Source organism: Thalia democratica, chromosome 3, assembly GCF_965202585.1.
Source record: "Thalia democratica chromosome 3, ktThaDemo2.hap1.1, whole genome shotgun sequence".
In the NCBI taxonomy this organism is placed as follows: domain Eukaryota; kingdom Metazoa; phylum Chordata; class Thaliacea; order Salpida; family Salpidae; genus Thalia; species Thalia democratica.
Window position 1 is genome coordinate 94,590,275 of NC_139167.1, and position 144,179 is coordinate 94,734,453.

The window sequence follows — 144,179 nt, forward strand, 5'->3', positions numbered from 1 at the left end:
TATCCTTAGATTAGTACATATTTATTATAGATTTAAAAAAAACCTTAATTTGTTTATTTGCAGCTTTAAAATTTTTAACATATAACTTTTACGACTTGATATACTACTTAAAATAATTAGTACAACAAGTCTTACTACTCATGTAAAAAATATCTTTTATTAAAATCAAAATTGAAAATTTAAGTTCTAATAATGTGAGGCAAATTTAGTTTGTGTTTTTGTTAAGATCTTCTACACATTTGAACTTTTGTTTTTTCTTTTAAAAATTAAACCTAAAAGTTTGATGAAATTTATACTGACGTAACACTTAATATCCCACACATGTTTGTATCTTTATTAATAACAAATATATATAAGATTATTATTATGAAGTAATAATTTGATTTTAGAATTTAAATGTTGTCACAGTACGGTTAAATAAGATATAGATTTTATGTAGTTTAGATCTAAATAACTAATCAAAAAGTAAATAATCTTAAAGTTGAACTTGTGAGATTTTTAAGTAGCATTTAAAATAGTTTAAATTGTTTTATGTCAATTGATTTTTCTTGTTTTTTTTTTCATCTGGTTAAAATATTATCAATACGAAATTTTGAAGGAACTTTAGTGGCAAATTAGTATCAAAATAAAATTAATCTCTTAAGAGGACTAAAATCAATAAATAGTGCTTAAATCGTAATTAGTTGTAATATTCTACTGACGTGATATGTATACCTCCCGAACAAATAGTTACTTTTTTTTTATAAAACTAAATTATTTTCTTAGAAACGTAAATAAACTATTTTTTTTTTATGTCGTATTCACTGCGACTGATTTATTTACAACACCTCAAAGTTTTGTTTTATCTCTATTTAAATTAACTCTTTTTTAAGATCTTAATGATAAATAAGAAAATTTATTTTAACTATAGAACTAACAAAAGTTTCTAATCGGTTTTGATACACGAAACTTTTTAATTTGTGCAAAAGTAATTTCTTTATACTTAATGAAAATCTATAAGTTTATTTAAAATACAAAACAGTTTATACTTTATCCAAATACTGTACCTATTAACGACTGAAGCTTTTTATAATTTATAAAAAATGTATTTAAGCTCAATGCTAGCAACAGTTTTGTTTTTGCTCCTAAATAAACACTAAAATTTTTAGTAGATTTATCATCAAAGAAGGTCATTATCATGACTAAATAGTTAGTTTAAGTGTGTTAACATAGAAGTGAAGGTAAAGAAGTAAGTAGGAATCTATTTCATTGTTTTTGCAAAACATCAAAAGTCTAATTTAATTAACGACAGTACCATTGATCTGAAAATTTATTTTAAAAATATTTTAAATTTTTGTTTTCATAAATTAAACAAATCAATAAAGAATAACTAATTAAAAATAGATTAATTTAATTTTTTTTTATAAACATGTAATAATTGTACATATAAAACATAGGTTTTTGAATCTACAATTTATAACATACTTTTATAAGCACATATCAATATAGTTTAATTGACCTTTCGCATAAAACATAGTTTAAAAAAAATAGCTTAAATATAAATAAAGTTAAAAAGTATTTAAAAGCTTTTGAATTCATATTTCTAACGCTTTTTTTATAATTTTATATTAATTTAACATCGTAAATTTTCTGCTAGAGATTTAAAATTTTGATTTAAAAATTTTAAATGCATTTTCATCAATTTTACCAATGTGTTTCTGCTGATACTAATGAAGCATTTTAACATATTCATTAATGGACGTACTTAATAAATTGATTTTTCAAAAGGAATATTACAGCTTTTCGTTAATCCGTTGTGTATTTTCTATTTAAGATGGATTAAAATAGTTAGTATGTATGAAACTTTTATTAAATCTGAACAAAATATATCATTAAAAGGCTGCGTGCGTTTCATATAAGAAGAAAACGTTATAACAAGTCGCTGAAAAACTTAATCTAATTTAATGTGATAACTATAAGAATTAAACCTAGACAATTTTATTCAGTATCGAAACATCTTGTATGTAAACAAACGATATTATATTTATCTACTTGAACTTACTTTTAAAAAAAATTACATGAGTTTTTACTATCAGATGTAAAATATTGTGTCTAAAAAAAAAGATTTTAATCTTATTTTAGCTAAAGAGTATAAAATGGACATTTAAGTAAACTTTAAAAGCATTTTATAAACTAGATTACAATTGTTATAGTAAAGAGAATAGAATAAACCTAAACCTTAATCTTAAAATCTTTGAATTATTATAATACTTTTTTATTGCAATTTATTTTTCGAATTTGTTTTGACGTCAGTTATAACATATCAAAAAAATCTAGTGTGGTTTAAATTTCTAGACAAATATAAACAAAACTATAAACAAAAGCTCAAACTGATTATTACATATCTAAAATTAATTAGGGATTTAAAGTTTAAATTAAATCTAATGAAAAGTTTTAACTTAAAAATACTTTGTCTACTTGTTTTTTGTTTTAAGTCCCACTTACTGCGACAAGCTAACAATTTCTTATTAATTCTGTTCATAAAGTTTTTATGGGTTTGAAATAAGCTTTTTTAAAATTATAAGTAATAAAGTTTGCACAATAAAAACGATAATCATAACTTTTAATATAGTAGTTTATTTATATAATATAGTATAGTTTAACAAAAACTTATTAAACAGTTAACTTTTTTAGCAGTAAAAACCTAGAGGATGCTATTGTAAAATATGTTGTCATAAAGTGTTGAACTATCTTTGACATTACCAAAAACTCTTTAATCAGTGAAATTTTAAGTAGATTTTAATAAGTACAGTATTTAAGCGAAATTGTTTTTTTTATTTTACTGGTTTGAAACATCGTTTTAATATTGTTTTTTTAACCTTGAGTGTCAATGAAAAGTCTTATATAGACACCACTCATAATATTTTTTACTGATTTGGAATGTTTATAGTTTAGAATGTTTTGTAAAATAATATTATAGTTGAAATTTTAACGTTAGAATCTGTATGACAATATATAGATTTTAGAAGGTTGCTTTTAAAAGTTCTGGGAAATGTTGAAAAAATGTTGCTAAATTACATTATATTTAGTTGAACAATGTTATTCGTAAGCGAGTTGTTTACTTGAAAACTATTATCTAGTTTTCAATTACTCTTTAATATTTATTTTTAAACATCTGCTTACGTCATAAGTATTACAGCACAATGGAAAGCAGTTTGATTATAATAAAAATTTATGATTTCTAAAAAGCATAATCAAATACAGGGTATGGTATTTTATAAGTTGTAACTACAACTATATCAAGAGTAAATAACAGAAATAAATAAAATAATTTGAATAAAACGAATCAAAGCTTACAGTTGTAATAATTTTGCTCCATACGAATGTTTTAATATTAATTATAATATTAAAGATCTTATATTTTGCATAACATGTATTTAACTAATTAAATTGACTGATTTGTTTTTAATAGTTTTAACAAATTTTAATGCATTTCATGTTATGAGTATTGATCTACCGAATCCAAGATTCGGACGAATGCTATTTTCAAAATAGGACTCAGATTCGGTATCGGCTGAATCCTAAATTTCAAAATAAGACTCGGACTCGGATTCGGCCGAATATTAATATCTAAATAAGATTCGGATTCGGCCCGATCCGAAATTTTGGATTAAGTAGAACACTTAAAAGTTATAGAATTATACTGAAATTTTTGTCAAAAGTTAAATTAACATGTAAAAATAATTAATAATTTCATGCTTAAGTTGATTAACAATGATCTTTTACACTTATATAAGCCTTCTTATTTTTCATTTAGAGTTGGCACACAGTATAAAAACTATTAAGTACTTAGTATTAAGGCGTTTAAGCTTAGCTTTTTAGATAACCGCTCTTACTTATTCATCATACTTTTATTTTTATTTTTGCTCGTTAAACTATTTAGATTCAAAAAAAATTTGGCTTTTCGAATTTGGAGAATAAATTTAGAGAATAAAAAAAAAACCCTTGTGCATTATTTATTATTTTTTTATTTTAGTGAGGTTTTACTCAGGTCACCTCATTTTACTAAAATCTCCATACCTCAGGCCTTAATAAGATTTTTATTTTTAAACTTGTTTGTTAAGGTTTTCTTGAAACCTTATGACATATATTTTATAGATAAATTTATGCAGTTTTCAGTAGGAAGGTCTAGTTACAAAGACCATGTAATTATTTAAAGTAACTTTTGTTTGGTTATCATGGTTTTCAGTCTCTATCTAGTTGTTATTGATAATTCATTTAAATGAGTCATTGGATTGGTAGAAATGACAAGGATTGTTAGACTTGTACATTTTGTTTTACTTTTTTACTATCGTTTAAAATAAATTTTTTGTTGTTTTGTCTTTTTCGGAGAGCCTGTCAGTAAAAAAAAATGCTTGTTATAATGAGGTTTTTCTTTTTTGAGGTTTTTCATATGATAGTTAGCTATCTATATAAAGAAAAACATCTGACATCAACATGTAACAATAAAGCAGATGTTTGCACACTTGCAGCAATGCATTTTTCTATTTTTAAACAGTTGCCAAGTATGATTTACATTTCTTTTTTTTTAATGGTAATGGTGTAATCAGAAGTGAAATTTGAAAACTTTTTATTACAATAGTAGTTCCTATTCTTTCTTAGGTATCTAATATAGTTAGTAATATCTTTCTTTTTTTTTACTGGTCATGTTTTTTTCAATTGCACTTTTATAATAAATATGAGCACTTGAAAAAATTATTGTTCTAACTCGTGTATGGTCACAACAAAAACTAACTCTTAATTAAACGTAAAATGTTTTAACTTTGTTTGTGATTTATTTTATGCTTGAAGCATTCAGTAAAATCGATGATTTATGTTTTATAACAAAAATGCAAGTTAATCGTTAATGTTGCTACATGATTAATTAAGTTCTTGTTTACGTAGTATGATTTTTTTTTTAGCAAAACGTTTGTTTTTTTGTTTGCTTTTAAAATAAGTTATTCTTAAATGAAAATGTATTTATTTATTATAACGTTAAAAAAATTGTTCAAACTTAATTTACTAAAACAGTAAGACTATAATTACTATAGTATAATTTATATATTTAATATTAAATATAATAATAATACTATAATAGTATTTAATGTTTATAGAATTGTATTGTATTTGCATTACAAGCAGTTTAAATATTTATGATATTTCAATTATTAAAATAAACGGATTCGGACTCTGACGAGTTTGAATTTCAAAACTGAGATTCGGCCGAATTCAAAATTTTTGGTAGGTCACTAATTATGAGTTAAAGTAATTTTTGATTGTTCTTGTTATTATTTCTTTTAAGCAGAATATTATTAACGGACTATTAACTTGTTTAGACTTACAACTTGCAAATTAGCAATTTTTTTAGTGAGTTTTAAACTAAAACAAGCATTACGCCTACAGTATAATCTAAAATGTAAAACTATTAGTTTGAATTATTTTTAATGTACATATTAAAATAACAAAACGAATATTTAGTTTCTACTAAAACGTTTTACTAACGCCACGATAAGTTCTAAGCAAGTAGTTTGGAAATGTAAAAAATTAATTTTGATTTAATTTCGCGTTCGGTACATCTAATTTTAACTAAAATTAGTGTATATTTACCTGTTCTAAAAAAAATCATCTATTTTATTAAAGTTAAAAACCGTAAAAGTATTTAATTAAAACTTGTTTTCTGTGAATAAGTATTATCTAATAAAGCGTAATAACTAATGTCCAAAAAACTAAGAAAGTTGGTGAAAATTAGTTGTACAAAATAAATTTCTTGGAAACGATAAAAAAAGCTGATAGTAGTTAATTGATTTTCAATAGAAGTAAAAACAAATTCTTTTATTTTTTAGTTTAAAGTTTAACTTACATGTAACGAAAGTATAAAAAAATTGTCACTAACAAAACACGTATTACATTTAACTCACAATTTATAATAGATTGAATTGAATTTAGTTTAAATTAAGAAAAAAAGAAAATAAACAAATTAAAATAGTTTACAACATTTAACTTCCGAATTATAAAGAAAAATATAGATTTAAGTAAATCTAATAGTATCTGCAAGCAGACTGCGAATATAATTTACATAACTAATATTGTTTTAACGTCATATGTCAAACCGAACAATTATTAAACTAACTTATAAATATTTATATAAAGAATGTATTCGGTGACACGGGTAATATATGATGAAAGTTTTAAGTCGTTTTAATACGATTAACATAATTTCAGGTTTTATTTAAAGAATATTGCTTTTATTATTTTTTATAAAGGAAGTGAAGTACCACAACAGTATTAAAATATCAAATGAAAAACTGCGTTTTTTTAGTGGGATTGTATCGTAATTAAATTTATTATAGTTTTAATTTGATACTTTTTGAAAAATAATTTCAAAATAAATTTTAATAGCAATATTTATATCGAAGTCAATCGTTGAAGATAAACTCTTAATAGTCGACACTTATGTTAAGAATAATATGTGCATTAATTTTTTTTTTATTTATATTAAAAAAAAAATCATATAACTACTATCTTAATTAGTGAAATCAGTAGCAGATAATTAGCACACAAAGGTCTGAAATTTAGTTCATTTTTACATACAATGCATATCTGACTCTACGCAAAACTTTTAGTATAAAATTAATATATTTTTTCTAAAAAAAAGCATTAAGTTTAAGCTGATTAATTATGCATGCTGTTACCATTGATTAAAGGCACAAAATTTAAGCAAAAACTAATATAATCAAAAATTAGCTTAATCTTTATTAAAAAAACTATTTACTCTGTTGTTTTTTCGACGTCACATACATTTAGTTTCAAATAAGCATTGTTTAGTTCGGAATAAGATGAGTTAGAATATTTTATCAAAACTTATTCCAATCAGAGAAATTTTAAAGTCGCAACAACTACGGTTGATTAAAAAATTAAAATTTGAGTAGAACTCTTTATACATACAAATTTTTCAATAAGATATATTTACAAAGCTACAAAGTAGTTGTTATAATATATAAAGCAAACTGAAATCAAAGACTTAACATATTTTAAATAAATTCAGATATAAAACCATAATATACTTAAAATTGAATTAGCTTTTAATTTCAAGTTGTTTGAACTGTTTTAAAATAAACTTTATCAATTTTTTAGGTAGTTTTTAGTCATACTGTGCATAACTTATAAATTGTTTTGTAAAAAAGTTCTTGTGTCTATAATCAATAGTATATTATAATCTATATTATTGTATTTATTCTTACTAAAGTTTCATGCGCTTGTTGCGAACTTAAATACTGTCAACAGAAATTTCACTATTTATTTGGTTAAAGAGTGTGACAGGTTTATGAAAAGTTTTGAATTAAAAATAAAAAATACATATAATTTTTGTTATTAAGCTTAAATTGTCGTAATAACAACAAGCATAACTTTCAACTATTGACTTTAAAAATAAGTGAAATATTATAACAAATTCATTATTTAAAGTTTAATTCGCTAAAAAGTTACATAACTTTTAAAGCTTTTAGTTTAATGTTTTATAGTGTAAGTTAGTTATAAAAAAACAATATAAGACAGTACTAACTATTCATTAGACAGAGAAATGTAAGAACAAAAACTGTGAAAGAAAGTACTTAAAATTTTTAAAAGATATTAAAATATTTTGTCCAAAAAATACTAATAAGTTATAAAGAAATGAAGAGAATAAAATTAAAAACTTATTTTTTTGAGGTTTTTATTATATAAAAATAATAAATATTAGTGTCTTAGGCTAACATGTGTTAAAAATTGTTATATAAACTATTATTTGTAACTAAATTTATATAAAATATCTTTAATATTTAGACTTTTAAATAACTTTGTTTGCAATAAAACTTTTTTTATAAACATCTAAAGTAGATAGTTACTTTGTGATGTTTAATTATTTTTAACAGATTATTGTATACACACTTTTACATAAAAATGAAAATTAGTAATAAGTTTTTTTGTGTATTTTTTTTGAAACTAAGTAGGTTACCCTAAAAAAACTTTTTCTAATGTAATTTTTAATATGAAACAAACATTTGGATGTTAAGCAACAACATATATAGTATAATTTATACAAGTTTACCAAGAGCTGGATTGTAATTTAAAAGTTGTAGTTGTTACAATTAACATAAAACTTAAGGCCTTTAAATTTTGTGTAGTACTTTTTTTTGTTTTAAGCTAACGTACATCTTACACAATAAAATTTGTGATTGGTAAATGTTGCAAAAATGCATTAAGTCCTTTATAAAAATTTCACTTTATGAGGTCTTTTATTAGTTAAGGTTAAGATATAGAAAGGTTTAGATAATAATTTGTTATTTTTATTTTCCTGAATTTCACTGACATCACTTTGATTTTACAACAAATTTTTTTTTGGGAAACATATCTTAAAAATAAATTATAAAAATATTTTGTTTAATCACTAAAATAATTTAAAAGCTGTACATATTGAGACAACAAAACTAAGTTTTAAGTTTAAGTACAGATTTCAGTAATTTCAACCATTATTCAAATGATTGCTAATAGCTTAAACTAAAATTTTAGACAAGCATTCAACATTTTCAACTGTTTGTTTTTTTATTAAACTGCAGACTAATTAAATAAAAAAATTAGAAAATTGTGTTTTTGCTTTTTTTTTTACTATAATACAAATATATATTTTTTTTTAATTAAGTTTAATTTGTCCTTTTACAAACTATACAGAATTTTAATTTAATAAAACATTTTCTTGTGAAATTTAAATAATTTTGTAAGTGACTTCTAATTTTTTATTTATCAATATCTTTTATAGAATATAGAAAAATAACATCATTTTATTTAATATTTTTTTTTAAACCAACTATTAATAATTGCTTTACTTTTAGTAAAATTATTTCATTTAAGCGTTAATTAGGGGCGTTTTAAGATTTTCAAGTTAGGTGGCAATTATTTTTGGCAAACAAGTAAAGCGTCTTATGTAAATAATTTTTTTTTTTTTTTGCTAAAAAATTCTTATTATCGTCTTATATTTGAAGATTTTAATTTTAGTTAGAAAGCAGAAGCCCAATTACTAAACAAGCAAAACTTAAAAACAGTTGGTGCACAAGCAGTTTGAAACAACTTTAAACACGGTTGTGAATTAAACGTGTTTACATGCTGTTAAACCATGATAAACCATTTGTAGATTGAAGACTGCAAATTTTTTTGAAATTGACTGAATAATGAGGCCTTATAACGACGAAAATGGTCTAAGGCCACCGAATCTTGTGGTCTTAACAACATTATAACTGCTTTAAAAAATAATAAAAACCTGATCGTTTTCGTTCACATACGTTCTTTTAAATTATGAGTTATTCTAAAGTAATGTTTCATATTTTTATGTTTTTTGTATTTTATAAGTAAAGTAAAACAAATTAAAATATGACTTTTCAGTAAAAGTACATAGCGTGTTCTTAAAAATTTCTAAACAGCTTTAGTTTTAAATATTGTTTGTTTTGGTTAATTGGAAAGGTACTTAGATTTAACTTACAGATGTATTTTAGTCATACTTTGTACAACTTATAAATTTTCTCTCTACCCATTTTGCAGTTAAATGATAAACTAATCTAAATATAATCTTAATTAATTATACATACATTTGTGGAATATTTAAAATGAGGTCCGGAAAAATTTATCAACCAGTTTGGCCTAATGTTGCAATGCAAGTAAAGAGTTCTCGGATTAATTTTAAAATCCTTATTTTTAGTTTATTTATTATTTAAGTATATGTTTTAAAAAAAGTATTTATTAAAACGACCACTAATTTCACTTGAATAGATCAATCAACTGAGTTTTGAAAGTACGAATACTTTTTATGTTTCATTTTGTTAGTCGTATTTGTAACGACTTAAAATTTAAATTTCGAAAGTATCATAAAACTTTAGTAAACTTTTGTAAATAAACATATCGCAGATAATTGAGTGACGTTATTAAAAACCTCGTAAATATGTGTTTAATATATTCATTTGTTGTTTAAAAACAAATAGTAATACTATAACAGATCTGTTTTTTGTATAAACTTCGTTAATAAACTTAAGCTTTGGTTTGAGTGTATTTAAAACTTAGTTTAACTATAAAAATCCAAAAAAAAAAACATGAGAATCTTCAAAGTTGTTGTCAGACTAACTAATATATACCAACTTAGTTGTTGTTTTTGTTATTTTACTGTTTACTATTTTACAATACCTCACATAGAGTGCAAATTTAACAATCAAAATGTTGCTTTTTAAAATTATCTTTATTTACAAACCAGATTTAAAAAATTTAAGTCGCATTAACTGCGCTGATCTACAATTATTATGTAGTAACTTAAACATAAAGTTTTACACATATATAATTTTTGATTCACTATTATTTTTTATCTTTTGTAGAATTAGGATATATATATTATTTATATTACTAATCTTTTATACTAATAATATTCAAAAATAAAACCTTGTTTTTATATAGTAAATTATACAAGTTGTAGTAATAATTTTTTGATAAGATTATTTTTAACTATTTGTTCCATTCCTTAAAATCTTTACAAGTATCATAATGTACAAATGTTTATTTCGTTATTAAAAAAATCATGGTTGAATTTAAAACTAGTTTGTTTACTTTTATATTATTTATTTACATTGAGTTATATATTATTTTATTGTTTATTTTGTTTTGAAACTTAATATAACGTTATAAAACATGTTAGTTTAAATTGAAGAGATGGTGTGGAAAAAAAAGTAGTTTAAAATATTAACTTGCCAATTCTAATGGAGAATATTTATGTTAATTATATTTAATTACGTATATCAACAGATAGGGTTAATAAAACCGACTAAATGTTTTCAAAGTGAAATTTCAATTTTAATAACACTGAAAGAATTTAACTCTTTAACTTAACAAAAGTGTTTAGTTTTAATGGTAACTGTAATGAATTGAATAATCAACTGTAAAATATTAAGTCTAGTTTTAACATTGGTAACAAAACATTTAAAAACTAAATATCGAGTATTATAATTTAAATAATTTGCGTCAAAATAAGATATAAATCGTTTAGAATTAAATCAATCCTTTGTATTATTAAAAGCTGAAAAAATCTTTATAAGTTGATAATAAATCGACAAACAAACTGTAGCGCTAAACAAAATAAAATAAGCAACTAGTTAAATCTCATGCAAACTTTGCACTCTTAACAAAATTTATGCTTTGTACAACTTTTACTGAAGTCAAATGAAGAACACCGAAAAATGTTTAATTTTAAGCATGTTCTATAATTTAAATAGTGATATTTTATTAAAGTGGTTAAAAAAGCTCATACTGAAGTATTCTAACTTTAAAAAATTGTGTTTATAATGACTAACATTACATTTTTTAAAAATCTTAAAGTTATCTTAAAATTCTAAAGTTTTTATCTATCAAAAATATTTACATTTTTGTTATAAGACCTTTTATAACTTTTTGTAGTATATGATCAATTAGAAAAAAAGGGGTATACGAATTTATAAAACAAACAGCAAGATAAACTAAAATTGTTTACGTTTTTGAATAAATTAATAGATCTGTAATCTATTAAAAGTAAAAACAAAATTTTAAAAACAAAGTATGCTTGAAATGAAAGCATTAAATTTTGTTTTATATCATATTTATTCGCCTCTTATCTTTTTTGAATTTAACTTGATATTTTTTTCAAAACTTGGGGAAAGTTTAGTTGTAGTGTTTACGACTATTAAATTAAAAGGAGAAAATAAAATAAAAAGCTTTGAATTTCTTTAAATTCAATTTAATAAATATTCATGCACATGAGAAATAAATTAAATGACGTTTGTGAAATGTCTAAGTATTTTTCGTTAATTGTGAAACTAAATAAAGATTTAAGGAATATTGCTTGATTTTAAAATAGTATCAATTAAAAAACGTAATTACGTATGATAGCCATAACGTTTTATTAATTATATACCTGTGTAAATAATAAGAAAAAATACCCTCAAAACATGAGAAGAAAAGTTATTATAAAAATTTCTATCTTAATAGCTGCTTAAGAGATAAAAACATCTTCAAATTATTTCATACATATACTTGTACAACATATTATCTATTTAAAATAAATTAAATAAATAATGAAATTCAGATTAAATAACAAAATTTTGTTTAGTTTGTGTTTAAGTGACACTGAAACAAATAAACATAAAACTTATAGATAAAGTATATGATGTGCTCCTAAAAACGGTTGAACAAGTCAGTTTTTCGAACTAGTTCTTTTAGATATTTATTTTAGATGTTTAAATTTGAATTTGTATTTTACATAAATTTTAGTCATACTGCTTGCAAACAAAAATAAAATTATATGATAATAGATAAAATATATATAATATAATAAATTTTTTATAATATTTTCTCACTTAATAGTCATTTATTTGTTGCGTATTTGAATTACGAGAATAAAACTTGATAACTTGAATGGTTTAAGGTTTTGGTAGAAGCATCATAACGTAGTTTTTGATAGAAAATTTTATAACATCTGTACGAAATAAAGATATATCACAATATATACTTTGTTTGTTATTTTTTTAAAGACAATTTGTCAAAAAAGATTCAAACTAGTTTTAAATTTGTATTCTGACTGACGCAATTTTTAATACTTATTATTAGCAATTTAGTTCTAACTTCTTTCAAGTAATATGATTGTGTATAAATATTTAAAATTTCTATACAGATAAGTTTTGATCTAATATTTTATAAGCAAAGGTTTAACAATTGTTAGTTTTGAAAGAAGATTGTTGTCGCTAGAATAAGTTTATATTTTATCAGTAATCATATTTTTCTCTGTTCATTTTTAATCTAAAGAATGCATGATCTTAAAGCAACATTAACGAATTAAACTTCTAAATCTAGATTTAAAAAAATTTGGATATACTTGATATATTATCATACGTGGTAGCACAAGTGATAGTTGCTGTTTTAAAGCAGAATTAAAACTATTTACCAGTTTTGCCTAAAAAAACAGTACAAAACATTTTTCAAATCTAATTTAGAAATTCATTGTTCTTTTATTGGACCTGATTTATTTTAAATTTTAGCAGTGAAGTGAAAGCTAAAAGGTAAAATACTTTTTAAAGGAGATCAAATTTAGTCGTAGTTATTACGACTTATAAACAATCAAACAAGTTGTAGATTAATATGCCAATTAACTTTCGGTTTATATTTAGAAAAAGTAGGAGAGAATTTGCAGGATAGTTAAAATGACGCAAGTAGCTTTAGTTAACTAAACATTTTTTATAATTTTTTTTTTGTTGTAAGTAAATAAACTTAAACTCATATTTTAAGTGTTTAAGTAATGGTGTAGGCGATTTAAAATAGTTTAGCTGTATTATTTAGTTCTATTTCAGTTATAATCTAGAACTTAATGTTTTTAGAGAAACTTAGTTTAAAAAACCACTTTTTCGATTTTTCCTTTCTAGTATAAAGCATCAGTCACTGTCAAAATAGCTATCTAGTTGATAGGTAAGTGTTTTAATTCTTTTTTTAAAGTTCTTTTTAACAAACTAAAACTTTAAAATATTCTTAAGTAAATTAGATTGCATTAATTAAATTTGGTCAAAATTCATACAATTATTAAAGTTTTTTATTATCACATTAAATAACTAAACAAATATAGGCGAAAGTTTGCATAGCAAAAGCCTAAACTTTTGTTCGTCATAATAAGCCTGAAACCGGTCTCAGTCTAACGAAAGCTTGTGGTCTGTTAATCGAATTGACATGATTAACATTTTTTAAATTAAAAAATAAAGTTAATTGTTTAAGGGCCGGTGTTTGCAGTTTGCGGGAAAATTTAAACAATATTGTCATTTAAAGTATTATAAAAAAATATATGTGTAATAATAAACATTTGTCTTTAAATAGTTTATAATGGTAAAACTTTGTTTTAAATTTATAAGTGTATTTAATTTAAACGCGCAACATCAAACATTAAAAAGTTTTTAGTCGTAAATTTTTGTTCATAATTATAATAAGTAATAGTACATTGCAGGTTAATAGAATTACTTAAGTAGCTTAGATAATGGTATGCGAAGTGCTACCTGCGAGCATTGTTTTAAAATGAACAGGATGAAACCCGCAAACTATCTATTTTAAACTTACTGTTCTAAATTTTGAAATAAAAATTTAGAAAATAAAATTGAACTCAATTTATGGTAGATTGTTCATAATAGACCCGACAAACTTACATTATGTTTTTATTCCACTATTATTATCTATTTTTTATTAATATAACTACTATTATCTAACTAAAGGTTTTTGATTTAAACAGGACTAACAAACGTTTGTTAAGACAAACATAAAGTTAAATAGCTAAATGAAGAACACTAAGTCTGAATAAATCTTTCGAAAATCACTTAAATTAAGCATCTTGAAACTTAAAAATTAATTGACGTCTATTTTAAAACCAAAAAAACTCTAAAAAAATATAAAGGATTATAAGCACTAAAATCATTATTGTTGTCTCGATAAGATAATTTATAAAGGGGGTGATAAGATTATTAAAGTAGATTAGTACAACAATCAAAACAACACTTATATTTTATTTACATAAACTAAACAACACAAAGATACAATTACATCACTCTATACGAGAACTAAAGTTAAACACACAAGAAAACATTAGTTCTTAAATCTAACGTGCTTAAAATGCATCTTAACTTAAAGCACACTTGCCGAATGCTCTGCCGAAACTGCTACTGCTACTGCGAGTAAATGAAAGTCAAACTCCGTTTTATAAGCACTAAAACAAATTTAACTCCTAACAATAAAAAATCTTTGTTTTTTCAAAACTTGAAGCACGTCACGAAATCTGCATAAAACAGTTTACAACATCCGCTTTTAAATAAATTTGGAAAAGCTTGTTTTGAGAATAATGAAAAATATTTTGGAAAAGCTTTTATTGTTACAAAAAATTACATATTTATTCACGAGCTTTAAAATATTAAAATGAAATGTTAGTTTCATTACATTGTTTATTTTTTAATTTTCAATTTTAACGTTTAAAGCCTGGTTTTAAATAATTTAAATCCTTAAAATCCTACTTAACTTTAAACTTTTTTAACAGTATCAAAAGTCCGGTTTAAAAAAAAGTAAGGAAAAAAAAATGTATTTCTTATTATCTCAAAAATTACATAATTTACAAAAACTTTAATAAAACACAACATAAAGACAAAGTAAGTAACAATGATAGTCATTTAGTTGTCTTCCGGCTTGTTGTCCTCAGGGCTTGTTGATCCTCGGGTTCTTCTCTGGTGGTTAATAGAGGCTATGGAACATCAATTAAATCATTGACAACGTCTTGTTCTTTTAGGAAACATTTGACTTTCTGTCTTCTAGCTGGTTTGTTGAATCAGCAAAACACCACATCGATTGGCTCTGGAAACAATGACAGCAGGAACTTTGATTGTGACGTTATAGAACAAACACAAAATATTGATTCAATCTTTTGTCTATTGTCGTACTTAAAAACAAACAAACTTTTAAAGTTTCATGCAGCAGCAAGGTGTCAGGTGTGCTTAAAGCTGTGCTTATCAAACGACAATTTGCTTCAAACAACGTTAAAAAGATACAAACGCATTTATTTAACAAGCGACGACTGCTAAATTTAAGGGGAGTTTATTTTTGATTTCTTTCAAAGGAAAAATTTTAACACAACTTTATACTTGAACTTGAAACGAGTAATAAAATGTGGCAAACGACTGCCTTTTTACGACTAAGAAAGATGAAAACTCATTCAAACATATTTTTAAACTTCAGAAACATTATGATTTAAAACAAATACAATCTATACTTTAGAACAATCAATCAGCAGATCAAAACAATAAACTAGTAGTAGTAAACACATAGGAAAATTAGTTTTATTAGCTAAAACTCAGACGTTATTAAGAAGAACAATTCTGCTGTTGTAATTCTAAATTTTAATGCGATTCTTACTTTACATTTCTATGCTTAGAAAAATATAATAACTGCGCTCTCTTGGCAACTTATAAAATGCAATTTTGCACTAAAGTACTGCGTCCCCTGACGACTTATGTAAATTGTAACATCTTCAAAGAACATTGTGCACTAGAGTAAAAAGACTGTGCTTTTTATAATCGAAATAATGCGCCCCCATGCGACTTATGTTAGTTGCAACTTATATGATACCCTTAGCTAAAAAAAAAAGCTTTTTAGGATCGAAATACTGCGCACCCATGCGACTTATGTTAGTTGCAACATATATTGTGCACTAAGAAGAAGAAATATTATGCTCGTTCGCAAATAAAATAAGCACCTAAGCACTAAAAAAGCATATATATACTATACATAGAAATAACCGCAAAAATTATATAGTACTTCCAGAAAAAAATCCTTGACATCAAGCTTCACTTTTAACGAAACTAAATAAACCACTACCACACACTTGTATTATAATTGTAGACTTGCTGTTTCAAAGTAGAAAGTTATTCACGTAATTTTTCTTACTATTATCATAGTGAAATGTCGCAAAGTAAAGTATTATCGCAAATTATACTGTCAAAATTTTAAACTCGTTAAAAAGTTTTTTAGTAATAAACTAAAGTTTTTTTTTTTGCTGCGTTTTTTAATTGATAAGGCACCTAATTCCTAAGTATCAGAAGATTCCTAAAATACAGGCCACACATGGTTTCCAATGTCTCGTTACAGATGTTAATAAGGGGGTAATAGGGATTAGTAAAGTATATAAATACAACAATCAAAACAACACTTATATTTTATTTACATAAACTAAACAACACAAAGATACAATTACATCACTCTATACGAGAACTAAAGTTAAACACACAAGAAAACATTAGTTCTTAAATCTAACGTGCTTAAAATGCATCTTAACTTAAAGCACACTTGCCGAATGCTCTGCCGAAACTGCTACTGCTACTGCGAGTAAATGAAAGTCAAACTCCGTTTTATAAGCACTAAAACAAATGTAACTCCTAACAATAAAAAATCTTTGTTTTTTCAAAACTTGAAGCACGTCACGAAATCTGCGTAAAACAGTTTACAACATCCGCTTTTAAATAAATTTGGAAAAGCTTGTTTTGAGATAAATGAAAAATATTTTGGAAAAGCTTTTATTGTTACAAAAAATTACATATTTATTCACGAGCTTTAAAATATTAAAATGAAATGTTAGTTTCATTACATTGTTAATCATTTTATACACAGTATTAGTTTGTAAGTTGATTACATATCGACTGACCGAAATTTTAGTAATTCAAACTTTCAGAAAAATAGCTAATTATTTTCAATATGTTCTAGATAAACGGTTCTTGAAATTAAATATTACTACAATTTAAGTAGAAAAGTTTCAATTAATATTTTCTAATAATTTTTAGAGTATAAACATAAATTTTACTGACTTCAACTAATGTATACAACAAACTTTTGAAGAATTTTATAAAGGTATTAAAACATGTTTTTCTAAGAGTTAGGGTGAGCGTTTTTTGTAATTTTAAAGTTTTATACATTGCGACTAGCAAAACTTTAAAGTTAAATTATTCTTTTAATGTTTTATTACGTGTAGCTACTTAAAAAACCACTAATTCAAAGAGTATAACATCTTTCTATATTTAATGAAAAATATCAGTTTGTATAAAAAACAATTATAATATTTTTGCAAAAGTTCTATATACGTTACTAATTTTATCATAAAAACTTTTAAAAGATCAATACAAATATTTAAAGCCGAGTTTTTTTAGTACTATTCATTTCCCCAAAGTTTAATTTGTAATAACTTTGAAACAATTTCATTGCAGAATATAATAAAAACAAATTATACAGTACTTCTTTTATTAACTTAATTGTGATGAGAAACAAGTCTTAAAAACTCAAGTAAAAATATAATAACTAAAACTGTTAGCTTAAACGAATCTAAACCAACATCGTTAGTTTTTAAGTTATGTACATTAAAACTAAGAAGAACATTTACAAACTTAACATTATTTTGTTTGTTTTTTAAGTGGTACAAATAGAGTGCTATAGTTTATTTTGTTTAACAACAGCTGTTTCGAAAGACAGATAGTCAATCTCTTCAGGCTTCAACAAAATAAGAATAAGCACGTTTTAGGCAAATATTAATAAATACAAAATAACTATTCATGCGTAAAAAGAAAGTAAATGAAAGTAAAAAGAGAGAGAAAAAAGAGAGAGAGAAAGTAGAAATGCTTTTTGTTAATTATTTTGATTAGATTAAGTTAGCAATTAGAAAAATATATTGTATTGTAATTATAATAATAATAATAATATCAGAATGTTTGATTATAGTTAAAGGTTTTGGTAAAAGGATTGGCTTTAGTTCTTAATATACTTCGAAATAAAACAAAACATTAAAAAGCAACATATTAACTAGTAATGGTTAAACACAATGCATGAATTTAAGTTGAAACGGAATATTTAACATTTAACAAAATAATAAAAAAACAACAAATAAAACTCAAAATTCAAAACCCTAATTTGAACATTTATTATACTAGCTAATTGCTTGCTTCCAATTCATCAACAGAAATTTGTTCCTATGTCTGCAACTGCCCATGAGTTCGGATTTTTTGTTGATACAGTTGTTACTTGCTTGTAATATCTTGAGGGCTTCTTTCAAGCAAAGCTTGCATGTTGTTTTTCCTGGTTGGTGTTTGTTTACCTTTTCTAGGATCTTCCAATTTAATTTGTAATCCTCTCCTTCGTTTTTTAATTTGTGAATTAGTTTTGATAGTTCTGTTGAATTAACGTATTTATTGTAGTTTCTGTTATCAGGTTAGCGATTGATTGTTGTATTGTGCGTTGAAATTCTTTTCTTTAATTGGTTCGCTGTTATTCCAATATATGTTTTGATTTCGTTTTTTGCGCTTACTGAAGCTTCATATATGACGTTTTCAGTTCTACAATTGCCACCTTTCAGGGGGCATTTATTTTTGTCCCTGCAATTGCACGTCTCATCTGTGATTTTTTCTTTATTTAACAGTTTTTTGTTGTGGCTTTTGATTGTCATTTCGATATTTGGCATACAGCTGTAACTTAGCTTTATGCAGTTGCTGTTGACATATTTATTTAGTGGTATTAATAATCCAGAGTACAGTTATTAATTTTTTAGATTTTAATATTATGACTTTAGTTTGAAGAAGTAAAAAAGGTTTAGATATTATAATTCTACAGAAGATAGTTCAACTACTTTGTGTACAACGCTTATGATAATCTCTGTAAAGCTCATTATTCAATGTTTAAAGAAAATTTAAATAGTTTGTTAAATCTAAAACTTAAAAAACAAGCTAGATATAAACTGCTTTAGTATAAAAATCTTTTGCATTGTTTCGGAAGTTATCTTAACCAAATATTACTAATATTTGAAAACTTATTTGGTTTGACTTTATTTCAAATTTTGGTTCTATGGTTTTAATCTATATGTATTAAAACTGTTTTTTTTTATTTATTTTTTGTTGAGCAGTTTGAATAAACTGCTGTGTTTGTTATTATACATCTTCTTTACTTCAAATTTTATTTAGCTCGTTTTAAATCCAAGAAACTAATTATTCCAATTATCAGTTATTAAAAAACTTATAACTAAAATTTTAGTAAATTTTTACTTAAATTAAGTTAATGCTACTTCTTCATGCTTTATGTGCAATTAAATTGATTTCTTTGAACTAAAAAGCTTTTACACAAATTACAAATTATAAACTTAATTGATTTTGTAGACTTAAAGTTTTAATTTTGTTGTAGTTTTATATTTATAAATTGTAAAAAAAACATTGAATAAAATATATAACTAAATTAAGTTTATAAACACATTTTTATTTAACAAATTTTCTTAAAAACTTAAATATTTAACTAATCGAATAACTTGTTAACTTATAATTTTGTATTAAGGTAAACAAAAACAAAGTAAATAGTTCACAAAAACTTTATTTAATTCAAAAAACATTTTTGAAAGTTATTCAGTTGAAGATACTCTATTATCGCCTCATGCAAATATTTTCAATGACTACAATCGTTGTTTTTTATATTTACATAAAGTCAGAACTATTTATCCAACACTAAAAATTGATAAAGTTTTTAAGTCGTAATTACTAAAACAGACAACAACCCTGTATTATGTCCTTAACAATATGCGCTATGTATATTTTCTAACTTTTTTAGTAGTTTTTGAACTTTTAATTTTGTGCTCTAAATTAAAGCTATATTTAGTTCATTAAAGATTAAATCATGCTGTACTGTTTTATTTTCATTTTTTACAGTTAGTGTCTAAGTCAATAAGTATTACTACTTTGTCTTCATAAAGATGTGTTGTTTTAATTTAGTTAGGTGTACACGTGATAATATCTACTAGTTACTTATTTTTATGTTAAAGTCTGATTATAAAAAGCATTTTTTTAAACTTACTTCAAACAAACTTGCAATCTTTAAATCGAGTAATCGTTAGATTAAGAAGTTTTTGTTTTAATAAAAAAATCTTAATTACAAAGTTGTTTTGTGGGCTACCGATGTTGGTGGCCCAACATCTAAAGCCTCAGTTGGGGCAGGGTGACTTACTGTGGGCAGATAGTCAACCTGACCTTTTTGTTCATACTTCTCATTTATATTATTGTAGTTGGACATAATAACTATACACTACTTAATGCTACTTTATATAAATCAGACAAGACAGTTTTGAGTGATGAATCTTTTATATAAAACACAACAAGAAATACAAGCATATACAAAATTATAAATTTGTATTATAACACTTTAAAAACTGTAAGCTATTTAAATCTATCAAAAGACTTCTCAATAAACTAAAAATTAAATAAAACTTTTAGTAAACAAGAAACTGTAAAATATAAACTTGGCTTAAATATTTAAACAATTAAATACCAGTTGAAATATTCACTTTTGAAACAAAACAAAACTTAAAATAAACAATTACAAAATAGTTCAATATGTGTTGTTGCTTCCAGCTGCACACCAAAACTAACTGACTGCTTACACATAAACTGCCTGTCACGCCTTGACGCCCCGTTGCATCAGTATTTAGTTTCAACATTACATCAGATGACTCTCATTGGCTCGTGCATTGAAGCGTATCTGACTCTCTAATACAATGACAATGCAAGGAATTTTGCACTGTCATTACAGTTTAAATTTTTTTTTTAAAATGAATCCAATATTCGACTATTAAACGTAAATTAATAACTTTTGAAAATGTCTTTAAAAAATAAGCTTAACAGCTTTTTTTAAAACATATCAAAAACTTTAGTTTTAGTAAAATACAGCATATATGTTATGCATTTTAGGTCATTGTAATCACATTTTAGAAAAACTTTTAATTGTTCAGTTTAATTAAGCTTCAATATTAAATTATATTCTTAATATTTTTAATGCATTTTCGGGTTTTTTGAATGATTTAACTGTACTTCAAAACAAAAGTTTATTAAAATTTTATGAATCTGTGCAGTAGTTGTACCTCATGATTTCAATGTTTTTTGGGTTTTTGTTGAAATTATCAGCAAAAATATATAGTTTAGAATTTTGAATGTTAGTTTTACAAATGTAGATATGTTATTTTATGATTTATATTATATTGTTTTATAAAAGATTAAATACAGACTTAACTTTACATTGCCTTATTATTATATATCAATATTGTAAAACAAATAATGAACTTCATTCTAAACTTTTATTGAAAATTCATGCTTAATTATAAAACAAATTATTCTCGTTGTTCTTTAAATTTATTTATTGCAATATTTTCTATAAAGTACAAACAGATAAAAAAATTCTAAACATAAGTATACTTTATTGACCAACTATTATTAAACATTAATATAATTATCAAGTTTTTATTTATTAAATTAAAAAGTGTTATGTTAAAAGACTTCAACAAAATGTTATTTTTACTACTAATAAAATAGTTTTAAGTATAAAAAAATATTTCTGGTTTTAATTTATACACTAGAATAAATTAATAATGATTAGATTGTAGCAAAATTGTTAAGTTCATAAAGTATGTTTAAAAGCTTTACACCATTGTTTTGTTTTTTATTAAAAATTATTTTGTTGAACTTTTATTGACGTCATTTGTGTTTGCAAACAAATGCTTAAATAATTAGTAAGAATAAAAATTAATAAAATTTAATGATACTACTAAAAATTTGCTAACTAGTTTGTAAGTTGTATTCACTACAACTAAAAGACTTGGTTCAAACCTAGGAGTCGTAAAACGTTTTTACCAATGTTTAAAGTTACTTTAAAATTTGAGAAAGATAGAAATTTTGCGTACGTTTTATGGATGTTCTAGAAAATAGTTCAAAATTCATACTACTTTACGACAGTTACTGAAAGTGTTTTAGTTAAGTTAATTTTAAAACTTAAATTAAAACAAGAATATTTGTGCTAGTTTTATATGAATTTAAAACTTAATTATAACTTTAACCTGATTATAACTATATATTTTTTAATTTTTTTTTAAGAAAACTGCTATTTTATTTACAAATTTTATTTAATTAAAAGGTATTTTAAAACCTGACAACTTTATCTGAAACTAATAAGGAGTATCATGCTATGAGGTGTCAAGTTAATAACAAGTAGAGTAAAATACATAACAAACTATTTCTTAGAATTTTTTCTTAAAATTTTCTGTTTTATCAAAAGGTATTGGTCGAAATGTAAACAATATGTTTATAATTGTACATTTTTATTAAATTAAATTTATTGTAAAACTTTTTATGGGTTAAAAATTTAAATAGTTTCCTTTAAAAAGGAACTAACAGGTATTTAAAAGCAAATAACAAAATAGTATCTGAGTTTTGTTAAATTCCTATACTGTGTTATCATAAAGTAACAATTTAGAATTTAATAATGCTAAATATTTAAACATCTACCTTAAATATTTGTTTAAGTTATTTTTTACAAAAACATATATATTAAGGATTAAAAAGTATTTCATGGCTTTAAGGATTAAATGGCTTAGTTGAAAAACTTATCTTGTCTCTTCTCGGCTAAAACCGTAGCAGCTAGTTTATTAAGATAGATCAAGTAATACAAAGTAGGAACGGGTCTAAATTGCACGAATACAAAATTGCACGAGTTACTAAATTGCGCGAGGGGACAAAATTGCACGAAGCAAAATTTTCACGAGGGCATAAAATTGTACGAGGGAACAAAATTGCACGAAGACGATTTTGCGCCAAGGGTCAATTTCGCATGGGTTACATTTTTGAACAAAAGTAAAAAACTACAGATAAAAAATATACCATAACAAATTAAAAAATATTTTAGTAATTAAAAAAATAAAAAAAAAGCTACTAACCGAGGGTAAAGGTTAAGGTTTTCAGTGATAGTAAAAATTAAAACTAAAAAAACAAGTAAAGTAAATGAAATTATATAAAAATAGCAAAATAAAAAAAGCTACCGACCGAAAGTAAGGGTTAGGATAAAAGTGAAAATAAAAAAAATATATTTTGATTAAAAAATCAAATTAAATAATAAAAAACCAAAAAAAAAAAAACAATTTACAGACCGAGGGTAAGGGTTAGGGGTTACAGTAATAGGAAATAAATAATAATATAAGAATTATATTCAAATTGTTTCAGTGTAAAATTATCTGCTTGTGCGAAAGTTTCAACGTGCAAAATGACCCTTCGCGCAAAAGTATCTTAGTGCAATTGTATCCCCTTGCGCATAAGTATCTTCGTGCTTCTTTGTCCCCTCGTGCAGTTTTGTATGCATGTGCAATTTAGACAGAGACCTATATAAAATATCGTCTAAACTCTAAAGCAATCGTAACAACTTTTTTAACTTTTATTGACGTTGTTTGAAATGGCAAACAAATGATTTAGTATTTAGTAAGATTATACATGACTAAACTTATAATGTTAGCATAACAACCTTTTTTAGTAGTTTATAAATTGTATTTGCGCGTAAAAATATGTAATTGCAACTAAAAGTAATTGGTTGAAATCTAGTTGGAGCTGTTAAAACTTTCTACCGATGTTTCTGACTTCCTTAAAACTTAAACTACATAGACGAATTAAAGCTATTCTATTAAACAGCTTTTTAGCAATGTTACTCTACGACAGTTGCAGGAGGTATTTTAGTTAAGATGATATTAAACTTTAAAAAAGAATGAATTTTTATGTTATATTATGCTAAAATTTAATCTAAATTTGTATCTAGAATTTGATTATATTATATATTTTTATACTTGTGGTTGGTAAAAATAGTATTTATTATACAAATTTTCTTTCAATGACTTTATTTATATTTAATGTGTATATCAACTTGCTATTATCAAATTGGATGAGAAATAAATACCGTTAAATTTGTAATATAAAATTAATGACTTTACTCCAGTTTGTTGTAATTTTTACTTAAAATATTTATTAAACACATCATAAAAACAAACGTAAGCCAGCCTTTATTTAAGATTTATAAAACAATTATTTTATAAAGTGTTACTGTTTCTGCGTTAAGGTGTTTAAATTAGTAATACGTAGATAAAATCCATTAATGTATTTGCGATTGTAAATCACAACCTGATCTGTAAAGTTAAATTTGACTTAAGAAATCTTAAAAGTAAATAGATAAATAGTGCCTGATGCACACTTTTTTATTTAATAAAAATTAGAAAGTTCTTAATGTCTTAATCATTGCAATAACAGCTGACATTAAGTTTAAAGCACAAAGCACAAAGTTTAAATCATTTCAAAGTTTTAAAACTATCTAGCTTTATTTTAAACAATTGTTTTTAAAGATCTTATTTATTTAAACCAACATAGTTTTAAATTAGTTGTATAGCCTTACATTAAAATTTTGTGTAAAAAGTTATCACTTAATTTAAACGAAAAATATTTTTGTAAACAACTATAGTTAATCCTTAACACTATGTTAACAACTATAATCTGAGTTTATTATATCGCTTAACTTTTACTGTGTATAAAAATATTGTTTTTGTAACCGTTTTATCAACTTTTTTAATTTGCGATAGCTTAAAAATTTTCATTATTTCTTGTATTTTTTATTTTGAATTTAATTAGTTAATATATTGAAAAGTTTTAAAATGTAGTTGTTTAACTTTTTTTTTGAATTTTATAAATCTTAAGCCTTAAGCAAGCTGTTTTTTAGATAATTTTAGATAATGTAGTTAAACTTATCATGGTTTTTCTTTTAAATAAATTTTTTTAGTAAAAAAAAATTAAATTTGTAATACATAAAAAAAAAACACTTTTTTAATAGTTTATTTTTTAAACTCATAATTCATATTAGAAAGATTAATATAATAAATAGTAATACAGTAACAACTTTATACTACTAATAAGCAGAAATTAGTGCTTTTTTTACAAAGATTATTTAACTTTTTTTTACAAAACTATGAATATAAGAACAAAAAAGTTTAAACTCTGCTCATTTTAAAATTTTGTTAGTCCTTTCTCCGTTTAAACCATAATAACTAATTAATTTTAATAAGACACGCAATTTAAATTGGCTCCCAAATAAATTTAAACAAGTGACAGGTTAGCTCAATTGGTAGAGCGCCTCGCTGGTCAAAGCGAAAGTTGCGTGGTTCGAATCCCGCCATTGTCACAAATGTCAGTTCAGTTTGTATCATGCCTTAGATTTCGGTTTTATCGGGGGTTTAGTAAATTGTAATTCCTGATAAAATCTATTTCTGGAGCAAGGAACAAATTATCTTCAAACTGACACTTTTGTTTTTTGTCTGTTGACTTATAAATGTACAAAAAATCTATCATTTAAATAAAATTCCATTCCTAAAAATCATTTTCAATACATTTTTTATTTTACTGTACTTTTTCAACTTTTATGGCATTATTAATAACAAACAGTTTACTTTATAATTTATCTTACAAAAGTTTAAGTATATGAAGTTAAGTTAAATGTAAAACGATAAAAATTAATTATCAAAATTTTTGGTCGCAGGACCTGGAGCACAAAAAACTTTTTGGTTATCGTGTCGCATGGGTATCTTTTAATGTATTGTCCATTACCGTTTAACGTCTCATATGTATTGTATTTCTACTTAAAGAAAATAAAAAATGCGTCTTTGGTCATATTTCGTTTAAATAGATTCTTTATATACAGTACAAGGATTAAAAATAATATTTACGTAAATTATTTAAAACAATTTATTTTTTAATTCGGTTAAACTTTATAACAGAAATATAAGTAGTGTAAGTTATTAATTTCTCTCCGTTAATGTAGTTATAATCGATAATACATTTTAAACTTACTTTTTATTGTATATGTAAATACATTTATAAAAACATTTTCAGAAAAAAAAAGCTTTACGTTTTTAAAGCTACAAAGTTTCCTTAACAGCCAAAACCAAGCCAAAAAACTTAAAGCAGGAAACCTTGTAACTTATGTTTTTTTTTTACAGTAACTGTCTTTAGTTTCACTGTAACTGTTATTTTTTATTAAATAAATTAAAGAACATTTCCGTCCAAATAAAAATTAGCTCAAACAAAAACCTAAACTTTTACTTTATTATCTTACTTTAGTTTTTATTTTTATTTATTATGAAATTTTTGCCGTATGAGTTTTTTTTTAATAACACATGTTGTTACTAACGAAATTTTTCATTTTACTTAATTTATGTTATATTTATAACTGAATTAGTTTTATATTGTGAACATATCATTTAAATAAACATTAATTTATAAAAAATTCTTAATGTTAACTGTAACAAATACGATTATTGAATGCTGAACAATTACATTATGAATAACACTTGTATATATAAAAAATAAAACTTTTAGCGTTCGCTGCAGTTTAGATTTGTCGTCATTTGAAATAATAGTTGAAAACAAAGAAAGCGCAATGCTGAATGTTTAAAAAAAAAAATGATGTTTTGTTCTTAGTTACTTATGAACTAGAAAGTAAATAATTATAATTATTGTACTTTTTTGGTTCAGTTTTGGGTCAATTGAAACAATAGTTGAAAACAAAACAAACGCAATGCTAAAAGTTTTTAAAAAAAATTGATGTTTTGTATTTAATTACTTATGAACTTGAAAGTAAATTTTATTTATTGTACTTTTTTGGTTCTTTTAGTAAAGCAAAAACAAAATTGTAACTATACTTAAATTGTAAATACTCTATAACTTTACTTAAAATAATGACATAAAGATATGAGTTAGTATTTTTGAGTAAAATTAAAACAGTATATTTTTTGTACGTTTTTTGAAATAACTTTATAAAAGTATTAAAAATGAGAGGACAAATGCAAAATTTATACTATATAAAAAAGATATTGTATACTATGTAGCTAGTTATTCATTAGTTTTATCAATTCGTATCGCATCATAAAATTTTGTACAATTGTTTATTATTAGAAGAATTTAATTTTTACTGTTATTTGAATCGAAATATCTTTCAAAATATTTAAAGTTGTCAGTGCATCAAAATAGATATGTTAATATTCATGAGAAACACATTGTCTACTTTTATTTTACAGTAATGTATTTATTATTTTCTCAATATTTGTAACATCAAGTAATACATTATAGTCATAATGTTATTTAAAAATATTAAAGTTAGGCATTTTTTTTAATAAATAAGGAGAAAGAACGTTTTTCATTAGCTTTTAATTAACGAAACTTAAATATTTATAAATTACTTATCAAAGTTATAATTTTATAAAAATTAAAGTTTTTGTTTATCGTTTGTATTTTGCAGTCAAAGTTGTTTTTTACTCAACAGGTAAACAGCAAATGTTGGGCGTAACTTAAAAATTACTATATTTTCTAAGATGTTAGCATAAAATTGAACACTCAGTCTTAAGGCTATACTATTTTTTTGGCAGGTCATAAAAAATATACTGACATCATTTTGAATATCCCTCAAACGCGTTAAAGCTTTTTATTTATATATTTAGATGAGTTTTTATGTTAACTAGTGATTTTATTTTTTATTTTTTACATTGTAACTAGAATAAATTTAATTTTTTTCTTTAAGTTGGAATTCAATTTAACCCGCTTTAATTTTAACTTTGCAAAATATAAACTTTAGTTTTAAAAGCTGTTTTTTTTTTGTTTGTTTTAAAACATACAAAAGGATATACTATGTAGTTGTTGTGTAGCTCGAAGTCCGTAATATGTTTCTATACAACAATTGTTTTAAACCAAAAAATTTTGGGTTATTTCACCTAGTTCATTAAACTATTTGTATATGATGTTTAATAAAATTAAATTTTGATTAAATTTAATATAAAAAATCTACAAAATATTTGTAAGTATTTAGTTAGTTTTTTATTTACTGATAATAGATAGATTACAATTTTGACAGTTGATATTAAAAGCAATTATAATTTTTTTAAGTTACTATCAATTTTGATAATTTAAAAATAAGTTCTCTGTTTTGAGATTGGTTTATAGTCAAGCTTATGTTTAACCACATATTTATTTAAATTATATACTATTGTGATAGTTTTTTCTACATATGAATTGTTATTTGTTATATAAGTTTATTTGAAAATACAGCAGTAGGTTTTAAAATATCTACTTTAAACTAAGTAGGTTGAAAAACTTTTACTTGTGTCATTTTAATGTTCCTACACATAAGTTTTAGGAACATAATTAAATAAGTTTGAATTCGATAAACCCGGTACTGATACGATTTCGTTTATAAGTTGGTCAGAGTAAGACTAAAATTTTATTCTAATACAGTTTAATTTAGTTTAAAAACTTAATACCTTTTAGAATATTTTAAAAAGTTTGTATTACAACTAAAGCTACAAAAAATCTATTAAGGGTAGACAATATGCTTTTGATGTATAGTTCTAAAAATTTTTAAATACGTTTTATATAAAAAAAAAGTTTGTATATAGATTCTTGTTTTAGAGATACTCATTATTTCATATAATGTATCTAAATTAAAAATAAACAATTAAAATAAATTTTTATTAGTATCTAATTAAAGCAATATCTGTTCAATAAAAATTAAATGTTTGGTGTATAATAAACTTCTATTTTAAGCATTATTGTTAAAAATATGTTATGGTAACATCTTCTAATATATCAATTTAAAAAAATAGAACATATAGATAAATAAAAACCCATTCGGATACTATATTAATTATTAACTTTGAAGCTTGACAACTCTGGTTAATTGCAATTTTGTGCAAAAACATATATCAGTAAAAAGGAGTTATTTGTTTTTTAATTAGTTGAAAAATAGTTTTTAAACAATTTTGAGTGTATTTTTGTGTTAATTAATGCTCAACTTTATTTTTTTGTTTAGATATTTTAGATAAAATTTTATATTTGTGATCCATAAATAAAAGCATCATTTATTTCTTTACAAACATAAACAGTTTTAATATGAGTAAATCGTTAAATATTATTTAACTTAATTTTTTTATGTAAAAAGTTTTATTTATTAATACTGTATACAAAATTTTTAATTGAATTTTTTTTTATCTCTTTTTGTAAATACTAATTTTGATAAAAGTTACATTAAATTTATGTAAATAAAAATAGATTTTTATAGTCTGAAAGTAAAGCTATCTAGTTATAACGTTAAGAAAGATAGTTTGGTTAGACTAAATAATTGATAATGATCAAAAGCTCTAAATATAAAATCTATTAGAATTTATTTATTTGTTTGTGTAAAGTTAACTTTTTTAAAGTTCTTGTGACGTTATTGTAATATCAGAAGTTTTGTTAAATACTTTTAAAGTAGATCAAAAAATTTTACAAATGTAGGGGCGCAATTAAAACCTATGTTTCAAAGTTGTAAAATTTACAAGCAGAATTAATTAGCATTTGCATAAAGCAGCAGTTTTATAAGGCTTTCTATTATTTTTTGACATAAACTAATTAACTTTGAACTTAATAAAACTATCTTGGAAGTATATCAGGTAAAATTATTGAAAAACATGGAAATAACTTTATTATACCACAGTTTTAACCGCATGCCACATGCAAATAAATAAGTTCATATTTTAGCAATGTTTATCTAAGCAGAGGATGTTTACATTTACCATAAAATAAGATGACGAGTCAACTTTGAACAATTCAAATCACAACATGTTAAACAACAGTTAGATTTTTTTTTTCACTATGCAATTTTTCTTTTCAAATCTCAATTTTCGTCCTTTCATGTTAAACTTAAATGGTTAAATATAAATCGGATAAACTATGATGAATATTAATTTGCTTTGTTTATTTTTGATATCCGAAAAGATTTTTTTACACGTGGTCCTAGGACTTAAAATTTTTTGCGTCTTTTGACGTTCATAAAACAATAATAATATCTTAATTTTAGTTTTAAAGTTGCACTTAGTACAATACTATTAGTTTTTAAATAAATCTTGGAATGATCATTAAATTATGTATAGCCAATGCTTGAAATCAATGACAATAACTATTTTGGAAGATACTTAAATACTTTTGTTACTATCTACAGTTGAACAAAGAGAAAATTAGTTTAACCTTTTGTTAATATTATGAAACTTAAGTTATTAAAACTATAAATAAAAATTTTAAGTTGTTCACGTATTAAAGCTTCTGTATAAATAGTTAAAAAATCATTATAATAAACTAGCTTACCTAAATAAGTGTTGAAATCTTTGAATTATTTTATAAATAAAATTAGTCAAAAATTTTAAATAAGCCCTAATTGACATCACTAACAACAACAAACAAATGTTTCAGTTTCATTTCAATTTGTAACTTGTATTCTATACAAGTAAGGAGAAACTCAAAGTTAAAAACTTTAACAAAAATTTTTGTATTGGAGTTAAAATATCACTTTCACTTACAACATTAAAAATGTATGATTACTGATATTTTACCAGTATTTAGTATCATTGCTTTATTTTTTAATAGTAAAGCAGAAATTTTTTCGCCATCATACTAACTGCAACGTAATACCACTAAGAACAATTCTTGCAATGTTCAGTCTTGTTCTAGTCTCATGTTTTTATTACTTTTTGTATAAAATATTTTTCAACCATAGAAAACAAAGACCTTTTTTTTTAAATTATCTTAAAATAATATTGTTAGTTTTACAAAATATTTTAATGCGTTAGATCAAAAGTTTTATTAGTAGTAAAATTGTTAAACTAAAGTCGTCATACTAAAAAAAGGCCTAAACAAATATTTATAATAAGCGAACCAATCTAATTTAACTCGTCTTAATTAATTTTGATGGCATTTAAACTGTGTTTATCATTTTTTTTTTCTAAAAAAATTCTAATTCTACCAGTAATTTTTTTCTTTACTGGAAACGAAAAATCGAATCGAGCCTAATGACTAAAAATTCTGATTTTTTAATATTTTTATAAAGCAACAGAGAAAAGTTTAATAAATTACGAATATAGTTTTTACTAGCCAGAACGATGTCAGAAACTAAATTATTTTAAAACAAGTATTTAAATTTTTAAGAATAATAACTTAACAGTATTATGGTATATAAAACATATTGATGTATAGTTAAAAGTTTGTAAAAAAGCTGAATGACAATGCAAAATTCCTTGCACTGTCATTGTTTTAGAGAGTATTTAGAGTTAATACGGTTGAATGCACGAGCCAATGAGAATCATCTGACGAATTGTTTCAAACTAAATACTTATGCAACAAAACATCAAAACATGACAAGCAGTTGTCATGTAAGCAGTGAGTGAGTTAGTTTCGTGTGCAGCTGGAAGCAACAACTATCTTGAACTTATTTTGTGAATGCTCATTGTAAGTATTGTTTTGTTTTAAAGTTAATATTTCAACTGATGTTTAAGTGTTTAAATATTCAAGCTAGGTTTATAAATTTTATGTTTACTCAGCAATACTAATATAGTGATAGAGGACCTGAGGACTCATTATATAAACTAAGTATTACTATAAAAAGCCAACCTTGCTAATACATTCTAAAAAGTATCTCTTTGTGATATTTACCTAAGTACTGTTCAGTAAGTTTTACAATTTATTACACATTACAATATATACAAAGTAAACACACACTAAATAGAACACATAAACATAATAGTTGATTAAATAATACTCAGCTTAAAAAGAGTTAACATGTGGCTTTGGCTCACCATTCTACCAAAAGCAGCGTTTATTCAAAGTTTTCGTATTTAAGCATTTAGAAATTAATTTTTTTTGCAATCTCTTCTCTTATACAATTAAGAAAGCAGTGAAGCATGCATTACTGCTATGCTACACTCCCTTAACCTGCTTTTTTAAAAAGTTAAAATTTGTTTCTTAGATTTTAAAATGAAAACATAAATATGAAATTTAGTTCATATTAGGTTCTTTTCCCCTCTTTAAAAAACTAAAAAAATCATTTCTCTGGTTAAGTTATTTTTATTTTTCTATTTAAAAACAATAAAAACTTTATAGAAAGTATCAAAAGATTTGAAAAAAAAACTTATATACATAACATAAGTGCACATGCAAAGTTATAAGTGAAATACATATTAACACTTTTTACAACAACTAAAACACTTAATATGTTTGTATTAGTTCAAATGTTTATAAAGTCAGTCAACTGAAGTTCACTTCTTTTCCTATCTTCTTGTCGAAAAACTAACGTCTAATGTCCATACAACTTTAGTGTTGGATACAAATAGGAAGGTAGTTGTCGCCGACTGAATAACTCAGAACATCTGCTCGGTCAGACGATGACCTTTAGTAAAAGTTGGTGATGATCGGTTCATCAAAGAAAGAACTTGATGATCTTCATCGAGCTTACGGCTGTGACGTCATAACTGTGTGGCATGAACCAGATTGCTCCTTGTAGTTGTCCATTGATATTTTAGAATATATTTAGTTTTATATATTTTAAATAAATTTTAATATTAGTCACTCAAGAACAACAGACATTTTTAAATAATTTGACTTTTAAAGATGTTAATTAATTAAAACAAATGTTTTGCTAATAATATTCACAAAGTAACTTTTAACATACATGTATAAAGTTTTGAAAACATTTAAATTGTAATAATATTATCACGAATCTATTAAGTTTTTAAATAAACTTCAAATGAAAGAAATATTTTCAATTCGAAAAAAAATAGAGGAAGTAGTTTGTTTTGAAATATGTTTTAAAATAATCAATTACTCCTTTTCGCTACACAATATCAAAACGAATGGCTTGAAATAGCTTTAAAGATAAAAGTATTAGATTTTGTAAATAAAAAACAAATTTATTTTTAAAACAATTGTTAAAAATAACTATAAGAGTTACTCCTATAAACGTTTTAATAGTATTTATCAAAAGTCTGCATCGATAAATATTATTTTAATTTTTAAAATAATGTTTTAAAATCTTCTTAAAATAGCTCAAAAGAAATTAAGTGTTTTAAGTGAATGAAAATAATGTCATTACATAACTGCAAAACTTAACTCCCTTTATACAAGTACATCAAGTTTCAATTGAAAAATCAACTGTAAATGTTTATTTACCAAAACATACATTTGTATAAAGACTAATTAAAAAGCTTTTTTTAACAAAATAAACTATTTTATAACTTCACAATAACACACTAACGTTTAGAAGCTACTTTTAAAAACTTTAACAATTACGAGTTGTTTTAATGTGAAAACAAATTGAACAGTTTTTCAAAAAATGTTTTTTCTACTTTTCTGATTAAATTGCTTCTTTTTTCGAAGCAATAAAAGTGCTTAAATGATTTGCTAGTACATTAGCTGCTTCCTTAGACTATTTATTTATTCTTAACCTCCAGTATTTGCTAAAAATTAAAGAAATATCACTTTCTTTTCGACTAAACATAGTTTTTTGAATCGAAAGTTTGCGGTATCATTACACATAAGCAACTTATTCGCAACATAAATTTAAAGAATTACTTGTTCATAACTTATAAGACAGTTTATTGCCGTCTGCAGTTATTTAAAATAATCTTTTTCATAAGATATATATTTTCATTTTGTTACACAAAAGTAAATATAACAATGGCTACAGATTCAGTACATCCACAATATAAACATTTGTAGCTTACTTTCAAAAAAAAATGCAAAACATTAGTTAGAAGCCTTTAGTAGTAATTGAGAACAAAAGTCAACAAGAATCCTATTCATCGGGCTCATTTTTTGCTGCTAAATGTTTTCGTGGTTTAAAAAAAGTTCCTTCCTTTACTTTTATAAAAAGAACAATCGCAATGTGCATTTATTGCGCTCGGTTGACGACTTTTGTGTGTGTTGGCGTCTTAGATAAACTGCATCTTTTGCTTAAAATTATGCACCTTAGCGCTTGAAAAGTATAAAGAAGGTAAATAAAAAATAACCACTAAACACGAAAAATTAAGTATTTCTTAATCTTGGCTAGCTTAAAAATATCCCGAGAAATAAATATTATTGTGTTAATAGTATTCAATAGGCTACTACTACATACTTGAAACTTTGATTGTGGACTCACTGTATCAAAAACTGTTGTTTAAACAACATTTATTATTTAATCGTAGATAGAAATGTAACAAAAGAAAACTCATACTAAGTTCTTATAAACTTGTTAAAATTCCTAGTAAATGAACTCTTAAACTGTATAATTAAGGTTTTACAAATGTGTCATTCCTGATTTTTAAAGAAAATATTCAAGAAATTTTATTGCTGTTTTGTTTTAGTCTTCACTAGAAGTTTTCTTAACTCAGACTGATCTAATCGAAAGGTTGGTAACCACCAAAGGACGTCAATATAGTGATAGAGGACCTGAAGGCTCATTATATAAACTAAGTATTACTATAAAAAGCCAACCTTGCTAATACATTCTAAAAAATATCTCTTTGTGATATTTACCTGAGTACTCTTCAATAAGTTTTACAATTTATTACACATTACAATATATACAAAGTAAACACACACTAAATAGAACACATAAACATAATAGTTGATTAAATAATAATCAGCTTAAAAAGAGTTAACATGTGGCTTTGGCTCACCATTCTACCAAAAGCAACGTTTATTCAAAGTTATCGTATTTAAGCATTGAGAAATTAATCTTTTTTTTTTGCAATCTCTTCTCTTACACAATTAAGAAAGCAGTGAAGCATGCATTACTGCTACACTAAAGTTGCTTTGAATACAACTGTAAAAGTTTTCTTTTTTGTTCAAACACATTGTATAAAACAGCGCCTACTTAAGAAAATTTAAATCAAAACACTAATTTAAAAGTTTACATAGTTATTATATATGATCAAGTATGAACATAGTTCAGCTATTAATATGTCTATTTAAACTTTGTTTTGTCAAATATAACTTTAATAAAAAAAAACAATTCAAAACACGTTTACTCTGAAGTTCTCTAGTTGTTTATATTTCTTTACAAAAATAAAATAAAAAATATAATGTAATAGTTTTTATCTCCTAAATGTAATTTCAGTGCTCTCTAAACATAAAAATGTTTAACCGTAGTAATACAGCTTTAAATTAGAGTATTTTTTTAATTATACATGGTATACCGATTAAGATCACTTTTTATATATTTATAAAAAGTGATCGAACATTTGCGGTGCGAAATATGATGTTATCAAAATACTTTATGATGTATGCGTTAAAGATTGTGCGCTCAAAAATTTGAACTTGAAATTTTTTCATTTGATTTCGCGTTAAAACTAAATGCGTATTTATTACAGATGTATGCGTTAAAATTTTGTGTTTTCAATTTTTTCTTACTGACTTTCCCCTAATTTATATATTACATGCTTTAATGATTTTAAAATAAAAAAAATAGAAACCTTAACGTTTTTTCGTTAATTAAATTAAACATTTTGTGGTTTCGACTGAAGTCTCTCTAATTATTTTTTTAATTCAAAGAAAAGTCTACAAAATTCAGTCTATATAAGTAACATAAATCGTTCGACAGCTTACTGTGTTTAATTTTACGAATATTATTTTGGGGCAAAAGTGAATATTTTTATATTTTACTTTAAGTGTAAATAAGTTTTTGAAGATTTTGTTTATTTCAAAGTTTATAATTCTGTTTAACTTATTTTAAAGTTATTTTTCACTTTAAAATTTGTTTTCACATGAAATTTTCTGCTGAAGTAGTTTTTATTTTATTAATTGTTGAGTATATAAAATATATTTTATTAAATACTATTGATGTAATAACTTTAAAAGGCTAGCTAGCCTAAGCAAAGCCTGTTATTTTTTTATTGAAAAAATTGAAAACTTTTAAATTTTAGATTATATCAAAACTATACCGTTAATAAAGTTGTCACAATAGTTATTTTTTTAATTTGTTAAAAATTAAAAAGATTTTTATTGTAGCGATTTAATATACGAGCTACAGCATTTACTCTGTATTATTAAAAAATGTTTATACGAACATATATTAATTTCTTATTAGTAAATACAAATTATAAACATATGTCTGCTAATTTTAATTTTTATACATAAAACAAGTCTTTTTCAACAACACATATATATTTCAACAATTTTCTTCAGTGTGATTACAATTGTAACAAGGTAAAACAAATTTTAAACTTATATAGCCTTTTTAATTATATGAGAAATTATCAATCAATTAGCAAAAAAAACCCTAAACTATAACAAAAAAATTAAAAACAACGAGGAAAACGTATTTAACTGTAACAATTTAAAACAAAACAAAATTAGTCTAATTTAAACAAGGATAATGAGTAATCAAATTCTCTTTGTTTGCATAATTCTGGCTTGTTTAAGTGAATATAAATAGCTTCTACTTTAATTAAATCAAAAATGTTCGTGCAACTTCTTAAAACTTTGAACTTTGTCTCACTGTAATTATTACCACATTTAGGATTTTTTTATTATGCAAATCCAATTTAATTATGCAAACAAAGAGAATTTGATTACTCATTATCTTTGTTTAAATTAGACTAATTTTGTTTTGTTTTAAATTGTTACAGTTAAATACGTTTTCCTTGTTGTTTTTAATTTTTTTAATATAGTTTAGGGTTTTTTTGCTAATTGATTGATAATTTCTCATATAATTAAAAAGGCTATATAAGTTTAAAATTTGTTTTACCTTGTTACAATTGTAATCACACTGAAGAAAATTGTTGAAATATATATGTGTTGTTAAAAAAGACTTGTTTTATGTATAAAAATACAAATTATTTATAGTATTGTAATAAAAAAAATATATTTGACGTTTGACCACTTAGGTTGGTTTGACTAAACGAATTTTTTAATAAAAAATTACTCTTTATGTTCTTAGTTTTTTATATTTGTGAAGCATAAAACTAATCAAGTGAAGTATATTTAAAGCGATCTTAACTTTATTTATTTTCGAAACCAAAAAAGATAATTAAGTTTATTCAATTAAAAACTTAAAACGTAAACAATCAAAATGTTAATGCAAATTTTTGTGTTTGACCAAAGTTTGGAGACTGACTGTTATATTGTTTTATTTTAATAGTCACTTTGAAATGTTAAGTTGAACATTCTTATTTATTTAAACTACAATAATAAAAAAATGATTCTTTTTTTTTTATTTAGATAACTTATTTACTTCTTTCTGTTATACTTTATTATGGTAATACATTTACCGTTTTCAAACTTATATACAAAAGTTTCGATAGTTTTAAGAGATTGAATTCTGAACTTAATGAAAAACTTACAGCAAAAAAATAATTGTACTCTTTTTGTTGGTTTGTGTGCAATTTTAAAACATTTTGTATACATAAGGAAACATATAATACATAAAAAAAATGTTTTAAGTAATTTGTAGAATACTAAAAAATACAACACTAAAAATGTTGTTCAGAAGAATTACCAACATTCTGTATGTCTTTTGGTTAACAAGTAAACAATGGTGTCAATTTTAATACATTATGCTACCTTGCTTTTCATTACGACATTAATGTGGTATTAAAAATTAACACCTGATTATATCACAATGATTAGCATAATACAAAGTGGGTTGACCATTGTGACGGTAGTAAAAACCGATACCGTGACATTCATTTAACCAGCGTGGTACTCTACACAACTAGGCTAACCTTTTATTGAACTTTAAAAATCTTATAATCATAATTTAATTATTTAAATTGGATCAAGTTCTAATATACAAAGTTTTTAAAAAGAGAATTTTTTTTGATGAAAATATTAAAAGAACTTGTATATAGTCATTTAACAGTTAGTTTGGAACTACGCTTAAAACTATATTCATAAGTTTTTTATCGTAGTACGTTGAATCTAAAAAGATTTTATTACTTTATATCGTAAAACTGTAAAGTATTTGACAAATATATTTTTACCAGACATTTTAGTATTTGTTGGACAACAGATGTTTTAAAAAAAGAGTTTCCGACAAAAGCTTAGTGTATTCGTTCGTTAGAGATGCAAAAAAGTTTATTAAGATAAAGTTTAGATACGTTCTATTACAGTTATAAAAATATAATTTTAATAATAGTTTATAGTTAATGTATAGCACGACTAAAAAATATCTAATTTTAATGTTAAAGTTTATTGAAAACTAGAAAACTAACTATTATTGTAAACAATTTTAAACCCACAAACAAAATATAATACAATGATATATAGTTATAGTTAGATTGGTAGAAATATAAAATTTCAAAAGAGTTTAAAGATTTTTTACTATAATTTACATTCATTTTTAATCAACAAAGAAAGTATAATTTATCAAAAAAGTTTTAAGACTTATTACTATTATAATTTAAACACAAAGTATAAAAGTCATAACACACTAACAAAAAGCGATTAACTTACTAGTAATTTAAAGGTAGGAAATAATTGTTTTGACTTGCTTGTAAAGGTTAAACATAAAATAAATAAATCTAAAGCGTAATAGTAAAATATCTAAAACAATGTTGTTATAATATATATTTTATTAGTTATGCGACTGTAGAAACTATACTGACGTAACATTTTAAATACCGTAGTCATTGTACTAATTTCATTATTGATATTCATTGATTTTTCAAAACTAAATGCTAATTTTGATTAAATAAAATTTTAAAGTCGTGTAAATGGCGACTAATAATTAAATAATAAATTTTTTTTTTCTTATAAAATTTTAATTTTTACAAACGACATTTTTCTTTTAAAACGATGTTAAATATTTATAAAATTATAGTTTCTGTTCACTATTATAATAAACTGTAATTTACTGACGATCACATGAAATTTTACTATTCAATGTGTGAAACAGCTCTTTAAATTATAGTTTTTTTTATATAATTAAATAAATATATATGTATATATATATATTTATATATACATTCTTAATGGAAATTAAAGCATTTTCGGGGTAATAAATTCAACGTCAGTATAAGTTTCATTACATAAATTGATTTGTTTTGTTTGAAAAAGTGAGAGACATATTTGAAGTAAAGGTTTTATTGTTTAGAAGCACTAACTCGTTCTAAATAGTTGTATTAAATACAATGATTATAATTCAAAATTCTGATAAATTTTATTTCCTTTTAAAATTGGTTTCTGTAAAAAAAACTAAAAAAGAAGATAGTTATAAAAACTTTGAAAGTATAAAGGAGTATCTTTGCACTTAGACTATGTAATTTTCTTATAAATTTATCAGCTTTAATTTTGTAGAAATTAAAAATTCCAACTAGTTATTATTTATTAATTAGCAAAATAAAAACTTGGTAGTTTAAACTTGACATTAGGTTTTAGTCGTAATGTATACAACTTATAAAAGAGAACTGTATGCTATAACGATTAAATCATAATTTTATTAAATATATATCTAATAAATATTTAAGCATTCGTCGTGTTTTAAATGTGACTTAAAAAGACAAAATATACTTAATAATCTCAATCCAACAATATACCCTAGTCTTGAAAAATGTAAATTTAATAAAATAGGTTGAAATAGTTCATTTTCCAAACAATATCACACAATTTGGTAGACACGAAGTAAAGTGCTTTTAATCAATAATATTATAATTTTGACAAAGTTCAACAGTTTACAAATAAAACATATTTATTTGTTTTAAATGATTTATAGAGATTTATAAGTTTTAACTTTAAAACATTGCAACAGTAATTAATAATTTATTAACGTTTTAAACAAAATAATGTCTGTAACTTATAAATTGAAACTAAAGAAAATAACAAACTCAATTTTATCAATTGTTATGTTTCATCCTAGAATTTGAATCTCCAGTTGAAGTTGTACAAAGCAAACCGTATAGTGTTATGTTTTACAAATCTAACTTTTACTTCATTATTTACGGCTGTTTATGTTTTTTTTTTAATTGTATATTTTTCAGTTTACTAAACTAATGTTTAGAAATAAGCTACAATTTTGCTGACAATACTGGATATATAATTGTAAAAACTATGTATAATTAAAAATTACGAAAAAAAAGCATTTTATAGAGAAAAAACTAATTCAATTTTATTTTCAATTTTAAAAAATGACTAATATATTTCTTTTAAAATTGTTATACTAGATTATTAGTTTTCATGTGGTTGTGAAAATTCAAGATATATATAAACTTTAACTGACTCACAGTAATCATTCTGACCAATTAAACTTCTCTATAAGTAATTCTAATACAGTAAAATAAAACTTATTTATTATGTTAAAGTATGTTCAAATTAGCATTTAAAGTTTACTGTTTTACAAATTTATAGTTTGTAAGTAGTACATGTTTAAATAAAACCTTAATGGTTGTAACCTAACTGTAATGTTTAACAATTTTTTCTTACTATGTATTGTAGACATTTTTTAGAACTAAATTATGATGATGAACTTTTTCTTTTATAGACCAATTAAATAACTTTATTGTTTTTTTTAAGAAATCGTGGCTTTATCAGCTTTAATAAAATCAAATAAATATTTTAAATATTGATTCGTTTTGTCAACTATTACAAATCATATAAGTATTTTGTAAGTTATTATAGCATGTATAGTTATTAAATTTTGTATATACATGACTAGCCAGTGAGTATAATCACATTTCTATTAGAACCTAAAAACAAATTTGTACTGTTTGCACAAAATTATTTCACAACAGATTTCATTTTCGTAACTGAATTGTTTTTTTATTTAGAAAATTATTGTGATGTTACTGTAGTCCTCAAGGGCCTGTGGTAGGAACTACCTTTAATTGGGGGATGTCCCCTTTTTTGTGCTAAACGCTTAGCAGTTTAGCTCTTAAAGTTTTTACTGATTTTACCTTACTCATTAGGTTTAACTTAGTAATTAATAAGTATGTAATAAAGTTAATATAAATAATTTCTTTAACGAAATAAGTTTATTGAATATGTGATTTTTATGTAAATGAAAGTAGAAGTAATAAAGCAGTCAATTTATCAGTATAATAAAGCTGCGAATATAAACACAACAAGTAAACACCAAATTCTACAAATAAAAATGGTCTTAATAATGTTCTTAAAATGTCTGAATGTCACAATCTTGAATACAAAAATAGGTCTTACTAGTAAATAAGAGTCTTGAATTGTTATGTATTTCTTGCACGATCTTATGGCTGAACTAAGCAAATATAATACAATAATGCAAATAGATCAAGGTCTTATAAAATGAAAATAATAAAAAAGTTTTTTAAATCAGTTAGTGTGCCTCTCGCACGGTCTTATGGCTTAGTTGAGCACAATAACAAAAGACTCTTAAAGTTTTATTGTACGTTGATTTTATAAACAATTGTCTAACGACCCCTGGCGGTCATTTAAAAACAACAAAATATATATTTTGTTACATCACTATTGATAACTACTAATGCTCAAAATCTAATAAGAATATTTATAGATGAGTCATTATTAAAATATTATGACCCGTTTTTTTTTTTAGTTACAAGTCGTACAAAATACGACTGAAAAGTTATCTAAACTTTGAAGAACAGCATGTATCTTTCTAAAAGTATAAAATAACCAGTCTGTATAGTAAGAAATGATTAAACTTATTCATTGATCATACTATAAGAATAAAACTTTTTATAAGAGTTCTTTGTTGTATAAAAAAATTGCAATGTAAAACAAAAACAACAAAGTGTAAATTGAACTTTTTTAAAACACATAAGAATTACCAAATTTCAACAACACATACAAAGAGCCTATCTATTGTTTGAATTGAGTAAGTTTCGTTAATATCTAGGTTTGTTCCGTTCTAAAAATACTTACTTTAAATCACAAGTTTATTTCAGTAAGTCAAATTTGCTTTGTATTGAAAACAATTTGCAATGCAAAATATAAGTTAGTTAATTGTTAACTGTTAAGAATTTGTACAAATTTTTTAACAGCTTTTGTTGGGAAACACGCTTATTTTATTTGCTAAACATTTATAATTAAAATGAATATTGTTTAAGGTATTATTATTTTAATTTTTGCTTCAGTCGTATTGTGTACAATTTTAAATTGCTTTGTAAAAATACTCATTTGTAAAAACACCTACAATTTATTATTAATAATAATATATATAGATAAGAAGTTTATGTAATGATTACACTCTCCTTGTTCTTTTAGTTTAAATATCGTAAAAACTACGACTGAAATTAAATCCTATTGTTATTAACCAATACATATTTACTGAATATATAAAAAAGCCAGTCTTCATAGTAAGATCTAACTAAACTTTTGATCATAAGGACCAACCGTAAGATGTCTTTGTCTTTAGTTACGAGAAAAGTGCAATGTTGAAAATATAACAAAAAGTATACGCACCAATTCAGAATAATCATCTATATTACTAAATAACATTGTATATAAGAAGATGTTAAGCTAATTGTGAAAATTCACATAATAGTCAGGTAAGTTTTAGAAATCACAGGTTTATTTAAATTAAATAAGTTTTGCTTCGGGTTTAGGCAAATTTAAAATATGTCAACTATGTATTGCTTTTGATATGTACAGATAACTAGACAGCCTTTTCGCAACAAGCTAATTTTACTTGCTACACAATTGCAACTAAATTAAACTCGTTTAATATTATTTTCAATCGTTTTTTGTTGACTGAAATTTAAAAAGCTTTTTTAATGTAGTAGATTAACTATCTATTTTTTTGAAAGTCTATAATTCAAAAAGTATTACGTTGTTACTATTTTCGTTATGTTATAATTAATAATTAAACCTTGGCATTGCTAGTTATGTTTATATATTTAAGCCTTGAAATATAAGTCTATCCTATGTACCACAACATATCCTTGATATTACTTAGCAAGTTAATAGAAGGTCATTAGTGCGCTTGAATAAAATATTTTGCATAGTCCATTAAAATAAGTATATAAGTGTATGTTTGAAATATTTAATTATAACATATTAGTCCTTATAGATAAAATTGTAAGATATAAACTTGGATAAAGTTTAATCAAACAAACAAGTTTGTTAGAAGATGATTCATTCATCAAAAAATTTCTAAATAAGTTTATATTAAAAAAATATTGATTAATTGGTTACTACAAATGATCTTAGTAACAATTTTATAAACTATTAGGTAAAGAATGTGAGGTTAGTAGGCGATTTAGGTAATAGATACAATATTTTAAATTACTTTTAATATCACAATTGGCTTGCAAATTCACCTAATTGTGACTAGAAAGATACTACTATTTATATTAGCATTCAGGCGGTATACTAAATTTTTTTTTTGAATTTCATATATTAAATGTTTTTTTGGTTTAGGATCAATTGTATTTTAAACATATATAAAACAAAAATCAGTATTAATTTTGAAAAATAGTAACATTACAAATTCATGACATATACAGAGTAAAACATCGAAACTTTAAAATTATTGGTATATTAAAAATTATTCTCATGATATGAACAAATTTATAGTAGTCGTCTTACTGACGGCTTAAAAAAAATTGGAATGCTTTTAACTTCTTTAACTGTCACTGTTATTTTATGTACAAATTCTTAGTGAGTATGCGAGTGTTTGCAGATTAAAATGTGACGTCAGCAGAAGTTTATAAAATTAATTTTAATATGCGACACTTTCTAAAGATAGGATTTTTTTTACAAAACTTCCTTTCACTCATGATTGTTGTAATCAAAACTTTTATATTTAAATTTAATTTTATTAAACTCTACGTATTTGTAAATATACTACTATTACTAAAATTTTTGTTAATTCTTGTTTTACTTATTTTTAATGTTACTGACGTATTATTCAACACTACAAAAATCTTTAAATATTAATTGTTTTTTTTACTATAAAACTTGTATTAAAGTTTAAATTATTTTAACTTTTTACTTAATTTTTAATTTTAATCTGACTGTTTTGTTTCTTTATTTTAATCAATTTCAGTTTAACTATTCTATATGTTAATAAACAGCAAATTTTTAATATCTTTAAGAACAATATTTAATTATAAAACAAATGCTTTATAAACATTGTCTAACTTCTTTATCAAGTATAACTTAAAAACCTGCATATCATATTCAAACGATTGTTTCATTACTATCATGAATTTCAAAATTTAGTTTGTCGCAGTAAATGCATCCAAAAATAGTCATAAATTTAAACTGCATGTAATGTGCACAAACTTAATATAAGAAGAAAATAAGTAATTGAATTATTGCAAAATTTTAATTTGACGTCAATAAATGCTTAATAGCTGCTATTTTTATGAAACTCTTTAGATGTATTGATTTTTTTTCATCACTTTATAGCTTGTTTTATGTTTTATCTCTAACTTTTATTTAAAACTTTAATCACTAATTTACTCAACAAATGCGACAATAAATTTATAATGTTGTTAACCTTTGAAATTAAAACATTTCCTTCTAATTTTTATTTTTTTGATAAACAAATCACAGGATATAATGAAATTTTTAGCTTTTAAAAGTTTTATATTAACAACCAATTACAATATTTTTGTTATTTCGATAGAAAAATAAAGTTTTATAATGTTGTTTTGAAAAATTGAGTTAATTAAAACTACAAACAAAACACAATAAATCTTTAATTAGCTATAATTTGAGTTAGTCGCAGTAAATGACCTTGTTAGATATATTAATAATTTTTTAATAGTTTGTTATGTGTATATAAACAAACATTCTTTACTAAATGTACATTAATAATAAATTAGTTGCAGTAAATACAACTTAAAAATTTGTTTCTATTTTGTTATGCACATGTTAATAAGTTAACTTTACTATGTAGAAAATAAGTAACAACTTATTGGGTTGATTAACATATGACATTACTAGAATGTTTACGATTTAGTTATTGTTTTTAATTTTTAGTACTTTTTTAAAGCTTTACCCTTTTATTTTATTTACTCTACTACTAGAGTTTTCTGAATTCTGTATTGACATTATATGCAAAAAACGTAAACAAAATTTCAAAACAAAAATAAAAATATATAACATTTAAAACATATTTGATAAATTGTTTAACATATTAAATAATTTTTAGTTTAAAAAACAATATTTTACCTCTTGTAAAGTATCATTTAAATTTTAAACTTGAAAATTTTGAAATTCAAAACTTATTATTTTATCTAGTTGTTCTGTGTTGCACATATATATATATATATAAATAAATATATACTCACATTCTTAGTAAAAATTGAAGCATTTTCAGGGCAATAAATTTGACGTCAGTATAAGTTTCATTACATAAATTGATTTGTTTTGTTTGAAAAGTAAAGAAAAAATGGAGTAAAGGTTTTGGTTTTTAGAAGCACTAATCGTTCTAATAGTTCTTATATTATTATTATTAATCTAAATAGTTCTTTTAAATACGATGTTTATAATTCAAAATTTTGATAAATTTCATTTCATATTTAAAGTTGGTTTCTGTGAAAAAATATAAAAGAAGGTAATTTAAAAAATTAAAAAATTTGAAAAAATAAAGGAACCTCTCTTTATTTATATTATGTTTTTTATTAAAATTTATTGGCTTCAGTTTTGTAGAAATTATAAGTTCAAACTAGCTTTTATATATCAAGCAAAATAAAAACTTGCTAGTTTAAACTTGAAGTTAGAATGTAGTCGTAATGTATACAATTCATAAATGAGAACTATATGTATTAACGATTAAATCACAACTTTGTTAAATATATATATTAAATAAATATTTCAAGCATTCGTCGTGTTATAAATGTGACGTAAAAAGACAAAACATACTGAATTATCTTATTCCAACAATATATATGATAAGTCTTGAAAATAACAATTAAATAAAACATGTTGAAAATAATTATTTTCGAAATAATATCACACGATTTGGTATACATGAAGTTAGCTACTTCTAATCAATAATATTATAATTTCGACAAAAGTCAATAGTTTACAAATAAAACATATATAACTATTTAAAATAATTTATAGAGCTTTATAAGTCTTAACTTCAAAACATTGCAACAGTAATTAATAAACTATAATTGTCGCATTTGAAACAAAATAATGTGCGCAACTTGTAAATTGAAATTAAAGAAAACAATGTAAATTAACAAATTTATTCATATTTATGTTTCATCCTGAAATTGGTGGAATGTTAAGTACAGTTGAAGTTGTAGAAAGCAAACCGTATAGTGTTATGTTGTATAAGTCTAACGTTTACTTCATTATTAACGGCTGTTTATGTATTTTTTAGTTCTATATTTTCTGTTTACTAAATTAATGTTTAGAAATAAGCTACAATTACTGGATATATAACTATCAAAACTTTGTATAATTCAATCGTTTAAAAAAATATAGCAACTTAAAGAGAAAAATATAATTCAATTTTATTTCTTAAAACTAAATATTGATGATTAATTATTATATATTAGGCCGAGTAAATAATTAAATTGTTTTTTTTTACGAAATCGATATATTATTAGCTATAATAAAAACAAATAAAAATTTTGAATAAAGATTCCTTTTGTCAACTATTACAAAACATATTAATATTTTGTAAGTTATTATAGCATCTATAGTTTTTAAATTTTGTGTATACATGACAAGCTAGTGAGTATAAGCACATTTATATTAGAATTTTTAAACTAACTTATACTGTTTGCACAAAATTATTTCACCAAACACTTCATTTTTCTAACTAATTTTTTTTATTTAGTAATTTATTGTGACGTCACTAATAATAATTACTAATATTAACTTAGTTTAAAAAGCTGTAAAACAACTAAATTTGTTAAAGTTTACACATAGTGTACTAAGTTTACAGTAGTAATACAAATAAAACTCAAAAATAGATTTAATAAATTCTAATCTTCTTGATAAAACTTTAGGAAATGATATTATCATCACTGTTTCTAAAGTTTTTCAATCTCGTATATTTTTCAACCACACGGATTTAATCTTAAAACATTCAACTCAGAGAGTCAATTTGATCTAAAACAAAAAATAATTCTCCATGTTAGTCTACTCTGAGGTTCATGTACTTTAAAATTAATCTTATTACATATTTTCTTTCTGTATTTGCTTAATACAGATTAGTTTTCAATTTGTTTAATATATACGACACTAAAAGTGATAGAAAGTACAGTTAATGTAAAAATTATCTCAGGAGTGCAAAACTAAGTATAAACGAATACTTAAACCTAAATAAACAAGGTCTTAAAAGCTGAATAATCGAAAGAAAAGCGAGTTTTTTCGCACAATGTTTACGTTTCTATAGATTTGCAGACAAGTACCAAGCTACGTGCCTGAAATATAACGTAACTATGAGTTGAATTGAAAACATTGTTTTTGCAAAAAAAAATCTCAAGTTGACATCTGTATAGCGAAAGACTCTTTTTATGCTTTCCAAAAACTATCTTCTGAAACTTCTAGTAACAAACAATTACCAAACAAAATTCTAAATGAAAAATTTATATATATTGAGATGAGTTTATAACATTACGCACTTATTTAAACTAACTAGTTTGAAAGTTGTACACAGTACACTACCAAATACTTATATAATTTCAATACTTATCTAAAACAGTATTAAATTCATGTGTTTTATTAACAACTGAAAGTTTAAAATTATTAAAAGTTTTAAAAATAAACAATTTTTTTTCTATCAACTAAAGTCTTTATAGAAAATATACAAGATTAAGTATTTATGTGTGTATTTATAAAGGATTTATAAGCATTAGTCTTTAAACTTCTATTAAAGTCATTTGTTATGGGTAAGAAATAATGTACAGTTTTATGAAAATATATTTAGAATTAATTGCAATGATCTACATACATTCTTATTTAATATTAAGAATATGTGGTTATTAAAAATTACATCAGTATAAATTTCGTATAACGGACAATGTGTTTAAAATCACAAACCTAACTTATGGATTAACTTCTGTGAATGATAACTTTTTAAATATAAAAGTCTTTAGTTTATCCATTTACTAGATAACTTTTTTACAATTTTCCTTAAGTATTTTAAAACTAGTTTTGGTAACACTACTGTTTCCGAAAAGTGTTTACAAAACGTAAAGTATGTTTTGCGCGGTAAAGACTGAACAAACGTTATCTTCCTATAATGATAATAGTCTAAAGTATTTAAACTAATGATTATTTTCAAATTATAAAGTACTACTTTGACGCCAGTAAAATGTTTTATTGCTTTATTTTATTTGTCGATTTTTTTATTAAAGAAGATTTATGCTAGCTACGATTTGACTTGTCATCTATTTAAGCTCTTTATTACGTCTATATAAGTATTAGCCGCAGCTATTGCAACTTTAAAATTTCTCTAACCACAAAGAATCTCGAGTAAATGCTATAAATAAATTTATTAAAAACTAAGCGAGTTCAATATTTGGGACTATAGATGTATGTGACGTCAGTAAGTAACAACAATAGAAAAATGTGAATTCATTATTGAAAGTAATGTAAAACATTTTCTAACTAAGATATTATAAGAAATAGAAATATTAAAAAATTTTTAGTGCTATAATTACCTGATATCTTATTATTCATTCTATAATTAAAACAATTTTAAAAACAAAATTCTGATGTTTGTAATGTTTAGTTTCGTATTTATTTTAAATAAAAAATTATTTTGAATTTTTTATATATCAACTTAAAAAAGGTCTTATATCGACCAGTAAATTAAATATAAAATCATTTATTACATCCTTATTATTAAAGAAGTTTTTATGAAAGTACATTTTTAAATATTATTTGAGTTTCTAACTTATAATCTTAACTTAGTGCATAAACAAAAGTTAGTAAAAAAAAGAAAACAATCAAAATCTGACATAAAATCTATCTTCTATCTTTTGTAAATACATATGCTTGCAGTTAAGAACAAAGTTAGGTAACTAATAAGCTTACAAAAAAACTCTGACTTGAAAAAGATAAATATTAGTTTTATACTATATGCGTTGCAAACATTCAGTTATGTTTCGTAATTTCAAAACTAACTAAACTTTACACATTTATGTGTTGATAATTTGCTACTGACGTCACTAATATATTACTGGAGCTATTTGATTATTTTTGTAAATATTAATAGCATAACTCTTAGAAATACGTTTCAGGATATAGACTTCAAATTTAAAAGTCGAACCCTTTACAACTAATAAATAAGTTTTAAGCTGTTGACTTTTGATGAAAAATTATATCTGTTATTTCTTGAATAAATATTTTATCCCGAAATTAACAAAGGGTGAAAAAATAAATAACTTAGTATTAATTAACAATGAATAAATAGCCCTACTAAAAAAATATTAATATCAATTATGTACTTAACTTCAGATAAATGCATGTCAAAAAAATTGCATTAATCAATTTTTAATCAACATAAAAACTACTATTATTTTTTTTTTAAAGTTCTTTTATAAACAAAGTTTTTTTTTTCTCATAAACAGTGGTTAATTTAAATTTAAAATAGCTAAATGTAAAATAGTTTTATACTTTTCATAAAGTAAACTCAGTGTGTATATTAGATGTTGAAAATTCAGTATTTTTATATTCGGTATCAAGCCCGATAAATCACTTAAAAACTTTATATTTAATTTAATATCAAACTAACAATAACTGTATACTTTCGTTTAAATATTGTTTGAAATAATAAGTAACTTCTAACTAAGACTATATACTTTTTTAGCAGTATCAAAAAATGGTTAATAGAAAGTAAATTTAAATAAAGTCCTTTAGTTTTGCTCGTTTTATCTGTAAAAACAAAACAACAAAAAACACTAAAGAAAAACCAAAAAAACAAAAACAAAACAAAAGAGTTTACAGGCATTTAATGTGCAAAGTATTAAAAGACATTTTGATGAAAATAAAATTTTATGAAGTCTGTAAATTATTTATAATTTTTTTTTGCTAAGGTCATGTATGAGTTATCTACAAAAATTAATTAATGTTTAGATATCTATATAGAGAACAAAAATAATAAGATAATATGATAAGAAGTAATTTAATATATTATATCATTATTAATATAACTACTTTTTAAGTTTTTTTTTTCAGACAAAACTATTGGTAAGAAAACTTTTTTAAAGAAACCAGTTTTAATAACTATAATTTTTGTACAATTTTCTCATAATGTCTAGTGTATATTTTTTTAAATTATCTTTAAGGTCTTTTTTTGCTCCTTATCTACAACTACAGATTATCAATTTTAAATTTGAAAATTAACTTTAAAAATACCTAAAAAGACTTTTTTTGCTCTTTTAAATTGATTGCTCAATATTTCAACTAGAATGTTTGATAAGTCATCTAAAAAATTTAATGAACTAAATTTAAACAAAGCTTTTTTGACTTAATTTATAAACAAACTAGAACAAAGCTAAATATAATGAAGTAAATAATGTGTTTATCTTTTAGTTATATTGAGTAAATACAACAGTTTATGTATGTAAATACTAAATATTTTTGAATAAAGGTAAAAATATCGTAAACTAAAATTTTTATAAAACATGATGAACTGTTGTAAATAATGAAGAAGCTTTGTTAAAGTTATAAAAAATTTATATAAATTCATTATTGGTCAGACGTAACTATTACTACTTCAAAATTTATTTCATTATATAGTTTGCGTTTATTAGCATTTTAATTAAATTTAACAAAACTAAACAATCGAACGATTGTGAGAGTTTACAATTGACGTCAATAAAAAAGCTACAACACCTTAAATGTTATACCTTGAATTAATTTATAAAATTGTTATTAAGCATAAATGGAGTTTATCTTTAGTTTAACTTAAAAATGTAAAAAGTAGATAAGTTACGTTTTTTCAATTTAATAAATTTGTTTTATAATTTGAAATATATTCACAAGTAACATATTGTTTCAGCTAACAATACTTTTTATATTTCAGTAAACTTATTGTTTTGTGTTTTGTTTGAGTTAATATATCTATGACATTAAAGTTCTTAAACGTATACAAAATAGTACCTGATTACCGTATTAGAGTTTGAATTTTTTTAACTTAATGAAAAACTTATAACAAAAAAAAAAGCAAACTATATGTTCTTAATTTACAAAAGTTTAATTGTAGAACCGAACAGCATAATGCAGTAATCCTGCCTTCAAGTAATCAACTTTTAGGTACGCTATTTTGGGCTATGTTGGTTTTTTTAATACTGCTTTAAGTTAAAAAAAGAAATTTTGAGTATGAAGATAATTTTATAAAAAATTTTTATTATACGTTTCTGAGAAACATGTTACGTTGTTATAATATAATACATACCTAATAAGGCGATTGTAGGTATAATACATAATACTTTCAATAATTTTTTTCTAACTATATAAAAGTTTTAGGCATAATTGCTTTTTTTAACAAATCGAATTATAAAATTTTAAGAAACGCACTCTAATGTCTAAAAATAGCTAAAAACTTTAAGTTTTACTTTAAATATTAGCCTTTTTGAGTATTTGTTGAATAAAGTAAGTTGATAGATATTGAAATAACAATCAAAACTAAGTGCACTAGAAACAATTTTTTCTTCTAAGATTACAGGTATTTTATCTTTACTAAAAGTTAAAAGTATCAAGTTTAAAATAAATTAAGTTATAGTATTGTGTTAAATTAATGCAAAAGTCGGACTTCGATTTTCATTGCTTTATTAAAAAGTTAATATTAACTTAATTTAAATACTTTCTGTAGCTGTCGTAGAACAGTATTGTTTTCAAACTGTTTAAAAAAATAACTTTAAATGTTTTCAAAAATGTCTATTAACCTTAAACTTTTACGTAACTTGAAACATTAATAAAATTATTTAACAATTTCGACTTTTAAGTGTAATGAATATAACTTAAAAATTCTGCAATAATTGCTGACGTAACAATTTTAAACCAAGCAGATTTTGAAATTGTAACTGACGTATTATTTAATTTCCCCAAAAATGCATGAGTATTTATAAATTATAGAAATTCATACGAAAAAAAGTATGTAACTAAAAGTTTTTGAGTAATATTTTATATATTAGATACAGTAAAAATAAAAACTTGTTTACAAGGGAGACCATATGTTAAATGATAATCAATACAAATCTAGCTGAAGTAGTTTTTAGTTTGTTATGGTTAAAATTAATATTTAAAATGTAAATGCTGAGATTGATAAAAAAATCATCTTTGGTTTTACTTTAATACTTTTTATAGTTATCTTGGAAAAATGAATAGAATTTAGATACAGTATAGTTTATTCTTATACATTAGCTCTATCGTTAGGTTCGAGTACATAAATAGAATTGAATATTGTTTCAAATAAAAATAATAAAACGATTTCGTAAAATACTAGCTCTTAAAACTAATCAAAACATCTTTAACCTTACAGATTTTTTTCAACTTCTTGCATTTAATAACGAATATTAAATGATATACCATTTTACTAAAACTGAAGTAATTTTTCGGATAAATGTTTAAAATAAAGTTTTAGAAATATAGAAATTTTAAAAGACAAATAGCTGTACTACTTAGTAGTTATTATTAGTTAAATATTTAAAAATGTATTATTTTGATAGGTCTAAAGTAGAGTTGATGTATAAAATACTAGTTCTTAATTAATTATTTAATTTAGTCTCAAAGAAATAACATATTCTGATTTTTATGTTAAAAATTTTAGGGTTATATAATAAAATTTACGAGTTAACATATTTAACCTCAAATCTAACTAAATTTGAAAATAGTTTTTAAGCATGTAGACCTTTATTAACTTAATCAAAAGCTAATTTCAATAAATACAATTAGCCAGACGTTTTGTACCAATTATTACTAGATAAGAAATACTGAGTAAAAAAAAAATTTAACGTACAAATGGATTGTTAGTTTTTTGCTGAAATATATTAAGCAGCTGAAGATATTACAGCTTTAAAATTTTTTGCACCCTTTGTATACTCATTTTAAAGTTAAACGTTATATATATACACAGATACATTCCATTTGTAAGTTGACTTTACAAGTGACGTCAGTAAATTACAATTGAAAACAAAAAAAAATTTAAACTTAATACTTTTAAAGGATTTTTTTTAAGTTTTTATAGTTAAAACCTAATTTAACAAATAAACCACTTTAATTATGGTATATAACCAAATTATCTACACATTGTAATATCAGTTAAAATAAAAACTTCAAAATATTGATTGTGATAAAATTCCACAATATAGGAACTAAAGCAATTAATTAAAAACGATCCGATTCATAAAAGAAAATCATACAACTAAGCAACTTTTAAACAATTACCAAAATAATCACATTTAAATAATGAACTGTTATCATAGTTTATAGTGTATTTTTATTTACTTTGATATACCTAATAATAGTGATAAAGCTATCTCACGTTTTTGTAACAAACTGATAAAAAAGTGTTTAGAATTACCTGAAAACTATAGTAATAATAGTTATAACTGGTCTTATTTTACAAAAAAAAAAATCTTGTCAAAAACTAATTATTATGACATTTTTAAAAACGTATATAACAATATATTATAATTAATATAGGAAAGTTAAGGTTTTATTATTTTACTACTAAAAGTTATCATGATGTTAAACTGATTATTTTTGGTAAAAAGAAGTTTATGATTAAAAACCGAAGTTAAAATTAAACGAAAAATAAAAAACAAATGTTGTGAAGAAAATTGGCAATTAAATCTGATGAATGCAATGAAATCGAGCAGTTGTAGAGTTTTACTTGCAACAATTTTAATCCCTGCACTTAATCGAGAATTTAGTTTGTGTTTAAGTACGGTTAGTATTCGATTTTACTTTAAAGTGAAATAGTTTCAAATCGCAATCTACAACAAATTCGCAATCCGTTTAAATTTTTAAAGCTAAAATATTATTTTTTTTACACTCAGTGTTTTGTTCAATTATTTGGAATTAAGTTTTTTCAATTAAGACATTTATTTATTATCATTAATCTAGAACAGTACATAACCCATTTTATTTTTAATGCTTAAGCTAGTTTTAGAAGTTTTCGTACTTAATACCTACAAGTTTTTTTTTTACTTTTGAGAAATTATTAGAAACCGACATATGAACTTGTTTAGGTTGGATATTGATAATTTACAAACAACTGCAAAGTAGGATTTTAACTTATTTTTCAGGTGCCCTTTAGATTGTGAGATAGGTCTTACTTTTTAGTTTATTACTGTTTTAAAGTAATAACGTAGCTAGTAGAAATATTGTCGCAAATAACAATTAGTTAAAATATTTTTATGGTTTAACCAACAACGCAATAACAAATACTTACAAAGTTTGATTTTAATAATAAATATTTTTCCCTGAAAAGGGTTTTTTCTTTGTACTATTCAAACAACTAGTTTTATTTTTATGTTGTTAAAGTTAATGTATCAGTTGATATAGTTTACAAACCGTGAATTTCAATAACCTATTTGTACACTAAATTACTGATTTAAACAATTTGGTTTATAAAGTCCAACAAATGTGCATGAGTAATTCTAGTTTTTTGAGCTAAGTTTCGATAAAAAAAACAAAACTTGCTATTATAAACAAAAGTAAAAATATATTTTATGAAATCTATAGATAATTTAATGTTTTTAATTTTTAAACTAGTAAAAAAACAATAAAGCAATAGCCTTTATTCACAAAAAACAAGAAAATAGGTTTTTCTCCTTATAAATCAATTGGTTTGTTTTTGAAATTCTACTGACGTAAATATTTTTGCCCAACAAATGTTCGAATGATAATTAATAATATACAAATGGGTTTATAATAAAACATGAGTAGAAATGAGAAAACTATTTATAAGTTGTACGTGGTACAACTAAATTGTTTTTGTCCATTAATACAAACTAGAAGTATGTATTAATTTATTCTTAAAGTAATGTTTTTTAAATGTTTTGTATCAATTTAATAAGTTTAAAGCTTAAAAATAAACTATGTATAGTTAGAGTTTGCTACGTTTTACGTTTTTAATACAACATATGTTATATATTAGTTTTGTTTTCAAAAACTAATACTAATAGTAAACCAAAAAAGTTAAAATACTATTTGAAACGTTCAATCAACTAAAATTTTAGTTATAAGTAAATACATTTTGACAATCAGTATTAAGTTATTTAGTTAGTTGTATGATAGTTGTACTGTATAATATTAAAAAGTTTGAGTGCATATGGAGATGTGTTATTTTTTAAGCCATCGCTATATATCTTATTAACTCACTACATGTTATTGGTTATTCAAATTTTTGTGTAAAGTTCTTGGTCAAGTAAGTAAAATTTCACGATATAATTAATTAAAAGCAATAAAAACTAACTTATTGTTACACTGATTAAAATTTTATGTATAAACTAATTTTATATGGAAAATCACTTATTATTAAACATATAATAATGTTAAGATTTAAAAATGAGTGCTTTTTAAAACAGTGAAACGTTGTAAAGCATTGATATTAAACGTTAATTAAAAGTTTAACTTAATTATCAAAACTTTTAACTTTATTTATCAAAAAACGCAATTACATTTTTTACTGAAATAATTATTTGAGTTTTTCTAATAGTCTATATTTTTCATTATATAGCTTAAGTTTTATACAGTTCACTCAAAACTGTATGAGTTTCTTAATCTAAACTTATACTTAAATTTAATTAATTCCATATAATTATATTTTAATTACAATTTGTTAATACTCAAAATTTTTACTTTTAAAGTTTTTTACGCTTTTATTTATAACGAAAAATATATAGGCATCTTAATGACCGTCAGGTTCTTTAAAGGATAAATACTTGAGCGTTGATTTTTCTGACGTTTATATTAAACTAAATAATTATAAAAATAATAAAAACAGCCATTCTTAAAAATTAAAGCTTGATACGGAACACATTAACTGGATTTATTTTTATAAAGTTTTTTTAAAACATCAACATCTATTTTAGTTACTTTTTTTATCATTTCTTACTTTTTCAGTTTGATAGGAAAGAAAAATAATTAAGTTTTAACTATAATGTATTTAAGTTAAGGACTAGTTTGGAAATCCAAATAACTTCTTCAACATTTAAATTAACTGTAATATAGTTAAGAAATATAAACGAAAGAGTATTTCAGAATAAACATGTTATTAACTGTTTGTTTACTTTTGAAGTTATATTTGACTATCAAAGTTTTAAAACACATATCAATAACTGAAGTATGTTTTAAATTATCTTAACACTACTTATGAAAAGAAGTAAAAAATATGAATTTTAATTTTGTTTATTTAAAATTTTCTACTTAGGCTCTTTTACATTAGTTTTAAAAGAAAAAAGTTCTTAGTTAATAGTTAAAGTAATTGTAATATTGTTAAGTAACTAAAAGTATATGAATATAATTATTGTTTTTCGTGTTGTAATTTTATATAAAGTCATTCTTAATTTTTACCTTGTATTTTTACAAATGTTGTATTGTTATAATACTATTTTTAATCATATAAATTTCTGTTTTTAACATGAACTTATTTACAAATTAAGCATTAAAACATTTCATTGCATCAGAATATTAATCACTCGTAGTATTTCACAAACGTCATTTTATAATCTCACAAATGCATGTACATTATATAAAATTAAATTAAGATAAGTTATATAAGTCAAATCGCAAATCAATAATCAATCAATTTATAAGCTGTACCTATTACGACTAAAATATATCTGAGTTAAAAAACTTAATGCTGTTTGTGTTACTCAAAATAGTCAGTAATTAACACTATCATACAAAACGATTATTAAGAATAATATACATGTTTTGTCTTTTTAGTTCTACAATTATTTTTAGCCACTTATATAACATAACGTCTACATACAAATATATAATCTTAATTCAGGACTACTCATTAATTATGATAATTTATACATATGAAACCAAGAATATATAAGGATAAGGTTTTTTGGTTTTTATCTTAAGCAATTATAATATATAAGTAGTATCCAGTTTTACACCAAAAACAAAAATTATTCATTTCATTACTTTTAAGGTTTTTTTCATATTTACACAGAAAATTTCAAGTTTTGTCATAAAAATACTTATTTTTATTTATGATTATAGGTAAAGTTCATCAATAAGCTAAGCCTTATCATCTGCACTACCGTTACATTGTTAAACCAGTTTTTATAAAAAAGTTTTAAAATATATAAAATTGTGGAATAAAAGAATAATACCTAAAAAATTTGTGCAAAGACGTCGATAAGCGAAAAAACCTACCGGTAATTAAATCGAATTCCAGTGTAATTTCCTTTTAATTAAATTGTTAACTCTTTTAAGGCAATACATTTTAAATATGACTTTGTTTAAAATTTAGAAGGAAGTGATATGTTTCATTGATTATATAATGATTTTAAACTTAAAGAACTGAATGTTCTTTAAAGTAGTGAAGCGTACAAATGTATTGATATTTGAATTTTAAGTAAAAAGTTCAAGTAGTCATAATATATACAACTTAGAAATTAAAGAAAAAATTAAACTAAACATAAAGAAAAAACATATTTATATATAGGTATCATATTTTATAAGAGTTTGCTGTATACATCTGTTTACGTCAGCATAACTTTAAAATCACTTTAAGTTACAATAAGTTACAACTTTTCTGCTAACCTTGCACAACTCAAACTATTAATGTTACAAATTAAGTTATTTATATTAACTCAAAAATACATGAAAACAAATATTTTTTAACTAATTTCTTAGGTTAATACAGAACCATTGATTATAAATGAAAAAGTACAAAACAAATAAAATTGTTAACTAAAGATTTAAATTAAACTTAACCGATTTTTATCGATATTAAAACCAAGTTTTAAGTTTTAATACAAATGTAGTCCTAAAGAGCTAGGAGTAGGAACTACCTTTAATTAGGGGAAGTGCCCTTTTTTGTGCTAAATTCTTTGAGCGTTTAGCTCTTAAAACTTAAAGCATTTACTGAATTTACCTTACTCATTAGGTTTAACTAAGTTATTTATAAATATGTAATAAACTTAGTATGTATAATTTCTTTAATGAATTAAGTTTATTGAAAAAGTTATATGAAGTTGAAAACTAGAAAGAATAAGTCATAAAGCAAAAACTATTAGTAGAATAAAACTGCATAAATAAACACAGCAAGTAGAAACAAAAATCTACTAATAAACATGTTCCTAATAATGTTCTTTAAAGTGTCTGAATGTTTCAGTCTTAAATACAAAAATAGATTTTACTTATAATACAGAAGCTTAATGTATGTTGTGCTGCTTGCAAAGCGGTGGGTAAACTGAGCACAAAATAATAATACAAATAAACATGAAGTTCTTATAAAATGTAAATCATAAAAGAAGTTCTTAAATTCAATTAGTATCTTAAATTCTTAAAGTTGATGTGGCTTCAGCACGGTCTTATTGCTAACTGAGCACAATACAGTAAACAAAATACAAATAAACAGAAAGATCTTATAAAACGAAAATTATAAAAAGTTCTTTAAATCAATTAGTTTCTTAAAGTCTTAAATTTTACGTTCTTATGGCTGACTGAGCCAAACATTAAAATAAAGAACAATATAATAGAACTGCGCGTAGTGCGCGAGCTAGAGGCTAATGTGCAATTTTTTAACGTTAATTTGAAATAAGTACACAATGTCGGCTGACTATAGCGCCAACTGGCGCAAAAGTATAAAACAACGAAATTAAGAATTGATTTCACAATTAAGACTAATATCAATTACAATGAAAGTATTTATTAAATATTTTACTTACAACGCTTGATTATTTGATAACAGTTTAAGTTAATGAATTAATTTATGGATCAAAATTATCAGAAGTATACGCATTTTATTACATATAATAAAATAATTCATTAAAATAAAGTTAGAATTATAATTCATTATTTATTTTGAAATAGTTATAAAGTATTAAAAATGTTTAAACAAAATTATTTTAAACACTCTTTTTAAAGATTACGCAATAACAAATACATTTTTGTGAAATTTTAAGAAATAACCATATAGTAAAGTTTCGAGTGTAGTTTATAGTGTTTGTATTTTAAAAAATGTTTGCTTCCCACCAACTTTTTCTTCCCTCAATTTTCATAATAAGCAGATTTTATCTATAAAATTTTCGAGCAGAATTTACTGTGAGTGAAATTTTAATACAAGCTTTACACATACATTATTTTTTGTTCTGTACTTTTTGTTATCAATCGTAAAGTTCTACTAAAAAGTATCCTGTACTAGTAATATCTGTCTTCAGTAGTAAGATACACTGTAAACTTTTATTTTAAAAATAAGAAGTTAAAAAAGGCTTTTTTTTTTTTAAAACCAAAAGAAATGTTTAAGTTTTATTTTAACATTAATTTTTTGTACCTAACAATATCAACTTATTTTTTGTAACTAAGAAAGCTTTATTAAACACTTTTAATCGTTTAAGTTATACAGTGTATTTTGAATTCAACTTTTTCGTCGAACCTATGTTGATAAATAGTTTGTAATACTTTAAGCTTAAAATTGTGATGACGATTATGATTTTACTAATTAAAAATTCGTTGAAATTGTTAATTGTTAAAATACTTACTGCATAATTAAAAAAAATCTTGTATTAAACAAAAGTTTCTATGTTGAATATACTATCATAGTAATGAAACATTTTGATAAGCATTAGGTAAAACATTATCTTGACTATAAAACAATACCAAAACAAAAAAAAATTATGTTTATTGTCAAACTTTATACTAACTCAAAAACAATATTTTTATTTAATTGCATATTAATAAAAATTGAATTTGTTTATATTAAATATTAGAATTTCTATTTCTAAACATAAATTTCTGTATTTAATGGTATATTTAAAACGTAAATGTGCTAAACTAAACAAACACAAAACACTACAGTGGAAATAGAAACTGTATTTCTAAAAACTTATGAGAAGCTTTAGTTTCAATAAAGTTGACGAAATTGAACATTTAGATTCAAAACTATAGTTACACTATATACAACTTGAAAATTTAATTTCATACATAAGGCAGTTGTGTAACATACATATCTTGAAATATATTTATTTAACACACTTGAACTTGTGGGATTCCAAAATTAATCATAATAAGTCGGTATATTTGATTAAAGCAGGGGTCGGCAGGCAGTTGGTGGTCGCGGGCCAAATTTCAAGTTTTCAAAGTCTTTGGGGGCCGAAGTTTTAGTTTTAGTGACATTTGAATAATCTTATGGTTTTAGTTTTAGTCACACTAGAGAAAAGTTTTACTTTTATTCACCTTATTATTTAAAATGACTTTTAGCTATACAAAGAATGCTTATTCAAATTAATATTCATTAGATTATGATTTAAATTGACTAATATAAATTAATAAAATGTACTAATATTATTATTTATAATGTACTAATACTAATAATGTACTAATAAAATGTACTAATATTTAAAATTACTAATATTATTTTAGTAGAATTTCTTGGTTTAGTTCCAACGCAAAACACAACAACCGGTGAAATTTTTCAAGTAAAGGTGCAATGTACCAATACGGAGTTTTTAGAAGTACAATTCCTTCTTTTATTTTTAGTATAAAGTTTAATAAAAGTTTGAAAAAATGTCTTAAAACATTTATCAACATTAAAAAATACTGTTAGGCTACTACAATATATTTTTTAATAAAAAAACATTTAAAACATGTAAAAATTGTTTGAATTTTCCAGGTTTTTTCAAAAATTCTCAAATTTAAGTTTTTTTTCTATAAATTTTAACCGTAAATTCATAAATTCAAAGCTTTTCTTGGATTCAACTTTTTTGGCAACACTGATTGTTCATTCTTTGATTTACGCAATAATATAAATTTGAATTATATCAGCTGCAAGACTTAGAATTTAAAATATATTAAAACTCAAACTAACACTGTGGATTGAGTAAAACATACATCATAAGTTTAATTTTCCACTCTTTCAAGCAAAAAAGCCAGCCTGAGTCAACAAAAACATTCCTGATATTTTTGTATAGAAAAAGAAATTCTAGCCAAAAACTTAAAAAATGGCTTAATTGGCCTGAGATTTGAAGTCTTCAAATAGTGATAATCTGAGTGTGTGGCAATGTTTAGTTGTTTATTTGCTTGAATTTCAACTATTTTGATTAACAATGTACAAACTTTATAAATTTACCATCCCTATATCTAGTTTATATTAAATAGGTAGCTCCAAAAAACAGCAATTGTGTGTATTGATATGCAAGGCATAAAAGTTAACTTAGCTTGAAAAAAAACAATGTTTGAAAAATGGAATGTATACCTAACAAAAACTTTATTAACTTATGTCATTTATATTGTTTTAAATGTGTCTGTACAAATTTAGATATGACATGTATATATAACAATGTTAGAAAAGTATGCATTAACTAAACTTAAACTAACTAAAGTATTAAATAAAAAGTGGTTTAAAATATGAGCATTTTTTAGGTTGGTGTGCATAGAAAACTTATAAAAAATTAAAATGTATCAAAACAAAAATCAAATGAACTTTATTTTTTATTACTATGTTATTTCAAATGTTTTTACACTAAAATATAACATTTACAAATAAAAAAATTACAAAAGAAACTAAGGTATAAAAATATTGAAAACGAATATCTAAGCTATAAAGAAATGACAGTTTAGTTAATAACTGTGGATTATTTTTGTTTAAAATGGAAAATATTTGCATTTAGTTTATTTAATAAATAGGTATTATATAACCAACTTATTAAATCCAAGCACTCTTGACACTCTTTTTTCAGATAATTACTTACTGTTGTAAAAAAGAAGTAATTATGAAACTGAGAAACATATCCTGTTAGAAGGCTAATCTGTCTTTTTTACATTTTTAAACTAAAGCAGTAATTTCTTGAAAATATTTTAAAATGTTATAGAGAAACTTAAAATCAAGCTAATCAAATTAAGTCGAATTACCGAAAAAATTTAACTAGAAATATAATTTTGCTTAGCGGGCCACATTTACATGCTCGCGGGCCACAAAATTTTCTTTCGCGGGCCGCATTCCATTCAAAAAATTACATGCTTGCGGGCCGCAGATTTACCCTTCGCGAGCCGCAATTGGCCCGCGGGCCGCAGTTTGCCGACCCCTGGATTAGAGCATAGCATAACATTTTTGTTTACTTTTTAATAAAATTGAAATTACTGTAAACTATTAAAGTTTGAAATTTTTATATATTTTAGTACTGCTCTCGTCCAAATGTATTAAAAGTATATTATCTATAAATTGTATAAATCATTTATATTTCTGAAGTTAAAGAATAAAATTAACACTACTTAGTACACTTTTCATACAAAAAGTGAGTTGCATTTTAACATGGATTTCACTAATAACTGTTTTATTTATAACTATAAATTATGACTATTGATAAAATTTGAAGTTATGTATAATTTATAAAAATCGACTTGTAACGTTCTTAATATAATGTTACTTAAAAACCTAAAGTCCATTTAGTGGAATAAGATCTTGTATCCGTTTTTATGAATTTAATAATTTATATAAAATATAAAGTAAGAGTCAGAGAATATTTTTATAAAAGTTGTGATGAAAAAACAAGTTAAAAAAAACAAGTTAAAAAAAGTTTCGAACAACGAGACCAAAGTTAACAGCTAATAACTGTTAGAATACAACAAAACCAACGAAAACTTTGGAAGAGTACTGGCGATCAAATTGAATTTATATCTGTTTCTTTATACGTCTGATTGCTTTGATTCCGCAACAGGCTAACTTCATAATATTTTAAAAACATTTTGTTTAATTAGCTCGAACTGCTAGTTAGAATAATAATATGTCAAAGAAATATCAATCAGCCACTAAAAGTAAATAATTTAATTCTAGTCGTGAAATAGTAATAGTAATATGTTTACTGAGGTACTTTAAGTTAAATTGATGCAAAAATAAGAATAAGGTTTTGTTAGAGTTTTTAATTGAAGTCAGTAGAATGCTTATAACTCAAAAGTATATTTAAATTTTTTTTGAAACATCTAATGCCAAAGTGATAAGTATGTGAAAACTGTTAAACCTTTGAAAAATAGAAACTAAACTGTCTTTTTTTTGTCACACTTTAGTTTTCATCTATTGAAAACTGTTTAGAATTGTTTTTTAATCACATATAAACTACTACTTAACTGTTAAATTTTTATCAACAAACTTGATTAAATTTGCACTTTTTATCGTTTTAAATTATGTTCTAAATTTACATAAAGGTTTAGTTTTTATATAATTTTTTTTTAATTTTCAAAGCATAGTATAGTAAGTTACAGATATGGTAAATAGGCTATAAAAAACTATTTCTTTATAACAACCAAAGATTTTTTGTGTTTTTAACTATAAGCACTTAATTTTTTAGATTATGTAACATTGAAATTTAAAAAAAGTTAAAAACTATAAAACAAAAGTCTTTTTAAGTATACTAAACTAGTTATTTTTATACTTAATTAGCAGTTTAACCATATTAATGCTAAAATTTCGATATAATATAACTTAAATCTAGCAAATAAATAAAAGCCCTATATAAAACAATAAATTATTAATTCAATTTATTTGCTTTTAAATAAAGAATTATTCGGTAAAATTGAAGGAAAAATTGCTTAAGTGTTGACATCTTTATCTTATAAAATAAAATAGAGATTTTAAATTATACTAAAATTTTAAAGCTTTTACTAAAAATTTAAATGTTTTTTTTTATTAAGTTACTATGTCAGTTTTATATTTGAGTTTAAATAAATAAAACAACCTTTTGCATTTGTTAAATATATTGAATATAATGATTTTAAGTATGGTTAAAACTTGTAAAATAAAGAATAATGATGATTTCAACATAGTGTCCATTTATAAAATCTAAACTATATGTACAAACTGCAATTGTGAGATATTGTTTATTACGTATACGTTTAATATTGATTATTTTTATTTACTATATGCTAGTAACCAAAATGTATTTACTTAAATATTTTTGTTAAATCAAAACTAATATGCTCTAAGTTATTTGTTGTCATAAAATTTTATATGTTACGAACTTAGATATTTAATGTATTGTTTTAGATTCATTTATATTATAAACAGACTAGTTAACCCGATAGTTTAAAGCAGGATTTCCCAAACTCATTTACTAAATCGCCCCCTTTTCAGTAATTTGAAAAAAAATCGCCCCCTACGATTTTACGAAGTAGTTTTTTTTTTGAGTACAAACTTTTGAGCTAACAAAAGTTGTGTTCAAAATGTAATTTATTCTGGTACTTCTTATGCAGGCACTTTTGTGTTCAAAGTAGTTTACAGGGCTTGAGAAAATAATTTACAGTTATTTTCTTAGAAGCCTAGTAAAGTGTATTAAAATACTTAATTATCAAAAAGCCTTGTGTAATCTGTAATCAATCTTGTTTAAATATGAACTGTTATGAAACTAATGAAACTATTAGGTCAGTGGTGGACAACTTTTGTAGTCAGCAATTTATATTTACTAAAACATCTTTTCTAGTTTCAACTCGTTAAAAAAAGGTCATTGCGGGCTTCATGAATTAAAAAAATAACAAATAAGAAAATTAAAAAACTCGAGCAAAATTGTAATAAAATGATTTAGTATTATTGTGATCTAGAAAACACTATTGAGAACTGAAAACGAAATGAAAGCGTATTTCAAAATGTTAAGTATCAAAAAATTAAATTTTATTTATTTTGCACAAGTAGTTTTCAATTTACTGAGCGGGTCGAAATTCAACTGGATCTGCGACTGGATCTGAGCCGTACGTTACCCATCTGAAATTTTAACTGAAACCTGACATTATAATAATATCACATATAACAAATTTCGGACATTTAGAAATTAATACTAAGTAACTTATTTAAGCCGCACAAAATACTTAAAATATTTTATAAATAGGCATATTTTAAAATAACTATACCAGAGATTAAAAAACTATAAAATAGTGAACAGTTTATTTTATACATAATAAAATAAAAATCAAAAAATAAGTTCTGATCTAGTTTGAGGAAGTTTGACCGACTGGTTGATTATCTCACATGAAAAGTGGTTTCATCAACAGCTTCAGTTAATGCAGTAAATTTATTAATTTAAATGCTAAGAAATATTGTAAGCAAGTTAGTTGTAAAGTTAAATATTTAATTTTAAACTTTTTAAACTATTTGTTTCGTAGTACAACACCATTAAATAGCATTTGACTTGGAATAATCTTAAGGGAACTAAACCTTAATTCTAACAATTTTTTTTCTTTATTTAAATTCAAAAAAAAAATCCAATGTTTTACAGTTAATTCTGTAAACAGAAATTAATCAATTAAAAAAATTTTTAACTAGGTTAAAATTTTGTTTTGTAAATGTAGCAGTCTTTTTGATGACTTATTTAATTCTGTTTGATTTTTTTCTAGCTATAAGCCTCTAATAATTTAACAGAGGAAAATATAGAAAAACTAAAAGCCAGTGTTGAAGTATTAAAATAAACTAAGTATGTTTTAATTGCTTATATATGTTGAACTAAGATAAAACAAAAAAACAGTTGTATTAATAGTTTAAAACTCCTTCTATAATAATAAATTTTTAAATAAAGTTAGAAAAAAAAATTGAGTTTAAGAAACTTTTAACTGAAAACGTAGAAGTCATTTCAAATAGAGACCTCAAATTTATACTCTTTTAAATCCAAAAAAATTCTTTTTAAGATAAAAACTTTAATGGTTACCAAAATTTTACAATCAGATAATAGTTATATAGTGATATAAGTTATATACAGATTAAACAAGTAATAACAAAAACCTGTAAAACAAAGGTTTTTCAAACAAATATTTTAATCACTATGCTATAAAAACTTTTAGAGTAATGTAAAACGACGAATATGAACAACAAAATTTACAAGGTCAAAATAAAACTATTAACAACTTTAAAACATAAGCCATTAAATAAATATAGTAGACTTCCGCTTGAGTTCGCACTTTGGAAAAAATCAAAAAGTGCAAACTCAAAAAATTATTACCTTTTTTTTTATACATAATGACAAATTTCAATATGTTATATGCAACAATTTTAAGATTAAACATGAAATCCACTAAAATATAAAACAAACTTTCATTAAAAAAAAGATCTATACAAGCTATTAAATATTATATATATTTTGTTTTATAAATATTTAGTTAGTAATAGACTTTACTTAAGTTAAATTTAAGAAAATATAAATTTGCACTTTTTTTGGGGTAATAAAGACGAACTCAAGAGGAAGTCTACCATAATTAATATTTATTAGGCATTATGCAAACCTGTTGTAGAATAAATAGCTTAATAAAGTTGTTATTTTAAAAAGACTACTTAAATACAATACAAACCAGGCTAAATAAAAAATATTTTAAAAGATCGAATAAAATTAAAAAACTTTCGTAAAATAATGTCTGCTACTGAAGTCTAATATAATGTGAAGGCTTACAAGTTCATGACTGCTTGCAAGTTTTTCTAATCTGATTCTTAATCAGTAAAATAAAGACTTAAGTCACCTCTTTTATAAATATCTAGATTAGATCTTTTGCTCAAGATGCTGATAACTGAACTGAAAGCTTTCTCAACAACATAGCTAGAAGGAAAAGCTATAAACAACAGTCTAAATTCCTCTCAAATGATTAGATACTTTTGCCTTAGTTTTTGTTGAATCCAAAAGCTTTCATATCGTTCTTTGGAAGAACTTACTTTAAGTTCAAAATCAGTTTGTTAGTCTGAGAAGGTTTCCTGTAAGTCGTTTACTTCAAAAGTATCTGCCTCGAAGGGATCCATATTTTCATCTATATGATAGCTTTTTTGTGTCAAATCTAAATTTTACTACTTAATATGTTAAAATTGTTAAAAATTCCATTTTTTTTTCAAGTTTTTTTTTTGCCTAAATTGTCAAATTTCAGAATTTTCCAGGTTTCTAGGTATATTGGCAACTCTGTATAGTTTTATTTCTTAGTCTAACTTAGTGACTTTTCAAAAAAAAAATGGAAATATCATGAGGTGATAGTTAATAATAAATAACATAGATTTTTACAAACCATTTATGATCCAAATAACATATATGTCACGTTATAAAATAGTGAGAGGGATTCCAATCGTCTATGATCTATGTAATTGTTAGATGAGGAAATATTTACTTGAAAGTAGGAGTCATAAGTACTTGATTTTTTTTCTATTTGTTACATAAATAAAAGAAACTTTTTTGTTTAAGTTTCACCTCAGGGTCAAATAATTAACAGCAAGCTAAAATTAGTAAAATAGCAAGAAAAAAAAGTAAAAACCTTATGACAGCCCAAAATTTAGAATCGCCCCCTTTTCGCCCCCTTACTAGTTATCGCCCACCCTTTCGCCCCCTTACTAATTATCGCCCCCCGATTTACTAAAATCGCCCCCAGGGGGGCGATATCGCCCACTTTGGGAAACCCTGGTTTAAAGTTTAATTTTATATCTATTGACATGTAAAAAACTTACTATTTATAGTATTTATAATTATAATTAGTTTTTTTCTACCAAATCAATGGTGAAGTGTTTAGAACTATCTAAAACAAAAAATCTAATTGATTTATAACTAGTTTTTCTTATTTTAATTTTACTAATAAAACTTTTATATTATAAACTATCATTTTTACTACAATTGAAGAAATGTTTAAAAAGTTTATGCAACTTTGAGTTTCTTGTTTCTTAGAGCTATGATTGTTTTTTACTTTAATAAAAGTATAATTTTATTTTCTAGAAAATTATTTTTAGAAGTAAATATATTTATACATAGAGGTTATTAAAAGTAAACATGTATTGACAAGTAAATAATATTAAAACTATTAAGAGTTTGAGGCAAATTTAAATTATAAATTTCAAAAGTACTTAAACAAAAATAATTTTAATACAAAACATAAATGTAAATAACTAATTAAGTATGTTTTAAATATATCTTTAGAAGTCTAGTTTGGTTTAATTTTAATGATAATCTGTTTCGAACTAGTAAATTCTAGTTTGTATTAATGAACAAAAACAATATAGTTGTACCACGTACACCTTATAAATAGTTTTCTCAATTCTACTCATGTTTTATTATAAGCCCATCTATATATTATTAGTTATCACTCGAACATTTGTTAGGCAAAAATATTGACGTCAGTAGAATTTACTTAAACAAACGAATTAGTTTAAAAGGAGAAATCCTACTTTGTTGTTTTTTGAGAGTAAAAGCTATTGCTTTATTGTGTTTTAACTACTTTAAAATAAAAACAATAAACTACCTATATATTTCATAAGTTGCATTTTACTTTTGATTATAATAATAAGTTTTAATTTTTTTTTTGAATCGAAACTTAGCTCAAAAAATTACAATTCATAGTTTGTAAAGCACTGATACTGATATATTAACTTTAACAAATTAAAATAAAATTAGCTGTTTGAATAGTTCAATAAAAAACGTGTCTTCTGAGAAAAATATTTACTATTAAAATTAAGCTTTGTAAGTAATTGTTATCGCGTTGTTCGTTAAAACAAAAAAAAAAACATTTTAACCAAGAGTTATTTGCGACAATATTTATACTAGCTATTTAATTAATGTAATAAATTAAAAAATAAGACATATCACACAATCTAAAGGGTATCTAAAAAATTAACTAAAATCTTATTTTGCAGTTGTTTGTAAAATATCAATATCCAACCTAAAGAGTTGATATGTTCATATGTCGGTTTCTAATAATTTCTCGAATTTCTAGAAAAATCTTAAAGGTAATAAGTACAAAAAATTTTAAAACTAGCTCAAGCATTAAAAATTAAATGGGTTTTGCACATTTTCAAATTAATAGAAAAATAAATGTCTTGATTGAAAAAGCTTTGTAACAAATAATTGAATAAAACACTACATGTAAACCAATTACAACTTCAGCTTTTAAAATTTAAGTGGATTGTGAATTAATTGTATACTGCGATTTAAAACTAATTCACTTTCAAGTAACATCGAATACTGACCGTATTTAAACACAAATTAAATTCTCGATAAAATGCAGGGTTTAAATCTGTTTGAAGTCTAAACTCTACACCAGCTAAATTTCATTATATTCATCAGATGTAATTACTCATTTTCCCCACAATATTTGATTTTTACTTTTTCTTAACCTTTAACTTTGGTTTCTAAACCAAGCTTTAAATCAATAACTTATTTTTACCGATGTAATAATCAATACGACATTTTGTTAATCTTTAGTAATAAAAATAAGTTCACTTTAATTTTCCATATACTTATACCAGGGGCGTGTCTAGATATTATTCAAAAGGGGTTCACAGCTATTTTTTTTGCTAATGCTTAAGTATGAATTTCTTAGGAATACACTGCCAGTTAAGTACGCATTGTGCGTACTACGCAATAATTAGCAAATTACTTACAAATTTTTCTTTCAAATTTTAAACTCTTTACATTTATATATCTATTAATAATAAAAATAATTTTCTTGTAACTAAATCTGCAAAAAGTGAAATGTATAAATGTTGTGGCCAACAGATATAGAATAATAAAACAACTTGAATAAAATTTGAAATTTCACTAAAAAAAATTGTAGACTTATACAATTTAATTCAAATATCTTTATATTTTAATTAAATGTTTGCCTGATGGTGCAGGGATTCTAATGATATTTTGAAATCTCTCTGAGTTGAAAGAATCAACTTAGTGACCAACAGATATACGAAAATAAGATAACTTAAATAAAATTATTAAAATACCATTAAATAATAAGAGAATAAATTGCTAGGTGGTGTAATGATCTAAATATGATTTTGAAAACTCTCTGAATTGAACTTTTCAATGTTTAAAAGCTTCACACAACATTATTAGGTTATGCTTAACTTTAGGTGAGCACCAATATCAAGCTAAAATTATGATAAATTCGATATTTTTTTAACCAAAATTTTTAGAAAAAAAACTGGTCCTTTGTTTTAAACAAGCAATATAAAAACATATTGAAAAGTAAATTTAAATATTATGAACTAAAAAACTTAACCAATTTTATTTTACAATATCATAATCAATATAAACAATTGTATTCATATAATCACTTTATATTGTAAAATAGAAGCGATTAAATATTAAAGTTTTGTTAACTTATGATAAAAAAGTTTAAGTTTCTTTATGTATTTATAAAAGAAAAATATTTAGCTTAAAATTATAATTAAATAAGACATCAAATATATTATAATTTCAGCTTGATATTAGTACTCACCTATAGTTAAGCATAATCAATTATTATATACAATCAACTAAGTAAAATGAAACTTTAGTGATGATATCGGACATTTTTTAAATACAGTTGTACTTACTAGTTGAAAACAATACTTAATCAAAAATTGTTTACACTAAGTAAAAATTTATAATGGAAACTAAGTGCATCATAGTAAAAAGTTTCCTAGAAAAAAATGCTACTTTGAAACTTTTACCTATTATGACGTCACATTAAAAAAATTATCTAAAATATATTTTAGCTGGGCAAAAACGAGCATTTTCTGTTCTAGAAACTTTTTAATCTTTCAGTGATATAAATTTAATATTCATTATTCAAAATTTACCTAATAACCACAACAAAGTCAATAGCAACTTTTTAGTGATATTCTAAGAATCTTTTTTTCTTTTTATTTTCAGGTGGTTCACAAGAACCAGGAAACCAGTCAAAACACGCCCCTGACTTAAACAATAAATTTTCATATACTTTTTTTTAAAATTCAAAACAATTAATTTTCAATGAGATTTTTTTTGTAAAATGAGAAATATAAACCAGTTGTAACTATTAATACTATAGTTTTTAAGTAGTTATAAACACTTAGTTATCAGTTTGTTACAAAAAGGTTAGCTAGTTTTATCACTATTGTATAAATTCTATTATTAGGTGTATCAAAGTAAATAAAAGTACACTATAAACTTTGATGAAAATTCATTATTTTACATGTGACTATTTTGGTAATTATTTAAAAGTTGCTTACTTGTATGATTTTCTTTTATACCTCAGATCGTTTTTTTAAATGCTTTAGTTTAGAGTTTAGTTACTTTATTGTTAATTTCATCACAATCTTTATTTTTAAATCTTTATTTTTAACTGATATCATGATGTGTAGATAATTTTGTTGTATATCACAAATAATCGGCTTATTTGTTAAATTAGTTCTTAAATATTGAAACTAAAAATAAATCTTTAAAAAGTATTTAAGTGTTTTATACGTTTTTTTAACGAGAGTTAACTTAAATTGTTTAAAGCTAAAAAATATTTTTTTTTAAATAGAATGTTTAATGTTTTCAATTGTAATTTTACTGACGTCACTTGTAAAGCCAACTTACAAATGGAATGTAGCTGTGTATATATTTTAGGTTTAACTTTAAATTGAGTATACAAAGAAAGCAGAAAATTTTAAAGCTGTATTATCACGGCTGCTTAATATATTTCAGAAAAAAACTAACATTCCATTTCTACGTTAACTATTTTTTTTTTGTTTACCCAGTATTTCTTATCTATTAATAACTGGTACTTAACGTCTAGCTAATTGTAATCATTAATATTAGATTTTGATATAACTTATAAAAGTCAACATATTTAAAAACTATTTTTAAATTTAGTTTAAATTTGAGGTTAAATATGTTTTTTCGTAAATTTTATTTTATAACCCTAGATATTTTTAACATAAACATCAGATTATGTTATTTCTTTGAGACTAAAGCTACATAACTATTTAAGTATTTTAGTAATTTTAAACATCAACTCTACTTTAGAACTATCAAAGTAATACGTTTTAAAACTTTTAACTAATAATATACTAAGTAGTACAACTACTTATCTTTTTAAATTTTTTTATTTCAAATACTTAAATTTAAACATATTACGCTAAAAATTACTTCAGTTTAGTAAAATAGTATATCATTTTAAAATCGATGTTAAATGCGAGCAGTTGAAAAAAAATCTGTAAGGTTAAAGCTGTTTTGATTAGTTTAAAGAGCTAGTATTTTACTAAATATTTTTATTATTTTAATTTAAAACAAAATTCAAATCTATATGTGTACTCGAACCTAACGATAGAGCTAGTGTATAAGAATAAACTATACTGTACTAATTAATCTATTATTTTTTGCCTAGATAACTATACAATGTGTTAAAGTGAAACCAAAGATGATTTTTTTTTTAGTTTTCAAAATTCATATTTTAAATACTTATTTAAACCATTTCAAACTCAAAACTACTTCAGCTAGATTTGTATTGTTTATCATTAGACATACATAAGGTGTCCATTGTAAACAAGGTTTTACTTTTACTGTATCTAATATATAAAATAATACTTAAAAACATTTAGTAACAAATTTTTATTTTGTATAAATTTCTATAATTTATATATACTCATGGTTTTTCGAGAAAATTAAAAATACGTCAATAATAATTTCAAAATCTGCTCGGTCTAAAATTGTTACATCATCGGTTTTTGTAGAATTTATTAATTATATTCACGACACTTAAAACAGTCGGAATTGTGAAATCATTTTATTAATGTTTCAAGTTACGTAAATTTTTAAGCTTAAAAGACCTTTTTGGAAACATTTAAAGTTATTTCATTAAACACTATAAAAGCAATACTATTCTACGACAGCCACATAAGTATTTAAGTCAAGTTAAAATCAACTTTAAAAGAAGGAAATGAAAGTCGAAGTCTGATTTTTGCATTATTTTAATACAATACTGTAACTTAATTTAGTTAAAACTTAATATTATTAATTTTTAGTAAAGTTAAAATACCTGTTATCTTAATAGAATAATGGATTCTAGTGCACGTAGTTTTAATTTTTTTTTTCAATATCTATTAACTTACTTTTTTAAGAATACTCAAAAAGGCTAATACTTTAAGTGAAACTTATATTTTCTAGTTATTTTTTTACACTAGAGTTCTTGTTTCTAAAGATTCCTTAAGATTCAGATTACTGCATAATGCAATTTTGTTATAAATTTTATAATTCGATGTGTTAAAAACAGAAATTATACCTAAAACTATCATATAGTTAGAAAAAAACTATTCAAAGTAGTATGTATTATACCTCTAATCGCCTAGATAGGCATGTTTTATGTTATAACAACGTAACATGTTTCTCAGAAATGTAATAAATTTATATAAAGCTTCTTCATACTCATAAAATTATTTTTTTAACTTAAAGCATTACTAAAAAAAGTTAACATAGCCCAAAATTGCGTACCTAGAATTTGATTACTTAAAAGCAAGATTACTGCATTATGCTGTTTGGTTTTACAATTCAACATTTGAAAATTAAAAACATGTAGTTTGCTTTTATTTTTGTTATAAGTTTTTCATTAAGTTCAGGAAATTCAAACTCTAATACGGTAACCAGTAAATTTCTATACGTTTAAGAATTTTGATGACATAGTTATATTAACTTAATCAAAATACAAAACAATAAGTTTACTAAAATGTAAAAACGATTGTAAGCTGAAGCAATATGTTACTTGTGAATATATTTCAAAATATAAAACAAATTTATTAAGTTTAAAAATCGCAACTTATCTACTTTTTACATTTCTAAGTTAAACTAAAGATAAACTGAATTTATGCTTAATATCAATTTTATTGATTAATTTAAAGTATAAAATTTGAGCTGTTGTAGCTTTTTTATTGTCGTTAATTGTAAACTCTCACAATCGTTTAATTTAATTGAAAATGTTAATAAATACAAGCTATATAATATAATAAATTTTTAAGTCGTAATGATTACGTCTGACAAGTATTGAATTTGAAAAAAATTTGTAAAACTTTAACTAAGATTCTTTATTATTTACACAGTTTTCCATGTTTTTTTAAAACTTTTATTTTACGATATTTATACCTATATTCAAAAATATTTAGTATATACATAAATTTTTGTATTTACTCAATATAACTAAGATAAAAACACACTATTTACTTCATTATGTTTAATTTTAATCTAGTTTATTTAAATATTAAGTCAAAAAAAGTTTTGTCTAAATTTTTTTTTATTAAATATTCTAGTTGAAATACAAACAATCAATTTAAAAGAGCAAAAAAATGTCTTAGCTATTTTTAAATTTTGTTTTTAAATTTACACTTAATAATCTTTTAATTGTAGATAAGGAACAAAAAAAAGCTTTAAAGATAATTAAAAATATACACTAAACATTATGATAAAAATGCACTTTAGGGTTACTTTAGGGTTTTAGTTTATGATATTGTGTACACAGATTTTGTTTAACATGACAATCACTGGCTTAATTTCATCGTTTAATTTCAGCTTTTAAACTCAATACTAATTTTATTATAGTTATTTTGTACATGTACTAAAAGGGGTTCTAGAAAAATTGAAATGTTTAAGGGGTACGAGAACAAATTAAAATATTTAAGGGTGCGGTGCATCAAAAAGCTTGGGAACCACTACTATAAACCAATCTGAGTCTGTAGTGGAAAATTTTAAAGTGTTCAAACACTAAATTTACTCGTACTAAATAAAAATAATTGACAGCCAACATCTTTGTTGACTAAAAAAATAACTATAATGGCTGATATAAATATGTCTTCTTAGTATAATAAAATTACTGCTTTTTCTGTAGTGGGGTAAACATTTGTTTTTTAAATTTGCAAAACAAATAAATACAAAAATACTTTTAACATAGATAAGTTGTCTTTTTAATATTAGCTAATTTAAATGGTTGATTTATTGAGAATTTTTTCTTACAGTTAATGTAACAAATGATCATTAATTGACAGACAAAATTGACTACTTTGTTATTTTTATTTAATAAAAATTAAAATACATAATACATTACACTTCTTAAAACATGATAATTAATTAGAATTTTGTGTTTTTTAAAACCATAAAATGACACCGAGTTTTTTTATTTCAACTGAAAGTATTGATTTCTTTTACTTTAGAAATATATAATTGTTATTCTGATTTCAATGATAAATAAAAACAATAACATTAAGAACTAAATCAAAATTTATTGAGCTAAGGTATTTACATAGTACTTAAATACAAAATATCCAATGATATAACCTTTATTTATAAACACTTTGTTTAAAGATTTTTATAGAATTACAACAAAAACGTAGTAGTCGTAGTATATACGGTTTCAGAATTTTTATCTTTAAGTGTATACACACTAAAATTTAACTCAATTTTATTTAAAAGATTTATAGTAAAATGGTAGTTTGGTTTTTTAATGAAACTCTACTACTACTTACGATTTATACGTTTTTTATGGTTTTTAGTTCTTTTATAAACATAATTTGTATTTAAAAGAATTTTTTTAGTAACTAGATTACTAAATAGTATTTTATTTTAAAATAATATAAAACTAAAAGTTTTAGATTTTAAAACTACAACTTACAATACCGAACGCAATATTATATCCCATTACTATGTATTTTTAGTTTTAAGATAATTTAAGTTTCATGATAGTTACTTCAGCCTTAAAATTAAACATGTATTTTTTTAAAACAATAATTATGTGAAAATTGAATAAAAAATAGTATTTTGATGTTTCAAAATTGCCCACTTTTGAATTTTAAGATTAAGGACGTTTCTCAAAATATTTTAATATTTAAACAATTAAAAGTTGTATTTCGAAATTAATGTTACAAAGCAACATATAAAACTTAAACATTTTTTTTGTAATTATCTTAACATAATTTTAAAAAAGCAAAATTTGAGTTTGTTAAAAATATCAAAAAAATTTTTGCCAATAAAGTTATATGGTATAAAAAACATTTTTTTTTGTTCTAGTTCTATCTAACAAATGATTATGATTTTTTTTAAACACTTAGTATTGACGTCACACGCAAAATACAACAAATACTTTTAAATATATGATGAGTATAATTAGGCTTCTATATTAAAAAAAATTTATACTAAACGTAATTTAAAAGTCGTTTTTATTACGGCTACAATCAACTTAACAACTTTTTAAGTAAAATGGACCATATTCCATGTATCAGGGAATAGCAATTTTTTCAAGAGTCATATAGCTTTACTACAGCTTTTTTTCAAAGTGACCTTGTTTTTCTTAATTGATAAAGTAAAGTTAGTTAGACTAGCATATTTTTTAATTATTTATTTATTATAAAATAGACCCGTCAACTGTGAAGAAACAGCTTAAACTTAGATTTAATAACTTGTAAACTTTAAAGTTGTAAATACAGTACAATTTTATTTAAATCAAATTCAATTTAGTAAAATACAATTTTGGTAAAAAAACTTAGTTAAAAGTACTTAAATATATTAAATAAAAATGAAATGTGTTTTGTATTTGCTTTTGGTTTTAAAATGTATGTTAAACCAAACAAAAAGTTATAAAGATTAACCAGTCTATTTACAACATAAAAGCTATAATTTTAGCTTTTTTTGTAGAACTGTTTTTCTTTATTAAACATTAAATGTTTAATAATTTCATTTCAGATTTCAAATAAGCGCTCATATAACTAGGAAAAATTAACTTTAGTTTTAAAGCTTTAGAATAAGCAGCAGTGTAGATTTTTAAATAGTATTTATTTTGACTGATGTTAAAGATTAGTATATTAGCTAACCAATCGTTTTGTTTAAAAAAATAAGTCAACAAAAGTATTAAGTGTCATTAAAAATAGTACAATGTTGATTTAAAAAGTTACAATTTCAACTAATTATAATGTAACAGGAAATTAAATTACACTTTATTACTGTTTAGATTTGATGGAAAGTGTTCAGCTAAAAGCATTGTTCATTCAAGCAATTAAGAGAAAGCTCGCAAGGTTAGGTTTTAAACTGATACATGTTTAACACAGAAAATAAAAAGAGAAAATAGAATGCAGACAAATAATTACTGTTGTAATGTTGCAAAAAGTTAAGAACGCTGCTAGATAAACCAGCCACAGAAAATGAAGGGAGATTGTAGCCACATCCTGTTGTAGTAAACATGTCGTTTATAGTGTATTGTGTATTATATTGTTGTATTGTGCTATGTAAAGTAATTTTTTAACAATTTTATTTTTTGTATTAATTTCTTTTTAAATCCCAAGTAGTTGAATCTTATTTTTTTCATACATTCTTAAAGTATATTTCTATTAGATTGATTTTTCTAAAGTTTTGACAATAATTAAAGTAGTTTTTAAAGTATGATGCTGTTTATATATTTGTTAGTGTTGGCAAATGTTCTTCAATACAACATGTTCATTCATAATGTCTAGTTTCGTATAGAGTAGCTAAAGTTACATTGAGTAAAAGCATTTAGTATAAGTCAAGTTTAATATTAAAGGTACCTGTATCCATAGGTTACAGTAATAATTGGCTTTAGAAAATTTTGCCATTTCTTAGATTCATGCGTATATTACTTATTCCAGAAGCTTATAGAAAAATTTTTAACTGAGTTACATAAAAAATTTAAAACTTTGTTTTAAATGATAACAGTTTTTTTTAATAGTACAATTTTTTAGAACAAAAACATGTTAAACAACAATAAAAGATTACTTTTATTAATTTTTTTATATTGTTACTTTTTTATAAAAGCTTGTTTAGAAACTAAGCCAAACTATAGTCTGTAAACTTGTATAATATTCAACTAAGCAGATTGTATGTGTTTAAATTTAAAAATGTTTAAATAAAACACATTTCGTAACAAAATTAATCTTAATAGATTAGAGGTTATAAAGCTACTAATAATATTATGCTATTTGTGTTTAAACAGCTATCTAAGATGAAAGGTTAGAATTAGGCATTTTATAGCATATTTTATTTTCTAATTTTTGACTTGTTACGTGAGCAGTTTAGTATGACATCAAATAACAAATTATAAAGTTAAAATTGTAAAATTTACTAGGTTTTCAGTTTTTAAAAGCTTTTTAAATAAAAATACATTATTTGAACTTTATTTTAATAGCATCATTTATTTTGAGCTAAAAAAAGCATAACGTCAAGATTTTTGTGTCAACATTGATGCTAGTTTTATATTTTGATCAAAATATATATTTATCTAATTAGAATATCGTTCTAATCATTAATTGAAAAAATTTAAAGTTCCCGAAATGCTTTACATTAGTCAACATAATTCTATAGTCATTTTATATACGTATTTTTAATACCCTACAGACGATAAAGTATTTTATATTCTTATATTTGATAAAACTTAGTATCTGCATGTGTGATCAGGTTGTAAGTTGTACGAGTTACGACTATGTTAAGTAAGAATCATTTTAAATAAAATATCCGTTTTGAATCTGATAAGACTTAAAACTTATTATTAATAAGTGCATAGATTTCACCAGTTATATTTTGAAGTTAAGTTTGTACTTACTTATATGTTTCTAAGTAAAACTTTAAAAATGTAGAAAACTGCTTTATAAAACTTTTCGGAGATTTATCAATTAAAGTATTGTCTTTTTTTAAACATTTCGATAAGTTATTTTAACTTAAATAGTTTAAAGTTTCTTTTTACCTAGATAGTTTATTTGTTAAAAAAAATCAAAATAATCCATACATATGAGCTTAGTATTTATAAATAGTTTAATTAGCTTCTACCACTTAAAGGATAGTAATTAATTAAGTGGTTGAATGTCATTATGCACTTTTTTAATTTTAAATTTTAAAAAATTTAGTAAAAAAACTTCAGTACTTAAAAAATCAAACTTTATGACAGTTGTAGTAATTACAACTTTTAAATTATTTAAATAATTGATTTGCACTAATTGCAAAATATCTTACAAATATATTCTTAATAAGAATTTCATCATTTTTTAGATAAGCCACGTGACGTCAACAGAAGTTCAGGGTTAAGAGATGGTCATAGAAAAAAAGATAGTCAGTGGAAGCATTGGCTAATGCTAAAAAAAAGGAACTCCTAAAAGGAATAATCATTTATGTTTCTTGTGATAACTTTTTGTATTTGTATATGTAAATTTGTTGAGTATAAAATAGTTAATTTTGAAATTTTAAGTTTATTTTTTAGTAAAAATATAAAAACCCTACCAATGGTCTTCAGTTAGAGGATTCTTATTTGTAATTTAGCGCTAAACTGTATTTATGTTTGATTATTGATTTGTGTTATCAGTTGTTTAGAAATTTAATTAGTGTACATTGTTTTTGTTTAACAAAACACTTGATCTTATTTATTATAAGTGATTGATATATATTTTTAGCAGTAAATAACTATTAACAACTTGTGATAATATTGGTAATGAGTAGCTTAGGTAGTATTTTTAGAGTTAAAGGCTGTAAAGGTGTGCATTAAAAAAGAAGCAAAGCTATTGCTTCTAAAGGTAACAGCCCTAATCAGGCTGGGTTGTTACAGTATAAACTTGAGCTCGATTTAAGATTAAAAGTGTTATATTACCTTTTTAAACGGATTTTTAAGTACTTTATTTATTTTGGTCTTAATTTTTTTCTTTTTGACTTAATCTTAATGACTATAATTCTCATCTTAATATAATTTTAAATAAAATACATGCATTTGTGAGATTATAAATTGACGTTAGTGAAATTCTGCAAGTGGTTAATATTCTGATGCAATGAAATGTTTAAGGCTTTAATTTAAAATAAGTTTATATTATAAACATAAATTTATATGATAAAAGGTAGTAATAGAACAATATAACATTTTTGAAAATACTAGGTAAAAATTAAGATTGACTTTAAAACAATTACAACACAAAATACAATATTTATATTATTATACTTGACAATTTTACAATTAGTTTAAGTACAAACTAAGAAATTTTTCTTTAACAAATGCATAATATATAAAAGAGCCTAATTAGAAAACTTTAAAGCAACTAAATTAAAATTTATAGCTTTTAATTTATTTCATAAGTATTGCTTAATTAGATTAAAGTATATTTCAGTTATTGAAATATGTTTTAAAACTTTTATTGTCAAAGAAAACTTCAAAAGTAAACAAACAGTTAATAACGAATTAATTTTAAAATACTCTTTTGTTTATACCTTTTAACAATATTTAAGTTAATTTAAATCTTAAAGTAGTTATTTGGATTTCGAAACTAGTCCTTAACTAATATATTTTATAGATAAAACTTACTTGTTTTTCTTTCCCATTAAACTAAAAAAGTACTCATATCGTTTTGTTTAATACGTAAAGCTATATAATAAAAAATACTATAAAAACTCAAATAATTATTTTCAGATAAAAAGGTAAATGTGTCTGTTTGGTATTTAAAGTGACGTCGGTAAAACCTGCTAGGCTTAAGAATGTGACAACAGTATAAACTTTACGGTTTACTGCTCAGTTTTGTACCAACATTACATACAGAGATTTGCTGTGTAATTATTAACAACTAATTACCTTTTACTGTAAGAAAAAATACTAGTTAGAATCTGTATAAGCTGTAGAAAAATATCATATTTTCATTAATTAAAACCTAACGTAAAACAATATTTTTTTTTCTAGACAATGTGTTTCTCATTAATATTAAACATATACATTTGAAAGCTATGACTATTTTAAATATTTTGAAACAAGTTTCGATTTAAACTCAAATATATTCTAGTCGTACTGTGTACAACTCACAAACTTATTAATATATTGTACCTTGAATTTTAAATCACACTCATGAAATTGTTGAATGACCACAGTATTTGGTATTAATCACGATTAATGGTCTGAAGGCGGTATAATTAATAAATATAAAACTGTACACCAAAGGAACATATTGTATTTTTCAAAACGTTTAAGCAAACTTAGTTTAAGGTAGTGACTTAAATATTTAAGAAAATCTATGTTCTGTACCTACATATATTTTAGTCGCGCTGTGCACAGCTTATAAAATGATTTGAATTCTTTAGGTTATTAGATTACAAACTAATACAAATATAATCTTGTTCAAACATACATACATTAGTGGGACAATAAAAATGACGTTAGTAAATATTTACAACCTGCTTGGCTTGATGTTCTTATGCCAGTAGAGATTCTTAAGCTACATTTTGGCTTAATTCTTAAACAAGCCTTTATAAAAAATAAAAAAAACATCATTAAAGTGTTTAAATTGTTGTTTAACATGTATTTAAAAAAAAAGGTTAAAAGTTTTTAACTTGGATTATACTAAACTGTTATTATGTTGAGAAAAAATTTAAAAACTTTCATACAACTACAATTAAAAACTAAAAAAACTAATCAATACAACATGACTATACATAAAGTTATTTTTTTGCAATCTTATTTCATGTATAATTAAGAAGGCAGTGAATAATGTAGCATTGGTATAATGATTATTCACGAGAATAAGCCATATTTATAAATTTTTGGTTTTATGTTTTACGACTAATTTAGCCTTTTAATTAAGATTAAATATCAATGCTTTACAACGTTTCACTGTTTTAAATAGCACTTATCTTTAAACATTAACATCATTATATGTTTAGTAATAAGCGTTTTATTCATAAAAAAAATATTTTATAAATTTTACTCAGTGTAACAATAAGTAAGTTTTTATTGCTTTCCATTAGTCAAATTATAAATTTTTTATTTACTTGACCAAGAACTTTACACAAAAATTTAAATAACCAATTAAATGTGATAAGTTAATACGATATATAGCGATAAGTTAAAAAAATAACACATCTTCATATGCACTCAATTTTTTTAGTTTTATATAGTACAGCTATCATACAACTAACTTGATAACTAAAATAGATTGAGAAAATGTATTTACTTACAACTAAAATTTTAGTTGATAAACGTTCCTAATAATATTTTAACTTTTTTGATTTACTATTAGTTTAAGTCTTTGAAAACGAATTGTATATAATATATAACAAATAAAGTTTTTAAAACGTAAAACGTAGGAAACTCTAACAATATATATATTTGTTCTAAAGTTTAAAACTTTTGAAGTTTAAAAAAATCGTTTTTGAAAAAAAAAGTACCCATTACTTTTAGAAAAAATTAATACACACTACAAAATTTTAATTTTTCCTAAGATATCCGAATTATTTAAAAAAAAAGACTAATATATTATAACTTTATACTAAAACTATATAAAAATATTGTAGAAAGTTTTAATTATAAATACAATTTATTTATAGTTATAGATGTAGTATACTATACATATATAGTAAAAGTTTACTTATATTATTTTTCAACACATATATATTATTACTTAATATCTTAACTCAACTGTTGAAAAAACTTTTTTTGAATAAAGGAAAATTTTTCTATTTATTAATTATATACTTAATTATTAGAAAATATATTCTCAATGTTTTCTATAAAATTTCTACTATTTTTCTTTACTTGCACTAATGTAGCTGGTTAAATTAAATTAGTTAATAAACTATTTTAAACCGAATCAAATTAAACCAAATGACGGGTTAGCTAAATAAGTTCGAGCGCCAGGCAAAAGAAACATGCGGGTAAAAATTCCGCTTCTGTCATAATTATTAACTCTTTTGTATCGTGTATTTAAGTCTTATTTGCTGTTAACTAATTTATAGCACCGGAAAATTCTCGATATAATGTAGAAAATATCTTAAACTGACTATTTTTGTTTGTTTTTGCTAAACAGAAAGAAAAATTGAAAATGGCTAACAAATTACTCGCTTTTTTTCATCACGGCGATGTATTCAAAACAAACAAGTAATATATAAATCACAAGAGTTATTGAAGCTTGTGACTCAAATAAGAAATCATCACATCTTATTTTAAGAACCGGTTCTTTCGACAATAATTAGTACATAAATTTTAATACCAAGTATCTTTTAATCGTCTTTGTACAACTTATAAGTTAACAACATTGAGCAAATAACAGTAATTGTACAAACTTAAAACAATTTTTTTAACATTTAGCCATTCTTAGGTTTTTTAAAGTGAAGTTAATTAAAGTTCTCCGAATTTTATAAATTGAAAATCTTCAACTGTATAAATGTCAATAGGGGGGCTGGTATGAAAAACTCAACAAGTATTATAAAATTCTTAACAAATTGATGTTAAGATTAAAGTTTGTTAATCAATATATCAAAATGTGAAAGTCGTTTACATTTAAAATTACGTATTTACTGCCAGACCACAAGTTTTTTTTTTCAGTTTTTTTATACTTGAAGTTATATAAACTAAAAAAAATAGTTGATAAGTACAAAATTTAAGCTTTCATTAGAATCAGTTTGCAATGCAACTTTTAGACAAACTAAAGCTTTAACGCGCTAAATATTACAATTTGGATGTATTTAATTCGTTTAATTTTTACGTTACTTAAAGTGCTAGAGAATACATACATGTCGAAATCATCTCACAGGAGTGCATAACTAAGTATAAATGAATACGAAAGCGTAGTCTTTTCAAGCTGAAATAACAGCAAGTTTTTATAAAATTTAAACTATATATACAAACTGCAATTGTGAGATATTATTTATAACGTCAGAAGGTAATACAAATTTATAGTTATGAACTAATTCAAAATTAATTATTACGTAGGATTAAAAAATATGCTTGAGATTGATAACTTTTACTTAATATATTACTAGTAAAAAAAAAATTCTTTTTATTAAATATTTTGGTTATGACAAAATTAATTTGTTCTAAGTTATTTGCTGTAATAACATTTTATATGTTACGAACTTAGAATATTAATGTAATGTTTTAGAACCATTTATATTAAAAATAGACTAATTCACTCGATAGTTTAAAATTAAATTTTATATTTATTGATATGTAAAAAATTATTATTTATAATATTTATATTTCTAAATAGCTTTTTTCTAGCTCATTTAATGGTGAAGTGTTTAGAATTATCTAAAACAAACTAAATATTTGATTTATAACTAGTTATTTTAATTAACTTTACTATTAAAACCTTTACATTTTAGGCTATCACTTTCAACACAATTAAAAAATTGTTTAGAAAGTGTATGCACCTTTAAGTTTCTTGTTCCTCTAAGCTATAACTTATTTTTACTTTTATGAAAAATTTTATTTTCTCGAAAACTGTTTTTAGCAGTAGATATATATATATATATATTGATTTAAAATGAGAAAATACTATTTTGTTGGTTTTTTATGGTTAAAGGCAATTGCTTTATTGTGTTTTTACTACTTTTAAAATAAAAACATTTAACTATCTAAAGATTTCATGAACTGAACTTTTAATTTTGATTTTTTTTTATCGAAACTTAGCTCAAAGAATTAAAATTATTCATGCACATTTGATGTACTTTATTAAAGTAAAAATTTAGCCTTGTAATTTAGTGTACATATAGGTTATTAAAATTTACGGTTTGTAGAATACTGATACTGATATAATAACTTTAAAAACATGAAAATTACATAAACGATTTCTAACAATTTCTTAAAAGTAGAAAAATCTTGTAGGTAAAAAGTACGAAAACAATTAAAACTAGATTAAGCTTTAAATTTAAATAGGTTTTGTATCTTTTAAGATTAATAATAATAAACTAATGATAGACTTGATTGTAAAAGCTTTATTAAAAATAATTTAACAAAACACTAAATGTAAAACAGTTTCAAATTTACCTTTAAAAATTTAATTCGATTGGAATTTTTTTGTAGATTGCGATTTGAAACTATTTCACTTTGAAGTAACATAGAAAAATTAACCGTACTTAAACACAAGTTAAACTCTCAATTAAATGCAGGGTTTATATGTGTTAGAAGTATAAACTCTACACCTGCTAAATTTCGTTGCATTCATCAAATGTAATTACTCATTTTCTTCACAATATTTTTTCTTACTTTTTGTTAAACTTTAACTTTGGTTTCCAAACTAAGCTTTAAATCAATAACTTGTGTTTACCAATGTAATGATTAATTTAACATTTTGATAATCTTTAGTATTAAAAAAAATAAACTTTAATTTTTTATATACTTATACAACAAATATTCATATACTTTTTTTAAATTTTCAAAATAATTATATTTAATGATTTTTTTTTATAAAATAAGAAATAAAAACCAGTTGTAACTATTATTACTATAGTTTTTAAGTAGTTTTATACACTTAATTATCAGTTTGTTACAAAAAGGTGAGCTAGTTTTATCACTATTATATATAAATTCTATTATTAGGTATATCAAAGTAAATAAAAATACACTAAAAACTATGATGAAAGTTTATTATTTTACATGTGATTATTTTGGTAATGACTTAAAAGTTGCTTAATAGTATAATTTTCCTTTATACCTCGGATAGTTTTTTTAAATGCTTTCGTTGCTTTATTGTTAAACTTTATCACATCTATATTCTGAAATCTTTTTTTTTAACTGATATCTTGATGTGTTGAAATTTTGTTATATATCACAAATAAACCGATTTATTTGTTAAATTAGTTTCAAAATATAAAACCCAAAGAAAAAATCAGAATACGTTATTTCTTTGAGACTAAAGCTACATAAATATTTAAGTAACTGAGTATTTTTAAACATTAACTCTACTTTAGATCTATCAAAGTAACACTTCTTAAGTATTTAACTAATAATAAATACCAAGTAGTACAACTACTTTTATTAGTTTAAAGAGCTAGTATCTTACTAAATCTTTTTATTTTTTTTTTTGATATAAAGTTTAAATCTATTTATGTACTTAACCTAACGTTAGAGCTAGTGTCGAAGAATATTTTATACTGTACCAATAAATCTATAAATTTTTCTAGATAACTATAAAATGTCTTAAAGTAAAACCAAAGATGATTATCTTTTCATTTTCAACATTTACATTTTATATATTAATTTAAACCATATCAAACTAAAAACTACTTCAGCTAGATTTGTATTGGTTATCATTTAACAAAAAGTGTCCATTGTAGATAAGTTTTTATTTTTACTGTAACCTATATATAAAACAATACTCAAAAACATTTACTTACATATTTTAATTTCGTAAGAAATTCTATAATTATTAAAAACTCACACATTTAAGGGGAAATTAAAAATACGTCAGTAACAACTTTAAAATCTGCTTGGTCTAAAGTTGTTACGTCAGATGTTTTTGCAGAATCTATAAGTTATTTTTACTACACTTAAAACAGTCAGAATTGTTAAATCATTTTATTAATGTTTCTAGTTACGTAATAGTTTAAGCTTAAACGAAATTTTTTGAAAAATTTAAAGTTATTTTATTAAACAGTATAAAAGCATTACTATTCTACGACAGCTACAGAAAGTATTCAAGTCAAGTTAATATTAACTTTAAAATAAAGCAATGAAAATCGAAGTCTGATTCTTGCATTAATTTAACACACTACTACAACTTGTTGAAATAATGGTTTTTCCATTATAAAAATCACAATTTTTATACATTAAAGTTTATTGCAAACAAAATACAAAATAGAAGTACTTTTCGGACACGCTCTTCAGTATTTTTTTCGTGTCAAAACAAGCTGAAATAATGATTTACTGATAAAAACTAATAAAAATAAGTATTTAAGAAAACAAATTAAATTTAAAACAATAGTAATAATTAACAAATTAAGGCAATCGTTTAATCAGAAATAATATAAATGTAACACAACTTTACTAATCAACTAATTTAAGTTCAACGAATTAAACAAAATGGTCGAATAAACAAATTTCTTTAGTTTACAGAGATCTGGCTTTAAGCTTAAAATGTATATAGCTTCTAAAGTTTTTAAGTGAAATTCATTACGAGCAACTGATATTATTTTGAAGTTATCCACTTTATAGTTTTCGACACACTTAGGATTAGTAATCAGGTGTTGGCCAATCGCTGAACTACTATTTAGTTTTTTTAAATCATCAAATTTCTTTTCTTCGTTACATGATTTTATCTTGTTTAAAAGGTTTTTTGGTATGTGTTGGTTGATTCTTGTAATCAAATTGTTACTCGTTCTACCCACGTATGTTTTTTTACATAAACATACAAATTTATAAATTACATTGCTGGTGTTTAGGGTGGGTAATTTATCTTTGTTTTTAATCTGAAACAGTTTATTGGTTGAGTATACTATTCGTAAATTAACAGATCTATAGCCATTTTCTACTATTTTCTTCAAATTATTATGCAAAACTGTATTCTGATTGTATGGCAACTTAAGGTATACCGGACACTTTTTTGGACCAAATTTTTTTGACTCAAACCTTGTCTTTGAAAAGATTTTCTTATGTATTTAAATACGGACAAGCTTTTAAAAACTAAAAAAAAAAAAGATTAAAAACAGCTTCAGTCGTACTGTGTCCGTTTTACAAGTTAAGGAAAAAAAATTACACAATAAACTTTAAACTAATTCTAAAATCTCATTTCTAAACTTTCATGCATTAAGGGAAATAATTTGTTATGTTAACTGACATGCTTATAAATTTATACTTGTATTAACCTTTATGATTAAGAATATTTAAACTTAAAACTACTTATTTAAATCACAGGTTAACAGGTTAAATATTAAAACATAGTTCGGATAACCTTTTTACATTTTCAATGATAGCCAATTAAACATATATTACATAAGTTGTCGTTAAACTAAATCTGAGATAAAAGTTGTAGTTGTTTTGTGTTGTTTTTATATTAACATCGTCTCACCAATTACAAAATAACAAAAAAAAACTTGTTCGTTATAGGTAGATTTAATTTATAAATTAAAATAAAGCTAATTATAACTTAAATAAGTTTTAATGTTGCACAAGATTTGCTGACTAACTTGATTAAGTTGAAATTCTCACACTCATTTATTTTACATATATGGTTTTTATCTAAAAATCTTTTATTCAAAAGTATTTCGAACTAGATTGTGGTGTTTTAGTTAAAAGAATATTTTCGATTTTGTGAAAAACTTTAAAAAACTTTCTTTTACAATTTGTTTAGTACTTGATTAAGGGCTCAAAACATTTTTATATACTTTATATATCAAATCATAAGTGTTTAATATCTAAAATAACGAAAATTATAGCTTTTAAAGTGTTAAAATAAAAATTACGAGTTTTGCAAAGAAATTATTTTTTTATTTTGTTTTCTAGGCTTTATGAAATTTAACGAAATCTTTTTTCTTTAGATTCAAAAAAAGGTGTCATTCTTAAATAAAGCTGATGTAATATAATTATTATATAATCTTTAAAGTAATATTTTACAAAAAAAAAAATTGTCATTTTTAAATTAAACTGCAGTAATACAATTATTTTACAATCTTTAAAGTAAAAATTTACAAATAAAAATGTGCCATTCTTAAATAAAACTGCTGTAATATGATTATTATACAATCTTTAAAGAAAAATTTTACAAAAAAAAGTATGCTGTTTTGTTTGTCAGTATGAACATTCCTATGAAAAATAAACTAAAAGTTTTTAAAAGAAACTTTATTAATTTTTTTTTAACCTATTCTTCATTCATTTATATGTTAGTTTTGAAAACAACATTCGCTAGTTGAAGTAAATGCGTCTACAAGTAATTAAAAATATTTAACATTAAGTTATCATAGAAAATAACTGAGGTTTTTTGATTATTTACATGTGAGGTCAGTAAAAAGCTGAAATAAATATGGTGGTAAATATAAAAAAGAAAATTAGACAGCAAGCGTTTGCTGATTTTTTTAGAAGTAAAAACAACCTTAAATTTATAGTTTTATATAACTTGATGATAATACATACGTTGTCAAATTTAAGTTAGTCGTAATACCTAAAACCTTGAAACTGTTATTTTATTTATAACTCTTAACCTTAAAATTTGCTCTAAATATATACAAAGCAATTGATTAAAATATCGTGAAATTCTATATTTGACGTCAAAGTACAATGGCAATAGCTTCTGATTGGAAAATAAACAAAAACAAGCCTTGTTAATCTTACAATCATTTTATTTATTTATTTATTTTTTTTAGTTACTAATTGTTATTTTTACATCCAATATTACTATATTTTTATTTTTTAATGAGTTTAATCTTGTAATGATAAGGATTTTTTTATTATCTGTCTATATTAAATAAATGTTTGAATAACTCTTTAAAATTGTATTATTAAATATATAATATTATGCCGTTTCGTTTTACAATTTAACATTTATAAATTAAAAACATATAGTTTGCAGTAAGCTGAATGCTTTTTTGAAAACATAAATAAAGTTTTTAAAAGGCAATCTATAGAACTTAATTATTTTTGTACGAAAAATAGGCCGCAAAACGAAAAGTTTTATTTGAAAACGTGCTTACTTCATTTTTTACTATAATTTAGTACACTTTTGGCCATTTGTTATGACAAAAATTTCTGAGACAAGATATTTATTTTTATAATATGAGTTTTTAACTAAACTTTTCTTCAAATACTGAGATACACATGAGTTTAAGTTCGAAAAAACATCTTTGCTGGTTATGTATTATCTTTCATGTAAACAAACAATCCTGTTAAAATTAAATGTTTTCTAAATACATATTTACAATTTTATATACAATTTTACTTTTAAACGACCATTACCTAACTATTTTAATATGTAGATAACGGTTATTGCAAACTTAACTACAAAAAAGTTACTTTGCGATGTTTAAGTTTTAGAGATATTTATTTTAAATGCAAACTGCATTTTATTATTTTTGATTTCCTTATAAGCGTATAGCATTGAACTCATGAATTAAACTAGTTTAAATTAATCTGCAATTATATTATAATGCCTAAATATGTTTGTTGCTTCGATATATTTTTCTTGACTTTTATTTTCTACGGAAAATCAAACAAACCACCAAAGTTTTTTTGTGAACAACAACCTATCTGCAATGATTGTGTGAAATTATGTAGCCAATTCAAGTGTTTCCATATTAGACTTATAATGTTATAACATATATTTTAAAAACTATAACAAAACACATTTGATTTTTCTTAAATTATTTAAATACTTTCAAGTGATTATTTTCAAAAATGTATCTTAATAGATTAATTTGAATTGAAATTGAAATAATACTGTATTGTATTTACAACCTTAAATTTTTTAAATTATTAAATCTAAGTTACAAATGTTTAAACCGTTGCTTTACAGTTGACGTGTTTATTTTATAAATAAATTAATAATTAAAAAATTGTACTATACTAAATAACTATAGTTTATCAATTAAAAGGAGGTTACTTTGAAAAAAAGCTGTAATAAAGCTATATGACTTTTCAATAAATTGCTATTCCCTAAAACAGTTAATATGTATATTTTACTTAAAAGCATTTAAATTGATTATAACCGTATTAAATACGACTTTTAAATTACTTATATTATAACAAAGATATAATTCAATATATAAACCTTGATATAGTCATAATATATTTGAAACTCTTTGTCGTATTTTTCGTGTGACGTCAGTACTAAGTGATTTAAAAAAAGCAATAATTACTTGTTAATTAGAATTAGAAAAAAAAATCATTATTTTTTTTACCACATAACTATATTGGCAAATAATTTTTGGATAGTTTTAACCAACTCAACTTTTTTTTTAATATGTCAAGATAATAACTTTTTTTTTTTAAGTTTTATAGGTTACTGTGTAACATTAATTTTTACGTATAACTTTTAATTGTTAAATATTAAAATATTTTGAGAAACGTCCATAATTTTAATATTCCAAAGTTGGCACTTTTGAAACTACAAATTTTTGTTTTTCAATTTTCATATAACTTTTGTGACTAACAAATACTTGTTTAATGTTAAGGCTAAAGTAGTAAACTATCACAAAACTTAAAATATCTTAAACTTAAAAATACATAGTAATGGGATATGATATTGCATTCGGTATTGTAAGTTGTAGTTTTCAAACTTAAAATTTTTAGTTTTATATTTATTTAAAATTAACTGCCAATTAATTATTTAGTTGTTAAAAAATTTATTAAACAAAAATTATGTTTATAAAAGAATTTTAAACTATAAAAAACGTACAAATCGTAAGCAGTAGTAGAGTTTCATTAAAAAACCAAACTAAAACTTTCATATAACTCTTTTATATAAATTGATTTGAATTTTAATGTGTATACAATAGAAGATAAAAATTTAGAAACTGATTTAATTACGAGTACTACGTTTTTATTGTAATTCTTAGAAAAACCTTTTAACAAAGTGTTTATATAAAATGGTTATATCATTTCATATCTTGTATTTAAATAGTATGTAAATACCTTGGTTCAATATCTTTTGATTTAGTTTTTAAAAACGCACTCTAATGTCTAAAAACAGCTTAAAACTTTAAGTTTTACTTAAAATATTAGCCTTTTTGAGTATTCGTTGAGTAAAGTAAATTAATAGGTATTGCAAGAAAAATTAAAATTAAGTGCACTAATATAAATTTTTTCCACCAAGATAAAAAGTATTTTATCCTTACTAAAATTTAAAAATATCCAGTTTTAAATAAATTAAGTTATAGTATTGTGTTAAATTAATGCAAACATGAGACTTCGATCTTCATTGCCATATTTTAAAGTTAATATTAACTTGACTTAAATACTTTCTGTAGCTGTCGTAGAATAGTATTGCTTTTATAGTTAATAAAATAACTTTAAATGTTTCCAAAAAGGTCTTTTAAGCTTAAACATTCACGTAACTTAAAATATTAATTGACTTGAAACACAAATGATTCAAAAATTCTGACTGTTTTAAATGTCGTGAATATAACTTATAAATTCTGCAAAACCTCTGACATAACAATTTTAGACCGAGCAGATTTTGAAATTATTACTGACGTATTTTTAATTTTCTCGAAAAAAATGAGTATTAATAAATTATAGAAATTTATACGAAATAAAAATTTGTTACTAAATGTTTTTAAGTATTAATCTATATATTAAATAGGGTTAAAAAAAAACTTGTTTACAATGGAAAACTTATGCATGTTAAATGATAAACAATACAAATCTAGCTGAAGCAGTTTTGAGTTTGAAATGGTTCAAATAAGTATTTAAAATATAAATTTTGAAAATTAAAAAAAAAATCATCTTTGGTTTTACTTTAACACATATAATAGTTATCTAGGCAAAAAATAATAGATTAATCAGTACAGTATAGTTTATTCTTATACATTAGCTCTATCGTTAGGTTCCAGTACACAAATAGATTTGAATTTTGTTTTAAATAAAAATAATCAAAAGATTTAGTAAAATACTAGTTCTTTAACCTAATCAAAAAAGTTTTAACCTTACAGATTTTTTTCAACTGCTCGCATTTAATATCGATTTTAAAATGATATACTATTTTACTAAACTGAAGTAATTTTTAGCGTGATATTTTTAAAATTAAGTATTTGAAATATAAAAATTTAAAAAGATAATTAGTTGTACTACTTATTATATTATTAGTTAAATATTTTAAAACGTATTACTTTGATAGTTCTAAAGTAGAGTTGATGTTTAAAATTACTAAAATACTTAAATAGTTATGTAGCTTTAGTCTCAAAGAAATAACATAATCTAATTTCTATGTTAAAAATTTCTAGGGTTATATAATAAAATTTACGAAAAAACATATTTAACCTCAAATATAACTAAACTAGAAAATAGTTTTTTAAAATGTTCATTTTTATAAATTAAATAAAAAGCTAATTTTAATGATTACAATTAGCTAGACGTTTAGTACCAGATATCACTAGATAAGAAATACTGAGTAAACAAAATAAAAATAGTTAACGTAGAAATGGAATGTTAGTATTTTTCTGAAATATATTAAGCAGCCGTGATAATACAGCTTTAAAATTTTTTGCATTCTTTGTATACTCAATTTAAAGTTAAACTTTAAATATATACACAGCTACATTCCATTTGTAAGTTGGCTTTACAAGTGACATCAGTAAAATTACAATTGAAAACATAAAAAATTCAATTAAAAAAAAATATTTTGTAGCTTTAAACAATTTAAGTTAACTTTCGTTGAAAAACGTACAAAATACTTAAATACTTTTTAAAGATTTTTTTATTTAATATTTATGAACTAATTTAACAAATAAACCGATTAATTGTGTTATACAACAAAATTATCTACACATCATGATATCAGTTAAAAATAAAGATTTCAAAGTATAGATTGTGATGAAATTTAACAATAAAGTAACTTAACTCTAAACTAAAGCATTTAAAAAAACGATCTGAAGTATAAAGGAAAATCATATAACTAAGCAACTTTTAAGTAACTACCAAAATAATCACATGTAAAATAATGAGCTTTCATCATAGTTTGTAGTGTATTTTTATTTATTTTGATGCACCTAATAATAGAATTTATATATAACAGTGATGAAACTAGCTCACCTTTTTGTAACAAACTGATAACTAAGTGTTTAGAACTACTTAAAAACTATAATAATATATATGTAATAATAGTTACAACTTGTTTATATTTCTTATTTTACAAAAAAATCTTATTAAAAACTAATTATTTTGTAAATTTAAAAAAAGTATATGAAAATTTATTGTATAAGTCAGGGCGTGTTTTTACTTGTTTCCTGTGAACCCCTGAAAAAAAATTAAAAAAAGATTCTTAGAATATCACTCAAAAGTTGCAATTGACTTTGTTGTGGTTATTTGGTAAACTTTGAATAATGAATATTAAATTTATAACTCTGAAAGATTAAAAAGTTTCTTGAACAGAAAATACTCGTTTTTGCCCAGCTAAAATATATTTTAAATTAATTTTTTAATGTGACGTCATAATAGGTAAAAGTTTCAAAGTTGCATTTTTACTTTTTACTATGATGCACTTAGTTTCCATTATAAATTGTTACTTAGTGTAAAAATTTTTGATTAAGTATTGTTTTCAACTAGTAAGTACAATTGTATTTAAAAAATGTCTGATATCATCACTAAAGTTTCATTTTACTTTGTTGATTGTATATAAAAATAGGTTATGCTTAATTATAGGTGAACACTAGTATTAAGCTGAAACTATAATACATTTGATGACTTATTTAACTATAGTTTTAAGCTAAACATTTTTGTTTTATAAATACATAAAAAAAATTATACTTACTTATTATAAGTTAACATAACTTTAATATTTAATCGCTTCTATTTTACAATATAAAGTGATTATATCATTACAATTGTTTATATTGATTATGATGCTGTAAAATAAAATTGGTTAAATTTTTTAGTTTATTATATTTAGATTTAGTTTTTAAAATGTATTTATATTGCTTGTTTAAAACAAAGTACCAGGTTGTTTAGCTTAAAATTTTTGTTAAAAAAATATCGAATGTATCATAATTTCAGCTTGATATTGGTGCTCACCTAAAGTTAAGCACAACCTAATAATGTTGTGTGAAGCTTTAAACATTGAAAAGTTTAATTCAGAGAGTTTTCAAAATCATATTTAGATCACTACACCACCTAGCAATTTATCCTCTTATTATTTAATGGTATTAAAAAATTTTTATTTAAGTTATTTTATTTTCATATATCTGTTGGTCACAAAGTTGATTCTTTCAATTCAGAGAGATTTTAAAATATCATTAGAATCCCTGCACCATCAGGCAAACATTTAGTTATAATATAAAGATATTTGAATTTAATTGTATAATTCTACAATTTTTTTTAGTGAAATTTCAAATTTAATTCAAGCTGTTTTATTTTTTTATATCTGTTAGCCACAACATTTATACATTTCAATTTTTATAATTATAAACTACTTGAAAATTATTTTTATTATTAATAGATATGTAAATGTAAAGAGTTTAAAATTTGAAAGAAAAATTTGTAAGTAATTTGCTAATTATTGCGTAGTACGTACAATGCGTACTTAACTGGCAGTGTATACCTAAGAAATGCGTACTTAAGCATTAGCAAAAAAAAAGCTGTGAACTCTTATTGAAAAATATCTAGACACGCCCCTGGTATAAGTATATGGAAAATTAAAGTGTACTTATTTTTATTACTAAAGATTAACAAAATGTTGTATTGATTATTACATCGGTAAAAATAAGTTATAGATTTAAAGCTCGGTTTAGAAACCAAAGTAAAAGTTTAACAAAAAGTAAAAGTCAAATGTTGTGGGGAAAATGAGTAATTACATCTGATGAATGCAATAAAATTTATCAGGTGTAGAGTTTATACTTGCAACACATTTAAACCCTGCGTTTTATCGAGAATTTAATTTGTGTTCAAGTACGGTTAGTATTCGATTTTACTTGAAAGTGAAATAGTTCAAAATCGCAATCTACAACAAATTCGCAATCAACTTTAATTTTTAAAACTAAAATTTTAATTGTTTTACATTTAGTGTTTTGTTTAATTATTTGTAAATAAGCTTTTTCAGTTAAGAAATTTATTTATTATCATTAATCTAGAAAAGTTCATAGCCCATTTTATATCTAATGCTTAAGCTAGTTTTAAAAGTTTTAGTACTTTTTACATTCAAGATTTTATACTTTTAAGAAATTATTAGAAACCGACATATAAACTTGTTTAGGTTGGATATTGATATTTTACTAACAACTGCAAAATAGGATTTTAATTTTTTTTAGATGCCTTTTAGATTGTATGATATAAATTATTTTTGAGTTTATTACTGATTTAAAGTATTTAAATAGCTAGTATAAATATTGTCGCAAAAAACTCTTAGTTAAAATGTTTTTTTTTTGTTATAACCAACAAGGCGATAACAAATACTTACTTACAAAGTTCGATTTTAATAATAAATATTTTTCCCTGAGAGCAAGTTTTTTTTTGTACTATTTAAACACCTAGTTTTATTTTCATGTTCTTAAAGTTAATATATCAGTATCAGTATTCTACAAACTATGGATTTTAATAACCTATATGTACACTAAATTACAGGGTTAATTTTTTATTATAAAGTATATCAAATGTGCTTGAATAATTTTATTTTTTTAGCTAAGTTTCGATAAAAAATATTAAAACTTGCTATTATAAAAAAAAGTAAAAATTTAATTTATGAAATCTATAGATAGTTTATTAGATTTATTTTAAAAGTAGTAAAACTTAATAAATCAATAGCTTTTATTCAATAAAAACAACAAACTAGTTTTTCTCCTTTTAAGTAAATTGGTTTGTTTTAATAAATTCTACTGACCTCAATATTTTTACCAAGCAATTGTTCGAATGATAACTAATAATATATAGATGAGCTTGTAATAAAACATAAGTAGAATTGAGAAAACTATTTATAAGTTGTACGTGGTACAACTAAATTGTTTATGTTTATTAATAGTAACTAGAATTTACTATTTAAAAACAGATTATCGTTATAATTAAACCAAACTAGACTTCTAAGGATATATTTTAACTAATTTGTTTTTTAACACTTATGTTTAGTATTAAATCTTTTTTGATTAAGTACTTTTAAAATTTTTTTTTAAACTTTTCCTCAAATTCTAAATACTTGTAATATTATTTACTTGTTAATACATGTTTTCTGTTAATCACCTTTATGTATAAATATATTCACTTCTAAAAATATTTTTGTAGAAAATAAAATTACACATTTCTAAAAGTAAAAAATAATTATAGCTAAAAGAAATAAGAAACTCAATCGTGCATAAACTTTTTAAGCAACTTTTTTTAATTGTAATAAAAGTGATAGCATTAAATTTAAAGGTTTTGTTGGTAAAATTAAAATAAAAAAACTAGTTTTAAATCAATCAAGATGTTTGTTTTATATAATCTTAATCATATCACCATTAAGTTAGTAGAAAAAAGCTACTTAGGACTATAAATATTATAAATAAAAGTTTTTCCACATATCAATAGACATAAAATTAAACTTTTAACTATCAATTGAATTAGTCTATTTATTATATAAATGGTTGTAAAACAATACATTAATTAAGTTCGTAAAATATCAAATTTTATGACAACAAATAACTTAGAGCATATTGATTTTGTTATAACTAAAATGTTTAAGTAAACACATTTTGGTTACTAGCAATTAGTAAGTAAAACATTATCAATCTCAAGCGTAATTTCTATTCACAAATATTGATTAATTTTGAATAAGTTCAAAATTATAACTTTTTTTTTTATTTTCTGACATTAAAAAAATATTATCTCACAATTGCAGTTTTTTTATATAATTTAAATTTTATAAATTATTATTATGTTGGCAACATCATTTTTCTTTATTTTAAAAATTTTGTCAACACCTAAAATCATTATATTCAATATATTTTACAAATAAAAAGGGTCGTTTAATTTATTTAAACTTTATATAAATATAGCAAATATAATATAAATTAAAACCTAAAACTATGGCATAGCAAATAATTAATTAAAACATTTAAATTTTTAGTAAAGCTTGAAGATTTTAGAATAATTCAAAAATATCTAATTTATTTTATAAAATGAAGATGTCTACACTTTAGCAATTTTTTTTCGTTTAATTTTACCAATTAATTCTTTATTTAAAAGCTAATAAAATTAATATTTTATTGTTTTATATACAGTTTTTATTTATTTGCTAGATTTAAGTTATGTTATAGCGAAATTTTAGCATTCACAAGGTTAAACTACTAGTTAAATATAAAAAATAACTAGTTTAGTAAACTAAAAACTCTTTTTTCCTATAGCTTATAACTTTTTTTATATTCAATGTTACATAACTTAAAAAATGAAGTGCTTATAGTTAAAAACACAAAAGATTTTTGATTGCTATAAAGAAATAGTTTTTTTTACAGACTGTTTACCATTTCTGTAACTTACTATTTTCATACAATGCTTTGAAAATGTATAAAAAAACTTATATAAAAACAAAAGCTTCTTGCAAATTTAGAATATAAATTAAAACGATAAAAAGTGCAAATTTTATAAAGGTTCTTGATAAAAGTTTAACAGTTAAGTAGTAGTTTATTTGTGATTAAAAAAAAATTCTAAACAGTTTTCAATAGATGAAAACTAAAGTCCAACAAAAAAATGATAGTTTAGTTTATTTTATTCAAAGGTTTAACAATTTTCAAATACTTAACACTTTGGCATTAAATGTTTCAAAAGTAAACTTTAAATGTACTTTTGTGTAATAAGCCTTCTACTGATTTCAATTAAAAATTCTAACAAAACCTTAATTCTTATTTTTGTATTAAGTTAACTTAAAATAACTAAGTAAATATAAAATTCTTACTTATTTACGACTAAAATAAAATTATTTTCTTTAAATTGCTAATTGTTTTTTCTTTGACATATTGTTTTTCTAACTAGCAGTTTAAGCTATTTCAAACAAAATGTTTTCAAAATATTATGAAGCAATCAGACGTATAAAGAAACAGATGTAAACTCAATGTGATCGCCAGTACTCTTTCAAAGTTTTCGTTGGTTTTGTGGTATTCTAATAGTTATTAGCTGTTAAATTTGTGCTCGTTGTTCAAAACCAAATAAAACCTAGTATATTATAGGTTTTAAAAAAACATTATAGCATTTTTTAAAATGTCAAAAATATAAAAATTATTTTAAAAACTTCTTAAAGGTTTTCAAATAAGATATCTTTTTAAAAATTTAAATTTACAAAACCTAAAACGCTTTTTTTTTCTATCTTTTTTTTTAATATTTTTCAAACTGTTATGGTCATAAATGATATTTATTGGCTCTTTACAAATTTGTATTAGTTTTAAAAAACAACCGTTTAACTTTAAAAACAATTTCAACAGTTTAAATATTAAATGAAAATCATATGATGTAATTTCCATTTAATTACAAAAACTAATTTCAGAAGTTTTTTTTTATTAAATCAACACGTAAGTTATAACATTGACAAACTAAATACTTTTTTTAAAAAACTACAAACTACTCCTTAGCATTTAGCCGCAAACCTTTAAAGAATATACCAGCAGAATATTTTTAACAATAGCTAGTATATTTCTAGCGTTTCAATTTTAGCGATTATTTCTAGCGATTATTACTTAGCCGCAGTTGATGCGGCTTTAAAATCTTTCCATACCAAAAAATCTTTTAAAAATTGTATTTACCCAAATAAATGCGAAGCAAACAGTTCTATTGTTATTTGGAGATTAGTGTGACGTCAGTTTCGACAAAGAAAAAAGTTGATATAAAAAAAATTATATAAAACAAACATTTTTATTTTTAACTTTTAATTTAAATTATAAATAAAATTTTACTATATATGTATAGTATACTACATCTATAACTAAAAAAAAGTAGTTTTTTAATTAAAACTTTATACAACATTTTATATAGTTTTAGTATAAAACTTAAATATATTACACTTTTTTATAAAATAATTCGAATATCTTCAGAAAAACTTAAAATTTCGAAGTATGTATTAATTTAATCTAAAATTAATTGGTATTTTTTTTTTGATAAATGATTTGTTTCAATTTCATAAATTTTAAAGTTAAAAATAAATACATATATAGTTTTAGTTTGCTACGTTTTACGTTTTTAAAACAATATCTGTTATATATTAGTTTTGTTTTCAAAAACTAAAACTAATAGTAAATAAAAAAAGTTAAAATACTTTTTAAAACGCTTGACATACTAAAATTTTTGTTATAAGTAAATACATTTTAACAATCAGTGGTTAATTATTTAGTTAGTTGTATAATAGTTGTACTGTGTAAAACTAACAAGTTTGAATGTATATGAAGATGTGTTATTTTTTTAACTCATCGCTATATATCTTATTAACTAATCACATTTTATTGGTTATTTAAATTTTCGTGTAATATTCTTGGTCAAGTAAGTAAAAGTTTCACAATATAATTAATGAAAATTAATAAAAACTAACTTATTGTTACATCGATTAAAATTTATGAAATATTTTTATATGAAAAAACACATATTATTAAACATATAATAATCTTTAAATTGAAAGATAAGTGCTTTTTAAAACAGTGAAACGTTGTAAAGCATTGATATTAAATGTTAATTAAAAAGTTAAGTTAGTCGTAATACATAAAACTTAAAATTTAGAAATACAGCTTATTCTCGTGAAAAGTCATTGTAGTTTAACCAAGTAGGTTTATTTTAATGCTGGTTTTGTTAAAAGTTTTAACTACGTTGTCTCCAGTAACTTATAAACTGACTGCTATACTTACGATTAGCTTACAGTAATAAGTTACAAAACTTTTTAATAAATTATGAATGTTACACACTTTGAAAAAATGCAATTTACTTATTTTAAATAATAATTTTTAGTTCTGAAAAAGTAACTATTAAATCACGACACAAATAAAATCTTTAAAAAGTATTAATAATCGTAAAGTTATATAAAATACTAGCATCAACCTTGCGATGTAGACGTTTTTTTGATTCTCGAAACTAGTTAATGAAACGTCTTTTATATTTCATTACAGTAGCAATGCTACATTATTAATTGTTTCTTATTTAAATTTGAGAAAAGATTGCAAAGAAATAACTTTTATTTATTTATAGTCGTGTTCCATTGATTAACTTTTTTAGCTTTAAAATGTAATTGTAAAAATGTTTTTAATATTTTTTATTAACATAGTAACAGTTTAGTATAACTTAAGATAGTACTTATAAACTTTAATTTCTAAATACTTGTCAAACAGCAATTTAAACACTTTGATTTTTTTAATTTTTATAAAGCCTAGTTTAAGAATTAACCGAAAATGTAGCTTTAGAATTTCTACTTGGATAACAACGTTAAGCCAAGCAGCGTGTAAATTTTTACTAACGTCATTTTTATTATCCCACTAATGTATATATGTTTGAACAAGAATATATTTAGATTAGTGTGTAATCTTAAACCTAAAGAATTTAATTCATTTTATAAGTTGTGCACAGCGCGACTGAAATATATATAAGTTCAGAACATATGTATTTTTCTAAATATTTAAGTCACTACATTGAACTAAGTTTGCTTAAACGTTTAGAAAAACACAATATGTACCTTTGATGTACAGTTTTATTTTAATTAGTTATACCGCCTTCAGACCATTCATCAAGATTAATACCAAATACTGTGGTCATTCAACAATTTCATGAGTGTGATTTAAAATTCAAGGTACAATATATTAATAAGTTTGTGAGTTGTACACAGTACAACTAGAATATATTTGAGTTTAAATCGAAACTTGTTTCAAAATATTTAAAATAGTCATAGCTTTCAAATATATATGTTTAATATTAATGAGAAACACATTGTCTAGAAAAAAAATTATTGTTTTACGTTAGGTTTTAATTAATGAAAATATGATAATTTTCTACAGCTTATACAGATTTTAACTAGTATTTTTCAAAAATAACTTTTACTTAATAATTACACAGCAAATCTCAGTATATAATGTTGGTACAAAACTGAGCAGTAAACCGCAACGTTTCTACTGTTGTCACATTCTTAAGCCTAGCAGGTTTTACCGACGTCACTTTAAATACCAAACAAACGCATTTACCTTTTTATCTGAAAATAATTATTTGTGTTTTTATAGTATTTTTTATTATATAGCTTTACGTATTAAACAAAACGATATGAGTACTTTTTTAGTTTAATGGAAAGAAAAACAAGTAATTTTTATCAATAAAGTATATTAGTTAAGGACTAGTTTCGAAATCCAAATAACTACTTTAAGATTTAAATTAACTTAAATATTGTTAAAAGTTATAAACAAAAGAGTATTTTAAAATAAATTCGTTATTAACTGTTTGTTTACTTTTGAAGTTTTATTTGACAATAAAAGTTTTAAAACACATTTCAATAACTGAAATATACTTTAATCTAATTAAGCATTACTTATGAAATAAATTAAAAACTATAAATTTTAATTTAGTTGTTTTAAAGTTTTCTAATTAGGCTCTTTTATATAATATGCATTTGTTAAAGAAAAATTTCTTAGTTTGTACTTAAAGTAATTGTTAAATTGTCAAGTATAATAATATAGATATTGTATTTTGTGTTGTAATTGTTTTAAATTCAATCTTAATTTTTACCTAGTATTTTCAAAAATGTTATATTGTTCTATTACTACCTTTTATCATATAAATTTATGTTTATAATACAAACTTATTTTAAATTTAAGCCTTAAACATTTCATTGCATTAGAATATTGACCACTTGCAAAATTTCATTAACGTCAATTTATAATCTCACAAATGCATAAATTTTATTTAAAATTATATAAAGATGAGAATTATAGTCATTAAGATTAAGTCAATAAGAAAAAAATTAAGACCAAAATAAATAAAGTACTTAAAAATCTGTTTAAAAAGGTAATATAACACTTTTAATCTTAAATCTAGCTCAAGTTTATACTGTAACAACCCAGCCTGATTAGGGCTGTTACCTTTAGAAGCAATAGCTTTGCTTCTTTTTTAATGCACACCTTTACAGCCTTTAACTCTAAAAATACTACCTAAGCTACTCATTACCAATATTATCACAAGTTGTTAATAGTTATTTACTGCTAAAAATATATATCAAACACTTATAATAAATGTGATAAATTGTTTTGTTAAACAAAAACAATGTACACTAATTAAATTTCTAAACAACTGATAACACAAATCAATAATCAAACATAAATACAGTTTAGCGCCAAATTACAAATAAGAACTGTAGAAATCTAAGTCAAAAATAACAAATGACAATTTTTTACATTATCCCTCCTCAAATCCTCTTACTGAAGACCATTGGTAGAATTTTTTTAATTTTATACTAAAATATAAACTTAAAGTTTAAAAATTAACTGCTTTTTACTCAAAAATTTACATATACAAATACAAAAAGTTATTACAAAATAAATAAATGATCGTTCCTTTTAGGAGCTCCTTTTTTTAGCATTAGCCGATGCTACCACTGACCATCTTTTAAACCTAAACTTCTTTGACGTCACGTGGCTTATCTAACAAAAGATGAAATTTTTATTAAGAATATATTTGTAAGATATTTTGCAGTTAGTGCAAATCAATTATTTTAATAATTTAAAAGTTAAATCTACTACAACTGTCATAAATTTTGTTGTTTTTATTACTGAAGTTTTTTTTTTCTAAATTTCTTAAAATTTAAAATTAAAAAAGTGCACAATGACATTCAACCAATTAATTAATTACTATCCTTTAAGTGGTACGAGCTAATTAAACTATATGTAAAAACTAAGCTCATATGTATGGATTATTTTGATTTTTTAACAAATAAACTCTCTAGGTAAAAAGAAACTCTAAACTATTTAAGTTAAAATAACTAATGAAAATGTTTAAAAAGAGTCAATACTTTAATTAAGAAATCTCAGAAAAGTTATATAAAGCAATTTTCTACATTTAGAGTGTATCAGTAGTCATTAATATGATTTTTCTGCTCTATTAAGTCCTTGTAAAATATTAAACTTTTAAATGTTTGATAGCAGGTAATAAAGTTTATATTGATGACTAATAAAAGTTGCACAACATTATATTTGACAAAACTGTTTAAAAAACTTATGACAAAGATGTTTATTAGAATAAAAACAGTTTGCTTATTTTTACGCCATTTTAAGTACATAAAATAACTTATTTATATGCTATTCTAAATAAACACTAAACATTTTACATTAAAAGTTCTTCTAAATGACAAAAAATGTTGTAAAAAACTACGAATTTTTAAGGTATTTATCAAAATTTCGTGTTTATGTATAATTTGAAAGTCGTAGTAAGTACGAATTAAAAACTGTTTTCGTGTTGTTTAGTTAATCAATTACATTGACAATTAAGATATTAAAACATAAATAATCAAGAGTTTGTGTTAGTATACATGTAACGTCAATATAAACGCTCTTGCTTTGAAGCTTTTAACATCGAACAAAAGATAAAAAGTAAAATAATATTCAAGACTGTGACCGTTTCTTTCTAATTAGGACTCATCAGTCAGTCACAACCAAACGTTGCACGGTAAAAGACAATACTGACGTCACTGATCAATACCAGCAATTGGTTGCTTCATATAATAGCGTATAGAGCCGTTTCTATATTGAAACCTGCAAGCTTTTCGGATGTGACTGACTGATGAGTCCTAATCAGGACAAAACTAATCTCAGTCTAATGAAGGCTTGTGGTCTAATTATTGAATTGGTATGATCAACATTTTTTTTATTCTTTATTTAACAAAGAAATACACCGGTTTAACTGAGTAAATTGTACATAGGGTTGAAATTTATAGTTCTACATTATTTTGGTGCAGACTATAAATTTAAAAAAATTGCTTTCTCTAAGTTAGTCGCATTAAAAAACTTAAAATTATTTACCACCTAACTTTCTTGAGTTGATAATTCATTTTGGTATCAAGCTGGATAGGATTCTTCACAACATTATATTTGTTGAATTACAAACTAATAAAACAGTGAGAATTTCGTTCACATACCTTACCTATAGTTATTAGTACTACTTAAAAATTTTATTTTCCTTATATTATGAGTTTTGTAAAAAATATAAATATATAATTATACAGTAAAACTATCATTGTTATCGTAAAAACTTTTAAGCAGCTTTAGTTATAACTACTGAGTGTTTTTTAAATTTGAAAATATTTCGATTCAGACTAAAAAATAATTAGTAGTATCGTGTACAACTTTTAAACTGAAATGTTATTTGATGACATTGAATTAAAAATCGATCTTAATATAATCTTATTTAAACATACTAGCATTTGTTGGTGACAAAAAGATGTCAAAAACGTTTCACAACTTTATTGGATTAAAATTATAATGCATATATACGTTTTTTGGTTTATTGCTTAACTCTAAAATAAGATTATAAGAAAAAATAAACCTTTTTGATAAAATATAAAATCTTAATAACATAATATCATGGTAAAATTTAAGTAGAAAAATAAGCTTGACTATAAAACAAAAGCGAAACATCATAACAGAAGGTTTTTTATGTTTAATTATAAATTTTATGTTTACTCAGCAATACTAAAGTTGCTTTATATACAACTGTAAAAGTTTTCTTTTTTGTTCAAATACATTGTATAAAACAGCGCCTATTTAAAAATTTTAAAACAACACACTAATTTAAAAAATTACATAGTTATTGTATATGATCAAGTATGAACATAATTCAGCTATTAATATGTCTATTTAAACTTTTTTTGTCAAATATAACTTTAATAAAAAAAAAACAATTCAAAACACGTTTACTCTGAAGTTCTCTAGTTGTTTATACTTCTTTACAAAAATAAAATAACTAAATATAGTATAATAGTTTTTATCTCCTAAATGTAATCTTATTGCTCTCTAAATATAAAAATGCTCAACCGTAGTAATACAGCTTTAAATTAGAGTATTTTTCTAACTATACACGGTATACCATTTAAAATCACTTTTTATATATTTATAAAAAGTGACCGAACATTTGCGGTGCGAAATATGACGTTATCAAAATACTTTATGATGTATGCGTTAAATATTGTGCACTCAAAAATTTGAACTTGAAATTTTTTCATTTGATTTCGCGTTAAAACTAAATGCGTATTTATTACTGATGTATGCGTTAAAATCTTGTGTTTCGAATTTTTTCTTACTGACTATCCCCTAATTTATATTTTACCTGCTTTAATAACTTTAAAATAAAAAATTCAGAACTCTTAACGTTTTTTCGTTTTTTAAATTAAAAATTTTGTGGTTTCGACTGAAGTATCTCTAATTAGTTTTTTAATTCAAAGAAAAATCTACAAAATTCAGTATATATCAGTAACAAAAATCGTTCGACAGCTTACTTTTTTATATTTTACTTTAAGTGTAAATAAGTTTTTGAAGATTTTGTTTATTTCAATGTTTAAATTCTGTTTAACTTATTTTAAAATATTTTTTTACTTTAAAATTTGTTTTCACAAGAAATTTTCTGCTGAAGTAGTTTTTATTATATTAATTGTTGAGTATATAAAATATATTTTATTAAATACTATTGTTGTAATAACTTTAAAAGGCTAGCTAGCCTTAGCAGAGCCTATTATATTTCTAATAAAAAAAACTGAAAACTTTTAAATTTTAGGCTATATCAAAACTATAAAGTTAATAAAGTTGTCACAATTGTTTATTTTTTAATTTGTAAAAAATAAATAAAAAAATTCATTGTAGCGATTTGATATACGAGCTACTTCATTTACTCTGTATTATTTAAAAATGTTTATACGAACATATACTAATTTTTCTGTTGAAAAATACGAGTTTTATTAGTAAATACATATTGTCTATAGTAAATTCAACGTCAGTATAAGTTTCATTACATAAATTGATTTGTTTTGTTTGAAAAAGTAAGAGACATATTTGAAGTAAAGGTTTTGGTGTTTAGAAGCACTAACTCGTTCTAAATTGTTGTATTTAATACAATGATTATAATTCAAAATTTTGATAAATCTTATTTCCTTTTAAAATTGGTTTCTGTGAAAAAACTAAAAAAGGAGATAATTATAAAAACTCTGAAAATATAAAGGAATATCTTTGCAGTTAGACTATGTAATTTTCTTATAAGTTTATCGGCTTTAATTTTGTAGAAATTATAAATTCAAACGAGCTTTTTTATATTAAGCAAAATAAAAACTTGGTAGTTTAAACTTGACATTAGATTTTAGTCGTAATGTATTCAACTTATAAAAGAGAACTGTATGCTATAACGATTAAATCATATTTTTATATAAATATATATCTAATAAATATTTAAGCATTCGTCGTGTATTAAATGTGACGTAAAAAGACAAAATATACTTAATTATCTCAGTCCAACAATACAACCTAGTCTTGAAAAATAAAATTTTAATAAAATAGGTTGAAATAGTTCACTATTTTTTTTTTAATTTTTAAAACAATGTCACCCAATTAGGTAGACACGAAGTTAACTGCTTTTAATCAGTAGTATAATAATTTTGACAAAATTCAACAGTTTACAAATAAAACATATCTAATTATTTTAAATGGTTTATAGAGATTTATAAGTCTTAACTTTTAAATATTGCAACAGTAATTAATAAATTATAAATGTCGTATTTTAAAAAAATAATTGCAACTTTTAAATTGAAATTTAAAAAAAATGTAAACTAACAAACTTAATATTATCCATGGTTATGTTTCATGCTAGAGTTTGTGGGATATAAATCATTTCTCCAGTTGAGGTTGTACAAAGCAAACCGTATAGTGTTATGTTGTATAAGTCTAACTTTTACTTCATTAAAAACGGCTGTTTATTTATTTTTTCTCATTTCTATCTTTTCAGTTTGCTAAACTAATTTTTAGAAATAAGCTACAATTTTGCTGACAATACTGGATATATAATCATCAAAACTTTGTATAATTTAATCGTACGAAAAACATTATAGCAACTAAAAAGAAAAATATAATTCAATTTTTTTTTTATATAAAAAATGACTAATAAGTTTCTTTTAAAAATGCTACACTAGATTATTAGTTTTGATGTGGTTGCGAAGGTTTAAAACTTAAATAAACTTTTAACTGACTCACAGTAATCAGACTACTAATTTTACATATCTCTAAGTTATTCTAATACAATAAAAAAGAACTTATTTATTAAGTTAAAGTATATTAAAATTAGGTTCAAAATTTTACTTATTTTACAAATTTATAGTTTGTAAGTAGTATATGTTTCAATAAAACCTTAATGATTGGAACCTAACTGTAATGTTTAACGTTGTTTTAACTACTATGTATTGTAAACATTTCTTAGAACTAAATATTGATGATGAACTTATTATTTAATAGACCAAGTAATATTGTTTTTTTAAGAAATCGTGATTTTATCAGCTTTAATAAATACAAACAAAAATTTTGAATATTGATTCTTTTGTCAACTTTTACAAAACATATAAGTATTTTATAAATAATTATAGCACTTATAGTTTCTAAATTTTGTATTTACATGACTACCTAAAGAGTATTTACATACTTCTATTAGAATTTTAAAACAAATTTATACTGTTAGCACAAAACTATTTCATCAAACACTTAATTTTTATAACTAAAACATTTTATTTTTTAGAAATTTTTTGTGATGTCACTGTTAATAACTATTAATATTTAAAATCCAATAAAATTATTTAGGATGAATCAAAACTACACTATTATGAACAGTTTTTTATTTTAGTTTAGAAGTCGTACAAAATACGACTAAAAAAATAACTAAATTTTGAAGAACAGCAAAATCTTGCTAAAGATATAAAATAACCAGTCTGTGTAATAAGAGATAAATAAACTTGTTCATTGATCATGCTATAGAGATAAAACTTTGTATAAGAGTTTTTTGTTTTATATGAAAATTGCAATGTAAAACAAAAACAACAAAGTGAAAATTGAACTTTTAAAAACACATTACAATTACCAAATTTTAACTAAAAAGAAGCTATTTATTGTTTGAATTGAGTAAATTTCGTTAATATCTAGGTTAGTTACATTCTAAATTAATTACTTTAAACCACAAGTTTATTTCAGTAAGTCAAATTTGCTTTGTATTGAAAAAAAATGTTTAATTCAAAATATAAGTTTGCTAATATTTAACAGTTAAGGATTTGTACAAAATTTTTAACAGCTTTTGTTTACAAACGTTCTTTTTTTATTTGCTAAACATTTATAATTAAATAAAAACTTGTATAAGGCACTATTATTTTAATTTTTATGTTTTTATGTTTAATAATTATGTTTAATTTCAGTCGTATTGTGTACAACCTTAAATTGCTACGTAAAAATACTCATTTGTAAAAACACCCACAAATTGTAAGGTTTAACAACAATATAAATGGATAAGGAGTTTAAGTAATAGTTACACTCTCCTTGTTCTTTTAGTTTAAAAATCGTAAAAACTACGACTAAAATTTAATCTAGTTGTTATTAACCAATACATATTTTACTGAACATATAAAATAGCCAGTCTTTATAGAATGATTTTAATAAACTTTTGATCATAAGGACCAACCGTAAAATATTCCTGTCTTTTGATTTAGGACTTTTTAAGACTGTAAAGTGTCTGTGTCTTTAGTTACGAGAAAAGTGTAATGTTGAAAATATAACAATAAGGATAAGTTGCACCCTTTGAAAATAAATCATCTTTGTTAGTTGATAATAACCGTTATCAAGATTAAACAGCTTCTTACCTTAAAAAGCTTAAAATATTGGTAAAAAATAAGATTGACTATAGAGCACAAGTAAAATTTAAAAAGATAATAATTTTATTTTATTAAACTGAACATGATTGCAATTGATTTAACTACAAACTAAAAAAAACAGCTTTAAATTTAAAAAAAAAAGCTTTAAATTTAAATTTAAAAACAAACAAAAAAATGTTTTTGTTCAGAAAAATTATTTAAAATAGAGCTATTAAAAAAAAATTAGAACTAAATTAAGTCTTGCTTATTTAATTTTAAAGTAGTGATAAATAAAAAAAACTTTTTATAATTCAGTCGAAAATATGTGCATTAAAACTTTAGAAGTAAAATGTAATTTCAACTTTAATAAAAAAATTAAAAACATGTTTATTCTTATAGAAATATTCTTATTGTTTATTTTTCTTAACAATACTAAAGCTGAACTAAATACTAGAGTAGTTATTTGTCTTCAATGCTGTAACTAAAAACTTGTTAAATGCTTTAGGTTAAGTAAAATATTACTGTAACTAAATTACTTTTATTTTATGTTAAACTTAAACAAATAATCAATAATGAGACTTATTTAAGCATTTAACTATTGTTTTTCGAGAAATATAAAAAAAAACACTTTTAGTGTATTTTTAGTATAGTTTTATCAGCTTAAAGTTAAACAACTGGCTTTTTGGAAAACATTCAGTTTGATGTAAGTTACAAAATAATCAAAGGTCAAATATTTTGTTGAAAGGACCTGTGTGTAAAAATATTTTTTGGTAAACGGGCTACCAACGACTGTATACTTTTCTACTTTGTGTTATAAAAAAACAAACAAAAGTTTCACCATTAACAATGTGTATATTTAGAAAACTAAAATATATGAGAAAAGTATATAGCTGGATCTAGATTTAGAATCATTTTAAATCTCAAATAAATTTTAGTTAGTTTACAACTTAAAACTTAGAAAGAAAAGTTCATCTCAACTACCAAAGTATAATTATTTAAAAAATTTATGCGTTTGTTTATAAAAATCAAAACTTAAGTCGGAAACTTGATATATTTGAAGTTGTTAAGCTTCAGCTAGTTTAAAGTTGAATATTGCTCGATAACAAACAACTGAAAAATAAATATTTAATTGATGCCCTTCAAGCTGTGTGATAGACCTTATTTTCTAGTTACTTACTTTTTTTAAACATTTAAATAACTAAAAATAACCTTATCGCAAAAAACTCCTAGTTTAAATACTTTATGTTTAAACAAAAATATTAATGAATAATACGTCGCAAAGTTTATTTTTAATAAATGAATTCTAATTTTTATATTTGTATTTTTCTCTATGCCTATTTGAGAGAAATTTACATTAATTTCTTTTTATTAAAGCTTAATGATATAAAAGAAAATAAAGTGTTTATATTTATTAAACGTAAATGTAGGTTCATTAAAACAACTTATAACACTTACTTGAAAACGAGTTTTTTTTGTTTAATTTTATCAAGTTGTTTTAGCTTTATGATGTTTGAAATATTATATCATTATCAGTACTTTACAAACCACAAGTTTAAATAACGTATATGTACTCTAAAATACAGAAATTAGTAAGTTAGTAAAGGTTTAATGATAATAATTTATCAAAAAATATTTCAATATACCCATACACATTATTCATTGTTTAAAGAAAATTTAAATTGTTGTTTAAGGGAGGAACTAACAAACCTTAAAGTTAAACAAAAATAATTTTAATTTTCTTAACACGTTTTTAACGTAATGAATTAATCATTAGTATTCTAAGTAGTCCATTTTAATATCTGTATTTGTCCTTATTAGGATTAATCAGAATTATTCAGCTACGTCTGTTGAGTAAGCATAACATATTTTTTGTTTAGTTAACTAAAAAATATATTTAATGAAAAAAAATACATTTTAGTAATTTGTAAAAATTCGTTATTTAAAGTTTATTACCAGTTTAAAAAAGCAAAAATTGCTCATAAAGTACAAACACTGACAAACTAAATCTTTAGAGCTTTATTTAATAGTTTTAAAACAATTAAAAGTTGTGTTATAGTATAAATTTAAAATTTTAAGCTTATTTATGTTATTTTATATACATATAATTGATTTATTTTAGTCTTTAATAGTACTCAAACTATGCTATTAAAATATGATTTTTTAATTGTTATAATACTTTGTTAGAATCTTAATCAAAAAAGTTTATTTAGTTCAAAAAAAAAATACGGGTTTTGTAACATAACAGTTGAAAGGTAAAATTTTTAAGTCTTTCTAGTTGTAAAATATACAAGTTTAAACTTTACATATATATTTATTCTTAAACAATTTCGTCGTCTTTATGTGTCCATATAAAATAAATGGTAAATATGTTTGATAGTACAATTGACGTGAAAGTTTTAAAAATATACTTAAAAAAAATAATATATATATTATTGATTAACTGGTTTTATTATTAGTTAAATTAAGTTTCTCGAAACTTTTCAACAGGTTGTTCTAGTTTAAGTTTTTGTATTATAAGAAACTAGTAATAAGCTTACACCCAATACTTAGAGACGTTTTAGCCGGAAGGGGTAGAACATATAAATTTATTTGTTTCTAGATGGTTGAATCAAAATAAATTTGTCTAAATATTCATTAATTAATCACTAATTTATTTAATGGTAAATTTTAATGGTGTCAGTAACAATTTTGAAACGTTATTAAGTAAACAAACGTAAGTTAATTAGCCGCTTTGCAGTAATAGAGACTTAAAATTTTAACACATATCTTATTATGTTATAAATTATCATTGTGCTTGCAATTGAGCTAAATTCGGTTAGATAAGGATTACTAATTCATCAATAGCCTAGAGTTCAATAGAATAGGTATGGATGAAGAGTGCTTAATTTACTTAAAAATATTCATTGGTTTTAAAAAAAAATTAGATTACATTATAATAAAAAATATATGAAACAAAGATATAGTTATGATTTTATTTTTGAATTATATTACATGTTTATGACACTTCCAGATTGAAATATCTAAGCTTTAAAATTTATTTGTATTTTGAAGTACTTCCTATGATACGATCAAACTTATAATAGCCGTCTTGCTGACGACCTATAAAAATTAAATTGGATACTATTTTTTTACTTTTAACAATTTACACTAAAATTCATTTTGTTGATATCCATAGTAAATATGCGTGTGTTTACAGGTTTTAACTGTGACGTCAGTAAAAATTTAAAATATTTTTTTTTGATATCCAGATAATTAAAAAAGAATCTCCTATAAAAATTATTTTCACTTACAATAATTATTATGAGTATTATTTTTTTTGGATTTTTTTTTTATAGTTTATACATTATAAATTCTTCGTTAAACTAATAATACCATAGTCTAAGAAATGTGGTATTCTTAGTCAGATATTTTTAATAAAAAATATGTTGTTAAATACTAGATGAAATCAAATAATATTGATTATTTAATCTAAAACAATAGAAAAACAACTTTGATACTTCTTTTGAAAGTTTTCTATCATTTTAAATTTTTCAATTCAGTTTAAATTTTTATAAAACTGATACTTTTAAAGATTAGTTTTTATCATATTTAGTTGACTTCTTTAGCTTATAATTTCTAATACTAACTCTTAACAATATTTCTAGCATTTTAGTAATAATCATAAATTTAAAAAAAACAAAAATAAATGCTTTAAAAACATTGTTTTGTTTGTTTATTTAGTAAACTTAAAATGTACAAAACTCAGCATGTAATAATAAAACTATTGTTATACACTTACCTGGAATAACTAAATTAATTGTTTTTCGCAGTAAATGCGACTAAAAACTGCCGTACGATATAAGTTTTGTTTACTTAAGACAAACTTAAAATAAATAGAATAAGGTTATCGAAGTATTGCATTTTTTTCATGTGACGTCAATAAATTTTTAAAAGCTGTTAATTTTATGACATTCTTAATGTAAATATTGATTTCACTTTCAAAAATCAATAATGCTAATTTTTTGGGTATGTCAAAAATAAGTAAAGCATTAAAAAAAATAGCTTTATAATGTTTTCAATGTTTAGAAACTAAGTATTTTTTAATACTTCTTCAGATATTCGATATAATAAATTATAAATATTTTGATTCTAGTTAAAAAACATAATAAGATGAACTTCTAATATATATATTTTTTATAAGTTGTAGACAATACTGTAGTCCTATATGGCCTGTGGTAGGAACTACCTTTAATTGGGGAAGTCCCCTTTTTTGTGCTAAACACTTAGCGCGTTTAGCTCTTAAAGTTTTTACTGAATTTACCTTAGTCATTAGGTTTACTTAGTAGTTAATAAGTATGTAATAGACTTAATAATATATATATAGTTTCCTTAATGAAGTGAGTTTATTAAAAACGTGATTTGAATGTGAAAATTAGGAAGTAGAAATGATAAAGCAGCTAATAAATCAGTTGAATAAAACTGCGAATATAAACACAATAAATAAACACAAAGTTCTACAAATAGAAACGTTCTTAAAGTGTTTAAAATTTTAAATACTAAAATAGTTCTTACTAATAAAAGTACTAATAATACAGAGTCTTAATATATATCGTGCTTCATGCACAACGATGGCTAAACTAAGCACAATATTATACGATAACGCAAATAAGCATCAAGATCTTATAGAACGAAAATAATAAAAAAGTTCTTATAATGAATTCGTGTTCGTCTCGCACGGTCTTATGACTTAACTGAGCGTAATATCAGACATATTTTAAGTTTTTTTGAGTGTTGATTTGATAAACAATCGTCTAACGCTCCCTGGCGGTCATTTAAAAAACAACAAAATGCATATTTTGTTTTTAAATAAATTCACTTTACAGTTGAATTTTATTTTCTATTTAACATTCTTATTTACAAGCTTAAAATGTTTTTTCGAATATTTTTATCCATGGTTTCCCGATAAAATAAAAATGTTTCATAGTAAATTTTAAAAATAGCTATCAGTTATGTATTTTATTTTATATCAACTTCACACCTTATAGCAAAGTCAATTTTTATAGTTTCAAATGAAATGTTATGCTTTCAAGAACTTTTTAAATTAAGGAAGATAAGTAAAAGTTAAAATAAATATTTAATTAACTGCGGTAAAGTTATTATTTGTATTTATTAAGATTAACAGTTTTTTCTTTATGCATTTAAAACTAGCAAATTGAAACTCTTACTAAATTTAAACTAAACAAATAAAAGATTTTTTTCAAATAAATAGTATTTTTTCTAACTAAGTAATATAAAAATATAGAATATTATCAAAATTAAATGATGATTAAATGTTAGATTCATGAAAAAAATTAAATAAGATATTTTTTGCTTTCTTTTAAATTATAATATTTTTAACTAACAAGTGTCAGATACTAGCGTAGAGTAGTATGGCATTTTAGTATTTTATAGAATAGCTTTTGATGTTTTCCAAATATCTATCAAACTTATTTTTTAAGAAACTTAAAGCATCGGTAAAACAATTCAATAACTAAAACCAGGTTAAACAAAATATAATTAGTTGTAATATAAACAACTAACAAACTAGTCAACAAAAATACGAGGATTAAATTTTTAAGTTTAACTATAATATACATATTAAAAACTCAAGCGTTTGTATGGTAATTTTAATGACGTCAATAGAATTTCAAAAAAAAAAAACATAACTTTAACGATAAAAAAATGTATGTTATTTTAGCGTTTAATTAGATGCTATTACCTAGTTATTTTTTACAGTCTTGTGATTGTACATTTAGGTTGTAAAATTCAAAATAAAGACCACAACCTATAAAACTATGAAGTAAATTCACATAATACACACACTTTGAATTTTTAATTAAATTTTTATTTCTGGAATAAAAAAAGTTATAAAAAAACCTGCAAGTACTCTTTTACTTAAAATTATACAGTTCAACTTTAAATTAAATTTAATTAATCATGCAAAGTTTTTGTAGGCCTTTTTTACTAAAACTCTGAAATAACTAATAATTATACCGTATTTTGTTGAAACTAAAGGCTTTAAAACAATTAATAACCGCTATTAAGTGTTTTTTTTTTTAATTTTTAAAACATTTTGATTTATTTTTAACAGCATTCATATTTACCATAATTTTAAAAAAAGTTTTGTTCTCATTAATTTTATTTCAAATCTACAATTTTCAATTCTAAATACTACTTGATGTTAAGATTGTAAGTTTGTTAAAATAACTATTTAAAAAATATACTTTGTTTCTATATTTTAAAATGAAAGTTCATTAACAAGTAGATACTATGGTTTATATTTATAACTAGTTGAGTAAAATCACATCTTTCTTAAATAAATTAACTATTAACTTTAAAGGAATCTAAATACTTGTCAACTAAGTCAATAACTAAAACAATAAAAACTATAACAGGTAAATATAAAGTAAACTAAAACAATTTAAATTTACAAATGCATAGTTTAGAACCTAAGTAGTAAATAATTTAAAACCTATGAGTCTATATCATAAATAATACAATATTTGTTAGTCAGTCGTACTTATTGCGACTTACAAATTCTACTTTTTTTTGACAGTGTATCTAATCATTAATTTTAAACTTAAATATATATATATATATATATAATTTTGATCAATAAAAGTTTTTCTGTAATTTACTTAAACTAGAACTGTTAAGTTAATTTAATAAAAATTTTACAAAAATAAAAATTGTTAATCGTTTTTTTAGAAACATGAATTTTATTTAAAAATATCATTTTGTTATGTAAATTATATCAAAATGTTATAACTATATTTAAATATTATAGTACATTAATAATCATTTAAGCAAATCAATTTTACAACTACTTTATGAAGAATTTTGTACTTATGAATTTTATTCCAAATCGAAAAATGAAAAAAAAATTCTATGAATTTTAATACTATTCAGTTATATGATCGCAAGTTTTTGTTGGAATAACAACTTTGAAAAAAATATTTTATTTCCCGATTTTCAGGTGAATATTATGATAAAGTAGATGCTATTACATATATTTATATATATATATATAACTACTTGAGAACCAACGTTAAAGATTAAGTTTTTCAATTCTAAAGGAACTCAAATACTTATCGACTTAGACACAAACTTCAATAATTAGAAATAAGTCATATATGTTGTTTTCAGACAAAGTATATTTCTAAATAAGACAGAAAAGTAAACAATAATTCACGATGTTGGAAATGTTAGAGTAAAAGCATAACAATTGGTTTTTAATAAGTCGTAGTTATTACGACTTAAAAACTGTTTTTCTTGATTAAAGTTAAAAATGGTTTGAATCCATTAAAAGAACATTTTTTACAAAACACTAACACTGGAAAGATATTTCGTTTATACTAAAAACATTATAAATTCTGTAGAAAACGAAAAAAATTACTAGAAACTGAAGAAATTAAATATCGTAAAAAAGATACTTTTAGTTATAAAATATAATATAACTATAATTTAAAAAAATATATTAAATAGAAGAATATATACTGTTCTGAAAATTTGAGTCTTATATATATTTTCATTGTGATTTTGGTCTCTATTAAGTTAGTTTTAACAATTTTGTACTTTTAATTTATTCATTTATGCTAAAGTTTATAGATAGTTTAAAGCAGATTGCCTAAGTCTATTTCTCACTTTGTTCTGGAATTTTTTGTTATTCATTTTAGTATCTTTATTACGTACTAAATTTAACTCATAAAATATATTATTTATCACTTTTTTACTAAAATTTAAACTTAAATCTTAGTTAGTGCATTTTCGAAATCTTATTTTTTTTCTTTTTTTTTTTAAATCTTCTAGCTTCTAAACAATTAAAAATGTCTTTTTATAAACTATTGATTTATAGTGGTTTAATTTTTATTTTAATTAAGCCAAGCTTTCAAAAAAACTACCCAGCTTTTAAAATTAAAAGAAACATATTTTGTTTTTTCCGTTATTTAAAAAAATGTTTTAATTGAAAATTTTAAAGTTTTTTAAATAAATTCCATTTTTTGGTTCAGACTTATTATCAAGTTTTAAGTTAAAATATTTTTTTGAACAAGTGCTCAAACGGTTAACTTATATATTAGTTTTTCAAAAAAGCAATCTTACACTAAGTACTAAGTCTTATAAAGCATATGAAATAGTAATTAAAGATTTATATATACTATATAAAACTAAAACCTTAAATCTATAAAATAACTAAATCTTAAAACTATTGTATTTAAAATTTTTTTTGTTTTAAAACAAATTATACAGTAATCTTCCTTCATTGAACCAACATATGTTTCTGTGTGTTAATGGAATAACCCACAGAAACATATGTTTGTACAATAGAAGAAGATTAGTGTATATTTTGTCTTTATATACTCCTGTGAACTTGTTTCACTAGGATATTTTGTTAACAAACGCTTAGATATATCGAACAAAATAACTAGTTTTATGGTCATCTATTGAAGTTGACAACTTTTGCTTGTTCAATAATACAAAAAATCTATCTAAAAATCCACTAAAACCATAAAAAATGATATGTTTGATTTTTATTTTCATATCAACTTATTTACAAAACAGTTAAACCTAGATACCAAATTATTTTGGCTTAATATTTTTAAAATTTTACTTTCAAAACATCAAATAGTTATGAACAACTTAAGTAAAGAAACTAAATTCTGTACTTCAAAAACAATTAATTTTATTAAACAATGTATCTGAAACACTTTTACAAAAGTACTAACATAAAACAACAAAATATAAAAACAAAAATAGATTAATTAAATTTTTCTAATGATAAACATATTAGTTTGTGTTTTTTTATTTTAAAGTTATCAATTAAAGTTCTTAACTTAATTAAAAGGAGAATGATTAATTCAAAATTATAATTTTTATTACCAAAACAATGTTTCACTCGCTTGAGCCTAGTCAAACGAGATCATCAGTTGAATAAAATATTTTTGTTAAAATTTTATTGAAATTTTATTACACCTAAAGCAAAGCTGACTTAATTTGTTTAAAAAACCTTTTTTTATTTCATGTGAATTTGCTCGATTAGCTGAATAAGCTCATTCTACGTGTTGTTACCAAGCAACAATGATAATTTAATTTCACAAGTTCAATTTATACTTTTAAATATACTTTTGACTTTTCTCTTTTTTGTTAACACAGAGACATATTACAGTTGGTCCATATATTATGAACAATAAATAAATTTAATTACTTATTACTGTTAAGATTTTTTATTTTTTGTGTTTACTAAAATACAATAATGTTTAACAATTAGTTAAAAGTTCAGTCATACTTGTACGATTTCAAAGAAAAAATTATCAAAAAGTTGCTGTTAAAACTTATTAAATAATATTTTAAGAAACTTTACTCATTTGTGGTTATTGAAAGTGACATCAGTATAAATTTAATAAAAAAAAACTGCTTTGAGTCAAAATAAAGTGCTTCAAGAAATTCTTTTGTACACACAGTATTAGTCTTTTCAAGAATTTTAATGGAAATATGTTTGTACTCACTAGCTAGTCAAAGTGTATAAATATTAAAAAAATACTAAAGTTTGTTAGCTAAATTTAACATTCTTAATGAAGTTGAAATTTTCAAGGTAATAAAAGAAACTAATACAGAATACTACGCTGTTATTTATTTAGTTAGGATCAATTCATAACCAGTTTAGATTTAGATTAAAATAAAGTACTAATCATAGAAAAAAAACAATAACTTAAATAAAGGACAAATAAAATTTAAAGATTTTATCAAGTATTGTTAAAAAGTATTCTAAAACATTAAAATAACTAAAATCTATTAACGTCATAATTAAAATTACTATATAAAAAAAAGTAGTACAGTTTGTTAAAAATTTTTTGACTTTAATCTTTTGTGTTTGAAAAAAAGCCTTGTTGTGATTGATCAAACAAAATAGTTAGCTTAAAATAAGAGTTTTTTAATCTCAAAAATTAACTCAGCTCTACTTTAAACACTTTCATAAATGCACTGTAACTGTATGATTTTTGTGTTTGATTAAATCAACTTTTCTAGGTACGTCTCATGTGTATAAGTAAAATTATATATAAGTTAAAAAGATGTTTACAAAACTTTTAATGTGATATATTAAAGAGTGTGCATAAAAAATTAATTACTGAAAAATATATCATGAAATCTTATATATTTACCTACCTAATATATAAAAATCTAATAAAGCATTAAAAACAAAAACTCAATAAATTTACATTTGTTTTAATGATAAAAAAAACACTTATATAACAGCTATTGATAACAGTAAATATTGTACTAAACAAAAACTAAATTAAAAGTTAAAAGTCTTTTTAATATGAATTATAATTTAAATAAAAGTTTCACTTTGACGAAAAACTGTTGCTATTATAATTCATTTATATAAAAACTTTTTCCTAAATATGTTACAGTATGAAAAATGTATGTACCACATTTACTCTACTTATAACAAACACAATTTCAATTTGTTACTTTAGTACATACTTTGGTACTTGACTCGATTTTATAGAATATTAAACAAATCGTTTATTAAGTAAATAAGAATTTATGTTTGTCGTATACGAAACGACTTTAAATTTGTTCAACAATGATTATATGAGCTTATTTAGTTTTTTGTTTATATATATAAAATTTCCGCATAACATTAATTTCAATAAAATACATTTTTTGTTTAAACATCAAATATGTTGTTGTACTCTTTATTATAAATCAATATTAAACATTTTTTTATTGTTCTTACCTGATTATATGACTGCATAAAAAATAAGTGAAAATTCTTATAAACTAACCAAGCTTTTTAACTCTACTTTCTGAAACTACTTGGGTAGTTTAGTTTCTCGTTTATAACAGCAATGTATATAAAACTGTATTATAAGTTTTGTAGTGTATTAGTAGATTAGTAGGAAGTTTTTATTTAATTATCTTTATTTTTGTGTATCTTTTTAACTTGTATTCACCTATAGGTAGCAGTTTACACTTTACCACTACTCTGTGACAGCACCATCAAATTTGGTGCGTCAATGAGCGAGTGATTATAACTTTAACAGAATAGCATCCTGATGAAACGTCACCTCAACGATGTGTAAAGCTGACCAGTAGCAACAAAAATCAGTACTTCAGAAACTAGCAAAGAGGTTGACTGTCCATCCAGCAACGAGAGATATCCAGCAACACCGCAACAACTAGGACTAGGGCAAATCAACAAGTAGGGTCAACAAGTCCAGCAGCTATAGAACGAACAGAATCACTTCAATAAGCAACGCAGAGGAGAGATGTCAATCAAACGTAAAAAGCAGAATGAACGGAAGGGCCAGTAGAGGTCGATGTCTACCACTCAAAACGGCTGCCGCAATTATCGGTCAAACCACAACAACTGAGACTACCGCAAAGCAACATGAGGGCTCAACAATTACAGCAGCTACAGCATAAGCAGAATCACTTCAACGAAGCAGCTGATGCCCCTCATTACAGAAAAAACAAACAGGAGCCTCTATCAGCAACCAAGCAAAGAAAGAGAGTTTTCCCAACAAAGCAACCAGCAGCCGTCTTCCAATCAGCAACAAGCAAGCAGTCAACCCAAGTCACAACAGCAGCAGGAGTCGGCCGGAATTTAGAAGTTCGACGGTTAAGATGATAGGTTTCTAGCAAGCAGCAAAAGGACTTTTCCCGTGAAGAATTTCAACAATAACAAAACGCACGGAATGGAGATGTCATTCAGCTTAGATGCAGAACAAACAGAATGTCTAGTAGAGGTAGCTGTCTACCACTCGAAACGGCTGCTCAGTAGGATTTCACGAAAACAAAACATTTAGAAAATTCTTTATTTCTGTATAATATTTAATGCTTAAATTTAAAGAACATTTTAGCCTGAAACACATTGGTTAGTACCTTCGATTTACATTATTTAAAAAAAATTATTTACATTAAGAAATGTTTATCAAGTAGCGTAAGTAAAAAAATTTAAAAAATTCTTTAAAAATCTTCTAATTAAATAAAGTTAGTGTGTATTAGAGTCTTAAGTTGTAAAGTTTATCATTTTAAAATTTTAACTGTTATATTAACTTTTCTTTTAATGCAAAAGTTTTTTAACATCACCAGTTTTTTTTTTAAACTCTTATCAACAGTTAATCAATGTTTTAAATAACCTACTAATAATAGTTTTTTAAAATACTTTAACATTTTCATAATTTAATCTAATTGTGTGTATATAAACAGTTATAATATAACTAATTGTGTTTCTTTTTTAGGTGTGTATGTGTTATATTTTTATTTATTTTGTAAGATCAACAGTTATATAAAATTTTTAACTTTTTTTAACTAATACCAATTCTTAATTTTTTTAGACTATTTTTTTCAGTAAATAAATGTTTAAACTAACATATATAGTAATTTGTTTCAAAAAATACATTTACAGTCTCATAGTTAAATCTAATTGTGTGTATATAACTAGTTAATAACATAAATAGTTTGTGTTTTTTTTAGATGTATTTTATATGTTTTTAATGTCTCTTTTCGTATTGTAAAACTTGTCATCAATTGGTTGTTAATGAACACGTTTTCCTCTTTAAATAATAAGAAGGAGGTAAAATGTCCGAAACCTAAACGTTGCTGCTAATTGTTTTAAATTTAAGAAATATCCAGCCTGGGCAATAAGGTCCAAAACATATACAATATTGTTGAGAAAGACAGTGTAAGGACAGTGTCCCCATCTGTCTTTTTGATAAGCAGATATTCTTACGAGTGAATACTATCATATTTAAAATGAGAATTTCCGGCCTTAAAAAAAGTGTTACAAAAATACTTGATTAAATACAAGAAGTTTCCGTGCAAATGGAAATTTTCCTCAAAAGAAAAGCAAATTCTCTCGAGTCAGATTCGGTATAAAAGAGTTGCCTATTTCAATGCGTTTCCCATAAATCGCCGGACTAAGTAGAAAAAATTGTGTTTTAAATACGAAGTTTCATTTATCACGTTATCATTCGTCGCCTTTTTAATTTTAATCGTAGCACAACTTTTGCTCGACTTAGCAGCAAATGTCTATATTCAGCTTTCATTATCTCAATCTTTAGTCCAGTTTCAGGATCGTAAGTTTCATTTACTTCAATTTGTTGTCGAAGTTAGTTCATCTTTTACATTTTACTTATTCGCTTAAAAAATAGTAATTAATTTTTATGTACGTGTTTTAATTGTTTGGAACTGTAACGTACTTTCTATTTTTTGTTTGTATTTTTAAAAGTAGAAATACATTGTAGTGTGTTGTAATTGTTTAAAATTTGCCCTAACTTGATTATATCACTTAAGTTAAATTTTTCGTTGTTTGAAAGTTATTGAACATCTATAAGTTAAACTAGTTTTTTAACTAATGTTATTAGTTTTCGAGTGTTCTAATACTATTAAAGTTATTAAATACTTACTCTTAGGGTTTTAACTTAAATCGATTTTGCCACGAAGAACTTTATCATAAAACAAGTTTTGAACTAGGTAGCACTTATACACTTACTTAGTTTTCATAGCGCATTAATGATATTATAATATTTAAGTTCACTTATTCGCTCCCCTAACGTGTCCTTTACCCCTCGTAATCACTATAGACCTTTAAGTTATAATGACCCTTGGTAAGATCTCTAAGATAATAGGACAGATGGTTTTAACAGTAATCAATAAGTTCATGTTTTAACTTACTTAAAAAATAGTTTTTATTCATGATAAGTTCGAAACTTAAGTCGATTAATTCGATTTTTTTATGATTTTTTCTCACATTAAAAATCATCATTTAAAGTCAAACGCTTTTCTTTAAACTTTTTACAAACTTAAAATTTATTATCATAAAAATTGTATTTCGTTTTCATACTTTTACAAGAACCATTGCTTATCTAAAAATGAACCAAAGAGTAAAAATTTTATATAAATCGATCTATTGAATTCGTAATATTAAGCTGTTAATTAGAAAATGAATATAGTTTATTGAGTTTTAATAAATAATATACTTAAATTAGTTAATATCATTTGCTTTTTAAGTTAGTAGTGTGTTTTGTAAATTTTCTACTGGTACACTTGTAAGACTACAGACAGCAAGCATTCCCTGCTAATCACTCTTGAAATCTAAATGAGATGTTCTTGGTCAAAATAAAACGGTCTCAGGTACGGTTTACAGGGTATTTGAAATTTGTTAATAAATGCACCAGTTTCATACTTAAAGTCAATGTATTGAAAACTGTACAGAATCGTTAAAAAACTTCAATTTTGTTATTTTTGATGATTAACTACTATACGTTTAATGAAAAATTGACATATAAATTTCGCACTAAATAACAAGTATGCATAACAAATTGTTACTTAAATTGTTTTAACAGCAAAAAATAATTGTTGTTATGTAATCTATAAAACTTTTTACTCGTAAAACATTTGTTTAAAAACTTTAAATTAGTAGTTTTATAAATTAAAATTATTACAAGGTTTTGGTACAAAACTGAGCATTAAACTGTAAAACCTCTAATGAAGTAAAATTTTAAAGCTAGTTATTTTAAAGTTGTAAACTATACTGCTGTCATTTTAAATATCCAAGAAACGCCTTAATCTTTTCTAAAAATATATCTAGATATATTTTTGATTCTATACACATTTTTAACAGCTTAATTCTTAATGGTATAAGTAAACTAATTCTGAGTTTATAAAAACAGTTTAATTTTTAATCTTGTTCCTCTTCTTATACATCTTTTTAAAAACTTTTTAATCAACAAACACTAAAATTTTATTTTTGTTGCTGTATAACATAAAATATATTTTTTGGTACCTCGATAAAAGTACTTCTGTCTTTTGATAAATAAATTTTAAAGTTGATTAATTTATCGTTTTCATTAAACTATTTTTTTTTTTTCAAAATTTCCAACTTTTTTAAGTTAAAGCTAATCGAACTTCATGAGGCACACACAAAATGTTTGTTATTTTTATAGATATTTTTATGAAACAATATAATTTTTTAAATTTATTTTCATTAAATATTGGTTTTTAAGTTAAATGGGAAAGCCAACTAAGTAAATTATTGTAATAATGCATGTAGTTAAAGGATTAAATTAATTTCTTCAACTTAAAATTACATTTAACTTAGCTGTTATAATGGAAGAAATATTAACAATAAGAAAAATTCATAATAAAGTGTTTTTGAGTATTGTTTGTTATCTTTTATTGAAATTATGTTTCACTAGCAACATTTTAAGAAACATACTAATAACTAAAGTACATTTTATCTAAGTAATCTCATTTATCACAACTTACAAAATAAATTAAACATTAGTTTATTCGTTTTGTTCTGAAATTTTCAACTAGGCATGGTTTCATATAACTTATCTAAACAACGAGAAAGTTTTTATTAGTTTATAATTAAAGCAATTGCATTTTTTACTATCAATAAATATTATAATTATATAGTGTTATATTATAGAACTTTATATTTTAATAGTTTTTTGTTTAAATTAAGCATTAATTTTTTTTGCGGTAGAATATTAAGCCAAACAGGTTGTTTAATTTATATTGATTGTATTTTTGGAATATTACTTGTGTATGTTTAGATAACAACATATTTAGATTGTTTTGACCGTAGTAATTATCTAATCTACATGTACGTCTAAAATATTTCTGGGTCTAAATATAAAGATCTTAAAAATATTTTAAAGAGTCACTGTTTAAAAACTTAGCATTATTAGGAACACGTTATATGCTTCTACTGATAAGTTTCCAATAATTCATATTACCATACTTAAAACATAAAGTATACGGACAAGTATAGAACATTGTTTTAGAACGTCTTTTTGTTTGTTTAAATTTATTTAAATACACCAAATGAGTGATGTCTAAAAATTAGAACACCGTAAATTTAATTTTCATAGTTCTTAATAATTAACTCAATAAACAACTTAATAAATAAAGTATCACTATAAGAAAAGAAAAGGGTTGAACTAAAGATTACATACTAGACAAAAAAAAATGCATGAAAATACATCAAGATATAAAAGATCTCAAAGACATGTTTAAAATTAACACCTTAAGTTTAATTAAAATTTTACAATGTATGAAGATGTGTATTTAATTGAAAAAAATCTTATAAAAAATCTAACGAATATTTATAGATAAATGTAGATATTTAAAACAAATGTTTTTATCATCTTGTAAAAGTTATTATTTGATTGTTTGTTTTACAATTGTGAAAAAAAAAATATCAAATTTACGTCTAAACCACTAAATATTTTTCTAAAAAATCGTTCTTAGCTTAATTATAACATTATATTTGAAGTATAACTCATTCAAATACATATTTAGTAGAAATTAACTTAAACATTTTTTATGATCTTTACAAAAAAAAACACACATCTTAATAATCAACATTTTTAAGTAAGAAGTTAAGTAGTTCTTTTTGTATTAACTTTGTAAAACTTACGTTTGTAAAACTTTTTTCATTTTATTTATACTCTAATTTTTAAATAATCCTTCTTAATTTAATTGAAAAAAAACTTTGTTATAATTCTTAATTCATAATTTTTGAAATAGTTTTTATAAAAATGGTCAAAATTTATAATAGAATGGTTTCAAAAAGTAGCTGACTTCTAAGAAACGGTTTGATTGAAAAAAAATCAGTTATTCAATTGTTCTCGAGATAATTATAGCTTTTAGTGACTTTTTCTCTACAATATCTGCTGTAAGTTTCAAACATTCCGTAAATTTTACCTGAGAATTTTTTTTGAACTTCATGTGAAAACCCTGAATTCCTAGAATAGTCCTTTTCAGAGGCAGCAGCATCAGTTTTAACTGGTTATTTCTAATCTGCACCGTAAAACAAACGGTTGTATGATAATATATAGATACAAATGCTTATGGTGTATAAGGTTAAGTCAATTTTTGTTTTTTAGTTAGCTGTATCCGATACAACTTCCAAACTTTTGTATGGCGACTGTTCATATGAATCAGTAAACTGCCTTATATTTATTTTTACTAAGTAAGTAAAAATTTTAGGACAATACTAATGACGTTGGTAAAAGTTTTAAAAACAATTCTGCTTAGAACAAGAAAAAAAAGTATAAAAATGAAGGCAACTGAACTTAATGAAAATTATTTGACAGCTCATTTTTTTTATTAGTTAATAATTAGTAACATATAAAAATAAATTAGCTTCATTCTGTTTTTATTTTAAACTCTACTAATTATGTTTTTACCATGAAATAAAAATCTTTCATGTCATATTAATTACTTTTTAAGAAAAATTTACCATGATATTGTGTGATTAAAGAAAAATCTTAATTTAACTGTAATTTAACTTATTAGAATTTTATTAGTAATGACTAAGAACTTAAAGTCTGATCTGTATTGGTTTATAACAAGTAACATTTCTTAAAAAAAATTGTTAAGTGAAAGCAATAAAATTAAAATTAAACAATAAATGTAATAGATAAAACAATAAAAAATTGCGTATTCAACAGAGACATTAGTTTATAATTTTGTTCCGTAGCATATTCTGTAGTTAATTTTGGTTAAAAACAGAAACAATGTATTAAACTTTGAGAAGTCAGATATTCTACTTAATCGATGCGGCAAGATCAGTAATTTGTTGTTAGCATTTTTAATGTTTTAATAAAGACATTCATACACTAGGAATCTAAAGTAAATTTAGTAAGATTTTTATAAAAAGTTAAACCGTAATGTTTATTTTAAAAGTATAAATTACTTTCAGTCGTAGTATCTACAACTTTCAAAGTTAAATTAAAAATATTTTAAGCCAGTCATTTAAAACAGAAATAAACCTTGTTAGGAAACTATAACAGAACATTACATTGCATTTTACTTCAGTTTTTTGACTCACAGGCTATTTATTGTAATATTTAGAAAAATTAAGAACTAAAACTGCTTTTAGAATGTTGCTTTTAGTAGTAATGTGTACAACTTATAAATCTTGCAGGTATTGTCGGAGTAATGTTTATAGTAATGTAAAAATATTTAGAATTGTTATAGGTATTGTAAAAGAATGTATTTAAACCGATAAATTTTTATTATTTTTGAATTTTTTTAATACTTTTCAAAATAACTTTGTTTTTTTTTCAGCTTATACAAGTTTAATATGAAGGACCAATTCCAAACTTTTCGTTATTTCGACAGAAAAATAAAGTTTTATCATGTTGTTTTGAAAAAGTGAGTTAATTAAAACTACAAACAAAACAAAATAAATCTTTTAACAGTTATAAATGAGGTAGTCGCAGTAAATGACCTTATTAGATAATTTTTAATTTTTTAATGGCTTGTTAAATCTATTTGAACAAACAAAATTTACTCAATATACGTTAATAATAAATAAATTGCAGTAAATACGACTAAAAAGTTTGTTTTTATTTTGTTAACAAATTAACTTTATTAGGTAGAAAATAAGTAACAATTTATTGTGGTGATTAACATATGACGTTACTAAATTGCTTACAACTTATTTATTGTTTTTAATTATTAGTTCTTTTATAAAGCTTTACCCTTTTATTTTATTATACTCTACTACTAGAGCAGGGTTTCCCAAACTAATTTACGAAATCGCCCCTGTTTGATAAAATTGAAAAAAAATCGCTTCCCAGTATTTTATAAAATAAAGTTATTTTATTCTAGACTACGCACTTTTTAGCCGAAAAAGTTGTGTTCGAAATGTAATTTAGTCTGATACTTTTTATGCATGCACTTTTTGGCTGTGGTAAAAGTAGTTTCAGGGCTTGAGAAAATAATTTACAGTTGTTTCTTTTTAAGCCCAGTAAAGTGTATTAAGATACTTAATTAAATAAAAAGCCTATGTATTCTGTAATCAATTCTCTTTAAATATGTATTGTTTTGAAACTAATGAATCCATAGGTTAGTGGTAGACAACTTTTGTAGTCAGCAAGTCATATTTACTAAATAATCCTTTCTAGTTTTGAATTGCTAAAAAATGTACTTGCGGGCTGCGTAATTTAAAAATTAACATACAAGAAAATTAAAAAACTCGAGCAAAATAGTAATAAAATGATTAGTACTGTTGTGATCTAGGAAGTACTACTATAAACTAAAAACCAAAATGAAAGCGTTTTTCAAAATATTAATTATCAAAAAACTAAATTTTAATTGTGTTGCACAAGTAGTTTTCAAGTTATTTAGTGGATCGTAAGTTACCCATCTAAAATCTTAACTGAAACCTGACATTATAGTAATCTCTCATATAACGAATTTCAGAAATCTAGAAGTCATTTACTTATTTAAGCCGCACAATATACTTAAACTATTTTATAAACAAGCATATTTAAAAATTTCTATACCAGAGATTAAAAAAACTACGCAAGAATAAATAGTTTATCTGACACATTATAGGATAAATATTAAAACATCATTGCTGATCTAGTTTGAGGAAGATTGACCGGCTGGTCGATTGTCTCGCATGAAAACTGGTTTCATTAATAGCTTCTGTTAATACAGTAAAATTATTATTTTTAACACTTAGAAATATTATAAGCAAGTTAGTTGTAAAGTTTAAATTCAATTTTAATCTTTTTTAACTAAATGTTTTATAGTAGAATACCATTAAATAGTGTTTTATTTGAAATAACCTTTAAAAAATTAAACCTTAACTATAACAATTTTATTTTCTAAATAAAGAAAACTAACTATAAAACGAACTAAAGGTTTTACGATTATTTCTGTAAATAGAAAATAATCAATTAAAAAACTTTTTATTTGGTTAAAAATTTGTTTTGTAACTGTAGCGGTCTTTTTGATGGCTAATTTAATTCAGTTCAGAAAAGAATTTTTAATCTAGCAATCAGCCTCTAATAATTTAACAGAGGAAAATAGTGAAAAAATTAAAGCTAGGATTAAATTGTTAAAATAAACAACACATTTTAACTTTCAAAATATTATGAACTAAGATAAAACAAAAAATAGTTGTAATAATTGTTTCAATCTCCTTAAAATATACATTTTTTTAGAATAACAACTCAGCTTAGAAAGTAAAACTAACTTTAAAATCTTTTAAATTAAAAATTGAAGTCATTTTAAATAGAGACCTCATATCTATACTCTTTTAAAGCCAAGTTAATCTTTTTTGAAATAAAAACTTTAATGGTTATCAATTTTTTTTTTATTTATGCAGATTCAACAAGTAATAACAATAATCTGTCAAATAAATTACTTTCAAAAAAATGTTTAAATCACTATTTTATTAAATTTTTTTGTGTGATGTAAAACGACAAATATAAACTACAAACTTAACCAGGTCAAGCAACTACTACTAACTTTAAAATCATAAACCACTTTATTAATACAGTAGACCAGGGTTTCTCAAAGTGGGCGATATCGCCCCCCTGGGGGCGATTTTGGTATGTCGGGGTGCGATAAATAGTAAAGGGGCGAAAGGGTGGGCGAAAACTAGTAAGGGGGCGAAAAGGGGGCAATTTTAAAATTTTTTGCAGACATTTAGTTTTCACTTTTTAGCTTGCTTTTTTACTTATTTTAGCATGCTATCAAATATTTGACCCTGAGGTAAAACTTGAACAAAATAAGTCCATTTCGTTTACGTTAAATTTCTAGAAGAATCAAAAAGTTTAGGACTCCTCTTTTCATTTAATTTACATAATTTTATTCATACCTTTTCTCATTTAACAATTACATAGGTCATAGACGAGTGAAAATCCTCTCACCATTTCATAACCTGACATATATGCCATTTATGATCTTAACTGCTTTGTAAAAATCTATGTTATCGATTATAAACTATCACCCTAAGATATTTCCAATTGTTTCTTAAAAAGTCACTTGGTTAGAAAAAGAAAACTATATTAAAGTCAATTTTGCAATAGAATAAAAAAGTTGTAATAAATTAGGATAAATTTTGTAAGTTTTGTTTTTGAGCTTGCACTACTAAATTTAAAAAAAGTAGCTTTTGATTATCATGTATTCACATGTTTCTTATTTATGTTTGATAATTCTTAAAGAAGTGAAATGGTTATAAATAGGAAATTTTCTAGAAAAGTTTTTGGCTGTTTTTAATTCAGTTATTGATTATTTTCTTAAAAGGATAAGGTATTGGCAGACAATCTTGTTAAAAGAAAAATAACAGAAATGAAAATGCTTATATGTTAGACTTATATGGTAAGTTCTACTATCTGAACAAGAATTTACAAGGTAAAAACTTGAACCTTGCGAAAGTCATAAGTAAGATAACCAGTTTTAGAAACCAACTTGAACTGTATGAAAAAAAAATCAAAAATAATCAGTTTGCAAGTTTGGAAAACTGAAAACTTTAAATCAGTGAAGGTAATGTAGAAGTGCTTTCATCTCATCTGAAACAGTTTAAAGGTGACATTGATAAACGGTTTAATTACATTTTTTGATTAAATGTCACGAAGTGGATTATGGATCCCTCCGAAGCAGTAAGTCAAAAACTGAAGTCTTTTTGAAGTAAACGTTTACTTATAGGAAACCTTCTCAGTCTTACAAACTGACCTTGAACTTAAAGTAAATTTTTCGAAAGAACGATAAAAAAGCTTTTTGACTCAACAAAAACTAAGGCAAAATTTTACCATCATTTGGGAGGAAGTTAGATTGTTGTATTTAGCTTTTCCTTGTAGGTTGTTGAGAAACCTTACAGTTCAGTTATCAACATCTTTAGCAAAAGATCTTATCTAGATATTTGTAATTTGTGATTTTTTGGGATATTTCTTATTTAACCTGATTTTTATTGTATTTAAGTATGCTTTTTTTAAGAAAAATCTGTTACTTTATTTATTCTACTACAGGTTTGCTTAATGCCTAATGAATATAAATGATGGTAGACTTCCTCTTTAGTTCGCACTTTTTACCAAAAAAAAGTACTTTCTTAAGTTTGACTTAAATAAAGTCTATTACTAACTAATTATTATTAAAACAACAATATTTATAATATTTTATTGCTTATACAGATTTATTGTTTTAAATGAATGATTATTTTATGTTTTAGTTGCTTTTATGTTTATTCATAACATTATTGCATTATAATATATTGAAATCTTCCACTTGTATAAAAAATTACCATAATCTCTCGAGTTCCCACTTTTTGGTTTTGTTCAAAGTGTGAACTCAAGCGGAAGGCTCCTGTATTAATATAGTGGTTTATGATTTTAAAGTTAGTACTAGTTTTGCTTTGACCTGGTTAAGTTTGTAGTTTATATTTGTCGTTTTACATCACACAAAAAAAATTAATAAAATAGTGATTTAAACATTTTTCGAAAGTAATTTATTTGACAGATTTTTGTTATTACTTGTTGAATCTGCATAAATAAAAAAAAATTGATAACCATTAAAGTTTTTATTTCAAAAAAGATTAATTTGGCTTTAAAAGAGTATAGATATGAGGTCTCTATTTGAAATGACTTCAATTTTTAACTTAAAAGATTTTAAAGTTAGTTTTACTTTCTAAGCTGAGTTGTTATTCTAAAAAAATGTATATTTTAAGGAGATTGAAACAATTATTACAACTATTTTTTGTTTTATCTTAGTTCATAATATTTTGAAAGTTAAAATGTGTTGTTTATTTTAACAATTTAATCCTAGCTTTAATTTTTTCACTATTTTCCTCTGTTAAATTATTAGAGGCTGATAGCTAGATTAAAAATTCTTTTCTGAACTGAATTAAATAAGCCATCAAAAAGACCGCTACAGTTACAAAACAAATTTTTAACCTAATAAAAAGTTTTTTAATTGATTATTTTATATTCACAGAAATAACCGTAAAACCTTTAGTTCGTTTTTTAGTTAGTTTTCTTTAGTTAGAAAATAAAATTGTTAGAGTTAAGGTTTAATTTTTTAAAGGTTATTTCAAATAAAACACTATTTAATGGTATTCTACTATAAAACATATAGTTAAAAAAGATTAAAATTGAATTTAAACTTTACAACTAACTTGCTTATAATATTTCTAAGTGTTAAAAATAATAATTTTACTGAATTAACAGAAGCTATTAATGAAACCAGTTTTCATGCGAGACAATCGACCAGCTGGTCAATCTTCCTCAAACTAGATCAGCAATGATGTTTTAATATTTATCCCATAATGTGTCAGATAAACTATTTATTCTTTCGTAGTTTTTTTAATCTCTGGTATAGAAATTTTTAAATATGCTTGTTTATAAAATAGTTTAAGTATATTGTGCGGCTTAAATAAGTAAATGACTTCTAAATTACCGAAATTCGTTATATGAGAGATTATTATAATGTCAGGTTTCAGTTAAGATTTTAGATGGATAACTTACGGTCCACTAAATAACTTGAAAACTACTTGTGCAACACAAATAAAATTTGGTTTTTTGATAATTAATATTTTGAAAAACGCTTTCATTTTGGTTTTTAGTTTACAGTAGTACTTCCTAGATCACAACAGTACTAATCATTTTATTACTATTTTGCTCGAGTTTTTTAATTTTCTTGTATGTTAATTTTTAAATTACGCAGCCCGCAAGTACATTTTTTAGCAATTCAAAACTAGAAAGGATTATTTAGTAAATATGACTTGCTGACTACAAAAGTTGTCTACCACTAACCTATGGATTCATTAGTTTCAAAACTATACATATTTAAAGAGAATTGATTACAGAATACATAGGCTTTTTATTTAATTAAGTATCTTAATACACTTTACTGAGCTTAAAAAGAAACAACTGTAAATTATTTTCTCAAGCCCTGAAACTACTTTTACCACAGACCAAAAGTGCATGCATAAAAAGTACCAGACTAAATTATATTTCGAACACAACTTTTTCGGCTAAAAAGTGCGTAGTCTAGAATAAAATAACTTTATTTTATAAAATACTGGGGGGCGATTTTTTTTCAAATTTCTCAAAAGGGGGCGATTTCGTAAATTAGTTTGGGAGACCCTGCAGTAGACTTCCGCTTGAGTTCACACTTTGAACAAAACCAAAAAGTGGGAACTTTAGAAATTATGGTAATTTTTTATACAAGTGGAAGATTTCAATATATTATAATGCAATAATGTTATGAATAAACATAAAAGCAACTAAAACAAAATATAATCATTCATTTAAAACAATAAATCTGTATAAGCAATAAAATATTATAAATATTGTTGTTTTAATAATAATTAGTTAGTAATAGACTTTATTTAAGTCAAATTTAAGAAAGTACTTTTTTTTGGTAAAAAGTGCGAACTAAAGAGGAAGTCTACCATTATTTATATTCATTAGGCATTAAGCAAATCTGTTGTAGAATAAATAAAGTAACAGATTTTCTTAAAAAAAGCATACTTAAATACAATAAAAATCAGGTTAAATAAGAAATATCCCAAAAAATCACAAATTACAAATATCTAGATAAGATCTTTTGCTAAAGATGTTGATAACTGAACTGTAAGGTTTCTCAACAACCTACAAGGAAAAGCTAAATACAACAATCTAACTTCCTCCCAAATGATGGTAAAATTTTGCCTTAGTTTTTGTTGAGTCAAAAAGCTTTTTTATCGTTCTTTCGAAAAATTTACTGTTCAAGGTCAGTTTGTAAGACTGAGAAGGTTTCCTATAAGTAAACGTTTACTTCAAAAAGACTTCAGTTTTTGACTTACTGCTTCGAAGGGATCCATAATCCACTTCGTGACATTTAATCAAAAAATGTAATTAAACCGTTTATCAATGTCACCTTTAAACTGTTTCAGATGAGATGAAAGCACTTCTACATTACCTTCACTGATTTAAAGTTTTCAGTTTTCCAAACTTGCAAACTGATTATTTTTGATTTTTTTTTCATACAGTTCAAGTTGGTTTCTAAAACTGGTTATCTTACTTATGACTTTCGCAAGGTTCAAGTTTTTACCTTGTAAATTCTTGTTCAGATAGTAGAACTTACCATATAAGTCTAACATATAAGCATTTTCATTTCTGTTATTTTTCTTTTAACAAGATTGTCTGCCAATACCTTATCCTTTTTTAACCAAATGGGTTATTTTAATGATGTTTATGTTTTATGTCTTAACTACGTGGTCTCCAGTAACTTACTGACTGCTATACTTACGAGAAGTAAATAATATACTAACAGTATAAGTTACAAAACTATTTCCTAAGTTATGAATAAAACACACTTTGAATAAATGCAATTTACTTTATTTTCAATAATAATTCTTAGTTCTGAAGAAAGAAACTATTAAATCACGACACAAATAAAATCTATAAAAGGTATCAACAAAGTTACATAAATACTAACATCAACTCCGCGATGTAGACGTTTTCTCGAAACAAGTTAATGAAACGTCTTCAGTAAGTAACAACTAACTTTAACGCGCATTTGAAAGACAAGCGCCTATATATACGCATCGGAATGAAATTAACTCCCTTGAGTTGGTGGGAATTGGTATAATTCCGATGAGAAAGCTTATCGCAGTTTTTATTGTTTACGAAAATTTCGATGAGAAAGCTTATCGCAGTTTTTATTGTTTACGAAAGTTTCGATGAGAAAGCTTATCGCAGTTTTTATTCACACGCTTTAAAATAAGAAAATGAAATGTTAATATCATTACACTATTTCGTTTTTATCTTTTAAATTAGTGTTTAAAGCCTAATTTCAAATAATTTAAATCTTTAAAATCCTACTTAACTTTAAACATTTTTTTTAAGTATTTTAAGCGCGGGTCAAAAAAAAAAAAAAAGAAAAAGAAACTGTATTACTTATTATTTCAGAAATTACATAGTTTACAAAATTTAAGATAAAACATAACATAAGGACAAAGTTAAAATGATAGTCATTTAGTTGTCTTTTTACTTCTTGGCATCGGGGTTCTTGGGCTTGTTGTCCTTGGGCTTTTTCTATTCCGGCATTCCTCTTCCGGTTTCTTCTTCAACGTCGGTTTTTTTAGCAGGAACGAACTGTTTTAATTCGCTTGTTCTTCTCTAAACTTCAAATTCAAAAATTCATCGAAGTCACTTGTTGACATAGAAAATGTTCATCTTTTCATTGTTCGTCATTGTAGTATTCATTTGATTGAATTCATTGTACAAAAATACGCGGCTCAAAAATAAAAGTTAAGATATTCTTTCAAGAAATTTTAGTAAAAACTACTATGTTATTATGCCAAAAGACAATAACGTAACTGTCAGTATTTACGTAAAAACCTATTATTTTATACAAAACAAAACATTTTAACCATTTAAAGGGGCATTAAAAGAAAATCAATATTTTAAAACACATGAAACATTTTAATTTTGTTTTTAACTTAGAAAAACATATGTTCTTAATATTTAAATCGCAAACTTTAATAAACAAAACAGAAAATTTTTTCTTTAAAGTATTTTACAAAACAATAAGTAGTATTTTCATGCACAAACTTTTATAGGATTCAAGTATAAAGTATTTCTTTATAAAGTGACACAAAACTTATGCATTGTAGAAGTTTATAAAGAGTAAAATTTAGCGAGTGCTTTTTTTCGATCGTTAACAGTCAAAACTAAATGGGAGTTGAAAGTACTTTTAAATTCAAAATTCATAGGAAAAGTTTATCACGAGTTGAATTTTAAAGCTTTAAACTTGAACTTGATTATTTTACGAGCAAAAAGTCTGGTAATTTAATTTTGTTTTAAAGTTAGAGAAAAAAAGTAGTTACTAAAATTTTACTGCAAAAATTAGGCATATGAAACTTTTCTATTTATAATTGCTATTTGATAGCTTTTAATTAATAGACAATTGCTAAACTGTAATTTATAATATAAAAAAACTTCATAACACATCATTAAAAGTAAAAAAGCAATAAACCTTACAATTCAGAAATTGTATCAGAAAAGAATACAAAATAAATACACTTAATAGTTTCTTTCATTTTAACTTCTTAAAAAAATTACCTGAGTTTAAAAAATATTAAAATAGATGTTCATGTTAATAAAAAATTACAATTTTTTACCTTTATTAAAATCCGTTTCGTTAGTTTTGTGAAAATACTTATATTTTATCTTCAAAAGGCTTTATGATAAATGTTATAAGTTTTAGACCTGCTATTAGTAATTCTGACTCTTTTTTATTCTGTGTTATAATTTCTTTTTTGTCAAAGGAATTAAGTACTGCCAAATTGTTTTTCTCTTTTGCTAATATGTTGCTTGATACGCTAGTTTGTGATTTTGTTTTTGAAGAATTGTAATAGCCTGAGTCTTGTTTATAACTTTTAAGTTGCACTGTTGGCACTTGATATTTTGGCTTGCTATCATACTTATTATTGTAACTGATATTTTTCTGCTGTTGTTTCTGATGTTTTTCTTTGATAAGTTTAGCTTGTTTTGCTGTAAAAACAAAATTTTGCTTATAAGCTCTATTAGCTTTTCTTTTCCGCTGTTGAGGGTTACTTGAATAATAGTTTCCGCTTAATCTTTTTTGTTGAAACTTTTGGTTGTAGTTTGAATTCTTATCTACAGCATATTTAGACCCTTGAACTGTTTTACCATTAGGACCTGTCACGTTTGCGGCTTCTAACATGTTATTTTTACCTACAACAATATCAAATTGGACTTTTTCTCCTTGTGCAAGAGACCTTAAGAATTTGTTCGGGTTGTTTTTGATGATAGCTGTATAATGAACAAAAATATCGCTGTTCTGATCATCACGATGAATAAAACCGTAACCTTTGCGAACATTAAACCATACTACTTGACCAGTTACTCCAACTGCTATAGTGTTTTTGGTTACTTGAGCTTTTTCTTCGGCTGTTTGTGACGCCTTAGTTATGTTAAATGTTTTTGTAGGTAAGTATTGATGACATGACAAACACTGTGCTATGTTAACATTATTACTACTATTCCCATTGTATGATTTTCTTAGTTTAAAACTATCTCTATCTTGGTTATGTTGACGATAATTGTAAATATGATTAATACCATTATCTCTTAAATGAAAATTTTGTTGATGATTAGGTCGAACTTGCTTATGGTAACTTATTTTAGACTTATAATGATTTTGCTCATACTGCTGTAGTCTATCGTAATTAACTTGCTTAGGTATTAATGCATTTTCTTTATAAGCATTCCATATGGCTTGTCCTTTTCTTTTAAAAACTTCTAAGCTTTCATCAAAATGTTCCCTAATCTTTTCTTTGATCGAAAAGGGCATTAAGTATGCAAGAAAAAACTTAATTCTGTCCTGTTCTCGACATTTGGCCCAACTTACGGCTGTAGCAAATATTTTATTAAAGTTTGTACACTCATTCCAAATTGGAATTTTATCTAAAATTTCAGCTAATTGATTGTCCCTATTAATAAAAAAGTTTCTTAAAGAACTGTAGTTTCTTTCACCTCGTTCTGTCATTTTATAATAGTCTGACAACTCTTCTCTCGGCCAAAACCCAGTTAAAAATTTGTACTTTTCTGTATTACTAGAAATATTTTCATTTAACATTTCCTCCTCGAAAAAACTAATAATATCATGAGGGTTTCTTACAAAGTCTAACCTTTGAAACTTTTTACTTATTCTTTGCGCCTTAAATGTGTCGCTAAAAATGTTTAAATTATTTTGATTACTATTTTCGTAATCATTGTAAAAAGGTTCGCGTTTTTCTAGCATCGCACGTTCGTAATGTGGTGATCTAGACTGCTTTAATCTATTATTTAGTTTTTTTATTTGCATTTGCAAAACTCTTAACTCTTCTTCATTTGTTAGCTGCTTAACTTCGCTTGATTTTCTAAATTGTTGTTGAATGCTGTTTGACGGACAAAATTCAGCATTATCATTCATCATCTCTGCTTGATGAGAATTATTAAGATTGATATCGTCATTGTTGTTTGTGTGCATTTATTCTGTTGACTGCTTAAAGATTTGTAACCAGAAGATTCAAGGTTCTTAAAAGACACTGCGTGGTTTCCACTTTAACCAACTAGGGTTAATTTAATGTGTCCCGGCGTGGTCTCCACTTTAACCAAATGGGTTATTTTAATGATGTTTATGTTTTATGTCTTAACTACGTGGTCTCCAGTAACTTACTGACTGCTATACTTACGAGAAGTAAATAATATACTAACAGTATAAGTTACAAAACTATTTCCTAAGTTATGAATAAAACACACTTTGAATAAATGCAATTTACTTTATTTTCAATAATAATTCTTAGTTCTGAAGAAAGAAACTATTAAATCACGACACAAATAAAATCTATAAAAGGTATCAACAAAGTTACATAAATACTAACATCAACTCCGCGATGTAGACGTTTTCTCGAAACAAGTTAATGAAACGTCTTCAGTAAGTAACAACTAACTTTAACGCGCATTTGAAAGACAAGCGCCTATATATACGCATCGGAATGAAATTAACTCCCTTGAGTTGGTGGGAATTGGTATAATTCCGATGAGAAAGCTTATCGCAGTTTTTATTGTTTACGAAAATTTCGATGAGAAAGCTTATCGCAGTTTTTATTGTTTACGAAAGTTTCGATGAGAAAGCTTATCGCAATTTTTATTCACACGCTTTAAAATAAGAAAATGAAATGTTAATATCATTACACTTTTAAGAAAATAATCAATAACTGAATTAAAAACAGCCAAAAACTTTTCTAGAAAATTTCCTATTTATAACCATTTCACTTCTTTAAGAATTATCAAACATAAATAAGAAACATGTGAATACATGATAATCAAAAGCTACTTTTTTAAAATTTAGTAGTGCAAGCTCAAAAACAAAACTTACAAAATTTATCCTAATTTATTACAACTTTTTTATTCTATTGCAAAATTGACTTTAATATAGTTTTGTTTTTCTAACCAAGTGACTTTTTAAGAAACAATTGGAAATATCTTAGGGTGATAGTTTATAATCGATAACATAGATTTTTATAAAGCAGTTAAGATCATAAATGGCATATATGTCAGGTTATGAAATGGTGAGAGGATTTCCACTTGTCTATGACCTATGTAACTGTTAAATGAGAAAAGGTATGAATAAAAATATGTAAATTAAATGAAAAGAGGAGTCCTAAACTTTTTGATTCTTCTAGAAATTTCACGTAAACGAAATGGACTTATTTTGTTTAAGTTTTACCTCAGGATCAAATATTTGATAGCAGGCTAAAATAAGTAAAAAAGCAAGCTAAAAAGTGAAAACTAAATGTCTGCAAAAATATTTAAAATCGCCCCCTTTTCGCCCCCTTACTAGTTTTCGCCCACCCTTTCGCCCCTTTACTATTTATCGCCCCCCGACATACCAAAATCGCCCCCAGGGGGGCGATATCGCCCACTTTGGGAAACCCTGTACTAGAGTTTTCTGAATTTTTTATAGACAATATATGCAAAAAACGTAAACAAACATTCAAAACAAAAACAAAAAATATAAAACATTTAAAACATATTTGATACATTGTTCAACAAATTAAATCAGTTTTAGTTTAAGAAAGAATATCTTACCTGTTGTTAAATATGATTTAAATTTAAAACTTAAAAACTTTCAAATTTGAAACTTATTATTTTATCTAGTTGTACTATGTTGCACATATAAATATATATATATATACTCACATTCTTAATAAAAATTAAAGCATTTTCAGGGCAATAAATTCAACGTCAGTATAAGTTTCATTACATAAATTATTTTTTTTGTTTGAAAAAGTAAGAGACAAATTTAAAGTAAAGGTTTTGGTGTTTAGAAGCACTAACTTCGTTCTAAATAGTTCTTAAATTATTATTATCAACCTGAATAGTTTTTTTAATACGATTTTTTTAACTCAAAATTCTGATAGATTTCATTTCTTTTTAAAATTGATTTCTGTAAAAAAACTAAAAAAGAAGATAATTTATAAAAACTCTGAAAAAATAAAGGAATATCTCTGCATTTAGAATATATAGTTTTTTTTAAGTTTATCGGCTTTAATTTAATAGAAATTATAAATTCAAACTAGTTTTTATATATCAAACAAAATAAAAAATTGATAGTTTAAACTTGACGTTAGATTTTAGTCGTAATATATACAACTTATAAATGAGAGCTATATGTATTAACTATTAAATCATATCTTTGTTAAATATATATATTTAAAAAACATTCAAGCGTTCGTCGTGTATTAAATGTGACGTAAAGAGACAAAACATACTGAAACATCTCAGTCCAACAATATATCATAGTCTTGAAAAATAGTAATTAAAAAAAGAGGTTAAAATAGTTTATTTTTAAAATCAATTTTACACAATTTGGTAGACACGAAGTTAAGTGCTTTTAACCAATAATATTATAATTTAGACAAAGTTCAATAGTTTACAAATGAAACATATTTAATTGTTTTAAATGATTTATAGAGATTTATAAGTTTTAACTTTAAAACATTGCAACAGTAATTAATAATTTATTAACGTTTCAAACAAAATAATGTCTGTAACTTGTATATTGAAACTAAAGAAAATAACAAACTCAATTTTATCAATTGTTATGTTTCATCCTAGAATTTGAATCTCCAGTTGAAGTTGTACAAAGCAAACCGTATAGTGTTATGTTTTACAAATCTAACTTTTACTTCATTATTTACGGCTGTTTATGTTTTTTTTAATTCTATATTTTTCAGATTACTAAACTAATGTTTAGAAATAAGCTACAATTTTGCTGACAATACTGGATATATAATTGTAAAAACTATGTATAATTAAAAGTTACGAAAAAAAAAGCATTTTATAGAGAAAAAACTAATTCAATTTTATTTTCAATTTAAAAAAATGACCAATATATTTCTTTTAAAATTGTTATACTAGATTATTAGTTTTTATGTGGTTGTGAAAATTCAAGATATATATAAACTTTAACTGACTCACAGTAATCATTCTGACCAATTAAACTTCTCTCTAAGTAATTCTAATACAGTAAAATAAAACTTATTTATTATGTTAAAGTGTGTTCAAATTAGCATTTAAAGTTTACTGTTTTACAAATTTATAGTTTGTAAGTAGTACATGTTTAAATAAAACCTTAATGGTTGTAACCTAACTGTAATGTTTAACAATTTTTTCTTACTATGTATTGTAGACATTTTTTAGAACTAAATTATGATGATGAACTTTTTCTTTTATAGACCAATTAAATAACTTTATTGTTTTTTTTAAGAAATCGTGACTTTATCAGCTTTAATAAAATCAAATAAATATTTTGAATATTGATTCGTTTTGTCAACTATTACAAATCATATAAGTATTTTGTAAGTTATTATAGCAAGTATAGTTATTAAATTTTGTATATACATGACTAGCGAGTGAGTATAATTACATTTCTATTAGAACCTAAAAACAAATTTGTACTGTTTGCACAAAATTATTTCACAACAGATTTCATTTTTGTAACTGAATTGTTTTTTTATTTAGAAAATTATTGTGATGTTACTGTAGTCCTCAAGGGCCTGTGGTAGGAACTACCTTCAATTGGAGGAAGTCCCCTATTTTGTGCTAAACGCTTAGCGCGTTTAGCTCTTAAAGTTTTTACTGATTTTACCTTACTCATTAGGTTAAACTTAGTAATTAATAAGTATGTAATAAAGTTAATATAAATAATTTCTTTAACGAAATGAGTTTATTAAATATGTGATTTTTATGTAAATGAAAGTAGAAGTAATAAAGCAGCCAATTTATCAGTATAATAAAGCTGCGAATATAAACACAACAAGTAAACACCAAATTCTAAAAATAAAAATGGTCTTAATAATGTTCTTAAAATGTCTGAATGTCACAATCTTGATTAAAAAATCAGGTCTTACTAGTAAATAAGAGTCTTGAATTGTTATGTATTTCTTGCACGATCTTATGGCTGAACTAAGCAAATATAATACAATAATGCAAATAGATCAAGGTCTTATAAAATGAAAATAATAAAACAGTTTTTTAAATCAGTTAGTGTGCCTCTCGCACGGTCTTATGGCTTAGTTGAGCACAATAACAAAACACTCTTAAAGTTTTATTGTACGTTGACTTTATAAACAATTGTCTAACGACCCCTGGCGGTCATTTAAAAACAACAAAATATACATTTTGTTACATCACTATTGATAACTACTAATGCTCAAAATCTAATAAGAATATTTATAGATGAGTCATTATTAAAATATTATGACCCGTTTTTTTTTTAGTTTAGAAGTCGTACAAAATACGACTGAAAAGTTAATAAAACTTTGAAGAACAGCATGTATCTTTCTAAAGATATAAAATAACCAGTCTGTATAGTAAGAAATGATTAAACTTATTCATTGATCATACTATAAGGATAAAACTTTTTATAAGAGTTCTTTGTTTTATAAAAAAATTGCAATGTAAAACAAAACAACAAAGTGTAAATTGAACTTTTTTAAAACACATAAGAATTACCAAATTTCAACAACACATACAAATAGCCTATCTTTTGTTTGAATTGAGTAAGTTTCGTTAATATCTAGGTTTGTTCCGTTCTAAAAATACTTACTTTAAATCACAAGTTTATTTCAGTAAGTCAAATTTGCTTTGTATTGAAAACAATTTGCAATGCAAAATAAAAGTTAGTTAATTGTTAACTGTTAAGAATTTGTACAAATTTTTTAACAGCTTTTGTTGGGAAACACGCTTATTTTATTTGCTAAACATTTATAATTAAAATGAATATTGTTTAAGGTATTATTATTTTAATTTTTGCTTCAGTCGTATTGTGTACAATTATAAATTGCTTCGTAAAAATACTCATTTGTAAAAACACCCACAAATTGTTATTAATAATAATATATATAGATAAGAAGTTTAAGTAATTATTACACTCTCCTTGTTCTTTTAGTTTAAAAATCGTAAAATCTACGACTGATTTTAAATCCTATTGTTATTAACCAATACATATTTATTGAATATATAAAAAAGCCAGTCTTCATAGTAAGATCTAACTAAACTTTTGATCATAAGGACCAACCGTAAGATGTCTTTGTCTTTAGTTACGAGAAAAGTGCAATGTTGAAAATATAACAAAAAGTATACGCACCATTTCAGAATAATCATCTATATTACTAAATAACATTGTATATAAGAAGATGTTAAGCTAGTTGTGAAAATTCACATAATAGTCAGGTAAGTTTTAGAAATCACAGGTTTATTTAAATTAAATAAGTTTTGCTTCGAGTTGAAGCAAATTTAAAATATGTCAACTATCTATTGCTTTTGAAATGTACAGATAATTAGACAGCCTTTTTGCAACAAGCTGATTCTACTTGCTACACAATTGCAGCTAACTTAAACTCGTTTAGTGTTTTTTTTCGGTTGTTTTCGGTTGACTGAAATTCTTAATGCTTATTTGATGTAATAGATTATTAACCGTTTATTTTAAAGTCTATAAATAAAAAGTTATTAAGTTGTAACCATTTTAGTTATATTAGAATTAATAAAAAAACTTTTGCAATGCTAATTATATATATATAGGTATTTAAGCCTTAAATTATAAGTCATTCCTATGTACCACCACCTATCCTTGATACTACTTAGCAAGTTAAAAAAAGGTTATCATTGCGCCTGAATATTATATTTTACATAGTCCTTTATGTTGTTTTTATGTGTAAATTTTTATGTTATCAATATAGAATAATTACCATTTATTTTCATGCCTAGTTTATATAAATATCATATATTTAATTTTAAGTATCATTTAGTATTAGTTAAGTTATTTTCAAATATGGCTATAAGTGTGGGAATTAAAATGACTGTTATATTAATTAAAATAATTCTTTGTTTGCTGCTAATAAAACAGATAAAAGTATTACAACTAATAATAGACATATGATAGTTGAGCCAATTTTTTGTCATTATTTAAACTTTAGTTAACTTAAGTAAATTAAGTATTAAAAAATAAAAATAGGTATATTTTTGTTTAGATAAAAAATAGTTATAACACAGCATCTATAGTTTTTCATTACTTCTTTTAAAAACTTAAGGGATGTTTTGCTTTTTTAATTAACTAGTTTTTAA